This window comes from Euprymna scolopes, chromosome 45, assembly GCF_053919585.1.
Source record: "Euprymna scolopes isolate OS-2025 chromosome 45, ASM5391958v1, whole genome shotgun sequence".
Lineage (NCBI taxonomy): Eukaryota > Metazoa > Mollusca > Cephalopoda > Sepiida > Sepiolidae > Euprymna > Euprymna scolopes.
This window is the reverse complement of record NC_136526.1, coordinates 30,286,087-30,405,234: the sequence shown is the minus strand read 5'-3', so window position 1 is coordinate 30,405,234 and position 119,148 is coordinate 30,286,087. Positions and strand designations below refer to the sequence as shown.

The window sequence follows — 119,148 nt, the reverse complement described above, 5'->3', positions numbered from 1 at the left end:
ACAATGCCTCCAACACCTTCAGTCTCCTAACGTTAGGAGAATGTATCTCTAACTGTTCCTCTTACATTGGTCATACTACCAACACGTTGTCCCCTAGACTAACGCTTCATCTTTCCGATACTAGCTCTATCGCACAACATTAAAAAAAACATGGCTGCCAGCATTCTCAATTTAGAAACATCATGGTAGAAAATACCAAAATTTTACAAACAGACTCAAACACATCTTCCTACAGCGCATACCAACCGAGTCTAAGGTGGTAATAGCTGCACAAGATGAATCTATGCCAGTGGAACGAGTGGCTGAGATAGCCGACCACATTGCCGATATAATGTCGACACGGTCGTCAACGGTGGCTGGCGTTCAGACATCAGAGAAAGACGAGCTACTCTCCAAACTAATGGAGGGACAGACCAGATTGGAAGCTCGCATGAACAAAATGGCGGAGGACATCGCGAGACTTACCCTCGAGAATAAGCAAAGGCGGGGAGGGGGGGTGCGCGCAGTCACTCCAGAGAACGGAGGCAGGATAGGACCATTTGCTGGAAGCACAAGAGATTTGGGGAGAAGGCAAATTCCTGTATCCCACCGTGTAGTTACAAGAGTTCGGGAAAAGCTTAAACCGACAGAAGAATGCGGCATCAACTGTTGGTGCATCTCTTTCAGGCCGCCTATTGTATGCGGTGGACAAAAACTCAGGTACGTCCTTTTTGGTGGACAGTGGGCACAGGTGTCTCTCATTCCTGCGACTGCAGCCGACAAGAAATCCCCTCCCTGTAAATTCACACTACGAGCTGTGAATGGCTCGTTAATACACACATATGGGGAGAAGTGTATGGACCTTAATTTAGGCCTGCATAGAACATTTACCCACATTTTTATAGTGGTGGATGTAGACAGTGCTATTTTAGGTACCGATTTTTTACAGGCGTTCGGGGTGGTGGTGGATATAACAGGCCAGTGTCTGAAAGATCCAGAAACGCATCTCACGGCGTGTGGAGTAGTTAGGACTGGTACTCCATTGTGTCCAGCAGTGGCACATGCAAACCAGGATAACGATTTTCTGAGTCTCTTGAAGGAATACCCTTCAATTTCAGTGCCTTCTTTCCATAGGGACGTTTTGCCACACTCCACCACACACTATATCGAAACAAATGGTCCGCCCGTTCATAGCAAAGCTAGGCGCTTAGCACCAGAAAAGGTAACAGCGGCCAAGGCTGAATTTCAGCAAATGATGAAGTTAGGCATAGTTCGCCCTTCAAAAAGCGAATGGGCTTCACCTCTTCATCTTGTCAACAAAGGTGTTAACACATGGCGGGCATGTGGGGACTACAGAGCACTGAATGCAGTCACTAAACCAGATAGATACCCAGTACCACATGTCCAGGACGTGACAGCAGTGGCTCAAAATAACCGTTTTTTTTACAAAATTGGATTTAATTTGAGCATATCACCAAATACCGGTGGAGCCCGAACACATTCCGAAAACGGCTATCATCACCCCATTCGGGATGTTCGAGTTCATGCGAGTTCCTTTTGGGTTGCGGAATGCAGCACAAACATTCCAGCGGTTCATAGACCAGGTGTTGTCAGATTTGCCATTCGTCTGTGCATATATTGACGATGTACTTATTGCTAGCCAAACTAGAAAGGAACACATCGGTCATGTGCGACAGGTCTTCGAACGTTTGAAGCAATATGGGATTGTCCTAAACCCATTAAAATGTACTTTTGGTCAATCTGAAGTAATTTTTTTAGGACACCATATTTCAGAGGGGGGAATATCCCCATCACTAGAGATGGTCAAGTCCATTCAAAATTTCCCTATCCCTGCCACAATGAGGCAGCTGCGTCAATTCTTGGGGCTGATAAACTTTTATCGTAGGTTCTTACCTCACTGTGCACAAGTACTTTTACCATTGACAAGTTTGTTGACAAATGTGAGGAAGTGTGACATTGTATTTTCGGAGCACGCGGTAGAAGCATTCAACTGCAAAATTGTCTCACATCCAATCCAACCAGGAGCTGTGCCTAGCAGTGGATGCATCCACAATTGGAATTGAAGCGGTCCTACAACAAAAATGTGATGCGGACTGGAAACGCATTTCCTTTTTCTCAAAAAAATTAACAGACACTGAGAAACGCTATAGTACATTTTCCAGAGAGCTGTTAGCTGCATTCTCCGCGATACGCCATTTCCGGCAGCTCTTGGAAAGTCAGCAGTTCCATATCCTCACGGACCACAAACCCCTGTTAGGCGCTTTACAGTCTTCCTCGGACAAATATTCTCCCAGAGAGATTCGCCAGATGGATTAAATCCTTTAATTGACATCGGATATCCGGCACATCAAGGGAGCAGACAACATCCCAGCAGACACCTTATCGCGGGGAATTAATTCCTTCCTGTTGCAGCCGGCAATTGACGTCGACACCTTGTCTAAAGAACAACAGAAGGATGAACATTTACAAAATCTCCTGCAGAATAATCCAACTTCATTGAACCTAGTGACAATTACCAACCCTACCAGCCACACAAAAGTTGTGTGTGACACAAGCACAAACAAACTGCGACCATACGTTCCAGCATTGCTACGCAAAGACATATTTAAGGCAGTACACAGTCTATCGCATCCAGGGGCCAATGCCTCTGTAAGGCTACTAACAGACCGATATGTCTGGCCGCGAATAAAAGCTGATACAAGAGCGTAGGCGAAAACATGTGTGGAGTGTCAAAAAGCCAAGGTCGGTCGTCACACGCGGGCTCCTCTAGGCACGTTTCCAGTTCCAGATGAGAGATTTCAGCACATTCATATCGACATCACCGGACCATTTCCGACATGTGAAGGTCAGTGCTATCTGCTGACATGTATCGACAGATTCTCACGATGGTTTGAAACTCTACCGATGCCAGACATGACGGCGTACACAACTGCCAGAACATTCCTTGCTGGCTGGGTGGCCAGATTCGGTGTACCACAAAATGTTACATCAGACAGAGGTCGACAGTTTGAGTCAGACCTTTTTCATAAACTTGCAAAACTTTTGGGCACCAAGAGTATACACACCACGGCTTATCACCCCCAGGCAAACGTCATGGTCGAGCGACTACATCGCAGTCTGAAAGCCTCCTTGCGGGCACAGCTTACGGACAATAAAAGGTGGTTAGAACATCTGCCACTAATATTGTTGGGACTGCGGACAACGGTGAAAAGAGATATGGAATGCTCAGCAGCGGAGGCCCTATATGGAACCACATTGCGGTTGCCAGCACAATATTTTTTGGAAGCACCAAAAAAAGTTATGGACATGACAGCGTTTGTCGACCGGCTAACAACAAAAATGGCCAAGATGGCATATTTTCCCTCAGGCTCGAATAGGAACGTGGTCCCATATGTATCTAAGGGTTTAGAGACTTGCATGCACGTCTTTATCCGTGATACGGAAAGGAGGCATTCCCTGCAACCGCCGTATCGTGGCCCCTTTAAGGTTGTGGAGAGACAAAATAAGTTTTTCAAGGTGCTTATCAAGAATGAGGAACAAAACATTTCGGTAGACAGGTTAAAAGCCGCAGCACTGGAAGAGACATATCTGAAAGTATCACCCCCAAACGCCATGCCGGTAGATATGACGCTTCAGAAAGTAGAAAAGAAAAAGACACGGTCAGGTAGACATGTAAGATGGCCAGCACATTTAAAAAATTTTGTGACGGTTTAAATAAAATTAAAAATGTTGCCCATTTATTTCAGGTACTCCGTGTTTTGGGGGGGAGTACTGTAGGGGAATAAATAAGAGCACCGGATTACCGGTGTAGGGTAAGGAGTGAGGTCCCTTGAGAAAACAAGAGGAGAGTCCGTACATATGAGGCACGGACGCAAAAAGTTCTTCTCCTAAAAGACAATGTTAGACAGGCAGAGTACAACTCTAGAATACAGTCCTTACTCCTCCCGTAAACCCCACTATTGAAGTGAGTAATCTTTTTAGCTTAATGTTCTGAATTGCAGTGTTGTCATGTTTTCATGTTTGTTAATAAATTCTTGTCGTTTATACTTGTTGTACGTTTAGTAATTATTAAAGCTGGTCGGTAGTTTTGGGACTTGGAAGAACCTAAACCCGGAGCAACACCTATTTATTTTGTCTAAACCGGCGAATGGTACGTTCCTTTTTTTCTTAAACACCGGTGTTGCATCCTTTTTTAGCTCGAATGACGCCTTAAATTTATTGCATCTTCCCAGTCCAGTAGTAAATATTTCTGGGAATTTCTTTTTTAGATCGTTTTTAATATTTTCTGATGTTGGGGTGCAACTGGTTATTTTTCTACAAAAAACGTTCATTAGTTTATCTCAAAGATTGAATTTTTCAATCCAGTCAATTCCCAGTAAGTTCTCGCTTTCTGTAATTACGAAGATTTTCAATTTCTTTGTTGTACCATTTAAATTAATGGGCAGGATGACCTCTCCGAATTTTATTCCGTCTCCTGTCACTGTTCGTGCACCTTTACTTTACCTTGAAGAGTCAGTTTACCCAGCTTTTTCCAATCCGATCCAGAGTCAAGCTGAAATTTCACTTATTTGTCGAAAATATTTACTGATACATAATTTCGTAAATTATTTTTCCCTTTGTCGTTTGTTCTCATTTGGTGTACTCTATTTTTTGTTCTGCAGCAAACACTCTCATGTCCAACTTTATCGCAATTGTAGCACCTGATATTTTTGTAAGGACAATCGTTTTTCATCACATCTGCATTTACTGTCTTTTATAATTCCTTTGATTATTATGGTAATTTCGTTTTCTGTAGTTATTATATTGACTATTATCGTAATTTCGTTTTCTGTAGTTATTATAATTTGAGTATTTATAATTTGGGTATTTTTTTAATTTTGACTAGTCTCTAAATTTCTTTGTCCTGAGTTTCTGACAGGTTTTTTAATCTTTCTAATGTACGCCACTCCTGCTTCTTCTATATCCCTGGAATCTTTTTTTTTAGTGATACTGCCCTTTGGCAATCTTCTGCTTATTTTTGCAGTGTCAGGCCTTGTTCTGTCTCTAATTTTGAGAGAACGCGTCTTCGGATCTCTGAATTTTTTGTGGATACTAGACCCTGTGCAAAGATTAAGCATTTGAAATCGTTCACCATGAGTTCCGATACTTTGAAGTTGTCGCAGTTTTTGTTTACTACTGACGCGTATGTCAGGTAGTCCTGCTCATCCGTTTTCTTAAGATTCATACATGACCATCTCTTGTGGAAAAGAGACATGTTCGGTCCGAATAACTCCTTAAGAAGCTTTACGGTTTCAGCGAAATCAAACTGATTCGTTCTCCTTGACAATATTAAATCAACAAATTTGCAATGTTCACTGGTACCAAACTTTCGAAGTAATAAACTTACTTTCTTTTCATTTGGCCAGTTTTCGCAGTCTGTTTCGAAAATATCTTCATATCTCTTGAAGTATGCATCAAAAGTTTTATCCTATTCCGGTACGTATGTGAACACATCTATGCTGTTAACAATTGTTGTGTTGGAGAAGGTTGTATTATTTTCTTGTATAGAATTAGCTGTTAATCTTTCTAATAATTCTTTCTGTTCAAGTTGCATCTGCGCGAACCTTTCTTCCTGCCTTTCTAGACATTTTATGAGTCTTTCATTTTTCCTTTTGTCTCTTTCTGCATATAGCATTTGCTGTTCTTTTAGTAGTATCTGCTGATTCTGCATGAACTGTGTCATTATTTTAGCAAATTCCTCCATCTTGTTCTTTTTTTTCTAAAAATCAGTCTATTTTACTAATTCACTTTTTACAATAACTAGGAACAACCGTTTTAAGGTTCGCTTTTTTTGTGTCAACCGAATTCTATCGATATATTATTTTTTGCGTTGACCCTTTCTTTTTCCTTTTTTTATTGAGGGATAAAAAAAATGTATTTTATTTTTTCTCTTAATCCGTTAAGTTTTGATTATGTACAAAAAAAAATCCTTTCTTGGTACAGCTGAAAAAAAATCACTTTTCTCCTTCAAGACAATTTGCATGATTTAGTTCACGGTGTACACCTTTTTTTTTTTCTTTGACTTTCGTAGTCACTTTGAAATGGTTATTGGTATTTTGCTAGTGAAACACCCTTTTTTTTCTTTGACTTTCGTAGTCACTTTGAAATGGTTATTGGTATTTTGCATTCAAGTATCCAGCGTTTTGAGTAAATCTTTGCTCGACAAATTTTGTAGTTACTTTCGTTTGTTTTCCTTTTCTTTTTTTTTTTTCGACCGTGATGACTTTCCTGGTAAATTATTTTTTGAATACTGTGTTGTGTCTAACAGTAAATTCTCGAGTAAATCTGTTTCAAAATCCTTGATGTTACTGTTGTGTTCAAACAGTAGTTTTTTTTTCTTTTTTCTCGAGTACATTTTTTTTTCAATCTTTCTCGAGTACGCATTTTTAGTACACCAACACCACTGTTGAATTTAGTAGTGGATTTTATCCTGCGTAAGTCTTTTTTCGAATTCGTGATGCACCTGTTGTGTTTAATAGTGGATTTTATCCTGCATAAGTCTTTTTTCGAATTCTTGACGCCACTATTGTGTTTAATAGTGGATTTTATCCTGTGTAAGTCTTTTTTTTTCAAATTATTGTGTCAGCGCAAATAACTAACAAGAACACGAAAGTAAAGGTATACAATAATATATTAGGAAGAAAAGTTATATACATATTTACATGTCTTCAGATATACTTCAGTTGGAGATATTCTGGCTGGTGGCGTGTTGCATGTCTTACTGGATGGAGCATAGGCGTCTTGCATATTTGACAGTCGTTGCCAGACTCCTCCGGTATTGGTGATTGATACCTTTATATATCTCACTCACCCGCCTATGTTAATTAGTGGGCGTCTCCACAACATATACACCTATATATATTTACGCACATATATACATATAAACAAATATTTAGACAATTATATATATACACACATATATACATATACACATATATGTAGACAGTTATATATACACACATATACATATATATACACACATATATACATATATGTACACACATATATATATATATATGCATACATATATATACACATATATATGCATACATATACATACATATATATGCATACATATACATACATATATATGCATACATGTATATACACATATATATGCATACATGTATATACACATATATATGCATGCATATATATATACAACTATATATGTATACATATATATACACAGGTACATATGCATACATATATATATACACATGTATATATGCATGGATATATATATACACATGTATATATGCATACGTATATAAACACATGTATATATATATATGCATACATATATACACATGTATATATATGCATACATATATCCACTGTACATACACATATATATGCATACATAGATATTCACATGTATATATCTATATATATGCATACATATATATACACATACATATATATATATCATATATACCTACAGATACATATACATATATATATATATATATATATATATATATATACAATGAATAAATTACAGGTCTATATTCCAAATTGAATGATGTTTATCACCGTACAATTAATTTCTGTTAATTCCATTGACATTTACCAATTATGACAGCATCTGTTTCGTAGCACAAAATCATTTCCCCTAATTATTATAACAATCAGTGAACTTTTTTTGTCCTGAGCTCATCAAAACTAATAGCGATAATCAATCTACCAAAAAGAAATAAAATGCGTTTGGACAGCCGGTCGCACTGTCGTAAATTATGCTTAAGTTTATTTTTATTTTTACAAATTTAGTATTTTTTATTATTATAGTCAATTCGCTATTTAATTTTTTATTCTACGCAATTTATATCAGTGATTTCAAAAGTTAAAGACATTGACTATGGTGCCATAAGCTAGAATCGAAATCTAAACATTTAGTTCTCTATCAGTATTCATTAGCGTCTGAGCTAATCGCACCTGCATAAATTAATCATAAGTTAAACATATAAATGAATATTTGCACATGAGTGGAGTATGTCTATTACGTCACACTGCTTTCCAAGTTTTTTGATAAATTTGATTATTTAACATCTATTCTTCCCAGTTTATAACCAAATACATTTTGTCAAATACCACATATATCAAGTTTCATGTCTGTAGGCTAAAAATTTATGGTCTATTTTGAAAGAGATAGTACAGCAGATAAATAGGTATGTAGAGATTTATTCTAAATGCAATTATGCACAATGTAGAAACTATGCACAAATAGGACTGTGCCCAATAGTGAAATAGCAGAAAAAAATAACATTAGATTTGGTTTGGAAAGAAATATGCAAATTAGTAATCCCTTTAGAAGTCGTTATTATATTCATGACTAAGTATATAATAAAGTGGTATTCACTTTTAAAACAGAAAAATGGGGTTTTAATATCAATATAAGTTCAGCGTGTAAAATTCACAAAAATATAAATCAATTTTTATGTAAAAAAGTAAAAACATTTTAATACATTATTTTATAAGAACATTAAATGAAAAAGATAAATTCTCTGTATTATACGAAACTGACATCAGACAAACAGAAAGTGAACATGCTGAAATGTTAGTTTTATATAAAAGTTAATTTTACTAAAATTGCAATAATAGAAAATGGTACCTACTTTTACAATATTTGTACAAAAGAATGAAAATTTAATTTTCAAATATTGAGGCAAATCTAATATGTAAATTTTAATAGGCAAAAGCAATTTTGTCTCAGAATAACATTTTATTCGATTAAGACTTTCAAAGATTAAAATTACTAATTTTCATTAAATATCAATAATATGCAAATTCATTAAAAAAAGATGTATCCACTTTTTGCAGGGTTTTGTACGAATTGTAATTTTACCCAGGAATTAGCTTTTAGTAAAAGCAAACATGTCTGAAAGAAATTAATTAACAAATATGCATTTTGGGAGACTTTATTTTTTGGTAGAAATTTGAAAAGTAATATTCAGATTTATGATTTTTATAGTCATTTAACTTTTCAGTAATGAAAATTGATTCCTTATGATATGTAATTTCTAATATGTTGCACTACATGTTTGTTTTGTAGTATAACATTGTTCAGAAAACATTTAGTACCAACTCAACGTTTGTTTTGTAGTATAACATTGTTCAGAAAACATTTAGTACCAACTCAACGTTTGTTTTGTAGTGAAACGTTGTTCAGAAAATATGTTGTAGCCTCCAACAAGTTGTAGTACCAACTCCATATTTGTTTTGAAGTGTAATGTTGCCAGAAAACATGTTGTAGCCTCAAACATGTTGCAGTACCAACTGCATATGTTTTTTTGTAGTATAACGTTATCCAGGAACCAACAAAGCAGAAAAAGTAAAGAATTTAAGCTCATTCTCTTATTACAGCTGTGATGTACCTCAAGTGATAGTCTTCTCAAACATGATCTCAAACATCATCCATGCTTTTAATATGATAATCTTCTCAAATGTGCTCTCCTTTTTAGAGTCTTCTTTTTCCTTTCTGTGGCGTCACTTCACTCATTGCTCAGTATTTGAATAAAGCTGCCCATGTTATTACGATAATATGCTTCAACGTGATGTATCAATATACACTTCATGATATTATTGTTTTTTAGAGTATATGTCTGCATGCAACATAGTGTATTACTTTGAAAAACAACACATAAAATTTCAAAGAATATAGTTTCTCTCATTTTTTATATTAAATCATTTCATTCAAGCCAGGGCATTGTAGCAAATGCAAAACCATTCACACAGAGATTTTTTACAGATTTTAATCGTGCCTTTAATTGCAATTTTTTAAATCCGTTTTGTATGCATCAGGTACATTTGTCAGGTAGTTTTTAAGATTCTTTTTCATGAATCCAGTTGCTCCTATAATTACTGTAATGATGGAGATCTTCCTAAGATTCCAGTTTCTTTTCATATCATACATAAGACCCTCTAAGTCCTTTTTAAGCCATTAGGGGTGCAAACTTCTACTAATGTTGCTTCGTTCCCATTCTGGTCCTATATTTCTCTATCAGGTTTTATAGCTCAATTTTCTAGGTACGGAGCTGTAAGGTTTGCATAATTATAGTGGATGGTATATGATTTGTTTCTTACTGTTCTTTCGAGTATATGTTCCCAAGACTTGCTGCCGCATTCGATATTCAACTTCTTACAGATGGTCCAGTTTCTCTCAAGTATGTGTATGCATATGTTGCACTATACTTCGTTTCTGTTTAAAAGAAATGCCACATATTTCACAAGAATATTGTTTCTCTCTATTTTTTCATTTTTCTTATCATTTTGTTTAAGCCAGAGATGGGGCATCCTACCAGATGCCAAACATACACCTGCTATTTTAGACACTCCAACCAAGAGATCTTTTTAAGATTCTAACCGTCCCTTTAAGTGCAATTGTTTGAATCTCCTTTGCACTTGGTTTACCTGGTATATTTGTAAGATACTTTGTAAAATTCTCTCAAGTATGTGTATGCATATGTTGCACTATACTTTGTTTCTGTTTAAAAGAAATGCCACATATTTCACAAGAATATGGTTTCTCTCCACTATGTGTTCGCATATGTTGAAACATAGTCTCTTTCCTGGTAAAAGAAGTACCGCACACACCACAAGAATATGGCTTCTCTCCAGTGTGTGTTTTCATATGTTGTGACATATGTTGTTTCTGTCTAAAAGAAGAACCACATACTTCACAAGAATATGGTTTCTCACCAGTATGTGTTCGCATGTGGTGAAACATATTTACTCTCAATGTAAAAGAAGAACCACATACTTCACAAGAATATGGTTTCTCTTTGGTATGTGTGCGCATATGTCGCACCATACTTTCTTTCCTTGCAAAAGAAGAACCACATACTTCACAAGAATATGGTTTTTCCCCAGTATGTCTTAACATATGTTTCAACAAATGATTTTTTTGTGCAAAAGAAGAACCACATACTTCACAAGAATATGGTTTCTCTCCAGTATGTGTTCGCATATGTTCCAACAAACTTTGCTTCTGTGTAAAAGAAGAACCACATATTTCACAGGAATGTGGTTTCTCTTTAGTAGCCGATATATAATTCATTTTCAATGTTTAAATGGCTGATATTTTAGTACACGATTTCTATGTATTTCCTGACTGCTCTTTTGCAAGAGATTTAATGATGAAAGATTAATTCATTTTCATTTTCTAATGGATTTGAAATTTAGTAGATCATTGAAACAGAGTCATTAGTTATACGTCACCGATGTTCCTTGTAAATATTTCTTGATCACACTAATTAACAATGTATACTTATATTAAGATTGTGTTGCCCTTTGCATACTATCCAACTACTAGATTTACTGATTCAAATTTATAAGATTGATCTTCTTTCTATAGAAATCAATGAAAACAAAACATAAGAGGGTCGTTCCAAAAGTAAACTCTTATGTTTTTACTCTAAAATGAAACTGTTAAAGAGCTATAAAGATGGAAGTTATACCATCGAAACAAATAACCTTTTGTGCTCCAAAATATTTTTCTATTTGGTCATAACCATGCTAAATGCACTTTTGTCAGCCTCTTTTGATATCTCGGTTGTAAAAGTTTGGAACAGGGTTGGTCACTCGTATCTCTCTCCTCACTCAGAAATTAAAAAAAGAATTTCCTAATTGTGCTAACATCAACTGCATCGGCTTCTTAAACGTTCAACAGGCGCCAGCGAATGTTGATCAGTTCAATATTTTCTGCATGGAGAAAGTCAATGATGCATCTCTAATTTTGACACTCGGCCAGCACAGCGGGTGCTATTGTAGTGTTCACACAATATCTGCAACAGAGAAATGAAACTTTCAGGTCATGAATGCATATGTACAGTCATCATAACAATGCAATTGACAATCCGTCTTAGATGTAGAATTCTTTTATGTTAAAGTTATCAGCTACAATTTTATTAATAAATCTCCAAATTCATTATTGCTTGAATTCAAAATACAATGAGGATATTTGTTAATATATAATATCGAGAAAATCTTCATTAATTACATTTTTTTAATAATTTACCCAATTAATATTGTTTGCAAATAAATTTTTTCAAATTATATTTGGAAAATGTAATAAACGTTATCAAAATCCAATTTTTAAAACATGGTTTGATGAATGTTTTCTAATGCATGTAACACATATACAAATTCTTTTTCATTGTCTTTTTTATTCAGTAAATTTAAAAAGTACGTGAAGATACTAGAATATATTAAAATCACCAAAATTAATTATAAAGGCTTGATATGCCATAAAGCATTAGAACTTAAGCACAGTTGATGAACCAGGCTCGAACAGACTTTGGCATCTTTCAGCTAATTATGTAAAAAGAAATAAAAATCTTTTCATCTCAAAATAAAAACAAAACAACGATATCAATCAAAAGAAATAATGAAGCATTTAAGATTTTGTATTAAAATATTATGTTTGTTTTACTATACACATAGATTCGAAAAATTTGTCAAAAGACAAATATATAACAAATAAATGTTATCAAAGGCAATATAAGTTACTTTTCTACCTAACTGAATATATTTTTTGTGATTTTATTCAATGTAAAATGTATATGGGGCTCGAAAAACAGTGTTTACCGATGTATTAGAAAATTAAAAATGGCGCACGACTCTCTCTTTGACACAGTAAGTTTGCAAAAAGGAGTTAAAAATAAAAAACTAGACAAAATACTGTTAGAAACTTTCTCAATATATGTTACCGCGACATAATTAGACATATATTTGGTGGGTCTTTAACAGTATTTTGTGTAGTATTTTATTTTTACCTCCTTTTTGCAAACTTATCGTGTCAAAGAGAGAGTCGTGCACCGTTTTAAATTTTCCAATACATCGGTAAACATTGTATGTTTTTTGAGACGAATATGCATGTTACATTGAATAAAAACACAAAAAATATATCCAGTTTGGTAGAAAAGTAACTTATCTTGCCTTTGATAACATTTATTTGTTATATATTTGTTTGTTGACAACTTTTTCGAATCTATGTGTACAGTAATACAAATCCAAAATATTCATTTTTATTAAGAAAATATAGTGAGTCAATTGTGAGTTTTTTAAAAGAAATTTGTTTTCACATGACATTCAAAGTTTTTTTTGGTCTTCAGATTTTTTTTTGTTTTAATCTAGGACAGCTTTTAAACAAGATCAGTAAGATTACAGTTAATTTTGTGTTAAATAACGATTACTCAAACATAAGTTTGTATAAATGAAAATTTTAATGATTAAAAAGCAACATTTATATTTTGTATGAAAATATTCACTTTTTCAAAATTTCACTTAAATAACTCTGTTCATTAACAATTGCCATACATCTAATCAATGTTTTTTTTCATTTATTTCTATTTTAATGTGCATGCATGTCCATATATATCCTTCATTCTTTTTCTTCACTAAAACATAATATTTCATCCAAATTTGTATTAAATGTCGATGTGATTCTTGGCAAAACGAAATGGTTCTATCAAAGACAGGCATCACAGAACGGAGTAACGTTGGAATTTAATTATCATGTTTTGTTCAGTGTGTGTTTTACATGCATGTAGCACATATTAAACCGATAACAAACTATACATTTAAGGAAATAGTTATAACTAGCGTGACCCGTGGAAATTCCACAGGGGACTGATTCATATTTAATATATTGACGTTGGCATTCTGTAGATATTCAGCATAAATGGAGATACTCTGATATTATTGCACCTATTTACTATGCCTCCCCACGGGACAGAGTTAGACACCAGGGTCGTTTTTAAACGTGGAGAAAAGGTAAAAAAATAAAAAAATGTCTCAGTTGTGAAGGACTGATCCTCCATCGAAAGAGAACAAGAAATGGAAGTGCAGCATCTGAAGAACAGATATTACATTTTGATCCTGACCAGCTGCTTTGTTAAAACTGCAAAAATACTTATCCAAGCTAGTAAGGACACCCAGCGTAGCCAAGTTATAAAATGCGCTTAAATATGATATTTTAATTCTTGCAGATTTTGTATATATTATATATACAAAATCTATCAATCTCTCTCTCTCTCTCTCTATATATATATATATATATATATATATATATATATATATACTATCAGGTTAATGATCTATCGATTTTTATATGTTATAAAGTTGTGATTTCAAAAATAAAAAATATATCTATATGACTTGGATTTATCAGGTTGATCGAAACTGAATCCCAAATTTATAAAGAATTCTTGATAACATTATTTATAAAAAACATAGATTACTAAGGTGCCACTAACTAAAATCGAAATTAAGACTTATGAAGAACTCTGAATAAAATTATTTAAAAAAAAATAGTTGGAATGCCATTAGCTATAATTGACACCGGAACAAAAACTTATGAGGAATGCCTGGTAAAATTATTTATTAAAAAAATGGATGACTTCAGCTATAATCGAAAAAAAAATAGATGCCATTATCTATAATAAAGACTGGAACCAATATTATGAAAAATTCTTAGTAAAATTATTCATAGAAAAATTAAATGACTTGAATGCCGTCAGCTATAATCGAAACCAAAAGTAGAATTATGGAGAATGCTTGGTAAAATTATTTATTATAAGAAATGGAAGTACATAACAATTAAACAACACAGATGTAAGCATGACATAGAAAATAGCACACATGCTATCGTATAAATATATAGACTAGCGGGACCTTTGGAAATTCCACAGCGGCATCCTTGATATATTGCCTCGGATGATTATTTCATTACAAACACATTGATCAATTCCGAGTATTCTCATAGTATATATGTTCCACCTATCTTATACAGGTCCGGGTGATGCCATGTATTCTGCTAATATATTATCTTCCACCTATCTCATTTGAACCCGGTCGATGCTGGAACTCACATTTAGTATAATCTATATATAAATATGATAGCGTGTATGTTCTTAAATCTCAACAAATGAAATTTGCCAGAAAAAAGAACACACACGCTATCGTATTGCTATATAGATAATCGATAGAATATTTAAAGATTTACAAAAGCTTATTCTGATATAATATAATCATTATTTTAATAAAAGTTGATTTTTTTAATAAGTAACAAAACATTTAGCACCATCAGATATTTTCTATTAATAGATTTTTATTGGTAGAAATTTAAAAATAATCCGATTTATGATTTTAGAAATCATTTAACTTTTCAGCAATGAAAACTGATTCCTTATGATATGTAATTTATGATATACTTATGATTAGTAATTTCTGATAACATGTCATGCTCACATTTTTTAAAACATTACATAGTTACTACATAACATTTTGCCTTTTTCATTTTAAAAGTTTTTCAGATTTGCCCTGAATTGATAGTGTCAAATCATGATTAGTTTTGTATGAAATATATACATATATGTGTGCTCCCTTGACGTTTTTTACATAGACCAACGCATTTTTATGTATTTTAAAGTTAATTTCATTATCAAACTAAGTTCTTTTAATTGTAATTTGGAGTTTTCTTTCACTTGATACACTGGGTATATTCACCAGCTTATTTTAATTTTTTTCTAACTGTTCAAGTGGCATGCATGATTAATTTTAAGGATATTAATAATTGTGTTGTTTCAGAAAACATGTTGTAGCCTCCAACAAGTTGTAGTACCAACTCCATATTTGTTTTGAAGTGTAATGTTGCCAGAAAACATGTTGTAGCCTCAAACATGTTGCAGTACCAACTGCATATGTTTTTTTTTGTAGTATAACGTTATCCAGGAATCAACAAAGCAGAAGAAGTAAAGAAAAGAATTTAAGCTCATTCTCTTATTACAGCTGTGATGTACCTCAAGTGATAGTCTTCTCAAACATGATCTCAAACATCATCCATGCTTTTAATATGATAATCTTCTCAAATGTGCTCTCCTTTTTAGAGTCTTCTTTTTCCTTTCTGTGGCGTCACTTCACTCATTGCTCAGTATTTGAATAAAGCTGCCCATGTTATTACGATAATATGCTTCAACGTGATGTATCAATATACACTTCATGATATTATTGTTTTTTAGAGTATATGTCTGCATGCAACATAGTGTATTACTTTGAAAAACAACACATACAATTTCAAAGAATATAGTTTCTCTCATTTTTTATATTAAATCATTTCATTCAAGCCAGGGCATTGTAGCAAATGCAAACCATTCACACAGAGATTTTTTACAGATTTTAATCGTGCCTTTAATTGCAATTTTTTAAATCCATTTTGTATTCATCAGGTACATTTGTCAGGTAGTTTTTAAGATTCTTTTTCATGAATCCGGTTGCTCCTATAATTACTGTAATGATGGAGATCTTCCTAAGATTCCAGTTTCTTTTCATATCATACATAAGACCCTCTCAGTCCTTTTTAAACCATTAGGGGCGCAAACTTCTACTAATGTTGCTTCGTTCCCATTCTGGTCCTATATTTCTCTATCAGGTTTTATAGCTCAATTTTCTAGGTACGGAGCTGTAAGGTTTGCATAATTATAGTGGATGGTATATGATTTGTTTCTGACTGTTCTTTCGAGTATATGTTCCCAAGACTTGCTGCCGCATTCGATATTCAACTTCTTACAGATGGTCCAGTTTCTCTCAAGTATGTGTATGCATATGTTGCACTATACTTCGTTTCTGTTTAAAAGAAATGCCACATATTTCACAAGAATATGGTTTCTCTCCAGTATGCGTTCGCATATGTTGCATCATACTACCTTTTTGTGTAAATGAAGAGCTACATACTTGACAAGAATATGGTTTCTCTCCACTATGTGTTCGCATATGTTGAAACATAGTCTCTTTCCTTGTAAAAGAAGTGCCGCACACACCACAAGAATATGGCTTCTCTCCAGTGTGTGTTTTCATATGTTGTGACATATGTTGTTTCTGTCTAAAAGAAGAACCACATATTTCACAAGAATATGGTTTCTCACCAGTATGTGTTCGCATGTGGTGAAACATATTTTCTCTCAATGTAAAAGAAGAACAACATACTTCACAAGAATATGGTTTCTCTTTGGTATGTGTGCGCATATGTCGCACCATACTTTCTTTCCTTGCAAAAGAAGAACCACATACTTCACAAGAATATGGTTTTTCCCCAGTATGCCTTAACATATGTTTCAACATATGATTTTTTTGTGCAAAAGAAGAACCACATACTTCACAAGAATGTGGCTTCTCTCCAGTATGTGTTCGCATATGTCGTAGCAGATAAGCTTTTGTTAAAAATGAAGCACCACATACTTCACAGGAATATGGTTTTTCTCCAGTATGTCTTCGCATATGTTCCAACAAACTTTGCTTCTGTGTAAAAGAAGAACCACATATTTCACAAGAATATGGTTTCTCTCCAGTATGTATTCGCATGTGTTGCAACAAACTTTGCTTCTGTGTAAAAGAAGAACTACATATTTCACAAGAATATGGTTTCTTTTTAGTATCCGATATATAGTTCATTTTCAATGTTTAAATGGCTGATATTTTAGTACACGTTTTCTTTGACTTTCCTGGCTGTGCTTTTTTTGCAAGAAATTGAATTAATATTGAAAGATGAATTTATTTTCATTTTCTAATGGATTTGAAATTTAGTAGATCATTGAAACAGAGTCATTAGTTATACGTCACCGATGTTCCTTGTAAATATTTCTTGATCACACTAATTAACAATGTATATTTATATTAAGCTTGTGTTGCCCTTTGCATACTATCCAACTACTAGATTTACTGATTCAAATTTATAAGATTGATCTTCTTTCTATAGAAATCAATGAAAACAAAACATAAGAGGGTCGTTCCAAAAGTAAACTCTTATGTTTTTACTCTAAAATGAAACTGTTAAAGAGCTATAAAGATGGAAGTTATACCATCGAAACAAATAACATTTTGTGCTCAAATATTTTTCTACTTGGTCATAACCATGCTAAATGCACTTTTGTCAGCCTCTTTTGATATCTCGGTTGTAAAAGTTTGGAACATGCTTTGTCACTCATATCTCTCTCCTCACTCAGAAATTAAAAAAAGAATTTCCTAACTGTGCTGACATCAACTGCATCGGCTTCTTAAACGTTCAACAGGCGCCAGCGAATGTTGATCAGTTCAATATTTTCTGCATGGAGAAAGTCAATGATGCATCTCTAATTTTGACACTCGGCCAGCACAGCAGGTGCTACTATAGTGTTCACACAATTAATATCTGAAACAGAGAGATGAACCTTTCAGGTAATGAATGCATAAGTTCAGTCATCATAACAATGCAATTGGCAATCCTTCTCAGATGTCGATTATGTTAAAGTTATCAGCTACAATTTTATTAATAAATCTCCCAATTCATTATTGTTTGAATTCAAAATAAAGTGAGGATATTTGTTAATATATAATATCAGTAAATTTAAAAAGTACTTGGAGACACTAGAATATATTAAAATCGCCAAAATTAATTATAAAGTCTTGATATGCCATAAAGCATTACACCTTAAGCACAGTTGAACAGACTTTTTCTTTAGCATCTGTCAGCTAATTATGTAAAAAAGAAATAAAAAATAAAAATCTACTAAGTCTTGAAATCAAAACGAAGAAATAATGAAGGAGATTTTGTATTAAAATATTGGGTTTTTATTGGGAAAAGCAGTTAAAAAAAAACTACACAAAATACTGTTAGATACGTGCTCAATATATGTTACCGTACCATAGGCTGACATATATTCGGTGGGTTTTTACTAGTATTTTGCATGTTTTTTATTTTTACCTCTTTTTCCCAAACTTACCGTGTCAAAGAGAGAGTTGTGCGCCATTTTAAATTTTCCAATACATCGGTAAACATTACATGTTTTTCAAACTGAATGTACATCTTACATTGAATAAAAACACAAAAAATATATCCAGTTAGGTAGAAATGTAACTTATCTTGCCTTTGATAACATTTATTTGTTATATATTTGTTTTTTGACAACTTTTTCGAATCTATGTGTACAGTAATATAAATTCAAAATATTCGTTTTTATTAAGAAAATATAGTGAGTCAATTGTGATTTTTTTAAAAGAAATTTGTTTTCACATGAGACTTAAGGTTTATTTTTTATCTTGAGATTTTGTTTTTTTTTTCTTCTGGTACAACTTTTAAACGAGATCGGTAAGAGTACTGTTAATTAAGTGTTACACTAAAGTTAGATAACGATTACAATAAGGTTAGACAAAAAAAAACAATTTGTTTAGGCCTAGGAGTTACGGTTAAAAAGAAAAAGTTTATTAAAAATTCTAAGTCTTCTAGGAGTCTGAATTGTCTGTCATTAAACACTTGGATTCATGACCATTTTAATCAATTGTTTTTACTAATATTATTATATTACTTTTTACTATTAACTAAATTTTCATTACTCCAACATAAGTTTGTATAAATGAAAATTTTAATGATTAAAAAGCAACATTTATATTTTGTATGAAAATATTCACTTTTTCAAAATTTCACTTAAATAACTCTGTTCATTAGCAATTGCAATACATCTAATGAATTTTGTTTTTCATTTATTTCTATTTTAATGTGCATGCATGTCCATATATATCCTTCATTCTTTTTCTTCACTAAAACATAACATTTCATCCAAATTTGTATTAAATGTCGGTGTGATTCTTGGCAAAACGAAATGGTTCTATCAAAGACAGGTATCACAGAACGGAGTAACGTTGGAATTTTATTATCATATTTTGTTCAGTGTGTGTTTTACATGCATGTAGCACATATTAAACCGATAACAAACTATACATTTAAGGAAATAGTTATAACTAGTGTGACCCGTGGAAATTCCACAGGGGACTGATTCATATTTAATATATTGATGTTGGCATTCTGTAGATATTCAGCATAAATGGAGATACTCTGATATTATTGTAGCTGCTTTGGTAGAACTGCAAAAATACTTATCCAAGCTAGCAGGGACGCCCATTGTAGCCAAGTCATAAAATGCACTTTATTATTATATTTTAATTCTTGCAGATTTCGTATATATATATATATATATATATATATATATATATATAGAGAGAGAGAGAGAGAGAGAGAGAGAGTAAAGGATCTATCGATTTTTATATATTATAAAGTTGCGGTTTCAAAAATAAAAAAATATATCTATATGAATTGGATTCATCAGCTTAATGGAAACTGAATATCAAACTTATATATATGTAACTTTAGTTCCTTCAGCTATAATCAAAACTGAAACCAAAACTTATGAAGAATTCTTGGTAACATTATTTATAAAAAACATAGATTACTAAGGTGTCATTAGCTAAAATCGAAATTAAGACTTATGAAGAATTCTGGATAAAATTATTTTAAAAAAATAGATTATTGGAATGCCATTAGGTATAATTGACACCGAAACAAAAACTTATGAGGAATGCCTGGTAAAATTATTAAAAGAATAAATAACTTCAGCTTTAATCGAAAAAAAAAAGTAGATGCCATTACCTATAATCGAGACTGGAACTAAAATTATGAAAAATTCTTAGTAAAACTATTTATAAAAAAAATGACTTGAATGCTTTCAGCTATAATCGAAACCGAAAGTAGAATTATGAAGAATGCTTGGTAAAATTATTTATTATAAGAAATGGAAGTACATAACAATTAAACAACCCAGATGTAAGCATCACATAGAAAATAACACACATGCTATCGTATTAATATATAAACTAGTGGGATGTATGGAAATTCAACAGCGGCATCCTTCATATGTAATATGTTGCTGCTAGGCATTCTGTGGGTGTCCAGTGTGAATGAAGATACCATCATATTATTCTAACTCTTTAGAAAAACTGCATAGCCCCCCCCCCCCGTTATTAAAAAAATTAATTTTGATATATTGCCTGGACTGATTATTTCATTACAAACACACGAATCAATTAATTCACATTTTATCATTTTTTATAATTCTTGGATATGTGACTAATTTAGACAATCATTTTTCATAATTTTAACGCACATTATCGCTCCCCTTACTAAAATAATAACTTTGATATATTGTCTAGGCTGATTTTTTCATTACAAACACACCAATCAATTAATTCACATGTTATAATTTTTCATAATTTTTGGATATGTTACTAATTTAGACAATCATTTTTCATAATTTTAACCCACATTATCGCCCCTACCTTCCTAAAATAATTTGATATATTGTCTCAGCTTATTATTTCATTACAAACACCAATAAATTAACTCACATTTCATCATTTTTCATAATTATTGGATATGTTACTAATTTCGACAATCATCTTATATATTTTTAACTCAAATTATCTCTTTTCCTTACTAAAATAATAACTTTGATATATTGTCTGGGCTGATTATTTCATTACAAACACTCCAATCCATTAACTCACATTTCATCATTTTTCATAATTCTTGGATATGTTATTAATTTCGACAATCATTGTTCATAATTTTAACCCAAATTATTGTCCAACCTTACTAAAATAATAACTTTGATATATTGTCTGGACTGATTATTTCAATACAAATACATCAATCAATTAACTCACATTTTATCATTTTTCATCATTTTTGCATATATTACTAATTTCAACAATCATTTTTCATAATTGTAACCCACACTATCCTCCCCACTTACTAAAATAATACCTTTGCTGTATTATTCTAACTCATTATTTCATGCCAAACATACCAATCAATTAACTCACATTTAATCAATTTTCAGAATTCTTGGATATGTTACTAATTTCAACAATAATTTTTCATAATTTTAACCCACATGATCGCCCTGCTTACTAAAATAATAACTTTGATATATTGCCTGGGCTGATTATTTCATTACAATTACATCAATCAATTCCGGGTATTGTCCCACCTATCTTATCTAATCCCGGTTAACGTCGCATATTCTGCTAGTATATCTTCCACCTATCTCATTCGATCCCAGTCGACGCTGGACATTCTACTACCATATGTTTTCCACCTATGTCAGTCAATCCTGAGTTACGTGGGGTATTCTGCTAGTATATATTTGCACATATCTCATCCAAGCCTGGGGCTGACTTCATGTCTGCCACCCCACTGTTAAAAATATACATGAAATAAAGTAATGTTTAAACCATAAACTGTTTCAGCGGAACAGACTTTATATCGCTAACCCACTGTTAAAAATATACATTAAATAATGTAATGTCTAAAGCATAAATGTTTGCTATCATTTCCAGGAATGACTTCATATCCCCCACTCGACTGTTAAAAATACACATGAAATAAAAGAATGTTTAATGCGTACATGGTTTCAGCCATTTCCAGAACTGATTTCATATCCCCCACCCTACTGTTAAAAATATACATGAAATGAAGTAATGTTTAAATCGTAAACAGTTTCAGCCATTACTGGAGCTGACTTCATATTCCCCACCCCACCGCTAAAAATATACTTAAAATAAAGTAATATTTAAATCATAAACTGTTTCAGCAGCTTTTCGAAATTAATACATGAAAACATTAATACGGTTAGGGATTAGGCAACCATTACTTCAACATGAATTTCTGAGTGTAGTATCAGTCAGCACTCCAGTGACTTTTATCCTTCCCTCCTTAAGAATTTTTGTAATTACTGCCAATGAGGATATTTAAGACGAAAATATGAACTCAGGATTACTTGATATATTTAAGTGATTTTTGGAATATTACAAATAAGCCCCTAGCATGCACTGACCTATTTACCTGATTTTTTTAAACAGTAGTACATCCATGTAATTTTTGGAATATGACCTCTTATGTTAATGTAGTACATCATAAATATACTATATGCATCTTTTTCAACAGAAGATAATGACATCATCACCGGAAGTAAACACGTCAGACTATCATCCCCCACCCTACTCGAAAAAAGATTTTGCCTGGGATCTCATTAAACACTCACAAAATCAATTAACTCATATTTAGTATAATCTATATATTAATACGGTAACGTCTGTGTTCTTAAATCACAACCAATGAAATTTGCCGGAAAGTGTGACACACAAAAGAACACACACGCTATCGTATTAATATATAGATAATCGATAGAAGATTTAAAGACAAAAAACAACTTATTTTGACCTAATATAATCATGCTTTTAATAAAAGTTGATTTTTTAAATAAGTAACAAACCATTTTACATTTTAAGATATTTTCTGTTAATAAATTTGAATAAAAACTTACAATTTTTTGTTTCAAAACTTTAATAGTGTTGTTGTTGCTCGTCACTATCTGTACTCCTCTCCACATCAGTTCAGTAACCTTCAAATATGTCACAAATATGTAGATATATATTAGAAATATTATACTAGAAATATTATATTAGAAATAATATATTAGAAATATTACATTAGAAATATTATATTAGAAATAATATATTAGAAATAATATATTAGAAATATTATATTAGAAATATTATATTAGAAATATTATATTAGAAATATTATATTAGAAATATTATATTAAAAATATTATATTAGAAATAATACATTAGAAATATTACATTAGAAATAATATATTAGAAATATTGCATTAGAAACATTATATTAGAAATATTACATTAGAAATATTATATTAGAAATATTATATTAAAAATATTATATTAGAAATAATACATTAGAAATATTACATTAGAAATATTACATTAGAAATATTATATTAGAAATAATATATACGAAATAATATATTAAAAATAATATATTAGAAATAATATATTAGAAATATTACATTAGAAATATTATATTAGAAATAATATATTAGAAATAATATATTAGAAATATTATATTAGAAATATTACATTAGAAATAATTTATTAGAAATGATATATTAGAAATAATATATTAGGAATAATATATAAGGAATATTACATTAAAAATAATATATTAGAAATAATATATTAAACATAATATATTAGAAATATTACATTAGAAATATTACATTAGAAATATTACATTAGAAATATAATATTAGAAATATTACATTAGAAATATTATATTAGAAATAATATATTAGACATATATTAGAAATAATATATTAGAAATATTACATTAAACATATTACATTAGAAATAATATATTAGAAATATTATATTAGAAATATTATATTAGAAATAATATATTAGAAATAATATATTAGAAATATTACATTAGAAAGAATATATTAGAAATAATATATTAGAAATCATATATTAGAAATATTATATTAGAAATAATATATTAGAAATAATATATTAGGAATATTACATTAAATATATTATATTAGAAATCATATATTAGAAATAATATATTAGGAATATTACATTAGAAATATTATATTAGAAATATTATATTAGAAATATTATATTAGAAATAATACATTAGAAATATTACATTAAAAATATTACATTAGAAATATTATATTAGAAATAATATATTAGAAATAATATATTAAAAAAATATATTAGAAATAATATATTAGAAATATTACATTAGAAATAATTTATTAGAAATTATATATTAGAAATAATATATTAGGAATAATATATAAGGAATATTACATTAAAAATAATATATTAGAAATAATATATTAAACATAATATATTAGAAATATTACATTAGAAATATTATATTAGAAATATTATATTAGAAATATTATATTAGAAATATAATATAAGAAATATTATACTAGAAATAATATATAAGAAATATTATATTAGAAATATAATATTATAGATATTATATTAGAAATAATATATTAGAAATAATATATTAGAAATATTACATTCGAAATAATATATCAGAACTAATATATTAGACATAATATATTAGAAATAATACATTAGAAATATTACATTAGAAATATTATATTAGAAACATTACATTAGAAATATTACATTAGAAATATTACATTAGAAATATTATATTAGAAATAATATATTAGAAATAATATATTAGAAATAATATATGAGGAATATTACATTAGAAATATTATATTAGAAATATTATATTAGAAATATTATATTAGAAATAATACATTAGAAATATTACATTAGAAATATTACATTAGAAATATTATATTAGATATAATATATTAGAAATAATATATTAGAAATAATATATTAAAAATAATATATTAGAAATAATATATTAGAAATATTACATTAGAAATAATATATCAGAAATAATATAGTAGAAATAATATATTAGAAATAATACATTAGAAATATTACATTAGAAATATTATATTAGAAATATTATATTAGAAATAATACATTAGAAATATTACATTAGAAATATTACATTAGAAATATTACATTAGAAATAATATATTAGAAATAATATATTAAAAATAATATATAAGAAATAATATATTAGAAATATTACATTAGAAATATTATATTAGAAATAATATATCAGAAATGATATATTAGAAATAATATATTAGGAATAATATATAAGGAATATTACATTAGAAATAATATATTAGAAATAATATATTAAACATAATATATTAGAAATATTACATTAGAAATATTACATTAGAAATATTACATTAGAAATATTATATTAGATATATAATATGAGAAATATTATATTAGAAATAATATATACGAAATATTATATTAAAAATATTATATTAGAAATATTATATTAGAAATAATATATTAGAAGTAATATATTAGAAATAATATATTAGAAATATTACATTAGAAATAATATATTAGAAATAATATATACGAAATAATATATACGAAATAATATATTAGGAATATTACATTAAAAATATTATATTAGAAATAATATATTAAAAATAATATATTAGAAATAATAAATTAGAAATAATATATTAGAAATATTATATTTGAAATATTACATTAGAAATATTATATTAGAAATATTACATTAGAAATATTATATTAGAAATATTATATTATAAATATTACATTAGAAATATTATATTAGGAATAATATATTAGAAATAATATATTAGAAATATTATATTAGAAATATTATATTAGAAATATTATATTAGAAATATTACATTAGAAATATTATATTAGAAATATTTTATTAGAAATATTACATTAGAAATATAATATTAGAAATATTATATTAGAAATAATATATTAGAAATATTATAATAGATATATATTAGAATATATTATATTAAAAATAATATATTAGAAATATTATACTAGAAATATTGTATTAGAAATATTATATTAGAAATCATACATTAGAAATATTACATTAGGAATATTATATTAGAAATAATATATTAGAAATATTATATTAGACATAATATATTAGAAATAATATATTAAAAATAATATATTAGAAATAATATATTAGAAATATTATATTAGAAATATTACATTAGAAATAATTTATTAGAAATGATATATTAGAAATAATATATTAGGAATAATATATAAGGAATATTACATTAAAAATAATATATTAGAAACAATATATTAAACATAATATATTAGAAATATTACATTAGAAATATTACATTAGAAATATTACATTAGAAATATTATATTAGAAATATTACATTAGAAATATTATATTAGAAAGATAATATAAGAAATATTATATTAGAAATAATATATTAGAAATATTATATTAGAAATATTACATTAGAAATATTATATTAGAAATATAATATAAGAAATATTATATTAGAAATAATATATTAGAAATAATATATTAGAAATAATATATTAGAAATATTACATTAGAAATATTATATTAGAATTATTATATTAAAAATATTATATTAGAAATATTACATTAGAAATAATTTATTAGAAATGATATATTTGAAATAATATATAAGGAATAATATATAATGAATATTACATTAAAAATAATATATTAGAAATAATATATTAAACATAATATATTAGAAATATTACATTAGAAATATTACATTAGAAATATTATATTAGAAATATTATATTAGAAATAATATATTAGAAATAATATATTCGACATATATTAGAAATAATATATTAGAAATAATATATTAGAAATCATATATTAGAAATAATATATTAGAAATAATATATTAGGAATAATATATAAGGAATATTACATTAGAAATAATATATTAGAAATAATATATTAAACATAATATATTAGAAATATTACATTAGAAATATTACATTAGAAATATTATATTAGAAATATAATATAAGAAATATTATATTAGAAATAATATATTAGAAATATTATATTAGAAATATTATATTAGAAATAATATATTAGAAATAATATATTAGAAATAATATATTAGAAATATTACATTAGAAATAATATATTAGAAATAATATATCAGAAATAAAATATTAGAAATAATATATTAAAAATAATATATTAGAAATAATATATTAGGAATATTACATTAAAAATATTATATTAGAAATAATATATTAAAAATAATCGATTAGAAATAATATATTAGAAATATTATATTTGAAATAATACATTAGAAATATTATATTAGAAATATTACATTAGAAATATTATATTAGAAATATTACATTAGAAATATTATATTAGAAATATAATATAAGAAATAATATATTAGAAATAATATATTAGACATATTATATTAGAAATATTACATTAGAAATAATTTATTAGAAATGATATATTAGCAATAATATATTAGGAATAATATATAAGGTATATTACATTAAAAATAATATATTAGAAATAATATATTAGAAATAATGTATTAGAAATATTATATTAGAAATATTACATTAGAAATAATATATTACAAATAATTTATTAAAAATAATATATTAGAAATAATATATTAGAAATATTACATTAGAAATATTACATTAGAAATATTATATTAGAAATATTATATTAGAAATATTATATTAGAAATATTATATTAGAAATATTATATTAGAAATATTATATTAGAAATATTATATTAAAAATATTATATTAGAAATAATACATTAGAAATATTACATTAGAAATATTACATTAGAAATATTATATTAGAAATAATATATTAGAAATATTATATTAGAAATATTACATTAGAAATAATTTATTAGAAATGATATATTAGAAATAATATATTAGAAATAATATATAAGGAATATTAAATTAAAAATAATATATTAGAAATAATATATTAAACATAATATATTAGAAATATTACATTAGAAATATTATATTAGAAATATTATATTAGAAATATTATATTAGAAATATAATATAAGAAATATTATACTAGAAATAATATATTAGAAATATTATATTAGAAATATTATATTAGAAATATTATATTAGAAATATTACATAAGAAATATTATATTAGAAATATTACATTAGAAATATTAAATTAGAAATAATACATTAGAAATATTACATTAGAAATATTACATTAGAAATATTATATTAGAAATAATATATTAGAAATAATATATTAAAAACATTATATTAGAAATAATACATTAGAAATATTACATTAGAAATATTATATTAGAAATATTACATTAGAAATAATATATTAGAAATATTACATTAGACACATTATATTAGAAATATTACATTAGAAATATTATATTAGAAATATTATATTAGAAATATTATATTAAAAATATTATATTAGAAATAATACATTAGAAATATTACATTAGAAATATTACATTAGAAATATTATATTAGAAATAATATATACGAAATAATATATTAAAAATAATATATTAGAAATAATATATAAGAAATATTACATTAGAAATATTATATTAGAAATAATATATTAGAAAAAATATATTAGAAATATTATATTAGAAATATTACATTAGAAATAATTTATTAGAAATGATATATTAGAAATAATATATTAGGAATATTACATTAGAAATATTACATAAGAAATATTACATTAGAAATATTATATTAGAAATATTACATTAGAAATATTATATTAGAAATAATATATTAGACATATATTAGAAATAATATATTAGAAATATTACAATTAAAATATTACATTAGAAATAATATATTGGAAATATTATATTAGAAATATTATATTAGAAATAATATATAAGAAATAATATATTAGAAATATTACATTAGAAAGAATATATTAGAAATAATATATTAGGAATATTACATTAAATATATTATATTAGAAATATTATATCAGAAATAATATATCAGAAATAATATATTAGAAATAATATATTAGAAATATTATATTAGAAACAATATATTAGAAATAATATATTAGGAATATTACATTAAATATATTATATTAGAAATAATATATTAGAAATAATATATTAGGAATATTACATTAGAAATATTATATTAGAAATATTATATTAGAAATAATACATTAGAAATATTACATTAGAAATATTACATTAGAAATATTATATTAGAAATAATATATTAAAAATAATATATTAGAAATAATATATTAGAAATATTACATTAGAAATATTATATAAGAAATAATATATTAGAAATCATATATAAGAAATATTACATTAGAAATAATTTATTAGAAATTATATATTAGAAATAATATATTAGGAATAATATATAAGGAATATTACATTAAAAATAATATATTAGAAATAATATATTAAACATAATATATTAGAAATATTACATTAGAAATATTATATTAGAAATATTATATTAGAAATAATACATTAGAAATATTACATTAGAAATATTACATTAGAAATATTATATTAGAAATAATATATTAAAACTAATATATTAGAAATAATATATTAGAAATATTACATTAGAAATATTATATAAGAAATAATATATTAGGAATAATATATAAGGAATATTACATTAAAAATAATATATTAGAAATAATATATTAAACATAATATATTAGAAATATTACATTAAAAATATTATATTAGAAATATTATATTAGAAATAATACATTAGAAATATTACATTAGAAATATTATATTAGAAATAATATATTAAAAATAATATATTAGAAATAATATATTAGAAATATTACATTAGAAATATTATATAAGAAATAATATATTAGAAATAATATATAAGAAATATTACATTAGAAATAATTTATTAGAAATTATATATTAGAAATAATATATTACGAATAATATATAAGGAATATTACATTAAAAATAATATATTAGAAATAATATATTAAACATAATATATTAGAAATATTACATTAGAAATATTATATTAGAAATATTATATTAGAAATATTATATTAGAAATATTATATTAGAAATATAATATAAGAAATATTATACTAGAAATAATATATAAGAAATATTATATTAGAAATATTATATTAGAGATATTATATTAGAGATATTATATTAGAAATAATATATTAGAAATAATATATTAGAAATATTACATTAGAAATAATATATCAGAAATAATATATTAGAAATAATATATTAGAAATAATACATTAGAAATATTACATTAGAAATATTACATTAGAAATATTATATTAGAAATATTATATTAGAAATAATACATTAGAAATATTACATTAGAAATATTACATTAGAAATATTATATTAGAAATAATATATTAGAAATAATATATTAGAAATAATATATTAGGAATATTACATTAGAAATATTATATTAGAAATATTATATTTGAAATATTATATTAGAAATAATACATTAGAAATATTACAGTAGAAATATTACATTAGAAATATTATATTAGAAATAATATATTAGAAATAATATATTAGAAATAATATATTAAAAATAATATATTAGAAATAATATATTAGAAATATTACATTAGAAATATTATATAAAAAATAATATATTAGAAATAATATATGAGAAATATTACATTAGAAATAATTTATTAGAAATTATATATTAGAAATAATATATTAGGAATAATATATAAGGAATATTACATTAAAAATAATATATTAGAAATAATATATTAAACATAATATATTAGAAATATTACATTAGAAATATTATATTAGAAATATTATATTAGAAATATTATATTAGAAATATAATATAAGAAATATTATACTAGAAATAATATATTAGAAATATTATATTAGAAATATTATATTAGAAATATAATATAAGAAATATTATACTAGAAATAATATATAAGAAATATTATATTAGAAATATTATATTAAAAATATTATATTAGAAATAATATATTAGAAATAATATATTAGAAATATTACATTAGAAATAATATATCAGAAATAATATATTAGAAATAATATATTAGAAATAATACATTAGAAATATTACATTAGAAATATTATATTAGAAATAATACATTAGAAATATTACATTAGAAATATTACATTAGAAATATTACATTAGAAATAATATATTAGAAATAATATATTAAAAATAATATATTAGAAATAATATATTAGAAATATTACATTAGAAATATTATATTAGAAATAATATATCAGAAATGATATATTAGAAATAATATATTAGAAATAATATATTAGGAATAATATATAAGGAATATTACATTAGAAATAATATATTAGAAATAATATATTAAACATAATATATTAGAAATATTACATTAGAAATATTACATTAGAAATATTACATTAGAAATATTATATTAGATATATAATATGAGAAATATTATATTAGAAATAATATATACGAAATATTATATTAAAAATATTATATTAGAAATATTATATTAGAAATAATATATTAGAAGTAATATATTAGAAATAATATATTAGAAATATAACATTAGAAATATTATATTAGAAATAATATATACGAAATAATATATAAGAAATAATATACTAGGAATATTACATTAAAAATATTATATTAGAAATAATATATTAAAAATAATATATTAGAAATAATATATTAGAAATAATATATTAGAAATATTATATTTGAAATATTACATTAGAAATATTAGAAATATTACATTAGAAATATTATATTAGAAATATTATATTAGAAATATTATATTAGAAATATTATATTTGAAATATTACATTAGAAATATTATATTAGAAATAATATATTAGAAATAATATATTAGAAATATTATATTAGAAATATTACATTAGAAATATTATATTAGAAATATTATATTAGAAATATTACATTAGAAATATTATATTAGAAATATTTTATTAGAAATATTACATTAGAAATATTATATTAGAAATATTATATTAGAAATATTATATTAGAAATAATATATTAGAAATATTATAATAGATATATATTAGAATATATTATATTAAAAATAATATGTTAGAAATATTATACTAGAAATATTGTATTAGAAATATTACATTAGAAATATTATATTAGAAATATTATATTAGAAATATTACATTAGAAATATTATATTAGAAATATTTTATTAGAAATATTACATTAGAAATATTACATTAGGAATATTACATTAGAAATATTATATTAGAAATAATATATTAGAAATATTATATTAGAAATAATATATTAGAAATAATATATTAACAATAATATATTAGAAATAATATATTAGAAATATTATATTAGAAATATTACATTAGAAATAATTTATTAGAAATGATATATTAGAAATAATATATTAGGAATAATATATAAGGAATATTACATTAAAAATAATATATTAGAAATAATATATTAAACATAATATATAAGAAATATTACATTAGAAATATTACATTAGAAATATTATATTAGAAATATTACATTAGAAATCGTATATTAGAAATATAATATAAGAAATATTATATTAGAAATAATATATTAGAAATATTATATTAGAAATATTACATTAGAAATATTATATTAGAAATATAATATAAGAAATATTATATTAGAAATAATATATTAGAAATAATATATTAGAAATATTACATTAGAAATATTATATTAGAAATATAATATTAGAAATATTATATTAGAAATATTACATTAGAAATAATTCATTAGAAATGATATATTTGAAATATTATATTAGGAATAATATATAAGGAATATTACATTAGAAATAATATATTAGAAATAATATATTAAACATAATATATTACAGAAATATTACATTAGAAATATTACATTAGAAATATTATATTAGAAATATAATATAAGAAATATTATATTAGAAATAATATATTAGAAATAATATATTAGAAATATTATATTAGAAAGAATATATTAGAAATAATATATTAGAAATAATATATTAGAAATATTACATTAGAAATAATATATTAGAAATAATATATCAGAAATAAAATATTAGAAATAATATATTAAAAATAATATATTAGAAATAATATATTAGGAATATTACATTAAAAATATTATATTAGAAATAATATATTAAAAATAATCTATTAGAAATAAGATATTAGAAATATTATATTTGAAATATTACATTAGAAATATTATATTAGAAATATTACATTAGAAATATTATATTAGAAATATTACATTAGAAATATTATATTAGAAATATAATATAAGAAATAATATATTAGAAATAATATATTAGAAATATTATATTAGAAATATTACATTAGAAATAATTTATTAGAAATGATATATTAGAAATAATATATTAGGAATAATATATAAGGAATATTACATTAAAAATAATATATTAGAAATAATATATTAGAAATAATATATTAGAAATATTATATTAGAAATATTACATTAGAAATAATATATTACAAATAATATATTAGAAATAATATATTAAAAATAATATATTAGAAATAATATATTAGAAATATTACATTAGAAATATTACATTAGAAATATTATATTAGAAATATTATATTAGAAATATTATATTAGAAATATTATATTAGAAATATTATATTAGAAATATTATATTAAAAATATTATATTAGAAATAATACATTAGAAATATTACATTAGAAATATTATATTAGAAATAATATATTAGAAATAATATATTAAAAATAATATATTAGAAATAATATATTAGAAATATTACATTAGAAATATTATATAAGAAATAATATATTAGAAATAATATATTAGAAATATTATATTAGAAATATTACATTAGAAATAATTTATTAGAAATGATATATTAGAAATAATATATTAGAAATAATATATAAGGAATATTACATTAAAAATAATATATTAGAAATAATATATTAAACATAATATATTAGAAATATTACATTAGAAATATTATATTAGAAATATTATATTAGAAATATTATATTAGAAATATAATATAAGAAATATTATACTAGAAATAATATATTAGAAATATTATATTAGAAATATTATATTAGAAATATTATATTAGAAATAATATATTAGAAATAATATATTAGAAATAATACATTAGAAATATTACATTAGAAATATTACATTAGAAATATTATATTAGAAATATTAAATTAGAAATAATACATTAGAAATATTACATTAGAAATATTACATTAGAAATATTATATTAGAAATAGTATATTAGAAATAATATATTAAAAATAATATATTAAAAATAATATATTAGAAATAATACATTAGAAATATTACATTAGAAATATTACATTAGAAATAATATATCAGAAATGATATATTAGAAATAATATATTAGAAATAATATATTAGAAATAATATATTAAACATAATATATTAGAAATATTACATTAGAAATATTACATTAGAAATATTACATTAGAAATATTATATTAGATATATAATATAAGAAATATTATATTAGAAATAATATATTAGAAATATTATATTAAAAATATTATATTAGAAATATTATATTAGAAATAATATATTAGAAGTAATATATTAGAAATAATATATTAGAAATATTACATTAGAAATAATATATTAGAAATAATATATTAGAAATAATATATTAGAAATAATATATTAGGAATATTACATTAAAAATATGATATTAGAAAAAATATATTAAAAATAATATATTAGAAATAATATATTAGAAATAATATATTAGAAATATTATATTAGAAATAATATATTAGAAATATTATATTAGAAATAATATATTAGAAATATTATATTTGAAATATTACATTAGAAATATTATATTAGAAATATTATATTAGAAATATTACATTAGAAATATTATATTAGAAATAATACATTAGAAATATTACATTAGAAATATTATATTAGAAATATTATATGATAAATATTACATTAGAAATATTATATTAGAAATAATATATTAGAAATAATATATTAGAAATAATATATTAGAAATATTACATTAGAAATAATATATTAGAAATAATATATTAGAAATAATATATTAAAAATAATATATTAGAAATAATATATTAGGAATATTTACATTAGAAATATTATATTAGAAATAATATATTAGAAATAATATATCAGAAATAATATATTAGAAATAATATATTAAAAATAATATATTAGAAATAATATATTAGGAATATTACATTAAAAATATTATATTAGAATAATATTATAAAAATAATCTAGTAGAAATAATATATTAGAAATATTATATTTGAAATATTATATTAGAAATATTACATTAGGAATATTACATTAGAAATATTACATTAGAAATAATATATTAGAAATAATATATTAGAAATATTATATTAGAAATATTACATTAGAAATATTATATTAGAAATATTATATTAGAAATAGTACATTAGAAATATTATATTAGAAATATTATATTAGAAATATTACATTAGAAATATTATATTAGAAATATTATATTAGAAATATTACATTAGAAATATTACATTAGAAATATTATATTAGAAATATTATATTAGAAATATTACATTAGAAATATTACATTAGAAATAATATATTAGAAATATTATATTAGAAATATTATATTAGAAATATTATATTAGAAATATTATATTAGAAATAATATATTAGAAATATTATAATAGATATATATTAGAATATATTATATTAGAAATAATATATTAGAAACATTATATTAGAAATATGTTATTAGAAATATTACATTAGAAATATGTAAAAAAATTATATTAGATCACACACACAAGTGAGGAGGGTCAGCAGGATCAATATCTGCAATTATAAAGAGGAACAAAACACAAATTGAAGAGCCACGTATGAAATTTTAATTTTTAAAAATCTGAATAATTGTTGCTTATGGACAATAAGATTTATCTGTACCATGGGTGAAAATGTTGAAGATAAAAGTGCATTTTTACGAACAAGTAATCAATAACTTTCAATCATAAAAATGAAATTCCGTTTGCTTAATCTATAAATCTCACCTGTCTGTTTAAATGTATGTATGTATGTATGTATGTTTGTATATTTGCCTAAAACTTTCAACAGAAGCGATGGATTTTCACGAGATTTTTATCGTTTTGAAGTTGACCCTTTGGACGACAAATATCGAAAAATTTGCAAAAAACATTCATTCCTTCACCCTCAACTGGCCACTTTTCTATAGAGAGGAGTCGCTTTTTCTGCCGATATTTTCAAAAGCCATCCCCTTTTTTCGATTGGCTTGCTTTAATTTAAACCTACGTCACTTCTGGTTTGGTGATAGGCGCAAACGTAAACACGTCACTTTGTTCCCATTCTTTTCCTCCTTTGCAGTATGGGTTCTAGCTGCCTGCCTACTACCACTTTTTTTTTTGCTCAACACACAACTCCAAACACTCAAACAATGCTGGTACTTCATAGATTACAAAGATCTTTATAAATTGAACTGATTTAAAATGTTTATTTGCTATTAAGAAAAGTTGAGTGCAAACAGCAAAAATTTCAATTACATTTTCCATGTTTTTTTTTATTATCTTCCTTTGAAGATTATAATGTATGGGGCAGTCAAACCAGCTGCCAACATTGCCCTGCTTTTTATTGAAACCAACCGAAAGCTCTTTTTCAGTATCCTCGCTGTTCCCTTAAGTGCAATTGTCTGGATCTCTTTTGCACTTGGTTCACCAGGAATATTAGTTAGGTAGGACTTCAGGTTCTTCTTCATAAGCCACGTGGAACCTATGATAACTTGTATGATTGATATCTCCTTAAGATTTCAGTTTATTTTCATATCATACATGAGACCTTGATATTTGGTCTGTTTCTCTCTTTCAGCTCTGGTCAGATAATAATTAGGAACACTCACTTCAACCAAGGTTGCCACTCTTTCTGACTTATTCCATATAACTATGTCAGGTTTCACAGCAGCATTTTTAAGGTAGGTAGTTGTAGGGATTACATAGTTGTAATGTATGGTATATAAGTCATTTCCAACTGTACTTTCAGGTTGATGTTTCCAGGATTTGCTGCTACACTGGATGTTTAAGAATCCAACAACTAGTGATTTGTGAAATCATTTACTAAACATCTATTTTTCATTAGAAGTCGAAATGTATGAATCTTACTAAGAAAGCTGACAAATATTTAAATCCTCGACAATTCTTAATTTTCTGACAGTTTATGTAAAGTGGCAGAATATTGCAAATGAAAAGTCAATTGACCATTCACACTATGTTTATCCAAGGAAAATCTCAGTAAAAGAGAATTACTGAATTGGAAGAAAATAGTTTTATTCATGCAAAAATTTACATTATTAAAAGATATTCAGACATCACCAAGAATGTAGTAAGCTTGAATATTTTAGTCGGATTCTTATTCAACCATAAGAAACACATTACTGAGAAGCTTCTGGACTACACTGAGAAGTAGGGTTTCTTGGTTATAATCAGGGGTGCGGATTCAGAGTTGGAGTCGGAAGGAGTCAGAGTTAGAGTCGGAATTTTTTATCGGACTCCGACTCCTTGAGTCCAATAAATTTATTTTTTTACATTGTTTTCCTGTTTGGTTTTACCAGTGTCTTTTTTAAATTACATTTTCTAACCAAACAAGGCACACATTGCCATTTTGATGTAGGGGGCTACTATCAGGGACCTAAGTTGCAGGGGTACTTTGTAGGGAGTTAAGCAGCAAGGTGTCTGTTTACATTACACTTGAATTTCTGCATGTCAGCACAGTTGGGGAAGCAGGAACCCAGAAGAGAATTCCAAAATCTAGCAGTTCTGGGGAAGAAACTGTAGTTAAAATTGAGTGTAACTGCAATCACGGAGGTGGGCTCCATGTGCGAACTTGAAACCCGAGTGATGGGAGACGAGAAGGTTCAAATGCGCATTAATTTGCATAAATGAGATAATATAAGGCCGGGAGTTAAGATGTTTGAGAAAGTCGAGCTGTTGAGTTCTCGAGAATTGGATGGAACCTGATTAGAGCAGAGAGTGTCGCTGAGGATCAAGTCCAGTTTTTTTTTTTTTCGATTAGAAGCTATTTTGGCCGGATTGGCTCCATATTTAACAAGTGGTCTGAATCGAATCTTTAAGTTCTGCAAACTGTGAAGGTTGAAGATATGAAGTGAGTCAGACTTTTTTTATCTTTTTGTTTGTTAATCCCAGTGGGATTCGTTGAATTTCTTTAACTATCGTCGTCAAATGAACGTGTTGAAATGCAGTTCGGTCTACTTGTTTGTATTAAAGTCGTTTTTAAATGTGGAATTTGGAATGTAATTCGCTTATATTTGTTAAAGAAAAAGTTGTCGCTGTTAAAAGAACTTAAAGATTTGATTCCGACCACCTGTGTGTATTAAATTCATCGTTTTTCAACGAGAAATTTAGAGGGAAATCCTGTTGCATTGAAAAGAAAAAAGTTATCATTTTTAAACGAAAAATATTTTACGTGAGTCAGATTTTATTGTGTTTGAAAAAGTCATCATTGTTAAAAGAACTTGAAATGCGATTCAAATGACTTGTATGTATAGAAGTCATATTACAATGTGGAATTTAAAATGGAATCCTGTTGTGCTAACAAGGAAAAAGGGTGTCGTTTTTAAACAATAGATTTATTTTATAAAAGTACAATTCGAGTCAGATTTTATAGCGTTTGAAAAAAAGTCGTCACTGTTAAAAGAACTTAAAATGTGATTTGGACGACTTGTATGTATTTAAAAGTTATTTTTAAATACGGAATTTAACATGAAATCGTGTCATGCTGAAAAGGAGTCGTTTTTGAACGATAGTTATTTTGATGCGAGTAGAATTCAAGTCGATTTTGTTTTTGAAGAAAAAGTAGTCGCTGTTAAAAAGAATTACAATGCGATTGAGTCGACTTGTATGTAAAGTCGTTTTTAAATGAGAAAAAAAAATAATTTCTGTGTCTAGCCATGTAGCCCCAAGTAGTATCTGTCTTTGTCGGAGAGTAGTGAGAGCTAGCTGTGTCTAGCAGAGTAGTGAGAGCTAGCTGTGTCTAGCAGAGTGTTGAGCGCTAGGTGTGTCTAGCAGAGTGTTGAGTGCTAGGTGTGTCTAGCGAAGTGTTCAGCACTGTTTCTAGCGGAGTGTTCAGCGCTAGCTGTGTCTAGCAAAGACGGATACTACTTCCCTACCCAGTTTATGATCCTGAGATCAGTGGAGGGGGCGTGTAGTGAAAATTGAATATGACTGCAGTCATGGAGGTGGGCTGCATGTGCGAACTCGAAACCCGAGCGATGGGAGACGAGAAGGCGACGAATCAGCAGATTGGAGGGCGCATTAATTTGCATAAATGAGATAATATAAGGCCAGAAGTTAAGATGTTTGAGAGTCAAGCCATTTGGTTCTCGAGAACCGGATGGAACCTGGTTAGAGCAGAGAGTGTCACTGAGAATTGAGTCCAGGTTTTTTTTTTTTTTGATTAGAGAAGCTCTTGGAGTAGAAGGCTTTCTTACATCTAGTTAGTATCAAAGAATTAGTATTTGCTTTGAGGTTACACTCCTCAGAATAGGATTAAGATTGGAAGATGTGGTTACGTTTTTAAAGGAGGTATGTATGAGTATGGGGTGTAGATTAAAGGTACTAGGGTTAAGAAAAGATCAAATATGGTTTGTGGATTAGTGACTAATTGGAAAATTATAGTATAAGGCTTAGGGTGCATTTCAAATGCACTTTGGGTGTTAGTTTTCATGTAAAGATAATCACCAGTATTTTATCCCATCTAAGTGAAAGAAAGATATAGTTGCTAGTTAATATAGATCATTTATAATCTGGGCACAAACTGTGGCTAATAGTTATCTATTTCATAGATATTCTATAGAGTATAAATACAGATTAAACTAATGCATGCCTTTGTAATAGAAACCTATAAATGTTTAGTATTTCTCGATTTTTAAAAGGTCAGCCTACTAAAGTTTAGGACCGGAAGCTAACCCCCCCCCTCTCAAGGTACATGCAAAGTATGTGATTTTTATCAGCTTGGGGAGAAGAGCAATTGTTTTTTTTTTGTCCAGTTGGAACAAGAGAGATAATATAACTTACAAGAATACAGTATAAATATACAATATAGAAATATAAGGATTTGGTGAGGATTTAGGAGTATAAGGATTTTTAATGTTTATCATGCAAAACAGACGGGCAAAGCATTATTCCTTTAAAGCAAACATTTAGAAATAACATTTGTGCCAGTTATTTTAGTAATATATATCAGTAACAATATGCATGTAGCCAGTATAGGCCTTACATGTAAACATTACACTTCATCATAGAATTATGATTTCCAAAAAGAGGGAAGCAGTATAAGTAAATAAGAGCAGGTTTAGTGAATAACCAATAACTTAACGGCCCTGTCAGTGGGGCATTAGAATACACCGACTGCCCCCCTGCAGAGGGTAAAAGTCCCTCAATGGGGGCCCTGGATATGACCTTAAACTATATCCAATGGTAAGGCCCCAGCTTGTGGGCTTTAGGGAGTGTGGAGCCATTGCTCCCAGGTCCACTCTGACCCAGAGTGGTAGTACCTGTTAGGGTTCCAACTATGGGTTAAATAGAAACCGACTTGAAAACAACAAATATATTCTATTAAAAATTTTTTCTTCAAAATCTTTGGATTCGGCATTAAATAACCCGAAAAGGGTTGATATGCCGTAAAACAAAAAACAACCAACCAACCAAACAATAACTTCCTAAGCACAATTTAGCAGTTTTTGTGTGTTTTTTTTTTCCTTTACTTTTAGAGATATATCATATTTTGTACTGTAATGCTTCTACTTCATCAAGGTATTTCTGTCTATTGGATCACTGCAAATCCTGTCTAGACAGCTGTTTTTGATTTGGTTGTGACGTAACACAGAAGCAATGAAAGTTCTGTCTTTGAGTGGGATCACTGTGAATTATATTGGATAAGAATCGAATTGTAATCTGAAAGTTATCCAGTTCCTGAATCAAATGGAATTTGGTAATTAGATTAGTCCCGGATTGATCCAGAATTACAATCTTATCCTTCCCTAAAAAAATAACAAGCATAAATCAATAAGAAGCAACCCATGGCACTATAGCCCTTTATAGCTTTTTCCTTTTTTTTCATAGGAGTCACCACTTATCAAGGCCCAAAGGCCACTCGAGGATAAGGGTTACTGAGTGTACAGAAGTCAATGGGACAATATCGTAAGTAATTGTTAGTAGTGAAAATTTGGCAAATTGGATCACTTAAGGGGATAGCTAATCAAGAATTTGTTTATGTTGGACTTATGATCAAATTGTAGTCAGCTGAAAAGCAGGAAAATGGAAAAGAGTTCCACAGACGCGCAGTTCTAAGAAAGAAGCTTTGTTCATAGAATCTACGTTTAGGTTAGGCACAGATAAAGAGTGGGGGAATTATTGATAGTGGTTTCAGATAGACAAGTGTTTTTCATGAAAGTTTGGTGAAGGGGTACCATAGATTGGAGCTCAGACGAGCACCTGCCATGAAAATAGTGATAAAGCAGAGACAAGCCTGCATGTCTCTTCCGTGGGAAAGAAGTTGCTGGGAAGAGAAAAGGGCACTCCTACTAGGTTACGAAATCTATTTTGAACTTTCTTGAGGCAGGATAAGAGTTTTCTAGCAGCTCCTGCCCAGATGTGGCAACAGTACTCCATCTTTCGATGTATCTGGGTCTTACATAGGTGCATTAGCAGTGAGATATCTACTGGAGCGCTAGAAAGATCCTACCATTTTTTCAGCAGTTTTGGCAACGGATTTGATGAACATGTTCCATCTCAGATCAGGAGTTAAGATCAAGCCCAGAAGCTTGTCAAAACATGAAGTCTCCCCAAAACAAGAACCATTCATTTTAATTGTTGCTAGATAGAAGATCAGAGCATTGATGATATAAAGATAGAAGTATGGTTTTAGATGGATTAAAATTAACCAGCCACTTTCTTTTCCTATTGCATCATGGGCTCCAAATCAGAGGGGAGAGAATTTAGTCATTTACAGCCTTTTATGTGTTGTCATAGATGGTAGTGTCATCAGCATAAATGTATACAAATGACCTTAGGATGTGATTTGGAAGAGAGTTGGGCCCAGGATGGACCCCTGAGAGACTCTGCGCATTAATACTGTGGGCTTCTGATTTCTATCCATCAAACACTACTCTTATGAACCTGTCAGAGAGAAATGATTTAATAATTTAGAAAACATTTTCAGCTATACCATAGTTGGATATCCTATGGAGTAGGTCTTTATGCTATACCCTTTCAAAGACCTAGAAAGGAAGCCTCTATTGAGAGATTTGCTAATCCTATGAGATATAACCGTTAGCACATCTGTAGATCTAGCAGAACGGAAACCATATTGCATTCCACTAAGAAGGTTATTTTTGCTGAGGTGGTTAACTACTTCTCCATTTAACATGGATTCCAGCAACTTACTCATGACGCACAGGAGACTTATTGGTCTGTACTGAGAGGGAGATGATTGATCACCTAAATTCTTAAATACAGGGCATACAGCTGAGGTTTTCAAGGGTGCTGGGAAGCAATTCTCTTTAAGACAACGCTTAAACAGCTTTGTATGTATGGGAACTAGTTTTGGTTGAAGTTTTTTCAGCACTATAATTGGAATGCCATCAGGGCCAGTTGCTTTACTGGAATCAAGGCTTTTGATTAGTTTGGCAACATCACACACAGATATTTGTATGTCGCATCGCGTGTTTTCTGATAAAAGAGGAAATATTGGGGGGGGGGCTGATGACCTTGGTCGCATGGGGTTTAATTAGTTGCAAAGTTTTTGGCTAAGAGTTTGGTTTTCTCTGATGCTGATGAGATTACCTCAGGTCCATTGATGATGCTTGCGATAGAGCACATGATTCTGTTTAGCAGGATCCTGTTTGCTATTTGCTAAAACTGATGGGAACCAAGCCCCTGCTCAGTTACTTTGGACTTGGACTGAACATACACCTCTCGTGCATTTTTTATTACTCTTTTACAGTGATTGTTGGCAGTTCTGGAATCAGCTTTAGTCTCAAAACATCTTCATGTTTATTCTTGGATCCTTTTCCATAAAGGCAATATTATCTTGTAAAAGATTTCTTCTCTGTATAATATGCGTCTTTACTCCCCCTCTTCTGATGAGAAGTGTTTCGTCTTGAAATGCCATGGCCTAAAGAAGTTTCCCTATCCCGAAATATTGTAGTCCCTTTTGAACTGATAGCATAATAAAATTTAATTCTAAATTTTTTATCCCTCTGTTATCTTATTCTATAAAATTAGTTCATATTTTTAATGCATTTATAGTGTATTTTTAACCATATTTTCAAACTCCCATTCTTATCTGAATTGATTTTAACTTGCCAGTCTACTACCCATGTTATACAATAAAATACGATAATGAAATTTTGTAAGGGGGGCTTCCAGTAAAAAATAGCTTTAAGTTCATTAAAAATTTTAACCATCCCTTAATCTTCCTTTAAAATCGATATTACTAAAAAATTAATTTATTCTATTGTATTATTTTATTCCATTTCTATATTCCGTGCTATCTACCCATTTGAAACTATTTTTTCCCAGATTTTTCTCGCATGTCATTTGTTTGTAATGTATTAATAATAGTTAGCAACATATCCATATACATAAGAAAAATTGGAAATATGCATGTCTTTTCTAGCATTTATCACCTTTGGTAAATGAGTTTGTATGTTTTAAATTATTAAGACAAAAATCAAAAATTATATCGTTTCAATTAAATAAAAGACGGAAGTATTAAAATCAAAGCACACATTTGGCTCTGAAAGCAGACCCTCCCTCCTTCCATCCCTCTTACTGCTCTCAAATAAACGCTAATCTTTACACCCCAATTCATTCCATGTTGGAGACACTGGTCTTTTAGCTAGACCAACATGGGTCGCTCGAAGAACACCAAGTTAAATGCATCTATATATCTGTGTTGAGTGAAACTCTTTATGTAGATCTAGTCCCACCATTTCTTTTATTTTCTTTGCTTTATATTTTCTTACATATTCAAATTATTATCAATATTCTATTCATTTATTTTAAAACAAATTAGTTATTAGAGCAGATTGGTTTTCTTACAGTTCTTGAAAGATACAATTTCTTTCTTTACTTTATATTCTCTTACATATTCAAGTAATTAAAATATCCTATTCATGTATTTTAAAATAAAGAAGTTGTTAGAGCAGATTGGTTCTCTCACAGTACTTGAAAGATACAATTTCTTGTAAATATTTGGGGGGGGGGATCTATCTCCAACCCTGCGCTTATTTATGTAGAATAGAGAAAAACTTTAAAATAAGATTGCAATATCTTCCTCTATGCGGAAGCGTAGAAATACCTGCTGTAGAAACCAGTCACATGATTACCCCTCTCCGTGTGATGGACCTGTAGATCTTGTCAGATCATCCATCTAAGAAAAAGAAAACTCTGATAATAAAACTGGGAGAGGGAGGCCTCCTCAGTCATGGTTGACGACCTTCCTTGAGTTGGTGACTCGAACAAATTCCTGGGTTGCAAACCTAACTTGCTTAAGGAGTAGATCTCTTCCTATCGCGGGCTTTCACACTTAATTTTTCTCTATTAGTCTATCATTGTGCTTGGTCTTGTTTCCTGACTACGACATTGAACGTCATTCCTCTATTCCCTATTTTAAATTTCTCTCTTTCTCTCAGAAACTGAGAAAATTAGGTTTGCTTGCATGCCACTTGTGCTCACTAGACTTGTTTGAGGTTGAGGGTAACTGATTGACAGTTTTCCTGGCTGCTGTTTCTGACTAACAGTACAGGAGCCCTAACTCTGGTAATGTTTAAACTGGCTGCTCAATCATCAGTTGTATTATCTCAGGATAGTTGTAGTGCCATGTTGCGCATGGAAAGGGACCCTGCTGGTGGACTTTCACAAGATCACACCTTCTAGACAGGACTCGGCTAATAAACCACTAATAAACAGGCCCATTTTGCTCAACACTCTTCCCCTAACCTGACATTAAACAAAAACATAATTAAATGACAATTCAAACAAATATCATGATAAAACCAGACAATCACCCAAACAAAACCAATTCCCCTCTGCCCTTGAGGCTCTCACAAATATCAGTGAGATTAGGGCTAATATAGATGATGTAGAGTCTTACTTTTTAGTAAACTCCCTGGATATCTTGAAATTAAGCGAAACAAGCTTACACTCTTCAATCCCCTCTAACCACTTTAACATGATGATACCTCCCTCTTTGCTGTAAATACTCAGATAAATATATTCATGCGATTGAAGTTTATATTTGCAGCATCCTCCAAAATCTAGAACTAGAGAGAAAAATCTTGAATCGGATGACCAGGCTTTTGTGTGGTTTCAACTAACATTTCATCGCTGCATTAGTTACTTATATTTTCTCTACCGCTTTTTCGCATGTCAGAATTGTACTCTAATCGATTATATCTCTGATAATATAGATACAGTGCTCTCCTCAGATAGTAACACCCAAATACATGTGTTTGATGACTTTAATGTCCACCATAAAAATTGGCTGGGTTTCTCAGGTTACACAGATGCAGCTGGACGCTCTATTTATAGCTTCTCTATAGTCCATTTCCTCACATGGACAGTAATGTTTCCAACTGGCCTACCAAATCGTGGGCCTCAACAGGCTTCACTTCTAGACCTATTTCTCACAACAGTACCTGAGCATTGTGTGACTAATGCCCACAGTCCACTTAGAAATGCAGATCACCTAATGGTATCAGTTGACATCATATTTAAATTCCAACCTCAAGGTGAGGAATCATTACTCAAGACAACAAGGTACTACAACAGGGCTGACTGGGAAGCCATTGGAGAACACATCCGAGATGCCCCATGGACTGATATCTTCTCTTTTGCTACTGAACAGTGTGCCAATGAGACATGTGAATGGTGCAAAGCGGGAATTGAAGCACATGTTCCCACACAGAGGTATTATAGCAAACCCCACTCACCTCCATGGTTCATTACAGATTGTACAGCTGCTATTGCACAAAGCATGCACTCCGCCAGTTTGTACGTCATAAGTCAAATACAAATAGGCAAAACTTCGTAGATGCTAGAAATCATTGTAAGAGTGAAATAGCAACAGCAAAAAGAAAGCATGCTGAAATATTCAGGGAACGCATTGGATCGCAAAAGATAGAAATTTGTGATTTCTGGAAAATCTATAATAGTGTAGTGAATAAAGGACAATCAGTAATTGCTCCACTGAGCAACAACCAGAAGGTTGCCTGCACGGCAACGGATAAGACGGAATTGCTTGCCTGGCGATTCGCCTCCAACTCCACCTTAGAACAACTCCCTCCCAAATTTTCCTATGCAAAAAAAAAAATTTAAAAATTATCCCTTCTCATGTCTGTGATATCATAAAAAATTTAGACACCTCAAACGCATGTGGACCTCATCTCATCCCTGCTATATTAATTAAGAAATGTTTAACTGAGCTAGCCCCCATACTTTTCAAGCTCTACAATAAATGCCTTGCTGAATCTTGCTACTCTAATAGCTGAAAGATGTCCTCTGTGGTACCATTGTACAGTAATTCTGGTGAAAGAATAGACCCTCTCAATTATTGCCGTATTAATCTCTTCCTCCTCTTCACTAACGTCTTTGAGACCTTCAAACACTAGTTCACCAACTCGCAAAAGCAAATCTTCTCTCTGACAAACAGTATGGATTCAGGCAATGTCGTTCTACTGCATATATTTTAACATTCATCTCTGAACACATTTACCATGTACTGGATAAAGCAGGCGAAGCCAAAGCTGTAGCCATTGATATATCCAAGGCCTTTGACAAAGTCTGGCATAAAGGGCTGCGAATGGAAATTAAATCATACGGTATAACTGGACATATACTAAATATAATCAGATCCATCTTAGACAATAAAAGCACACAGGCTGTCATTGATGGACGTACATCCAAGCAGCATAACATTAATGTGAGAGTGTTTCAGGGGTCGATCCTTGGACCATTATTATTCTTGATATTCATAAACCACCTCCCTGATAATATTGTGTCTGAGGTGACTATATTTGCTGATGATACAACGCTCTATAATATGCATGAGGGAAGAAAAGATGTACATAAATCTAAGACAATGGCAGAATCGTTAAAAAATGACCTCCAGACCATTATGGAATAGGGATGCAAATGGATGGTAACATTTAATGCTAGTAAAACTAAGCTGCTCTCCTTTAACAATTACAAGATGCCTATCCAAGCGCCAATATAGATGACAAAGAACACCCTACCTGAGAATTCTACCTTCAAACTTTTCGGCCTAACATTTGCAGGCAATATGAACTGGAACAAATACTTAGAGGACATTGCAAAGACTGCTGCAAAGATGGTGGGTTCCCTCTATCGAGCTAAAAGACTACTCACACCTGAGAGTATTCTGTACCTCTACAAGACCACCATTCGCCCATGCATGGAGTATTGTTGCCACATCTGGGCTGGTGCATCTACCACTAGTTTCTCCCTCTTCTCAAAAAAAAGTTGTTAATCTAATCGGTCCCACTTTATCAACTAAGCTCCAGCCTTTGACCTATTACCACAATGTTGCATCTCTGTGCCTGTTTTACAAATATTTTAATGGAATGTGTTCTGATTAACTCATTGCACTTGTATCCCCTTGCCATACATATCCCCCACATACCCACTTAGCAATAAGATCTCACCCCTTCACTGTTGAGGTCCCTAGATGCTAGAAAACTTTCTATTCTAATAGTCTCTTCCCTTGAACAGCTACACTTTGGAATTCCGTCAAAAATGATATACATGAAAAGTAATTATAAAACACATGCTGAATAGGAGTGGGAGGCTCGTATATAGATCTGCAGAATAGATTTCCAAATAGGGGTCGGGATTCGGAATTGAAGATATCAAAGGAGTCGGAGTTGGCATCCTAGGAATTCTAAGAGTCAGATGGTAAAAGTCTGATTCCACAACCCTGGTTAGAATACCAAACTTTAATGCAAAAGAACACATCACTTCTCATATTAAAGAAGTACATCTTGCCACCATGGACCATGGTTATATTGTTAGGATTAGGGTTGCAACACATAACAGTGAACCAGTCTTAATTTCATAAACCCTATGATGAATGTTACTACAAATAAGAAGTAGAAAATTAGGATACAACCTACAACCCTAATCTAATCAGAAAAAGAATAGAAAACAAAAGAAAAAAATCTCTCCCCTACAAAAAATTACATAAAAAAATAACTGAAAGACAAGATTTTTTAAAGATTTTCTTGCAAAAAAAAAAGAAAACTATTTTATTTCAAAAAATGAAGAAATGTTTTATTTTAAAAAATGAATGTTTATTCAGAAAACTGTTTTATTAAAAAAAATAGGAATGTTTATTCAGAAAACTATTTTATTTTAAAAAAATGAATGTTTATTCAGAAAACTGAATTATTTTAAAAAATGAATGTTTATTCAGAAAACTGTTTCATTTAAAAAAATGAATGTTTATTCGGAAAACTATTTTATTAAAAATAATGAATGTTTATTCAGAAAACTGTTTTATTTATGAATAAACATTGATTTTTTTTAAAACTGTTTTATTTAAAAAAATGAATGTTTATTCAGAAAACTGTTTTATTTAAAAAAATGAATGTTTATTCAGAAAATTGTTTTATTTAAAAAAATGAATGTTTATTCAGAAAACTGTTTTATTTTTAAAAAAATGAATGTTTATTCAGAAAACTTACGTTATATATTTCTTGTCATTGCCGTTTACAATATATGATTATTTTTACACGATAAACACATCTACTTCTCTGCAAAACATGGCTGCTAGACAATTACAGTGGATAATACAGCTATTTATATATTGATAACTTCTTGTCTCTGCAAAGTCGAAAACCTCTAAAAGTCGTCATTTTAAAGAAAATTCTGAAGGTGGATCTAATGTAAAAATATACCAAAATTTCTTACACGTTCTTCATGTGTACAAGGAAAATAGTATATTAAACTTGATTTTTTTATAATAATTGTTATTAAAATCACATGAAATGATCAATAGCAACTGGCAGAGAGAAAGAGAAAATCGTCTTATCTTCTTTTGTAAAGATATTTCTTGTAACAGATTGCCATCAGTTCCGACCCAAGGTATTCGTCCTTAAAGTCCAGTAATAAATGTTAGTAATGCCACAAATTAAATAGCAATAGAAAGGAATAATAAGATGTGGTTACGTTTTTAAAGGAGGTATGTATGAGTATGGGGTGTAGATTAAAGGTACTAGGGTTAAGAAAAGATCAAATATGGTTTGTGGATTAGTGACTAATTGGAAAATTATAGTATAAGGCTTAGGGTGCATTTCAAATGCACTTTGGGTGTTAGTTTTCATGTAAAGATAATCACCAGTATTTTATCCCATCTAAGTGAAAGAAAGATATAGTTGCTAGTTAATATAGATCATTTATAATCTGGGCACAAACTGTGGCTAATAGTTATCTATTTCATAGATATTCTATAGAGTATAAATACAGATTAAACTAATGCATGCCTTTGTAATAGAAACCTATAAATGTTTAGTATTTCTCGATTTTTAAAAGGTCAGCCTACTAAAGTTTAGGACCGGAAGCTAACCCCCCCCCCTCTCAAGGTACATGCAAAGTATGTGATTTTTATCAGCTTGGGGAGAAGAGCAATTGTTTTTTTTTTGTCCAGTTGGAACAAGAGAGATAATATAACTTACAAGAATACAGTATAAATATACAATATAGAAATATAAGGATTTGGTGAGGATTTAGGAGTATAAGGATTTTTAATGTTTATCATGCAAAACAGACGGGCAAAGCATTATTCCTTTAAAGCAAACATTTAGAAATAACATTTGTGCCAGTTATTTTAGTAACATATATCAGTAACAATATGCATGTAACCAGTATAGGCCTTACATGTAAACATTACACTTCATCATAGAATTATGATTTCCAAAAAGAGGGAAGCAGTATAAGTAAATAAGAGCAGGTTTAGTGAATAACCAATAACTTAACGGCCCTGTCAGTGGGGCATTAGAATACACCGACTGCCCCCCTGCAGAGGGTAAAAGTCCCTCAATGGGGGTCCTGGATATGACCTTAAACTATATCCAATGGTAAGGCCCCAGCTTGTGGGCTTTAGGGAGTGTGGAGCCATTGCTCCCAGGTCCACTCTGACCCAGAGTGGTAGTACCTGTTAGGGTTCCAACTATGGGTTAAATAGAAACCGACTTGAAAACAACAAATATATTCTATTAAAAATTTTTTCTTCAAAATCTTTGGATTCGGCATTAAATAACCCGAAAAGGGTTGATATGCCGTAAAACAAAAAAGAACCAACCAACCAAACAATAACTTCCTAAACACAATTTAGCAGTTTTTGTGTGTTTTTTTTCCTTTACTTTTAGAGATATATCATATTTTGTACTGTAATGCTTCTACTTCATCAAGGTATTTCTGTCTATTGGATCACTGCAAATCCTGTCTAGACAGCTGTTTTTGATTTGGTTGTGACGTAACACAGAAGCAATGAAAGTTCTGTCTTTGAGTGGGATCACTGTGAATTATATTGGAAAAGAATCGAATTGTAATCTGAAAGTTATCCAGTTCCTGAATCAAATGGAATTTGGTAATTAGATTAGTCCCGGATTGATCCAGAATTACAATCTTATCCTTCCCTAAAAAAATAACAAGCATAAATCAATAAGAAGCAACCCATGGCACTATAGCCCTTTATAGCTTTTTCCTTTTTTTTCATAGGAGTCACCACTTATCAAGGCCCAAAGGCCACTCGAGGATAAGGGTTACTGAGTGTACAGAAGTCAATGGGACAATATCGTAAGTAATTGTTAGTAGTGAAAATTTGGCAAATTGGATTACTTAAGGGGATAGCTAATCAAGAATTTGTTTATGTTGGACTTATGATCAAATTGTAGTCAGCTGAAAAGCAGGAAAATGGAAAAGAGTTCCACAGACGCGCAGTTCTAAGAAAGAAGCTTTGTTCATAGAATCTACGTTTAGGTTAGGCACAGATAAAGAGTGGGGGAATTATTGATAGTGGTTTCAGATAGACAAGTGTTTTTCATGAAAGTTTGGTGAAGGGGTACCATAGATTGGAGCTCAGACGAGCACCTGCCATGAAAATAGTGATAAAGCAGAGACAAGCCTGCATGTCTCTTCCGTGGGAAAGAAGTTGCTGGGAAGAGAAAAGGGCACTCCTACTAGGTTACGAAATCTATTTTGAACTTTCTTGAGGCAGGATAAGAGTTTTCTAGCAGCTCCTGCCCAGATGTGGCAACAGTACTCCATCTTTCGATGTATCTGGGTCTTACATAGGTGCATTAGCAGTGAGATATCTACTGGAGCGCTAGAAAGATCCTACCATTTTTTCAGCAGTTTTGGCAACGGATTTGATGAACATGTTCCATCTCAGATCAGGAGTTAAGATCAAGCCCAGAAGCTTGTCAAAACATGAAGTCTCCCCAAAACAAGAACCATTCATTTTAATTGTTGCTAGATAGAAGATCAGAGCATTGATGATATAAAGATAGAAGTATGGTTTTAGATGGATTAAAATTAACCAGCCACTTTCTTTTCCTATTGCATCATGGGCTCCAAATCAGAGGGGAGAGAATTTAGTCATTTACAGCCTTTTATGTGTTGTCATAGATGGTAGTGTCATCAGCATAAATGTATACAAATGACCTTAGGATGTGATTTGGAAGAGAGTTGGGCCCAGGATGGACCCCTGAGAGACTCTGCGCATTAATACTGTGGGCTTCTGATTTCTATCCATCAAACACTACTCTTATGAACCTGTCAGAGAGAAATGATTTAATAATTTAGAAAACATTTTCAGCTATACCATAGTTGGATATCCTATGGAGTAGGTCTTTATGCTATACCCTTTCAAAGACCTAGAAAGGAAGCCTCTATTGAGAGATTTGCTAATCCTATGAGATATAACCGTTAGCACATCTGTAGATCTAGCAGAACGGAAACCATATTGCATTCCACTAAGAAGGTTATTTTTGCTGAGGTGGTTAACTACTTCTCCATTTAACATGGATTCCAGCAACTTACTCATGACGCACAGGAGACTTATTGGTCTGTACTGAGAGGGAGATGATTGATCACCTAAATTCTTAAATACAGGGCATACAGCTGAGGTTTTCAAGGGTGCTGGGAAGCAATTCTCTTTAAGACAACGCTTAAACAGCTTTGTATGTATGGGAACTAGTTTTGGTTGAAGTTTTTTCAGCACTATAATTGGAATGCCATCAGGGCCAGTTGCTTTACTGGAATCAAGGCTTTTGATTAGTTTGGCAACATCACACACAGATATTTGTATGTCGCATCGCGTGTTTTCTGATAAAAGAGGAAATATTGGGGGGGGGGGCTGATGACCTTGGTCGCATGGGGTTTAATTAGTTGCAAAGTTTTTGGCTAAGAGTTTGGTTTTCTCTGATGCTGATGAGATTACCTCAGGTCCATTGATGATGCTTGCGATAGAGCACATGATTCTGTTTAGCAGGATCCTGTTTGCTATTTGCTAAAACTGATGGGAACCAAGCCCCTGCTCAGTTACTTTGGACTTGGACTGAACATACACCTCTCGTGCATTTTTTATTACTCTTTTACAGTGATTGTTGGCAGTTCTGGAATCAGCTTTAGTCTCAAAACATCTTCATGTTTATTCTTGGATCCTTTTCCATAAAGGCAATATTATCTTGTAAAAGATTTCTTCTCTGTATAATATGCGTCTTTACTCCCCCTCTTCTGATGAGAAGTGTTTAGTCTCGAAATGCCATGGCCTAAAGAAGTTTCCCTATCCCGAAATATTGTAGTCCCTTTTGAACTGATAGCATAATAAAATTTAATTCTAAATTTTTTATCCCTCTGTTATCTTATTCTATAAAATTAGTTCATATTTTTAATGTATTTATAGTGTATTTTAACCATATTTTCAAACTCCCACTCTTATCTGAATTGATTTTAACTTGCCAGTCTACTACCCATGTTATACAATAAAATACGATAATGAAATTTTGTAAGGGGGGCTTCCAGTAAAAAATAGCTTTAAGTTCATTAAAAATTTTAACCATCCCTTAATCTTCCTTTAAAATCGATATTACTAAAAAATTAATTTATTCTATTGTATTATTTTATTCCATTTCTATATTCCGTGCTATCTACCCATTTGAAACTATTTTTTCCCAGATTTTTCTCGCATGTCATTTGTTTGTAATGTATTAATAATAGTTAGCAACATATCCATATACATAAGAAAAATTGGAAATATGCATGTCTTTTCTAGCATTTATCACCTTTGGTAAATGAGTTTGTATGTTTTAAATTATTAAGACAAAAATCAAAAATTATATCGTTTCAATTAAATAAAAGACGGAAGTATTAAAATCAAAGCACACATTTGGCTCTGAAAGCAGACCCTCCCTCCTTCCATCCCTCTTACTGCTCTCAAATAAACGCTAATCTTTACACCCCAATTCATTCCATGTTGGAGACACTGGTCTTTTAGCTAGACCAACATGGGTCGCTCGAAGAACACCAAGTTAAATGCATCTATATATCTGTGTTGAGTGAAACTCTTTATGTAGATCTAGTCCCACCATTTCTTTTATTTTCTTTGCTTTATATTCTCTTACATATTCAAATTATTATCAATATTCTATTCATTTATTTTAAAACAAATTAGTTATTAGAGCAGATTGGTTTTCTTACAGTTCTTGAAAGATACAATTTCTTTCTTTACTTTATATTCTCTTACATATTCAAGTAATTAAAATATCCTATTCATGTATTTTAAAATAAAGAAGTTGTTAGAGCAGATTGGTTCTCTCACAGTACTTGAAAGATACAATTTCTTGTAAATATTTTTTTTGGGGGGGATCTATCTCCAACCCTGCGCTTATTTATGTAGAATAGAGAAAAACTTTAAAATAAGATTGCAATATCTTCCTCTATGCGGAAGCGTAGAAATACCTGCTGTAGAAACCAGTCACATGATTACCCCTCTCCGTGTGATGGACCTGTAGATCTTGTCAGATCATCCATCTAAGAAAAAGAAAACTCTGATAATAAAACTGGGAGAGGGAGGCCTCCTCAGTCATGGTTGACGACCTTCCTTGAGTTGGTGACTCGAACAAATTCCTGGGTTGCAAACCTAACTTGCTTAAGGAGTAGATCTCTTCCTATCGCGGGCTTTCACACTTAATTTTTCTCTATTAGTCTATCATTGTGATTGGTCTTGTTTCCTGACTAGGACATTGAATGCCATTCCCCTATTCCCTATTTTAAATTTCTCTCTTTCTCTCAGAAACTGAGAAAATTAGGTTTGCTTGCATGCCACTTGTGCTCACTAGACTTGTTTGAGGTTGAGGGTAACTGATTGACAGTTTTCCTGGCTGCTGTTTCTGACTAACAGTACAGGAGCCCTAACTCTGGTAATGTTTAAACTGGCTGCTCAATCATCAGTTGTATTATCTCAGGATAGTTGTAGTGCCATGTTGCGCATGGAAAGGGACCCTGCTGGTGGACTTTCACAAGATCACACCTTCTAGACAGGACTCGGCTAATAAACCACTAATAAACAGGCCCATTTTGCTTAACACTCTTCCCCTAACCTGACATTAAACAAAAACATAATTAAATGACAATTCAAACAAATATCATGATAAAACCAGACAATCACCCAAACAAAACCAATTCCCCTCTGCCCTTGAGGCTCTCACAAATATCAGTGAGATTAGGGCTAATATAGATGATGTAGAGTCTTACTTTTTAGTAAACTCCCTGGATATCTTGAAATTAAGCGAAACAAGCTTACACTCTTCAATCCCCTCTAACCACTTTAACATGATGATACCTCCCTCTTTGCTGTAAATACTCAGATAAATATATTCATGCGATTGAAGTTTATATTTGCAGCATCCTCCAAAATCTAGAACTAGAGAGAAAAATCTTGAATCGGATGACCAGGCTTTTGTGTGGTTTCAACTAACATTTCATCGCTGCATTAGTTACTTATATTTTCTCTACCGCTTTTTCGCATGTCAGAATTGTACTCTAATCGATTATATCTCTGATAATATAGATACAGTGCTCTCCTCAGATAGTAACACCCAAATACATGTGTTTGATGACTTTAATGTCCACCATAAAAATTGGCTGGGTTTCTCAGGTTACACAGATGCAGCTGGACGCTCTATTTATAGCTTCTCTATAGTCCATTTCCTCACATGGACAGTAATGTTTCCAACTGGCCTACCAAATCGTGGGTCTCAACAGGCTTCACTTCTAGACCTATTTCTCACAACAGTACCTGAGCATTGTGTGACTAATGCCCACAGTCCACTTAGAAATGCAGATCACCTAATGGTATCAGTTGACATCATATTTAAATTCCAACCTCAAGGTGAGGAATCATTACTCAAGACAACAAGGTACTACAACAGGGCTGACTGGGAAGCCATTGGAGAACACATCCGAGATGCCCCATGGACTGATATCTTCTCTTTTGCTACTGAACAGTGTGCCAATGAGACATGTGAATGGTGCAAAGCGGGAATTGAAGCACATGTTCCCACACAGAGGTATTATAGCAAACCCCACTCACCTCCATGGTTCATTACAGATTGTACAGCTGCTATTGCACAAAGCATGCACTCCGCCAGTTTGTACGTCATAAGTCAAATACAAATAGACAAAACTTCGTAGATGCTAGAAATCATTGTAAGAGTGAAATAGCAACAGCAAAAAGAAAGCATGCTGAAATATTCAGGGAACGCATTGGATCGCAAAAGATAGAAATTTGTGATTTCTGGAAAATCTATAATAGTGTAGTGAATAAAGGACAATCAGTAATTGCTCCACTGAGCAACAACCAGAAGGTTGCCTGCACGGCAACGGATAAGACGGAATTGCTTGCCTGGCGATTCGCCTCCAACTCCACCTTAGAACAACTCCCTCCCAAATTTTCCTATGCAAAAAAAAAAATGTAAAAATTATCCCTTCTCATGTCTGTGATATCATAAAAAATTTAGACACCTCAAACGCATGTGGACCTCATCTCATCCCTGCTATATTAATTAAGAAATGTTTAACTGAGCTAGCCCCCATACTTTTCAAGCTCTACAATAAATGCCTTGCTGAATCTTGCTACTCTAATAGCTGAAAGATGTCCTCTGTGGTACCATTGTACAGTAATTCTGGTGAAAGAATAGACCCTCTCAATTATTGCCGTATTAATCTCTTCCTCCTCTTCACTAACGTCTTTGAGACCTTCAAACACTAGTTCACCAACTCGCAAAAGCAAATCTTCTCTCTGACAAACAGTATGGATTCAGGCAATGTCGTTCTACTGCATATATTTTAACATTCATCTCTGAACACATTTACCATGTACTGGATAAAGCAGGCGAAGCCAAAGCTGTAGCCCTTGATATATCCAAGGCCTTTGACAAAGTCTGGCAGAAAGGGCTGCGAATGGAAATTAAATCATACGGTATAACTGGACATATACTAAATATAATCAGATCCATCTTAGACAATAAAAGCACACAGGCTGTCATTGATGGACATACATCCAAGCAGCATAACATTAATGTGAGGGTGTTTCAGGGGTCGATACTTGGACCATTATTATTCTTGATATTCATAAACCACCTCCCTGATAATATTGTGTCTGAGGTGACTATATTTGCTGATGATACAACGCTCTATAATATGCATGAGGGAAGAAAAGATGTACATAAATCTAAGACAATGGCAGAATCGTTAAAAAATGACCTCCAGACCATTATGGAATAGGGATGCAAATGGATGGTAACATTTAATGCTAGTAAAACTAAGCTGCTCTCCTTTAACAATTACAAGATGCCTATCCAAGCGCCAATATCGATGACAAAGAACACCCTACCTGAGAATTCTACCTTCAAACTTTTTGGCCTAACATTTGCAGGCAATATGAACTGGAACAAATACTTAGAGGACATTGCAAAGACTGCTGCAAAGATGGTGGGTTCCCTCTATCGAGCTAAAAGACTACTCACACCTGAGAGTATTCTGTACCTCTACAAGACCACCATTCGCCCATGCATGGAGTATTGTTGCCACATCTGGGCTGGTGCATCTACCACTAGTTTCTCCCTCTTCTCAAAAAAAAGTTGTTAATCTAATCGGTCCCACTTTATCAACTAAGCTCCAGCCTTTGACCTATTACCACAATGTTGCATCTCTGTGCCTGTTTTACAAATATTTTAATGGAATGTGTTCTGATTAACTCATTGCACTTGTATCCCCTTGCCATACATATCCCCCACATACCCACTTAGCAATAAGATCTCACCCCTTCACTGTTGAGGTCCCTAGATGCTAGAAAACTTTCTATTCTAATAGTCTCTTCCCTTGAACAGCTACACTTTGGAATTCCGTCAAAAATGATATACATGAAAAGTAATTATAAAACACATGCTGAATAGGAGTGGGAGGCTCGTATATAGATCTGCAGAATAGATTTCCAAATAGGGGTCGGGATTCGGAATTGAAGATATCAAAGGAGTCGGAGTTGGCATCCTAGGAATTCTAAGAGTCAGATGGTAAAAGTCTGATTCCACAACCCTGGTTAGAATACCAAACTTTAATGCAAAAGAACACATCACTTCTCATATTAAAGAAGTACATCTTGCCACCATGGACCATGGTTATATTGTTAGGATTAGGGTTGCAACACATAACAGTGAACCAGTCTTAATTTCATAAACCCTATGATGAATGTTACTACAAATAAGAAGTAGAAAATTAGGATACAACCTACAACCCTAATCTAATCAGAAAAAGAATAGAAAACAAAAGAAAAAAATCTCTCCCCTACAAAAAATTACATAAAAAAATAACTGAAAGACAAGATTTTTTAAAGATTTTCTTGCAAAAAAAAGAAAACTATTTTATTTCAAAAAATGAAGAAATGTTTTATTTTAAAAAATGAATGTTTATTCAGAAAACTGTTTTATTAAAAAAAATAGGAATGTTTATTCAGAAAACTGTTTTATTAAAAAAAATAGGAATGCTTATTCAGAAAACTATTTTATTTTAAAAAAATGAATGTTTATTCAGAAAACTGAATTATTTTAAAAAATGAATGTTTATTCAGAAAACTGTTTCATTTAAAAAAATGAATGTTTATTCGGAAAACTATTTTATTAAAAATAATGAATGTTTATTCAGAAAACTGTTTTATTTATGAATAAACATTGATTTTTTTAAAACTGTTTTATTTAAAAAATGAATGTTTATTCAGAAAATTGTTTTATTTAAAAAAATGAATGTTTATTCAGAAAACTGTTTTATTTTTAAAAAAATGAATGTTTATTCAGAAAACTTACGTTATATATTTCTTGTCATTGCCGTTTACAATATATGATTATTTTTACACGATAAACACATCTACTTCTCTGCAAAACATGGCTGCTAGACAATTACAGTGGATAATACAGCTATTTATATATTGATAACTTCTTGTCTCTGCAAAGTCGAAAACCTCTAAAAGTCGTCATTTTAAAGAAAATTCTGAAGGTGGATCTAATGTAAAAATATACCAAAATTTCTTACACGTTCTTCATGTGTACAAGGAAAATAGTATATTAAACTTGAATTTTTTATAATAATTGTTATTAAAATCACATGAAATGATCAATGGCAACTGGCAGAGAGAAAGAGAAAATCGTCTTATCTTCTTTTGTAAAGATATTTCTTGTAACAGATTGCCATCAGTTCCGACCCAAGGTATTCGTCCTTAAAGTCCAGTAATAAATGTTAGTAATGCCACAAATTAAATAGCAATAGAAAGGAATAACTACTGTGATGATAGGAACAAAATGTAAACAGAGAAAGGGGGTCATAAACTTGTCAAAAACATATGACATTTAATAGCATAATCCAAGCGTCAAATGATTACCCATAAAAACAAGTGAAGCATGCATGGTCCCCCATGAGTGCACAGTGAACGAGCCATAAAAAAAATGACTAAGTTCAGCATTTGCACCCCCCCCCCACACACACACAAATTAGCTCCAAAAGTCCCCAGGGGACGTCAAATCCTGGTGAAAATGAACAGACGGGCCTTAACATATGTAAATTGGAGTTCTGCAGCATGCAAAAAAATGACTGTCCATCATTAAGCCCCAAAAGTCCCCAAGGCCTTAACATATTTAAATTTAAGTTCAGCACCATGCAAAACTGTTAAATAGACATACACAGAAAATTTTGGACAAATATGGTAAAATAATCCCAAAAATAGAGTGTTTTTAAGCCCTAAATGAGCCCCTGGGGCACAACCAAGCAAAATATAGACAAACAAAATTATATAGAAATCAGTTAAAACTTTTCAGAAAGTTTTATAAAAATCCAAGGCATCAATTTTTTAATAAGCACAAAAGAGTCGATTTTAGCCATTTTAACCCGAAAGACATGCCTAGGAGGCAACCGGAGTTTTCTTGGAAAATCCGTTCTGTTACTTTTTTTACTCATACCATGTTTAATGTTTGTGCAAAATCTCAAAAAATTCCAAGTTGTAGTTATTAAGAAAAGTGCAGACAGACGAACGGACAAGGGTGAATTTACAGGTCGACCCTCCTTTTGTCGGGGGAGCAATAAAAAACTATCACAAAGGGGAAGGCACTTTTGCATCTGTCTCCCCAAACAAGAGACGTTGAAGGTAAGTAATATTTTCTTATATTAAAAAATAAAAACAAAAAAAAAAACGAGTTTTCAATCTCTATCGAAATAACTCTTGCAATATTTTATAGGAACACATGACATTGTAAAAAGGGGAGCAACGAAGTTAAATCAAGGCAAGTAGTTCATATTTATGATTGTTCCTATTTACTTGCCTCCCCACGAGGGCAGAGTTAAGCACAAGATCGTTTTTTTAATGTGACGAAAACCAGCTCTCCAAAAAGGGGTACTCTGGATAGGAATAAAAATAAAATTTGCCTCAGTCTAGAAGGATTTCTCCTCCACTGATCGAGGTCAAAAAAGGTGAAGTGTAGTATCAGAACAGATACTACACTGTGATCTTGGTCAAAATGCCAAATGATTGTTGACACAAAATTTATTAAATAATTAGCAAAAGTTCCACGCTATTTACATCCCCTTGGACCTCTCCGCTATTATTTTTAGCCAAACATTTTATGTTCGTTTATTTTCATCAAAAAATGTTTGTTTGTTTTTTTAAATTTCTATCTTATTGGTTTTCGTAAGTTTTAGATATATTAATTACTGTAACATGATAATTAAGACGGGGCCATTGGTTTACCTTGAAATGTGAAGAATATCTAACAGTCTAGAAAGAGTTATCTGCTCTTGTTCTAAGACAATTCTGTAGGGATTATATTTATTTGCTGTCCACTCAGCAAAATGTGGCACAAGGCCGGAAAGTGGTAACCCAGCAGGCTCCCCTAAAGGAGGGGCACTCCTGCAATTTTAAAAATTGCCTGAGTAACCCCGTCGGCATTCCCCGGTCGGGGCGCCTTAGGCAGCAAGCAATAAACTTGCCCCACCGGAAAGCCCGGTGGCAAGGCCTGGGAGGGTGGACCTCCTAGGTATTACCCAGGCGGTGTACCTCAGTCCAACAGGTGCTGGGCCGGTCTCCAGCCCCTCACCTGTTGGGCTGAGTGTCAAGTGACGGATCCTTGACTGGTACATAATTCTGTAGGGATTATCCCCTTGTACTTTTTGCTTTTTTCAATGTAAATAAAAGAGAACGTCTCGTTTGGATTTTACTCTACACTAATAATCCATGTTTCTGGTTATTTTTTACTATGGAGTATAAAGATTGAAGCAAGCGAGGTATGTACACTTGTCTGTTAATTGGTTATGGGCTCAGCTACGTCTTGAATATAATAGAACACGTGTGACGTTGTTTTTGTTTTTTTTTTCTTGTTCGGCGATCTTGAATTTTGTTGTAATGAAAGTTTTGTATTGCTTTTAAATGTACAATGGCGATAGAAACAAAACTTAGTAACTTGGTGCCACTGAATGGTACAAATTCTAATACTTGGAAGGTTCAATGTAAAATGGCTTTAATTAAGGATGGTTTATGGAACATTGTTAATGAAACAGAAATCGTTCCCGATAAACGAACAGATTCTGCATCGCACATAAAATATTTATCAAGAAGGGATCATGCATTAGCGACGATTATGCTATGGGTGGACACTTCACTCTTATATTTACTTGGAGACCCTGACGATCTTGCAGTAGTGTGGAACAAATTGGTTAATCAGTTTCAAAAGAAGACGTGGGCGAACAAGTTAGCATTGAGGAGAAAATTATATTTTCTTAGATTAAAAGACGGTGATTTTGTACATGAACACATCAAAACTATGATGGAAATATTTAATGAATTAGCAGTCATTGGCGATTCAACTGATGAGGAGGACAGAGTTGTTCATCTTCTGGCTACTCTCCCAGATTCTTATAATATGTTGATAACAGCACTCGAAGCAAGCCAGGACGTTCCTAAATGGGTGTTAGTTACTGAACGATTGCTGCATGAGGAAACCAAGATTTAAGAGAGGGAACTAAATGATACCGAATTGAAAGCCATGGCATCTAAACACCACGTTAACAAAAGCGGGCCAAAGTGTTATCACTGTGGGAAGAACGGGCACATTAAACATGACTGTCGCTTACTTAATAATAACGGCAATTTCAAGTCAAACCCTCAGAAAAAGAAAATTTTTTTCACTAAGAAAACACAGGGTGAATCAAGTGACTCTAGTGATTGCGTTGTTGGACTCCTCACACATCATGCGTTATTATCCAAGGATAAAAGGAGCAACTGGATCGTGGACTCTGGAGCAACATGTCACATGTGTGATGATGTTGAGAAATTCATAAATTTCAGAAAACTGGATATAACAACAGAATAATGCTGCAATCCACACTGCAAGACGGACCTTGAGCTTTCTACAAGAAAATGGAGTCCATCTCTTGGCGCATCCTGCATGCTCACTGGACTTGAACTCAATGTAAAATGTTTGTGGATGGATGACAAGAGAGGTTTATCGAAATGACAAACAATATTCAACAAAAAATGAACTTTGTGAAGCCAACTTCAGAAACTGGAGCAGGATCCCTGCACCTTAATGGAAACCCTTATTTTTAACATGCCCCAAAGAATGTTTGAAGCAGTGAAGGTAGAAAATTATTAAGTTTGATTGTTGAATATTTTCATACACTTTTTGTACAATTTAATAGAGTCTTTGGTTTTATAATTTTGATCATGTGTAAAAGCCTAATTTAATAAAAATTTGGTTTTATAATTTTGATCATGTGTAAAAGCCTAATTTAATAAAAATTTGGTTTTATAATTTTGATCATGTGTAAAAGCCTAATTTAATAAAAATGTAAATTTTAAAAATAAATCTTTGGAATGTTTTTGTTTCCATAACCTTTTAGACTGTAGTATTGGTAACCTTAAGTCGAAAGAGTTTAAAATCTATCCTTAAAAAAAATTTTTTTAAAAAAGATTTTTAAGTGGTCTTTCATTTTTGATCAGCAGTATATATATATATATATATATATATATATATATATATATATATATATATATATACAAGACTGATAAATTAAAAAATGTATCCATTTTAAATGTGGAAATTGATGAATCACACAGGTAAGAAATTCATTTTTATACTATGAAAAGGTTAGTAATTGTAATTAAGAATAGGAAATTAGATCAAATGTTTGTAACATGTCTTCTTCCTAAGATTAAGGGTGGTGGTGTTTGATCAACACTGCTGGCGAGCCATGATGTAATATACTGTTTTGTTTTTAAATCCCCGAAACAGTGTTTCATGGTAAACAACTGATGATCCCTTGAAAAATTTTTAAAAATTGGTATTATAGTAAATTCGAGAGAGTTGATGCAGTGATTGCAGGTGATTAAATGACTTACTGACTGGATGGTTTTTTAACGAATGATAAAAAGTAATTTTTTGTATAGTTTTAAAGGTTAAAAACTTCAAAGACTATATATATATATATATATATATATATATATATATATATATATAAATAATCCTGTTATTTTTTTCACTTACCTTAAAGTTGTAAATAAAATTGGACATAAAATCAACATTATTATGTTAAAAAAAAATTTCTTGATAATTTTTTTTTCTTATTGTTTGAATTACAACAATAAAAAAAAACAATTCTAAAAAATAATTATTTTTAAAAAAGCTTTAAATGATATTATTTCAAATATCACGCAATATGAAGTTTAAACAGATTTTTTATATAACAGGTTTGCAATAAAAAAAAATATATTCATATAAAAGAATATTTTACTCTTGAGATAATAAATCTGGCAAAAGCAAAATCAACTAAAAAAATTCGTTTGGATTTGATTATTTAAAATGACAGACGGTGATAATCAAAATTTGCACCTTTTTTTCCAAAAAACTATGGACACCTGTAAGCAACAGAATCTTTGGATACATGTATCAAGAGAACAGGTTAAAATTAATTTAATCATCTGTGTAGTTTAGGCACCGCCAAAAATGGCCGCAAAATCAAGTTGTTGTTGTTTTTTAAAACGAAATTACGTTTATTAAAATCCATTATTTCTGAGTAACTTTTTTTTTCCAGAAAGATAAAACCCTGAATTTTATCATATAGAAAACAGAATAATGTAAAACTTTTTCTACTATTTTTAATTCAATTTTAAATGTTAAATTTTCCCAAAAAGTTAACAATTGACATTTTTTGTCTTGCACAAAAAACGTACTTAAATATTAAAAAAAAAGGGTTTTTGAAATAATTAATTAATTTATTTATTGTCTAACTAAGATTTAGGATGATTTTCTAAGAGAATATGCAAAAATATTATAATATAAGTACCTGAATTTCAAATAATTCCACTTATTCATATAGGTAACCAGATATTCGCGTTGACGTAGAGTTCAGATCGACTCTGTTTACGTTTTCGTCTGAAACAAAGCAAACTATGGAAGACCAAACAGGCCAAAAAAACTTATTTTTCAGTGACGAAAATTTCAATGTATTATTAAGCTGAGGCTGGCCAGTACCAGATGGGTGACCATTTGTATGCGTTTGGTTTTTAATGTGTATGTGTGTGGGGGCCAGACTCCCCAAAATGGGGGGGGGCAATTTAAAGCAGAATAAAAAAAAATTATTTCAGCGCGTTTGGTCCACCATAGTCAAAGGCGGCAAACGTTTTCAAACGGGATCGAAAAAAAAGATGCTATTTTTAACACAAAGGGCACAATATTTATCAAATTTTTTGGGGGGGTATCGATTCTTCAAAGCATGCCCTGTTTAATAATGGTCATGCATTATTCGGCTCGCTAAAAAAAAATTGTTAATTTATTTATCAAAAATTTTAAAATAGCTTTTTTCGTATAAATATTAAAAAAAATTTTTTTTTGTTTTGCTTAACTTAAATTAATTATTTTACTTAACATATTCACCGAATTTCACACTTCAAAACTCAAAAGCGGGATAATTAAACACAATCGAAGTTCTGATATTCAGACGTCAAAATAAGGTATGCAAACAATTTTTTTTTTTTTTTTTTTTTTTTTTAATCTATAATTCTGTCCCTTACAACACAATATGTTGATTTCAGTCTCAGATGATTATTTTAAGCATATTTGTTCCCACTTCAAAACAAGGGGGGGTTTTGTAAGCAAAAAAAAATATATATATAAATATCGTTTATGAAAAATAAGTACACTGTTATAAAGTTCATTCTTCTCCTAATCATCGCTGAAAATTTCGTATTGATCGGATAATTACCTGATTTTTGGTAGATTTTTAAAAAGACGGTCCGTCAAAAAGTACTGACCTGCCCCCCCAGTTTTGGCGGTGCCTAGTGTAGTTCGTTATTAAAAATCTAATTGTTTTATAAAAGGTAAGTCTTATTTTGTTTGTTTATCCATTTTTTATTGTACATTTTATTTATTCATAAATTTCTGCATAAATGATCTTCCATAGAAATTGACGCAGACACACGACGTAAACAGACAAAATGATCACGTCACTAATTATTGTGTACAATGCTGACGTTCTACACAATGGTTTGGAGATTGTTATTCATTTATTTCATTTCCAGTGAAAAAGAATTAATAATTATATTTCATTTTAGTGAAAAAGATAACGAAATAGAAATTTGGTACTCGTGCACTTATTGATCCGTGCTGAAATAATAACGTTATTATGTAAAAAGCCATTCTTAACATGGGGAGGGGAGGGTGTTTTGTACCTATTCTGTATTTTAACCTTACAATTGAATAAAAAAAAAACATATAAAACTTTAATTAAACTTGGAAATACGATTAAAAAACTAGCGCGGATCAGTACAGTCCCCCACCCCTAATTTCTGGCTCCCATCTTATCTCGCAATTACTTATAATCGTCACCAACTAACTTCGGAAGAACCCCCCCCCATCCGATTTTGTTTTATATCATAAGTTGCTTAAAACGTGATTAGTTAAAGTTCAGAATAAAATCACGCTTTCTCTTAACGGTTAATTTAAAAAAAAAAATCTTCTGAACGCTATTAAAAGTTAAATTCTTCACTAGTTTGGAGACGGAATGCGTTGTTGTGATAAGTGATTTTCTCTATTAATTCGCACTTTTTATTTTAAGATTCAAATATTAATAACTACATTTTATTTCAGTATTTAATTTATGTATTTCTGTTGTATTAAATGCTAGCTTTAATTTTTTTTTTTTTTTTTTCTCGTCCATAAATGTTTATCTACCAAGTTGATCTTAAATATTGTATAATCAATCCATTATATTATCATTTTCAGTCCCCCACCCCTAATTTCTGGCTCCCATCTTATCTCGCAATTACTTATAATCGTCACCAACTAACTTCGGAAGAACCCCCCCCCATCCGATTTTGTTTTATATCATAAGTTGCTTAAAACGTGATTAGTTAAAGTTCAGAATAAAATCACGCTTTCTCTTAACGGTTAATTTAAAAAAAAAAATCTTCTGAACGCTATTAAAAGTTAAATTCTTCACTAGTTTGGAGACGGAATGCGTTGTTGTGATAAGTGATTTTCTCTATTAATTCGCACTTTTTATTTTAAGATTCAAATATTAATAACTACATTTTATTTCAGTATTTAATTTATGTATTTCTGTTGTATTAAATGCTAGCTTTAATTTTTTTTTTTTTTTTCTCGTCCATAAATGTTTATCTACCAAGTTGATCTTAAATATTGTATAATCAATCCATTATATTATCATTTTCAGTCCCCCACCCCTAATTTCTGGCTCCCATCTTATCTCGCAATTACTTATAATCGTCACCAACTAACTTCGGAAGAACCCCCCCCCCCATCCGATTTTGTTTTATATCATAAGTTGCTTAAAACGTGATTAGTTAAAGTTCAGAATAAAATCACGCTTTCTCTTAACGGTTAATTTAAAAAAAAAAATCTTCTGAACGCTATTAAAAGTTAAATTCTTCACTAGTTTGGAGACGGAATGCGTTGTTGTGATAAGTGATTTTCTCTATTAATTCGCACTTTTTATTTTAAGATTCAAATATTAATAACTACATTTTATTTCAGTATTTAATTTATGTATTTCTGTTGTATTAAATGCTAGCTTTAATTTTTTTTTTTTTTTTTCTCGTCCATAAATGTTTATCTACCAAGTTGATCTTAAATATTGTATAATCAATCCATTATATTATCATTTTCAGTCCCCCACCCCTAATTTCTGGCTCCCATCTTATCTCGCAATTACTTATAATCGTCACCAACTAACTTCGGAAGAACCCCCCCCCCCCATCCGATTTTGTTTTATATCATAAGTTGCTTAAAACGTGATTAGTTAAAGTTCAGAATAAAATCACGCTTTCTCTTAACGGTTAATTTAAAAAAAAAAATCTTCTGAACGCTATTAAAAGTTAAATTCTTCACTAGTTTGGAGACGGAATGCGTTGTTGTGATAAGTGATTTTCTCTATTAATTCGCACTTTTTATTTTAAGATTCAAATATTAATAACTACATTTTATTTCAGTATTTAATTTATGTATTTCTGTTGTATTAAATGCTAGCTTTAAATTTTTTTTTTTTTTTTTTTTTTTTTTTTTTTTTTTCTCGTCCATAAATGTTTATCTACCAAGTTGATCTTAAATATTGTATAATCAATCCATTATATTATCATTTTCAGTCCCCCACCCCTAATTTCTGGCTCCCATCTTATCTCGCAATTACTTATAATCGTCACCAACTAACTTCGGAAGAACCCCCCCCCCATCCGATTTTGTTTTATATCATAAGTTGCTTAAAACGTGATTAGTTAAAGTTCAGAATAAAATCACGCTTTCTCTTAACGGTTAATTTAAAAAAAAAAATCTTCTGAACGCTATTAAAAGTTAAATTCTTCACTAGTTTGGAGACGGAATGCGTTGTTGTGATAAGTGATTTTCTCTATTAATTCGCACTTTTTATTTTAAGATTCAAATATTAATAACTACATTTTATTTCAGTATTTAATTTATGTATTTCTGTTGTATTAAATGCTAGCTTTAATTTTTTTTTTTTTTTTTTTCTCGTCCATAAATGTTTATCTACCAAGTTGATCTTAAATATTGTATAATCAATCCATTATATTATCATTTTCAGTCCCCCACCCCTAATTTCTGGCTCCCATCTTATCTCGCAATTACTTATAATCGTCACCAACTAACTTCGGAAGAACCCCCCCCCCCATCCGATTTTGTTTTATATCATAAGTTGCTTAAAACGTGATTAGTTAAAGTTCAGAATAAAATCACGCTTTCTCTTAACGGTTAATTTAAAAAAAAAAATCTTCTGAACGCTATTAAAAGTTAAATTCTTCACTAGTTTGGAGACGGAATGCGTTGTTGTGATAAGTGATTTTCTCTATTAATTCGCACTTTTTATTTTAAGATTCAAATATTAATAACTACATTTTATTTCAGTATTTAATTTATGTATTTCTGTTGTATTAAATGCTAGCTTTAATTTTTTTTTTTTTTTTTTTTTTTTCTCGTCCATAAATGTTTATCTACCAAGTTGATCTTAAATATTGTATAATCAATCCATTATATTATCATTTTCAGTCCCCCACCCCTAATTTCTGGCTCCCATCTTATCTCGCAATTACTTATAATCGTCACCAACTAACTTCGGAAGAACCCCCCCCCCCCCATCCGATTTTGTTTTATATCATAAGTTGCTTAAAACGTGATTAGTTAAAGTTCAGAATAAAATCACGCTTTCTCTTAACGGTTAATTTAAAAAAAAAAATCTTCTGAACGCTATTAAAAGTTAAATTCTTCACTAGTTTGGAGACGGAATGCGTTGTTGTGATAAGTGATTTTCTCTATTAATTCGCACTTTTTATTTTAAGATTCAAATATTAATAACTACATTTTATTTCAGTATTTAATTTATGTATTTCTGTTGTATTAAATGCTAGCTTTAATTTTTTTTTTTTTTTTTTTTTTTTCTCGTCCATAAATGTTTATCTACCAAGTTGATCTTAAATATTGTATAATCAATCCATTATATTATCATTTTCAGTCCCCCACCCCTAATTTCTGGCTCCCATCTTATCTCGCAATTACTTATAATCGTCACCAACTAACTTCGGAAGAACCCCCCCCCCCATCCGATTTTGTTTTATATCATAAGTTGCTTAAAACGTGATTAGTTAAAGTTCAGAATAAAATCACGCTTTCTCTTAACGGTTAATTTAAAAAAAAAAATCTTCTGAACGCTATTAAAAGTTAAATTCTTCACTAGTTTGGAGACGGAATGCGTTGTTGTGATAAGTGATTTTCTCTATTAATTCGCACTTTTTATTTTAAGATTCAAATATTAATAACTACATTTTATTTCAGTATTTAATTTATGTATTTCTGTTGTATTAAATGCTAGCTTTAATTTTTTTTTTTTTTTTTCTCGTCCATAAATGTTTATCTACCAAGTTGATCTTAAATATTGTATAATCAATCCATTATATTATCATTTTCAGTCCCCCACCCCTAATTTCTGGCTCCCATCTTATCTCGCAATTACTTATAATCGTCACCAACTAACTTCGGAAGAACCCCCCCCCCCATCCGATTTTGTTTTATATCATAAGTTGCTTAAAACGTGATTAGTTAAAGTTCAGAATAAAATCACGCTTTCTCTTAACGGTTAATTTAAAAAAAAAAATCTTCTGAACGCTATTAAAAGTTAAATTCTTCACTAGTTTGGAGACGGAATGCGTTGTTGTGATAAGTGATTTTCTCTATTAATTCGCACTTTTTATTTTAAGATTCAAATATTAATAACTACATTTTATTTCAGTATTTAATTTATGTATTTCTGTTGTATTAAATGCTAGCTTTAATTTTTTTTTTTTTTTTTTTTTTTTTTTTTTCTCGTCCATAAATGTTTATCTACCAAGTTGATCTTAAATATTGTATAATCAATCCATTATATTATCATTTTCAGTCCCCCACCCCTAATTTCTGGCTCCCATCTTATCTCGCAATTACTTATAATCGTCACCAACTAACTTCGGAAGAACCCCCCCCCCCCATCCGATTTTGTTTTATATCATAAGTTGCTTAAAACGTGATTAGTTAAAGTTCAGAATAAAATCACGCTTTCTCTTAACGGTTAATTTAAAAAAAAAAATCTTCTGAACGCTATTAAAAGTTAAATTCTTCACTAGTTTGGAGACGGAATGCGTTGTTGTGATAAGTGATTTTCTCTATTAATTCGCACTTTTTATTTTAAGATTCAAATATTAATAACTACATTTTATTTCAGTATTTAATTTATGTATTTCTGTTGTATTAAATGCTAGCTTTAATTTTTTTTTTTTTTTTTTTTTTTTCTCGTCCATAAATGTTTATCTACCAAGTTGATCTTAAATATTGTATAATCAATCCATTATATTATCATTTTCAGTCCCCCACCCCTAATTTCTGGCTCCCATCTTATCTCGCAATTACTTATAATCGTCACCAACTAACTTCGGAAGAACCCCCCCCCCCATCCGATTTTGTTTTATATCATAAGTTGCTTAAAACGTGATTAGTTAAAGTTCAGAATAAAATCACGCTTTCTCTTAACGGTTAATTTAAAAAAAAAAATCTTCTGAACGCTATTAAAAGTTAAATTCTTCACTAGTTTGGAGACGGAATGCGTTGTTGTGATAAGTGATTTTCTCTATTAATTCGCACTTTTTATTTTAAGATTCAAATATTAATAACTACATTTTATTTCAGTATTTAATTTATGTATTTCTGTTGTATTAAATGCTAGCTTTAATTTTTTTTTTTTTTTTTTTTTTTTTTTCTCGTCCATAAATGTTTATCTACCAAGTTGATCTTAAATATTGTATAATCAATCCATTATATTATCATTTTCAGTCCCCCACCCCTAATTTCTGGCTCCCATCTTATCTCGCAATTACTTATAATCGTCACCAACTAACTTCGGAAGAACCCCCCCCCCCCATCCGATTTTGTTTTATATCATAAGTTGCTTAAAACGTGATTAGTTAAAGTTCAGAATAAAATCACGCTTTCTCTTAACGGTTAATTTAAAAAAAAAAATCTTCTGAACGCTATTAAAAGTTAAATTCTTCACTAGTTTGGAGACGGAATGCGTTGTTGTGATAAGTGATTTTCTCTATTAATTCGCACTTTTTATTTTAAGATTCAAATATTAATAACTACATTTTATTTCAGTATTTAATTTATGTATTTCTGTTGTATTAAATGCTAGCTTTAATTTTTTTTTTTTTTTTTTTTTTTTTCTCGTCCATAAATGTTTATCTACCAAGTTGATCTTAAATATTGTATAATCAATCCATTATATTATCATTTTCAGTCCCCCACCCCTAATTTCTGGCTCCCATCTTATCTCGCAATTACTTATAATCGTCACCAACTAACTTCGGAAGAACCCCCCCCCCCCATCCGATTTTGTTTTATATCATAAGTTGCTTAAAACGTGATTAGTTAAAGTTCAGAATAAAATCACGCTTTCTCTTAACGGTTAATTTAAAAAAAAAAATCTTCTGAACGCTATTAAAAGTTAAATTCTTCACTAGTTTGGAGACGGAATGCGTTGTTGTGATAAGTGATTTTCTCTATTAATTCGCACTTTTTATTTTAAGATTCAAATATTAATAACTACATTTTATTTCAGTATTTAATTTATGTATTTCTGTTGTATTAAATGCTAGCTTTAATTTTTTTTTTTTTTTTTTTTTTCTCGTCCATAAATGTTTATCTACCAAGTTGATCTTAAATATTGTATAATCAATCCATTATATTATCATTTTCAGTCCCCCACCCCTAATTTCTGGCTCCCATCTTATCTCGCAATTACTTATAATCGTCACCAACTAACTTCGGAAGAACCCCCCCCCCCCATCCGATTTTGTTTTATATCATAAGTTGCTTAAAACGTGATTAGTTAAAGTTCAGAATAAAATCACGCTTTCTCTTAACGGTTAATTTAAAAAAAAAAATCTTCTGAACGCTATTAAAAGTTAAATTCTTCACTAGTTTGGAGACGGAATGCGTTGTTGTGATAAGTGATTTTCTCTATTAATTCGCACTTTTTATTTTAAGATTCAAATATTAATAACTACATTTTATTTCAGTATTTAATTTATGTATTTCTGTTGTATTAAATGCTAGCTTTAATTTTTTTTTTTTTTTTTTTTTTTTTCTCGTCCATAAATGTTTATCTACCAAGTTGATCTTAAATATTGTATAATCAATCCATTATATTATCATTTTCAGTCCCCCACCCCTAATTTCTGGCTCCCATCTTATCATCTTATCTCGCAATTACTTATAATCGTCACCAACTAACTTCGGAAGAACCCCCCCCCCCATCCGATTTTGTTTTATATCATAAGTTGCTTAAAACGTGATTAGTTAAAGTTCAGAATAAAATCACGCTTTCTCTTAACGGTTAATTTAAAAAAAAAAAATCTTCTGAACGCTATTAAAAGTTAAATTCTTCACTAGTTTGGAGACGGAATGCGTTGTTGTGATAAGTGATTTTCTCTATTAATTCGCACTTTTTATTTTAAGATTCAAATATTAATAACTACATTTTATTTCAGTATTTAATTTATGTATTTCTGTTGTATTAAATGCTAGCTTTAATTTTTTTTTTTTTTTTTTTTTTCTCGTCCATAAATGTTTATCTACCTAGTTGATCTTAAATATTGTATAATCAATCCATTATATTATCATTTTCAGTCCCCCACCCCTAATTTCTGGCTCCCATCTTATCTCGCAATTACTTATAATCGTCACCAACTAACTTCGGAAGAACCCCCCCCCCCCATCCGATTTTGTTTTATATCATAAGTTGCTTAAAACGTGATTAGTTAAAGTTCAGAATAAAATCACGCTTTCTCTTAACGGTTAATTTAAAAAAAAAAATCTTCTGAACGCTATTAAAAGTTAAATTCTTCACTAGTTTGGAGACGGAATGCGTTGTTGTGATAAGTGATTTTCTCTATTAATTCGCACTTTTTATTTTAAGATTCAAATATTAATAACTACATTTTATTTCAGTATTTAATTTATGTATTTCTGTTGTATTAAATGCTAGCTTTAATTTTTTTTTTTTTTTTTTTTTTCTCGTCCATAAATGTTTATCTACCAAGTTGATCTTAAATATTGTATAATCAATCCATTATATTATCATTTTCAGTCCCCCACCCCTAATTTCTGGCTCCCATCTTATCTCGCAATTACTTATAATCGTCACCAACTAACTTCGGAAGAACCCCCCCCCCCCATCCGATTTTGTTTTATATCATAAGTTGCTTAAAACGTGATTAGTTAAAGTTCAGAATAAAATCACGCTTTCTCTTAACGGTTAATTTAAAAAAAAAAATCTTCTGAACGCTATTAAAAGTTAAATTCTTCACTAGTTTGGAGACGGAATGCGTTGTTGTGATAAGTGATTTTCTCTATTAATTCGCACTTTTTATTTTAAGATTCAAATATTAATAACTACATTTTATTTCAGTATTTAATTTATGTATTTCTGTTGTATTAAATGCTAGCTTTAATTTTTTTTTTTTTTTTTTTTTTCTCGTCCATAAATGTTTATCTACCAAGTTGATCTTAAATATTGTATAATCAATCCATTATATTATCATTTTCAGTCCCCCACCCCTAATTTCTGGCTCCCATCTTATCTCGCAATTACTTATAATCGTCACCAACTAACTTCGGAAGAACCCCCCCCCCCCATCCGATTTTGTTTTATATCATAAGTTGCTTAAAACGTGATTAGTTAAAGTTCAGAATAAAATCACGCTTTCTCTTAACGGTTAATTTAAAAAAAAAAATCTTCTGAACGCTATTAAAAGTTAAATTCTTCACTAGTTTGGAGACGGAATGCGTTGTTGTGATAAGTGATTTTCTCTATTAATTCGCACTTTTTATTTTAAGATTCAAATATTAATAACTACATTTTATTTCAGTATTTAATTTATGTATTTCTGTTGTATTAAATGCTAGCTTTAATTTTTTTTTTTTTTTTTTTTTTCTCGTCCATAAATGTTTATCTACCAAGTTGATCTTAAATATTGTATAATCAATCCATTATATTATCATTTTCAGTCCCCCACCCCTAATTTCTGGCTCCCATCTTATCTCGCAATTACTTATAATCGTCACCAACTAACTTCGGAAGAACCCCCCCCCCCCATCCGATTTTGTTTTATATCATAAGTTGCTTAAAACGTGGATTAGTTAAAGTTCAGAATAAAATCACGCTTTCTCTTAACGGTTAATTTAAAAAAAAAAATCTTCTGAACGCTATTAAAAGTTAAATTCTTCACTAGTTTGGAGACGGAATGCGTTGTTGTGATAAGTGATTTTCTCTATTAATTCGCACTTTTTATTTTAAGATTCAAATATTAATAACTACATTTTATTTCAGTATTTAATTTATGTATTTCTGTTGTATTAAATGCTAGCTTTAATTTTTTTTTTTTTTTTTTTTTTTCTCGTCCATAAATGTTTATCTACCAAGTTGATCTTAAATATTGTATAATCAATCCATTATATTATCATTTTCAGTCCCCCACCCCTAATTTCTGGCTCCCATCTTATCTCGCAATTACTTATAATCGTCACCAACTAACTTCGGAAGAACCCCCCCCCCCCATCCGATTTTGTTTTATATCATAAGTTGCTTAAAACGTGATTAGTTAAAGTTCAGAATAAAATCACGCTTTCTCTTAACGGTTAATTTAAAAAAAAAAATCTTCTGAACGCTATTAAAAGTTAAATTCTTCACTAGTTTGGAGACGGAATGCGTTGTTGTGATAAGTGATTTTCTCTATTAATTCGCACTTTTTATTTTAAGATTCAAATATTAATAACTACATTTTATTTCAGTATTTAATTTATGTATTTCTGTTGTATTAAATGCTAGCTTTAATTTTTTTTTTTTTTTTTTTTTTTTTTTTCTCGTCCATAAATGTTTATCTACCAAGTTGATCTTAAATATTGTATAATCAATCCATTATATTATCATTTTCAGTCCCCCACCCCTAATTTCTGGCTCCCATCTTATCTCGCAATTACTTATAATCGTCACCAACTAACTTCGGAAGAACCCCCCCCCCCATCCGATTTTGTTTTATATCATAAGTTGCTTAAAACGTGATTAGTTAAAGTTCAGAATAAAATCACGCTTTCTCTTAACGGTTAATTTAAAAAAAAAAATCTTCTGAACGCTATTAAAAGTTAAATTCTTCACTAGTTTGGAGACGGAATGCGTTGTTGTGATAAGTGATTTTCTCTATTAATTCGCACTTTTTATTTTAAGATTCAAATATTAATAACTACATTTTATTTCAGTATTTAATTTATGTATTTCTGTTGTATTAAATGCTAGCTTTAATTTTTTTTTTTTTTTTTTTTTTTTTCTCGTCCATAAATGTTTATCTACCAAGTTGATCTTAAATATTGTATAATCAATCCATTATATTATCATTTTCAGTCCCCCACCCCTAATTTCTGGCTCCCATCTTATCTCGCAATTACTTATAATCGTCACCAACTAACTTCGGAAGAACCCCCCCCCCCCATCCGATTTTGTTTTATATCATAAGTTGCTTAAAACGTGATTAGTTAAAGTTCAGAATAAAATCACGCTTTCTCTTAACGGTTAATTTAAAAAAAAAAATCTTCTGAACGCTATTAAAAGTTAAATTCTTCACTAGTTTGGAGACGGAATGCGTTGTTGTGATAAGTGATTTTCTCTATTAATTCGCACTTTTTATTTTAAGATTCAATATTAATAACTACATTTTATTTCAGTATTTAATTTATGTATTTCTGTTGTATTAAATGCTAGCTTTAATTTTTTTTTTTTTTTTTTTTTTCTCGTCCATAAATGTTTATCTACCAAGTTGATCTTAAATATTGTATAATCAATCCATTATATTATCATTTTCAGTCCCCCACCCCTAATTTCTGGCTCCCATCTTATCTCGCAATTACTTATAATCGTCACCAACTAACTTCGGAAGAACCCCCCCCCCATCCGATTTCGTTTTATATCATAAGTTGCTTAAAACGTGATTAGTTAAAGTTCAGAATAAAATCACGCTTTCTCTTAACGGTTAATTTAAAAAAAAAAATCTTCTGAACGCTATTAAAAGTTAAATTCTTCACTAGTTTGGAGACGGAATGCGTTGTTGTGATAAGTGATTTTCTCTATTAATTCGCACTTTTTATTTTAAGATTCAAATATTAATAACTACATTTTATTTCAGTATTTAATTTATGTATTTCTGTTGTATTAAATGCTAGCTTTAATTTTTTTTTTTTTTTTTTTTTTTTTTTTTTCTCGTCCATAAATGTTTATCTACCAAGTTGATCTTAAATATTGTATAATCAATCCATTATATTATCATTTTCAGTCCCCCACCCCTAATTTCTGGCTCCTATCTTATCTCGCAATTACTTATAATCGTCACCAACTAACTTCGGAAGAACCACCCCCCCCCCATCCGATTTTGTTTTATATCATAAGTTGCTTAAAACGTGATTAGTTAAAGTTCAGAATAAAATCACGCTTTCTCTTAACGGTTAATTTAAAAAAAAAAATCTTCTGAACGCTATTAAAAGTTAAATTCTTCACTAGTTTGGAGACGGAATGCGTTGTTGTGATAAGTGATTTTCTCTATTAATTCGCACTTTTTATTTTAAGATTCAAATATTAATAACTACATTTTATTTCAGTATTTAATTTATGTATTTCTGTTGTATTAAATGCTAGCTTTAATTTTTTTTTTTTTTTTTTTTTTCTCGTCCATAAATGTTTATCTACCAAGTTGATCTTAAATATTGTATAATCAATCCATTATATTATCATTTTCAGTCCCCCACCCCTAATTTCTGGCTCCCATCTTATCTCGCAATTACTTATAATCGTCACCAACTAACTTCGGAAGAACCCCCCCCCCATCCGATTTTGTTTTATATCATAAGTTGCTTAAAACGTGATTAGTTAAAGTTCAGAATAAAATCACGCTTTCTCTTAACGGTTAATTTAAAAAAAAAAATCTTCTGAACGCTATTAAAAGTTAAATTCTTCACTAGTTTGGAGACGGAATGCGTTGTTGTGATAAGTGATTTTCTCTATTAATTCGCACTTTTTATTTTAAGATTCAAATATTAATAACTACATTTTATTTCAGTATTTAATTTATGTATTTCTGTTGTATTAAATGCTAGCTTTAATTTTTTTTTTTTTTTTTTTTTTCTCGTCCATAAATGTTTATCTACCAAGTTGATCTTAAATATTGTATAATCAATCCATTATATTATCATTTTCAGTCCCCCACCCCTAATTTCTGGCTCCCATCTTATCTCGCAATTACTTATAATCGTCACCAACTAACTTCGGAAGAACCCCCCCCCCCCATCCGATTTTGTTTTATATCATAAGTTGCTTAAAACGTGATTAGTTAAAGTTCAGAATAAAATCACGCTTTCTCTTAACGGTTAATTTAAAAAAAAAAATCTTCTGAACGCTATTAAAAGTTAAATTCTTCACTAGTTTGGAGACGGAATGCGTTGTTGTGATAAGTGATTTTCTCTATTAATTCGCACTTTTTATTTTAAGATTCAAATATTAATAACTACATTTTATTTCAGTATTTAATTTATGTATTTCTGTTGTATTAAATGCTAGCTTTAATTTTTTTTTTTTTTTTTTTTTCTCGTCCATAAATGTTTATCTACCAAGTTGATCTTAAATATTGTATAATCAATCCATTATATTATCATTTTCAGTCCCCCACCCCTAATTTCTGGCTCCCATCTTATCTCGCAATTACTTATAATCGTCACCAACTAACTTCGGAAGAACCCCCCCCCCATCCGATTTTGTTTTATATCATAAGTTGCTTAAAACGTGATTAGTTAAAGTTCAGAATAAAATCACGCTTTCTCTTAACGGTTAATTTAAAAAAAAAAATCTTCTGAACGCTATTAAAAGTTAAATTCTTCACTAGTTTGGAGACGGAATGCGTTGTTGTGATAAGTGATTTTCTCTATTAATTCGCACTTTTTATTTTAAGATTCAAATATTAATAACTACATTTTATTTCAGTATTTAATTTATGTATTTCTGTTGTATTAAATGCTAGCTTTAATTTTTTTTTTTTTTTTTTTTTCTCGTCCATAAATGTTTATCTACCAAGTTGATCTTAAATATTGTATAATCAATCCATTATATTATCATTTTCAGTCCCCCACCCCTAATTTCTGGCTCCCATCTTATCTCGCAATTACTTATAATCGTCACCAACTAACTTCGGAAGAACCCCCCCCCCCATCCGATTTTGTTTTATATCATAAGTTGCTTAAAACGTGATTAGTTAAAGTTCAGAATAAAATCACGCTTTCTCTTAACGGTTAATTTAAAAAAAAAAATCTTCTGAACGCTATTAAAAGTTAAATTCTTCACTAGTTTGGAGACGGAATGCGTTGTTGTGATAAGTGATTTTCTCTATTAATTCGCACTTTTTATTTTAAGATTCAAATATTAATAACTACATTTTATTTCAGTATTTAATTTATGTATTTCTGTTGTATTAAATGCTAGCTTTAATTTTTTTTTTTTTTTTTTTTTTCTCGTCCATAAATGTTTATCTACCAAGTTGATCTTAAATATTGTATAATCAATCCATTATATTATCATTTTCAGTCCCCCACCCCTAATTTCTGGCTCCCATCTTATCTCGCAATTACTTATAATCGTCACCAACTAACTTCGGAAGAACCCCCCCCCCCATCCGATTTTGTTTTATATCATAAGTTGCTTAAAACGTGATTAGTTAAAGTTCAGAATAAAATCACGCTTTCTCTTAACGGTTAATTTAAAAAAAAAAATCTTCTGAACGCTATTAAAAGTTAAATTCTTCACTAGTTTGGAGACGGAATGCGTTGTTGTGATAAGTGATTTTCTCTATTAATTCGCACTTTTTATTTTAAGATTCAAATATTAATAACTACATTTTATTTCAGTATTTAATTTATGTATTTCTGTTGTATTAAATGCTAGCTTTAATTTTTTTTTTTTTTTTTTTTTTTTCTCGTCCATAAATGTTTATCTACCAAGTTGATCTTAAATATTGTATAATCAATCCATTATATTATCATTTTCAGTCCCCCACCCCTAATTTCTGGCTCCCATCTTATCTCGCAATTACTTATAATCGTCACCAACTAACTTCGGAAGAACCCCCCCCCCATCCGATTTTGTTTTATATCATAAGTTGCTTAAAACGTGATTAGTTAAAGTTCAGAATAAAATCACGCTTTCTCTTAACGGTTAATTTAAAAAAAAAAATCTTCTGAACGCTATTAAAAGTTAAATTCTTCACTAGTTTGGAGACGGAATGCGTTGTTGTGATAAGTGATTTTCTCTATTAATTCGCACTTTTTATTTTAAGATTCAAATATTAATAACTACATTTTATTTCAGTATTTAATTTATGTATTTCTGTTGTATTAAATGCTAGCTTTAATTTTTTTTTTTTTTTTTTTTTTTTTCTCGTCCATAAATGTTTATCTACCAAGTTGATCTTAAATATTGTATAATCAATCCATTATATTATCATTTTCAGTCCCCCACCCCTAATTTCTGGCTCCCATCTTATCTCGCAATTACTTATAATCGTCACCAACTAACTTCGGAAGAACCCCCCCCCCATCCGATTTTGTTTTATATCATAAGTTGCTTAAAACGTGATTAGTTAAAGTTCAGAATAAAATCACGCTTTCTCTTAACGGTTAATTTAAAAAAAAAAATCTTCTGAACGCTATTAAAAGTTAAATTCTTCACTAGTTTGGAGACGGAATGCGTTGTTGTGATAAGTGATTTTCTCTATTAATTCGCACTTTTTATTTTAAGATTCAAATATTAATAACTACATTTTATTTCAGTATTTAATTTATGTATTTCTGTTGTATTAAATGCTAGCTTTAATTTTTTTTTTTTTTTTTTTTTTTTCTCGTCCATAAATGTTTATCTACCAAGTTGATCTTAAATATTGTATAATCAATCCATTATATTATCATTTTCAGTCCCCCACCCCTAATTTCTGGCTCCCATCTTATCTCGCAATTACTTATAATCGTCACCAACTAACTTCGGAAGAACCCCCCCCCCCCATCCGATTTTGTTTTATATCATAAGTTGCTTAAAACGTGATTAGTTAAAGTTCAGAATAAAATCACGCTTTCTCTTAACGGTTAATTTAAAAAAAAAAATCTTCTGAACGCTATTAAAAGTTAAATTCTTCACTAGTTTGGAGACGGAATGCGTTGTTGTGATAAGTGATTTTCTCTATTAATTCGCACTTTTTATTTTAAGATTCAAATATTAATAACTACATTTTATTTCAGTATTTAATTTATGTATTTCTGTTGTATTAAATGCTAGCTTTAATTTTTTTTTTTTTTTTTTTTTCTCGTCCATAAATGTTTATCTACCAAGTTGATCTTAAATATTGTATAATCAATCCATTATATTATCATTTTCAGTCCCCCACCCCTAATTTCTGGCTCCCATCTTATCTCGCAATTACTTATAATCGTCACCAACTAACTTCGGAAGAACCCCCCCCCCCCATCCGATTTTGTTTTATATCATAAGTTGCTTAAAACGTGATTAGTTAAAGTTCAGAATAAAATCACGCTTTCTCTTAACGGTTAATTTAAAAAAAAAAATCTTCTGAACGCTATTAAAAGTTAAATTCTTCACTAGTTTGGAGACGGAATGCGTTGTTGTGATAAGTGATTTTCTCTATTAATTCGCACTTTTTATTTTAAGATTCAAATATTAATAACTACATTTTATTTCAGTATTTAATTTATGTATTTCTGTTGTATTAAATGCTAGCTTTAATTTTTTTTTTTTTTTTTTTTTCTCGTCCATAAATGTTTATCTACCAAGTTGATCTTAAATATTGTATAATCAATCCATTATATTATCATTTTCAGTCCCCCACCCCTAATTTCTGGCTCCCATCTTATCTCGCAATTACTTATAATCGTCACCAACTAACTTCGGAAGAACCCCCCCCCCATCCGATTTTGTTTTATATCATAAGTTGCTTAAAACGTGATTAGTTAAAGTTCAGAATAAAATCACGCTTTCTCTTAACGGTTAATTTAAAAAAAAAAATCTTCTGAACGCTATTAAAAGTTAAATTCTTCACTAGTTTGGAGACGGAATGCGTTGTTGTGATAAGTGATTTTCTCTATTAATTCGCACTTTTTATTTTAAGATTCAAATATTAATAACTACATTTTATTTCAGTATTTAATTTATGTATTTCTGTTGTATTAAATGCTAGCTTTAATTTTTTTTTTTTTTTTTTTTTTCTCGTCCATAAATGTTTATCTACCAAGTTGATCTTAAATATTGTATAATCAATCCATTATATTATCATTTTCAGTCCCCCACCCCTAATTTCTGGCTCCCATCTTATCTCGCAATTACTTATAATCGTCACCAACTAACTTCGGAAGAACCCCCCCCCCCATCCGATTTTGTTTTATATCATAAGTTGCTTAAAACGTGATTAGTTAAAGTTCAGAATAAAATCACGCTTTCTCTTAACGGTTAATTTAAAAAAAAAAATCTTCTGAACGCTATTAAAAGTTAAATTCTTCACTAGTTTGGAGACGGAATGCGTTGTTGTGATAAGTGATTTTCTCTATTAATTCGCACTTTTTATTTTAAGATTCAAATATTAATAACTACATTTTATTTCAGTATTTAATTTATGTATTTCTGTTGTATTAAATGCTAGCTTTAATTTTTTTTTTTTTTTTTTTTTTCTCGTCCATAAATGTTTATCTACCAAGTTGATCTTAAATATTGTATAATCAATCCATTATATTATCATTTTCAGTCCCCCACCCCTAATTTCTGGCTCCCATCTTATCTCGCAATTACTTATAATCGTCACCAACTAACTTCGGAAGAACCCCCCCCCCCCATCCGATTTTGTTTTATATCATAAGTTGCTTAAAACGTGATTAGTTAAAGTTCAGAATAAAATCACGCTTTCTCTTAACGGTTAATTTAAAAAAAAAAATCTTCTGAACGCTATTAAAAGTTAAATTCTTCACTAGTTTGGAGACGGAATGCGTTGTTGTGATAAGTGATTTTCTCTATTAATTCGCACTTTTTATTTTAAGATTCAAATATTAATAACTACATTTTATTTCAGTATTTAATTTATGTATTTCTGTTGTATTAAATGCTAGCTTTAATTTTTTTTTTTTTTTTTTTTTTTTTCTCGTCCATAAATGTTTATCTACCAAGTTGATCTTAAATATTGTATAATCAATCCATTATATTATCATTTTCAGTCCCCCACCCCTAATTTCTGGCTCCCATCTTATCTCGCAATTACTTATAATCGTCACCAACTAACTTCGGAAGAACCCCCCCCCCATCCGATTTTGTTTTATATCATAAGTTGCTTAAAACGTGATTAGTTAAAGTTCAGAATAAAATCACGCTTTCTCTTAACGGTTAATTTAAAAAAAAAAATCTTCTGAACGCTATTAAAAGTTAAATTCTTCACTAGTTTGGAGACGGAATGCGTTGTTGTGATAAGTGATTTTCTCTATTAATTCGCACTTTTTATTTTAAGATTCAAATATTAATAACTACATTTTATTTCAGTATTTAATTTATGTATTTCTGTTGTATTAAATGCTAGCTTTAATTTTTTTTTTTTTTTTTTTTTTTTTCTCGTCCATAAATGTTTATCTACCAAGTTGATCTTAAATATTGTATAATCAATCCATTATATTATCATTTTCAGTCCCCCACCCCTAATTTCTGGCTCCCATCTTATCTCGCAATTACTTATAATCGTCACCAACTAACTTCGGAAGAACCCCCCCCCCATCCGATTTTGTTTTATATCATAAGTTGCTTAAAACGTGATTAGTTAAAGTTCAGAATAAAATCACGCTTTCTCTTAACGGTTAATTTAAAAAAAAAAATCTTCTGAACGCTATTAAAAGTTAAATTCTTCACTAGTTTGGAGACGGAATGCGTTGTTGTGATAAGTGATTTTCTCTATTAATTCGCATTATTTTAAGATTCAAATATTAATAACTACATTTTATTTCAGTATTTAATTTATGTATTTCTGTTGTATTAAATGCTAGCTTTAATTTTTTTTTTTTTTTTTTTTTTTTTTTTTTTCTCGTCCATAAATGTTTATCTACCAAGTTGATCTTAAATATTGTATAATCAATCCATTATATTATCATTTTCAGTCCCCCACCCCTAATTTCTGGCTCCCATCTTATCTCGCAATTACTTATAATCGTCACCAACTAACTTCGGAAGAACCCCCCCCCCCCATCCGATTTTGTTTTATATCATAAGTTGCTTAAAACGTGATTAGTTAAAGTTCAGAATAAAATCACGCTTTCTCTTAACGGTTAATTTAAAAAAAAAAATCTTCTGAACGCTATTAAAAGTTAAATTCTTCACTAGTTTGGAGACGGAATGCGTTGTTGTGATAAGTGATTTTCTCTATTAATTCGCACTTTTTATTTTAAGATTCAAATATTAATAACTACATTTTATTTCAGTATTTAATTTATGTATTTCTGTTGTATTAAATGCTAGCTTTAATTTTTTTTTTTTTTTTTTTTTTTTCTCGTCCATAAATGTTTATCTACCAAGTTGATCTTAAATATTGTATAATCAATCCATTATATTATCATTTTCAGTCCCCCACCCCTAATTTCTGGCTCCCATCTTATCTCGCAATTACTTATAATCGTCACCAACTAACTTCGGAAGAACCCCCCCCCATCCGATTTTGTTTTATATCATAAGTTGCTTAAAACGTGATTAGTTAAAGTTCAGAATAAAATCACGCTTTCTCTTAACGGTTAATTTAAAAAAAAAAATCTTCTGAACGCTATTAAAAGTTAAATTCTTCACTAGTTTGGAGACGGAATGCGTTGTTGTGATAAGTGATTTTCTCTATTAATTCGCACTTTTTATTTTAAGATTCAAATATTAATAACTACATTTTATTTCAGTATTTAATTTATGTATTTCTGTTGTATTAAATGCTAGCTTTAATTTTTTTTTTTTTTTTTTTTTTTCTCGTCCATAAATGTTTATCTACCAAGTTGATCTTAAATATTGTATAATCAATCCATTATATTATCATTTTCAGTCCCCCACCCCTAATTTCTGGCTCCCATCTTATCTCGCAATTACTTATAATCGTCACCAACTAACTTCGGAAGAACCCCCCCCCCCATCCGATTTTGTTTTATATCATAAGTTGCTTAAAACGTGATTAGTTAAAGTTCAGAATAAAATCACGCTTTCTCTTAACGGTTAATTTAAAAAAAAAAATCTTCTGAACGCTATTAAAAGTTAAATTCTTCACTAGTTTGGAGACGGAATGCGTTGTTGTGATAAGTGATTTTCTCTATTAATTCGCACTTTTTATTTTAAGATTCAAATATTAATAACTACATTTTATTTCAGTATTTAATTTATGTATTTCTGTTGTATTAAATGCTAGCTTTAATTTTTTTTTTTTTTTTTTTTTCTCGTCCATAAATGTTTATCTACCAAGTTGATCTTAAATATTGTATAATCAATCCATTATATTATCATTTTCAGTCCCCCACCCCTAATTTCTGGCTCCCATCTTATCTCGCAATTACTTATAATCGTCACCAACTAACTTCGGAAGAACCCCCCTCCCCCCATCCGATTTTGTTTTATATCATAAGTTGCTTAAAACGTGATTAGTTAAAGTTCAGAATAAAATCACGCTTTCTCTTAACGGTTAATTTAAAAAAAAAAATCTTCTGAACGCTATTAAAAGTTAAATTCTTCACTAGTTTGGAGACGGAATGCGTTGTTGTGATAAGTGATTTTCTCTATTAATTCGCACTTTTTATTTTAAGATTCAAATATTAATAACTACATTTTATTTCAGTATTTAATTTATGTATTTCTGTTGTATTAAATGCTAGCTTTAATTTTTTTTTTTTTTTTTTTTTCTCGTCCATAAATGTTTATCTACCAAGTTGATCTTAAATATTGTATAATCAATCCATTATATTATCATTTTCAGTCCCCCACCCCTAATTTCTGGCTCCCATCTTATCTCGCAATTACTTATAATCGTCACCAACTAACTTCGGAAGAACCCCCCCCCCATCCGATTTTGTTTTATATCATAAGTTGCTTAAAACGTGATTAGTTAAAGTTCAGAATAAAATCACGCTTTCTCTTAACGGTTAATTTAAAAAAAAAAATCTTCTGAACGCTATTAAAAGTTAAATTCTTCACTAGTTTGGAGACGGAATGCGTTGTTGTGATAAGTGATTTTCTCTATTAATTCGCACTTTTTATTTTAAGATTCAAATATTAATAACTACATTTTATTTCAGTATTTAATTTATGTATTTCTGTTGTATTAAATGCTAGCTTTAATTTTTTTTTTTTTTTTTTTTTCTCGTCCATAAATGTTTATCTACCAAGTTGATCTTAAATATTGTATAATCAATCCATTATATTATCATTTTCAGTCCCCCACCCCTAATTTCTGGCTCCCATCTTATCTCGCAATTACTTATAATCGTCACCAACTAACTTCGGAAGAACCCCCCCCCCCATCCGATTTTGTTTTATATCATAAGTTGCTTAAAACGTGATTAGTTAAAGTTCAGAATAAAATCACGCTTTCTCTTAACGGGTAATTTAAAAAAAAAAATCTTCTGAACGCTATTAAAAGTTAAATTCTTCACTAGTTTGGAGACGGAATGCGTTGTTGTGATAAGTGATTTTCTCTATTAATTCGCACTTTTTATTTTAAGATTCAAATATTAATAACTACATTTTATTTCAGTATTTAATTTATGTATTTCTGTTGTATTAAATGCTAGCTTTAATTTTTTTTTTTTTTTTTCTCGTCCATAAATGTTTATCTACCAAGTTGATCTTAAATATTGTATAATCAATCCATTATATTATCATTTTCAGTCCCCCACCCCTAATTTCTGGCTCCCATCTTATCTCGCAATTACTTATAATCGTCACCAACTAACTTCGGAAGAACCCCCCCCCCCCATCCGATTTTGTTTTATATCATAAGTTGCTTAAAACGTGATTAGTTAAAGTTCAGAATAAAATCACGCTTTCTCTTAACGGTTAATTTAAAAAAAAAAATCTTCTGAACGCTATTAAAAGTTAAATTCTTCACTAGTTTGGAGACGGAATGCGTTGTTGTGATAAGTGATTTTCTCTATTAATTCGCACTTTTTATTTTAAGATTCAAATATTAATAACTACATTTTATTTCAGTATTTAATTTATGTATTTCTGTTGTATTAAATGCTAGCTTTAATTTTTTTTTTTTTTTTTTTTTTTTTTTTCTCGTCCATAAATGTTTATCTACCAAGTTGATCTTAAATATTGTATAATCAATCCATTATATTATCATTTTCAGTCCCCCACCCCTAATTTCTGGCTCCCATCTTATCTCGCAATTACTTATAATCGTCACCAACTAACTTCGGAAGAACCCCCCCCCCCATCCGATTTTGTTTTATATCATAAGTTGCTTAAAACGTGATTAGTTAAAGTTCAGAATAAAATCACGCTTTCTCTTAACGGTTAATTTAAAAAAAAAAATCTTCTGAACGCTATTAAAAGTTAAATTCTTCACTAGTTTGGAGACGGAATGCGTTGTTGTGATAAGTGATTTTCTCTATTAATTCGCACTTTTTATTTTAAGATTCAAATATTAATAACTACATTTTATTTCAGTATTTAATTTATGTATTTCTGTTGTATTAAATGCTAGCTTTAATTTTTTTTTTTTTTTTTTTTTTTTTCTCGTCCATAAATGTTTATCTACCAAGTTGATCTTAAATATTGTATAATCAATCCATTATATTATCATTTTCAGTCCCCCACCCCTAATTTCTGGCTCCCATCTTATCTCGCAATTACTTATAATCGTCACCAACTAACTTCGGAAGAACCCCCCCCCCATCCGATTTTGTTTTATATCATAAGTTGCTTAAAACGTGATTAGTTAAAGTTCAGAATAAAATCACGCTTTCTCTTAACGGTTAATTTAAAAAAAAAAATCTTCTGAACGCTATTAAAAGTTAAATTCTTCACTAGTTTGGAGACGGAATGCGTTGTTGTGATAAGTGATTTTCTCTATTAATTCGCACTTTTTATTTTAAGATTCAAATATTAATAACTACATTTTATTTCAGTATTTAATTTATGTATTTCTGTTGTATTAAATGCTAGCTTTAATTTTTTTTTTTTTTTTTTTTTTTCTCGTCCATAAATGTTTATCTACCAAGTTGATCTTAAATATTGTATAATCAATCCATTATATTATCATTTTCAGTCCCCCACCCCTAATTTCTGGCTCCCATCTTATCTCGCAATTACTTATAATCGTCACCAACTAACTTCGGAAGAACCCCCCCCCCATCCGATTTTGTTTTATATCATAAGTTGCTTAAAACGTGATTAGTTAAAGTTCAGAATAAAATCACGCTTTCTCTTAACGGTTAATTTAAAAAAAAAAATCTTCTGAACGCTATTAAAAGTTAAATTCTTCACTAGTTTGGAGACGGAATGCGTTGTTGTGATAAGTGATTTTCTCTATTAATTCGCACTTTTTATTTTAAGATTCAAATATTAATAACTACATTTTATTTCAGTATTTAATTTATGTATTTCTGTTGTATTAAATGCTAGCTTTAATTTTTTTTTTTTTTTTTTTTCTCGTCCATAAATGTTTATCTACCAAGTTGATCTTAAATATTGTATAATCAATCCATTATATTATCATTTTCAGTCCCCCACCCCTAATTTCTGGCTCCCATCTTATCTCGCAATTACTTATAATCGTCACCAACTAACTTCGGAAGAACCCCCCCCCCCCATCCGATTTTGTTTTATATCATAAGTTGCTTAAAACGTGATTAGTTAAAGTTCAGAATAAAATCACGCTTTCTCTTAACGGTTAATTTAAAAAAAAAAATCTTCTGAACGCTATTAAAAGTTAAATTCTTCACTAGTTTGGAGACGGAATGCGTTGTTGTGATAAGTGATTTTCTCTATTAATTCGCACTTTTTATTTTAAGATTCAAATATTAATAACTACATTTTATTTCAGTATTTAATTTATGTATTTCTGTTGTATTAAATGCTAGCTTTAATTTTTTTTTTTTTTTTTTTTTTTTTTTTTTTTTTCTCGTCCATAAATGTTTATCTACCAAGTTGATCTTAAATATTGTATAATCAATCCATTATATTATCATTTTCAGTCCCCCACCCCTAATTTCTGGCTCCCATCTTATCTCGCAATTACTTATAATCGTCACCAACTAACTTCGGAAGAACCCCCCCCCCATCCGATTTTGTTTTATATCATAAGTTGCTTAAAACGTGATTAGTTAAAGTTCAGAATAAAATCACGCTTTCTCTTAACGGTTAATTTAAAAAAAAAAATCTTCTGAACGCTATTAAAAGTTAAATTCTTCACTAGTTTGGAGACGGAATGCGTTGTTGTGATAAGTGATTTTCTCTATTAATTCGCACTTTTTATTTTAAGATTCAAATATTAATAACTACATTTTATTTCAGTATTTAATTTATGTATTTCTGTTGTATTAAATGCTAGCTTTAATTTTTTTTTTTTTTTTCTCGTCCATAAATGTTTATCTACCAAGTTGATCTTAAATATTGTATAATCAATCCATTATATTATCATTTTCAGTCCCCCACCCCTAATTTCTGGCTCCCATCTTATCTCGCAATTACTTATAATCGTCACCAACTAACTTCGGAAGAACCCCCCCCCCCCATCCGATTTTGTTTTATATCATAAGTTGCTTAAAACGTGATTAGTTAAAGTTCAGAATAAAATCACGCTTTCTCTTAACGGTTAATTTAAAAAAAAAAATCTTCTGAACGCTATTAAAAGTTAAATTCTTCACTAGTTTGGAGACGGAATGCGTTGTTGTGATAAGTGATTTTCTCTATTAATTCGCACTTTTTATTTTAAGATTCAAATATTAATAACTACATTTTATTTCAGTATTTAATTTATGTATTTCTGTTGTATTAAATGCTAGCTTTAATTTTTTTTTTTTTTTTTTTTTTTTTTTTTTCTCGTCCATAAATGTTTATTTATCTACCGAGTTGATTGCAAAAATAGATTACCTAATTGTACTCATTTTTAGTTCGTGGGAGGGGAATCTATCACCATACTTTCCCTTAAACAGGTCCGTTGGACTTTTATTAAGTACAATACTTAATAGTTATTTTTTATTTTTATTTTTTTTTTTTTTTTTTTTAATGGAGAGTAGAAAACGCATTGTGGATGCGTTATCGGCAGCTCCTGTTACTCTCGCTTCTTCTTATTTGTCCCTCAGTCCTCATTTTTAAATGAGTGATTTTTCTGACAAAGGGAGAAGAAAAAGCTGTTTTCTAGGTTGGCAGTATTTTTGCGCGAACAGTTGGCAGAGTAGGTGGAAATTTTCTGTTTCTATGTCTATCCTTGTAGCCATGTCACTTGTAAGGGTGCTGGAGGTAAACGTTTTGTCTGGGCTGACGTTATCCGCCTGATAGTCAGGGACCCGAACCTTGGATTAACCACTAAGGAGGCTGTCCTATCAGCAGGTGCAAAGTACTGGGGCTGCTGTATTGCCATTTGGTGAATGGAATCTGGACCATGCAGTAGCTTCTGGTGGGGCCTCTCGATGCCATACTAGTGGGTAATTGTTACGGCTTTACCTTATCATGTGGTACAAAAAAAAAAAAAAAAATTCTTCGTTTCTTTTTCTCTCTTAGTTTCCCCTCTCTGTCCTGCTCTAAGTAAATCTGTCGACCTAGTCCACAAATTCCAAAATTTCATCATGACAAGTTTCAAGAAAAAATACACGATTAAACCCGGTTCTCCAACTTCCAACGTAGACCCCTACTACCATGTCTCCTTCTCCAACATCAGGGGTCTACGTTCTAACCTTCCAGAGGTTGAAACCCAATTACAGGAGACTAAACCAGACCTTTTATTTTTAAGTGAAACTGGCATTGGACAGGCTATTTCCCTTGATGAGTTTGCAATTACAGGATACTCTAACTTAACTTCTAAATCTGACCCCCAAGATCGCCATGGGCATGGAATATGTGCCTATATTAAAGATAGCTTTCCATGTGGGAGGGACATCTCCAGGGAAGATCCTAACTTACCTTATATGTGCTTCCGGGTTGCTTTAGCTCACACTACTGCATTTATATTTACTCTCTATCGCCCCCACAACAGCGGAGTTACTATCTTTCAAAGCATATCTGAGAAAATTGACCAAGTCCTTTCTACTTATCCTGCAGCTAACATTCACGTATGTGGAGACTTCAATGTTCACAACGTCGAATGGTTGACCCACTCAAACAAGACCGATGATGAGGGGAGGTTCTGTCATGATTTCTCCATTGCCTATGACCTCACTCAGATTGTTCAGGAACCTACCCGTGTGCCCGATAATGACGGCCAGTATGCGAGCCTACTAGACCTTTTTCTCACAACTTGCCCTGAACTATGTTCAGTTTCTGTTCTGTCGCCTCTTGGATCTTCCGACCACTCTGTTGTATCAATTAAGATAAAAATGAAATGTAATAAGTCCCCAGACGTACCTCTTCATCGTACAGTATATCGATACACTAAGGCTGACTGGGATAGCTTCCGTACATTTATATCTGATCTACCTCTGCATTCCATGTTTAAAAAGGATGTGTCCTCTATAGTATTAGACCTAACTGAATGGTTAATTGTAGGTATTGACCATTTCATACCCTCTAAAAAGTTTCAGCAAAAACCTAACAGCCAGCCATGGTTCTCTCCAGAATGTGCTGCTGCCATTGCGCACAGAAATCACTTTTTCCACTGCTTCAAACGTAATAGATGTATGGAAACTAAAGCCGTTTTCAGGGCTGCCAGCAACCATTGTAAGAAAGTAATAAGGAACGCAAGAAAGTTGTATGCTCAATCTGTTAAGTCCAAAGTAGCTGAGCAGCGGCTTGGTTCCCACCAGTTTTGGCAAATAGCAAACAGAATCCTGAACAGAAGCGTGTGCTCCATCCCAACTATTATCAATGGATCTGAGGTAATCTCGTCAGCATCAGACAAAGCCAAACTCTTTGTCAAGAACTTTGCAGCTAATTCTACCCTTTGCGACCAAGACCGCCAACCCCCAATATTTCCTCTTGTATCAGAAAACACGCTATGTGATATACGTATATCTGTACGTGATGTTGCCAAACTAATCAAAAACCTTGATTCCAGTAAAGCAACTGGCCCTGATGGTATTCCAATCATAGTACTCAAAAAACTTCAACCTGAACTAGCGCCCATACTTACAAAACTGTTTAAACGTTGTCTTAAGGAGAATAGTTTCCCATCTCCCTGGAAAATCTCATCAGTATGCCCTGTATTTAAGAATTCAGGTGATCGCTCATCCCCCTCTCAGTACAGGCCAATAAGTCTCCTGTGCGTCATGAGTAAGTTGCTAGAATCTGTATTAAATACAGAAGTAATCAAACATCTCAACAAAAATAACCTTCTTAGTGACACTCAATATGGTTTCCGTTCTGCTAGATCTACAGCAGATGTCCTTACAGTTATATCGCATAGGATTAGCAAATCTCTCGACGGTGGCAATCTTTCTAGGGCAATTGCTCTTGACATATCTAAAGCCTTTGATAGGGTATGGCATAAAGGTTTACTTCATAAGATCGCTAGCTATGGTATAGCTGGAAAAGTCTTCTCAATTATTAAATCATTTCTTTCTGATAGATTCATAAGAGTAGTAGTTGAGGGGCAAAAATCAGAAGCTCACAATATTAATGCCGGTGTCCCTCAGGGATCCATCCTGGGCCCAACTCTTTTCCTGATCTACATTAATGATCTTCCAAATCATATCCTTACATCATTTGTAGACATTTATGCTGACGACACTACCATTTATGGTACCACATCTAAGACAGTAAACGAGCAAGTTCTCTCCAATTCTCTCTCCTCTGATCTTGAGCACGTAGTACAATGGGGAAAGGAGTGGCTGGTTACTTTTAATGCATCTAAAACCAAGCTTCTCTCTTTACATCATCAACATTCTAATCCACATTTGTCATCAATTGAAATGAATGGCTCTCGTCTTCAGGAGGCCTCAAGTTTTGACAAGCTTCTGGGCTTGACCATTACTCCTGATCTTAAATGGAACACGTATATCAAATCTGTTGCCAAGGCCGCTGGAAAAATGGTGGGATCTTTCTATCGATCCAGTAGATATCTCACTGCTGATGCTATTCTCTATCTATATAAGAGCCAGGTACGTCCAAGGATGGAATACTGTTGCCACATCTGGGCAGGAGCTGCTAGAAAGAACTTGTCCTGCCTTGATAGAGTTCAAAATAGACTTCGTAGCCTCGTAGGAGATGTCCTTTTCTCCTCCTTGCAACCTCTATCTCACAGAAGAGATGTTGCGAGTTTGTCTCTGATGTATCGTTATTTTCATGGAAAGTGTTCAACTGAGCTTCAATCTATGGTCCCCCCTCGCCAAACTTTCACAAGAAACACTCGTCTAGCTGTAAACACTATCAATAATTTCCCCCACTCTTTATCTGTGCCTAAACCTAAACGTAGATTCCATGAACAAAGCTTCTTTCTTAGAACTGCACGCCTGTGGAATTGTCTTCCGTTTTCCTGCTTTCCGGCTGACTACAATATGGTTTTGTTCAAGTCTAAAGTAAATAAGTTCTTGATGAGCCGTTCCATATAAGTTATTAAATTTACCAAATTTTCATTACTAATGATTACTATATTGACCAACTTCTACTGTACACTCTTTAACCCTTATCCTTGAGTGGCCTCTGGGCCTTGATAATGTGGTGATGCCTTTGTAAAAAAAAAAAAAAAAAAAAAAAAAAAAAAAAAAAAGTGCATTAGGACCTAGAGAATTTTAGGAGCTGAATTTATTACAACTAATCCCAATTACTGGCATTTTTCCTCCAAATACTTTACTTTCACCTCGATGTGACATCTTTGGAAAACTAATAAAAACTTAGGTAAATATGAAGAATTACTCCACCCTCAAAAATTCCTTTAAAATTACCACTCTTATAGGTTTTCGGGGTCGCTGAAAACGAAAATAATGTTCAAAATTACGGCAAACGAATAGTTTTCAAGATATAAAAAAAATGTTAGTTTTAAAAAAGTGGGGGATCACTTTTCTATATTAATTTAACGTAAAATGATTTTTTTTGGTGGGGGGGGGCTTTCTTTCCACCCTCGGAAAATCCTTTAAAATTACCACTAACTTTTAAAATTCCAGGAAACAAGTAGTTCCCAAGATATGAAGAAATGCACTCACTTTATGCCCCCCCCCCTTTTTTTGAGGTTGGGGGTGACTGCCGGTTTGTTTTTTGCTCTTTGTTTGGAGGGGGATATTTAATTATAGAACTTGTATAGTTTTTTAACAGGTGCTTATGCAGTTTAATTAAATTGTTTTGAGCAGGTTTGTATTACTATACATCTAGATTTGAAAAAGTTGTCAAAAAACAAATATATAACAAATAAATGTTATCAAAGGCAAGATAAGTTACTTTTCTACCAAACTGGAGACTTTTTAGTGTTTTTATTTAATGTAACATGTTTATTCAGCTCGAAAAACATAGTGTTTACCGATGTATTGGAAAATTTGAAATAGCGGCCGACTCTCTCTTTGACACGATAAGTTTGGGAAAAGGAATTAAAAATAAAAAGTAGACAAAATACTGTTAGAAACCCACTCTATATATGTCAGCCTATGTTATGGTAACATATATAGAGTGGGTTTCTAACAGTATTTTGTCTAGTTTTTATTTTTAACTCCTTTTCCCAAACTTACCGTGTGAATGAGAGAGTCGGCCGCCATTTTTAACTTTCCAATACATCGGTAAACACTGTATGTTTTTCGAGCTGAATAAACATGTTATATTAAATAAAAACACAAGAAAATTATCCAGTTCGGTAGAAAAGTAACTTATCTTACCTTTGATTACATTTATTTGTTATGTATTTGTTTTTTGACAACTTTTTCGAATCTATGTGTACAGTAATACAAACCCGTTTTGAGCAGAAGAGCTGCTTAATATTTTACAAAAATTCTGTTTACATTTGGTGGGAGGCAGTGGAGGGGCGAGGGGTGTTGTGGCGGCCGCCGCGCGACATATCTTGGAAACTACTTGTTTCTTGGAATTTTAAACGTTGGTGGTAATTTTAAAGGATTTTCCGAGGGTGAAAAGAAAGCCCCCCCCCCCCGAAAAAAATCGTGGCCACAAACTGGGTGCTCATTTTACATTAAATTAATATAGAAAAGTGATCACCCACATTTTTAAAACTAACATTTCTTCATATCTTGAAAACTACTCGTTTACCGTAATTTTAAACGTTATTTTCGTTTTCAGCGACCCCGAAAACCTATCGGACGGAGTGGTAATTTTAAAGGAATTTTTGAGGGCGGAGTAATTCTTCATATTTACCCAAACTTATTTACAACAACAACAAGATGAAATAAATCAAGTGAAGTGATACTTACTTTTATCTGAAACTTTTTTCGCTTCACTTGTTTGATGGAAACATTCGTTCGCATATGTTATGTAGTAAACAGCAAATAGCGCATGCGTCATCGTTCAAGCTACGGGGTTTCCTCCCCCTCCTCCTCTCACTAATACACGTAAGTTTGGTATCATTAATTATTCTAAACACAATTGCTACATTTTATTTTGCTTATAATTCTTTAATTATTGTAAGCAATTTTATTGTTATCGTTGTTAAATTTAATTTCATGATTTTGATTTCATGAGTTTAGATGCTGAATAGGACAAAGGCTTTGTTGTAAGATTGAAGTAGTCGGCGCATGCGCCATCGACCCAAACAAACGGTGTTTTTCTACTGTTTTTCTCTGTCTGTCTGTCTGTCTGTCTGTCTCTCTCTCTCTCTTTCTCTCTCTCTCTGTATGTGTTTGCGCCATATACGTACAGCTAAATTTTATAAATAGGAGAATGAACTGTTCACAATCTTACGTAAAAGTGATAAAAAATCAAATATTTAACAAATAAATGTTATCAAACGCAATTTGAGTAGGCATTATGGCCAAAACGAAAGCTCCCTTTAAAATCTACGAAAAATCAAGTAATTAATTAGCCAATCATTACGAAAGTTTCACCGATTATTAAGTGAAGAACGAATTTTATAATGGCGTTTTTTTTTTTGTTGTGTTTTTTTTATGTACAGTTTAATCAAGACATTACGAACTAAAAAAAAGTTATAGTGTACGTATACGTTTTGGACTGAAGATCTCCGAAAAAATTCACTCAATTTGATTGAGTATTATTATTTTTTTTTTTTTTTTACAACAGAAAAACAGGTTTTTATGAGAGCGCAATGAAGTTAGGTATCTTTGAATTTTTGAACAAGCTACCTCTTCCCTTCTTAAATACTCGCTTTTCTTCCTTAAATGGAAACATAACTACCTTTTGCTCGCTATCATAACAAATTGGGTTTTCGCTGTAAAAAAAAACAAAAAAAAACTACTTGATCAAATTAAGTGAAAAAAAATTTTCCGGAGAATTTCATTCCATAACGAATACGTACAATATAACCTTTTTCGATATTTTCATTTTTTTTTTAACGTCTTGATTAAGCTATAAAAGTACCTTTTTTCACAATGTATATATAATATTTGGTTACCCCCCCCCTTATTTTTGGGTACAAATACGCTTAAAATAATTAGCCGAAACTAAGCAAAATATATTGTATTGTGGGGATGGTTAGGATTGTAAATAAAACAAGAACAAAGAAAAAAAACTGCGCATGTATCAAATTTTCATGCTGCCATTTTTTCTACGCAATGAAATCAATTTAATTTTACGAGTTATATTTTTTTTCAATTTATAAACTTTAAAAATCTACCAAAATTTTTCTAATGATTCAATTTTTACGATATTTTCAGGGTCAATGTGAAATTTTATGCTCTTTGCAATAAATCGAATATAATATTCTAGACAAGCGGTTTTTTTTAATTCACCCTTCCTCCCCATTTTGAAATATCTATTCAAATGAAAATAATTAATTTTCTCACCTCAAATTTATATATCACAAATTGAAGATAAAAGATCAATAAATACAATAAGCTAATTTAAAACAACAAAAAAGAATATTCATGCGCAAATTTACCTGTAAAGTCCAAAGTTTAAACCCTTTTTTTTTAACCACGTTGAATTTTTTTTGTTTTTTTTTTAAGTGAAACCTTATAATTTTGTTATATTGTCTAGAAAATTTTGTACAATTACAATTTTTTCTATTTCATTCAATGTTTTTTTAGATATTAAAAAAAAGAATTCACTCCATAAAGAAGAATAAAATATATTAAATCAAAAACTCATGTATTTCTTTGAGAGAAGAAAAAAATAAAAAATTTGTCGAGTGTTTTTTAAGGCAAAAACTGATAAGTAAAATATGATAATTTTTAAAATATGCTGAACCATATTTTTTTACGCACAAGGCTTGATGGCTCGCGCGTATGTGTTGTTTTTACGTTTTATAGCCTTTTTATCCATCCGTATTTCAAAAAGGAAGAAAGCAGGAAACACTGGCTTGCTAACACCGGTTAATGCTTATGTAATGACGGTCTTTTCAAATAGTTTGTTTAAAAGAATTCTTGTATTTAAAAAATATATGGAATATAAAATATAAATATAGACAATTCTCATAAATGAAGAATGGAAGCATCCATTGATTAGTATTTTATATAGTTAAGTGATTTTTTTTTAATTTATATATATTTATTATATTTAGATTAAGTTAAAATTCGTTGAATTTCGTGAAATCTTTTTTAAAGAAAACTGATTAAAAAAATATTGGATATTTTTTGATAAAACCTTTCCTTATTTTAAAGTTTGGTCTTTGCTCCTTTTATGGAAACAATAATTAGGGTTTAAATTACATTATTCATATTGTTATCAGCTTCGAAAGATAGTGAGTCTAATTAATCACTCCTTTTTAATGGCGACTTCTGACACTCATAACCCTGCTTATAACAATAAAAACTCACGCCTTTTTACTGTAAAGAAGAAGAATACATTGATAATAGTGTGGATAGAAAAAAAGGAAAGTTGCATACTATGCATCCTTTTTATATGCACAAAACTAAAACAAGACAATCGAAATAAGATTGGATAAAAGTAAGTATAATGTTACTTAAATTAGGTTTTTGGTACTTATACAGTTTAATGAAGACATTAAAAAAATGAAAATATCGAAAAAAAAACAAACTTATATTGTACGTATCGTTATGGAATGAAGTTCTTCGAAAAACAATTTCACTTAATTTGATCAAGTAGTTTTTTGGGGTTTTTTTTTCTAATTTTTTTTACGGTGCAAAACAATTTGTTCTGATACCGATCAAAAGGTTGCTATGTTTCGATTTAATATATATAAATTCCAAAAAAAAAACCTATAAAAATTCTATTCAATGCGTACTTCCATTGTTCATTGTTAAGAATTTATCCAGATGTATACTTATATTCCATGTCCTTTTTAAATAAAATACTTTTTTAAACAAGGATTAAAAAAAACGCGAACTCAGATTTTTTTTACTGTTCAAATAAAGGGAGACAAATCTCTTTTTTGTGATTATAAACGCCATAATTAATATCTCTTTTTATTGCGTGCTGTTAAGCAAACTTAGTATTTTTTGGCCTCCGTAGCTGAAAACAAGCGCACATTCACTTATAAGATTTTGCCGTTAAACAAAAATCCCAGTCGACCGATTTTTTTTTCTCTTAATGAAATACACGAGTTTTTAATTAATATATTTTATTTCTACTTTATCGAGTGAAATTTTTTTTAAATATCTAAAAAAAAGAAAACATTGACTGAAATAGAAAAAATTGTCGCCAGCGTCTGGTATTTACTTGACGATATAAGCATAACATGAGCTTTCATTGAAAAAAAAGTCAACGTGATTCAAAAAAAAAAAAAAGGTTTTGCACTTTGGACTTTACAGGTAAATTTTCCAAATAACACTTCTTTTTTGTTTGTTTAAATTAGAATATTTTATTTATTGATCTGTTATCTTCAATTTGTGATATATAAAACTTTGGTACATAAATTAATTATTTAAATATTTATAGACATGTCAAAATGGGGGGGGAAGGGTGGATTAAAAAAAAACGCTTGTCTAAAATATTATATTCAATTTATTGGAAAGAGCATAAAATTTCACATTGACCCTGAAAATATCGTAAAAACTGAACCAATAGAAAAAATTTTGATAGATTTTTAAAGTTTAAAAATTGTAAAAAATTTCACTCGTAAAATTCAATTGATTTCATACGTAAAAAAAAAAAAGAAAAAAAATGCTGGTTGAATACGCGCCGGCACTTTGTAAACATTTTGTAAACACTCTTTTTTAAAAATAATATTTCTATTATTTTTAAACAACTTTAATAGTTCATTTTGGAAGTATATTCCATACAGAAAATAAACAACCCACTTTAAAAAGAGAAATTACGAGTTTTTTTTTTTTTTAATATTTTATTCGCAGTTTTCTGTTAGGGGTGTCGAAAATTCCCCCAAAAGTCTGACATTTTTATTCTCTGAACGAAATGGAACCAATTTTACTACTTGTTCAGATGAAATTGACAAAGATGTCGTTTTAAGCAAAAACAATATTACGTATTTAATTGTCATGTTGGTCGAAAATAGTAAACTATTACGAAAATTCATCGCGTAGAACAATTGTTTTTTTGTTTTTAGTTTCAGTTTAAAAAGTTTCCGTAAAATTATTTTTAAATAATTTTCTACCCGATGTCATTTTCGTAAATTTTTAATATCTTAGGCACCGCCAAAACTGGGGGGGGGGAGGTAAGTACTTTTTGACGGACCGTCTTTTTAAAAATCTACCAAAAACTCACGTAATTATCCAATCAATACGAAATTTTCAGCGATTATTAAGAGAAGAATGAACTTTATAACAGTGTACTTATTTTTCATAAACGATATTTATATATATATATTTTTTTGCTTACAACCTCCCCCCTTGTTTTGAGGTGGTACAAATATGCTTAAAATAATCATCTGAAACTGAACACAACATATTGTGTTGTTGTAAGGGACAGAATTATAGATTAAAAAAAAATTGTTTGCATACCTTATTTTGACGTCTGAATATCAGAACTTCGATTGTGTTTAATTATCCCGCTTTTGAGTTTTGAAGTGTGAAATTCGGTGAATATGTTAGTAAAATAATTAATTTAAGTTAAGCAAAACAAAAAAAAATTATTTTTTTTTAATATTTATACGAAAAAAAGCCATTTTAAAATCTTTGATAAATAAATTAACAATTTCTTTTTAGCGAGCCGAATAATGCATGACCATTATTAAACAGGGCATGCTTTGAAGAATCGATACAAAAAAAATTTGATAAATATTGTGCCTTTTGTGTTAAAAATATCATTATTTTTTCGATCAAGTTTGGAAACGTTTGCCGTCTTTTGACTATGGTGGACCAAACGTGCTGAAATAATTTTTTTTTTTTTTTTTTTTTACATGGAGTTCACCACTTATCAAGGCCCAATGGCTACTCAGGGATAACGGTTATTGTGTGTACAGTAATGTTGCGGACCAGGATATAAAATACTTTAACTCGCTACAAGAAAAAATAATGAAACGAATTGAATGAAGAAAATAAGGAACTCAAATGCTGGAATAAAATAAACATGTCGTTTATTTTCTGTTGAGAAATGAAAGTCTGGAGTGTACACGTGTTCATTCAGCCGTTGACGACTACGCGCATGGAAGGAAAGGGGATGTAATAGAGAAACGCGATGTGGCAAGCCGGCTGTAGAAAGAAAGGGTTAAACTCAGTAGAAAGTCGCACACATGTCTGTGTCGATGGGCCAAAGCAAACGAGAGATAGAGAGAGTAAGTCAGTCCAGTTCATGGAGAGGGAAAGCGTATGAAGTGTGCTTGCGCTTGCCCCACATTACAGTAGCAGGGAAAGTGACGTTGGAACACGCTGGTCCAGACGAAAAAGGGAAGTTGACAGGTTTTGTTGACTTTTATACTGCGGTCAGTGTTCTGACTGCGCATGTCTGGCTTTCACTTTAAAGGAAGTGACGTCACAACTCAGGTGTGTGTGTGTGTGTGTGTGCATTAGTGTGTGTGTATGCGTATGAATGTGTGTGTGCATTAGTGTGTGTGTGTGTATGCATATGAATGTGTGTGTGCGTATGAGGATGTGTATATGTGTGGGAAAACATGTTCGAACAGTAATCAAAGGGATTGTGTAGCAATAGTATTGGAGAATTGGTGTCATTACTTGGGGGGGGGGGGCGGTTCATCTAGAATTTGTTTGTTTTGGACTTGAAGACATCCAGGTTGAAGTCGGGAGGGAAACGGGCAAGTGGAACAGAGTTCCACAGGCGGGCAGTTCTAAGAAAGAAGCTTTGTTCATGGTATCTACGTTTTGATTTAGGCACAGATAAGGAGTGGGGAAAATTATTGACGGTGGTTTCAGCTAGTCGGGTGTTTTTTGAGAAAGATTGGCGAGGGGGGAACAGAGAATGAAGCTCAGACGAGCACCTACCATGGAAATAACGATAGAACAATGACAGGCTCGCTACGTCTCTTCTGTGGGAAAGAGGTTGCAGGGTAGAGAAAAGGATATCCCCCACCAAGCCACGAAGTCTATTTTGTACTTTGTCAAGGCAGGATAGGCTGTTTTTAGCAGCCCCCGCCCAGATGTGGCAGCAGTACTCCATCTTTGGACGTACTTGGCTCTTCTATAGATAGAGAATTGCATCATTAGTGAGATATCTTCTGGAGCGGTAGAAGGATCCCACCATTTTCCCAGCGACCTTGGCCACAGACTTGATGTATGTGTTCCATTTAAGATCAGATGTAAAGGTCAAACCTAGGGCCTCCCTTAGACGAGAGTCATCCATTTCAATTGATGCCAGATGGGGATCAGAGCGTTTATGATGTAGAGATAGGAGCTTGGTCTTAGATGCATTAAAGGTAACCAGCCACCTCTTTCCCCACTTTACCACACGCTCAAGATCAGAGGAGAGAGAATCAGAGAGAACATCATCATTTACGGCCCTTGATGTGTTGCCATAGATGGTCGTGTCATCAGCATAGATATCAACGAAAGATTTTAGTATGTGTTTTGGGAAATCATTGATGTAGATCAGGAAGAGAGTTGGGCCCAGTATGGACCCCTGAGAGACTCCAGCATTAATACTGTTTTTATTCTGCTTTAAATTGCCCCCCTCCCCATTTTGGAGAGCCTGGCCCCCACACACATATACATTAAAAACCAAACTCATACAAATGGTCACCTATCTGGTACTGGCCAGCCTCAGCGTTAATAATACATTGAAATTTTCGTTACTGAAAAATAAGTTTTTTTTGGCCTGTTTGGTCTTGCGTAGTTTGCTTTTTATCAAGGACAAATGTAAACAGTAAACAAATCGACTCGAAGTAACTGGTTGCCTATATGAATAAGTGGAATTATTTGAAATCCAGGTACTTATATTATAATATTTTTGCATATTCTCATAGAAAATCACCCTAAATCTTAGTTAGACAAGAAATAAACAAATTAATTCTTTCAAAACCTTTTTTTTTTTTTTTTTTTTAACTATTTATTTACGTTTTTTGTGCAAAACAAAAAACGCCAATTGTTAACTTTTGGGGAAAATTTAATTAAAAATAGTAGAAAAAGTTTTACATTATTCTGCTTTCTATATGATAAAATTCAGGGTTTTATCTCTGGAAAAAAAAGTGACTCAGAAATAATGGATTTTAATAAATGTAATTTCGTTTTAAAAAACAACAACTTGGTTTTTCGACCATTTTTGGCGGTGCCTAAATATTACTCTTTTTGACATGGCAATATGTACGGTTTTTGCTCCATTTTTTAAAATCTTTTTTTAATTTTTAGTCTCGCAACAGATCTATCGACTCTATCTTAACAAGCACCTGTTATATTATTATGAATAAGTGTATGGTGGCGAGAAAGAAACAGACAAATAACATAATTTTAAGCGATTGATTATTAGGGCTATGACAACAGCATATTCTTTTTATTGTTTAGACTCTCGAGTAATTATCCAACACAGTTAATCAACATAAAACCACATCACCCTTTATAAAAACATATAAGATATCAACGGATACACACCCGAGAGTCAAAACAATGAAAAGAATATGCTGTTGTCATAGCTCTATTGATTATTCAATCATTTATTTTTAGGATAAACTAAGAAAATTGTTGCGGACTGGTGGTGGATATATTATACATATCCCCCAGTCGTACAAAATAGGAAAAATGAATTGTTTTGAGAAAGAAACGAACAACGTGTTAAATTGAATTAAACGAACTAGAATTTATTTCATGAATAAACAAATGAAAGAAAAGGGCACAGCACGTGTTTAGTTTGGCGTGCGTCTCTCGCTGTTTACTGGTGAGAAGGAAAGTCTATTGTTGTAGAGAGAGAGAGAGAGAAAGTCAATCCAGTTTAGCGCGCGTCTCTCACTGTTAGTTGGTGAGAGGGAAAGTCTATTGTTGTAGAGGCAGAATGAGAAAGTCAGTCCTGGCTATGGAGATAGTATGTACACCTTACACACCGTCTGTCTGTTGGTTCTTGCCTCACACATAGTAGCAGGTGATGTGAGGTGCGCAAGCGCGCACCCTGAAAAGGAGCGGTTGGTCCGATGACCGCCCAGGTCGGGAGCCGAATCAAAAAGAAGGAAACAGCTCAGGGCGCTTGCATTTGTAGTTGTTTCCGGTGGTGTTTTGCACATGTATGGATTTCCTTTAAAGGGAAGTGACGTTGCCCATGTGTGCGTACATGTGCGCACGTTAGTGTGTGTGTGTGTGTGTGTGTGTGTGTATGCACATGAATGTGAGTGTATGTATGTGAACATGAATATATGTATGTGTGTGTACATGTGCACGTATGTTTGTGTGCGCATATGTGTATGACAAAAAACGTGGTTTGAAATGTGAACACATGTTTTGTGTGAGACTAGAAAAGCTCACACAAAATAAAATAAAAAGGTGTTTGTCAATCCAATAACAGTTTTCCCTACTATTATGATTTGGCATTAATCATAAAAGTAGTTGTCTTTACTGATAATAATAGCAGCACCAATATTATTGCTAATGGAAGTAACAGTGTCAATAGTATCTGTGCTGGGGATTTGACCTGTAGTGACTAGCTGCGTTCCAGTGAAACTGTTGGAGATTGACCGGCTGTGTTCCTGTGAAGCTGCTGGGAATTTGAACCATGGTGTCCGATGAAGCTACTGAGGATTGACTGGTGGTGACTAGTAAAGCTGTTGGGGATTTAACTTCTGGTGACCAGTGGCATTCCGGTGAAACTGCTGGGCATTGATCGGTAGCATTCCAGTGAAGCTGCTGGGAGTTTCACCCATGGTGATCGGTGGCGTTCCAGTGAAGATGCTAAGGATTGGCTGGTGGTGACTGGTGAAGCTGCTCGGGATTGACCGATGGTAAGTGGTTAAGCTGCTGGGTGACTGTGGTGATTGGTGGTATTCCGGTACATATGCTGGGGATTGGCCAGTGGTGACCAGTGAATCTGCTAGAGATTGACCGATGGTGAGCACTGGGGATTTGACCCATGGTGACCGGTGGCATTACAGTTCCAGTGAAGATACTGGGGATTTACCTGTGGTGACTGGTGAAGTTCCTGGGGAGTGACTAGTGGGGTTTCAGTAAAGCTGCTGGTGATTTGACCGGTGGTGATCGGGGGCATTCTGGTAAAGCTGCTGGGGATTTAACCGATGGTGACCTGTGGCGAATGGTAGCATTCCAGTGAAGCTGCTGGGGATTTGACCCATGGTGACCAGTGGCATAACAATGATGTTTAAAGTATTTCTTATCGTTTGTGATTGCCAACACTCATGGCCACATTGGCCAGGGTTAAGTTTGGTTACACTCTTGTCTTGGAGTTGAGTTCAGACTGTCAAGGGTCTGTGTGGCATACGCTGTGATCTCCTGAGTTAGTCTATCCAGGTGAGCTGAAGCCCTCTGTATTTAATGCTCTTTTTAGCAAGTGCTTGTGCTTGACTTCCACAATAACTGTCTTCTGATTGGTTAAAGTTGGATGTTGACCACCAATAAAACTTCTAGAAATTAACCGATCAGAGTTGAATATTTACATAAATTAGTAAATACTATTGTTGTTCTCAGCCTTTTGCTGCTGCTATTATATTGTCGTTTTCATATTGTCGTAGCTTGGTGCTGCTGCTGCTCTTGGTGTGTCAGAAATTTTTCGAGGGAAAATGTACAGGTATGCATTTTAGGTTGTATAATGTCTCTAACCCTTTCATCACTAAAAAGGACAGGTTATAATATGATACCGGCCCGTTAGACAACAACAATTGTTTGAAGCCAATTTTTCAGGAAAAAGGGCCCCAAAAGGCCAAACTGAAAACTGAAGCCTGTTATAAAATCAGTGTTTATTTTACCATAAAGTGAATTTTAATGAAGTGAACCAACATCGCTGCATAAAAAAATGTATTTTTTTAATGATACTGTTATAAGCATAGGCACCCCCAAAATTCACTACAGAATTACCCCCCCCCCATATGTAACCCGATGTAACTTTATTATAAATTAATATTATCAGTATAACTTTTGTACCATTTAAAAGGAGGGCAAAATAAACCAGTAATATTTTCAAAAATATTTTTTCATCGAACGAAAATAATGAAATTGCGTGATGAAAATCTTGTTTACATAATTGACGCTTTAAAATAACGTTCCCATGTAGTAGACATTCCGAACGTGAAAATATACTCGTGTTTAATAAATCTAACAAAAATCAGTCAAAATAGACAGATTTTCATGAATTTTTCGTTATGTATCCATTTTAGAATGAAATTACATATAAAATGCAGTTTTCGCAAAATATATGAATGGAAATACTTTTTTTAATGCGTGGCCCTTGCTCATATTCTTTCGAAATTTGAACAAAATATATATATAGCGAAATTTCTATTTATTCTATTATTATTATTATTATTATTATTATTATTATTATTATTATTATTATTATTTATTATGAAACATAAGAGTCCAAATAAGTTAAAAATATTTAATTTTTTAAAATTTAAATACACGTATTGAACACAAATTTACTTTGAAGTTGCAATTAAAAAATTGATATAAATTTAATTATGTTTTTTTTTTAAATAGCGTTTTTTTCTAATTAATATATACTATAATTAGTTGAATTTCCCAGAAAAAGAAACTTCCTAAAAATTAACTAATTTTTAAAAGATTAAAACGATTAAAATTCCATTATTTCTAAAATGTCCCGTTACAACATCAATTTTTGATTGATTGTGTTTAAATTTTAAATTAAATATTAAGTTTTAATATAAACATGGCTCTTGTCAGCTTAAAACCGATTTGAAAATATTATTGCACAAATATTAAGCATTTTGTAGTCCTTCCCTCATATTTTGTTTGTCTCTTTTTACCAAACAAAAGTATGGAAGCCGGTAATTAACATTTGTTGCAGGGACGGTCGTCCAGGGACAATCAACCGAACAACTAACAAGATAGACACGGGCAAAAAGTAAACAGCAAAAAGGCACAGAAGAATGACAGACACAGGTTGTTTGGTTAAAGACGAGGGTTCGCCTTTTATTTAGGAAGTGAAACAATCGTATGATCTGGATGCTGGTTGCACGTCACCAGAGGCTCAGGTCTGGAGGGCTGGAACAGGTACTCTAGACGTAGCGTGGTTTAGAGTTGCTCGCTGGGTCTGGACGATTGGCTGGGTATCAGGGCGATCCAGAACGGTCGGTGGACACTGAGAACATGGGGGACAGTGTTAAGGAATGGACGACACTGAGAATGTAAGATCAGTGTTTAGGAACGGACGACACTGAAAACGTAGGGTTAGTGTCAAGGAACAGACGACACTGAGAACGTAGGGTCAGTGTTAAGGAATGGACGGTCAGTAGGGATCCAGGTGCAGGCGAGGTTGCAGACCGAAGGAGCAAGGTGCATACAAGGTTGCAGGCTGGAGGAGTGAGGTGAAAGCAAGGTTGCAGGCCAGAGGAGCAAAGTGCAGGCGAGGTTGCCGGAAAGCTGCAGGAGGAGCTGAAAGGCGCAGGAGTGCGCTGGAGGCACCAATGGCTGGAAAGACTAGCTAAAAATTAGGTCTTTCAAAGATTTTATTTGGATTCCTACACTAAGACGCTATCACCATAATACCTCATTCTTAACATGGTGTTTATCTACTTAAAATATCTCCAGCATATGTGTCGGCTTTATGTACAACAATCTGTAAAATACAAAAATCAATGATTTACAAATAACCAAATAAAAAAGTATTTTATTTTACATATCGGATGAGACGATGGGGAGGAGGGGGCAAGCTAAAATACACCCAAAAAGAAAGAAAAAGAAAACAACTAAAAAAAATGCCTATGGGGGCGGGTTAGTAAGTGTCCTCCCAACCTAATTCTAAATATGGAGTGCCCACTGTCTTCCGGTCCTGAAAGTCAAAAGCAAGCTGGTCGTTCCCTAGTGGGCAGTAAGGAACCTAGAGGCGATGCTTTGAAAACAAATTAGATGAGGTTGGGGAACATAGGGGATGGACGGTGTCTTCCAAAGATAAGTGTACGTATAGGGGCAACAGACCGGGGGCAAAATAAAGGGGGAACTGCGCATCTTGGGAAGCTCTCCTTGTGCCGAATAAAAATAAAATCTAGGACAGGATCAACTTTCATACTTTCCCTAGTCTAGCACCTAATAAAGTATTTTCCACTCAAAGTGGTTAAAAGCCTAGCTATCCTAACTAATATATCTTTGCTCGGAGCTGGGCTGCATAAAACCTTAGCACTGCCCGACCAATACCACTAGGGTGGGAAAACAGACCTAAACCTAGCACTTCATCGGATGCACAAACTAGTGTTGTGCACCCATCTCCTATCAAAGTCTATGCAATGTAATCTTTTCCAATCACATCTGATCTTTACTTTAAGCTGATGTTTAAAGTAAGTGACCAGATCGCGATCTGAAACAGATTCAATCCCATAGACAATGTCAAGACGTGTAACCCACGTCACTAACCTAGCTACTGCTAGGATCGCAAGAAACATCAACCGTTTCTCCCCAGTAAACAGCGGGTCCATGTTGTCGACGACGTGTGCCAAATCAAGTAGCACCAACCGCTCGGGGTTGATGCAAACTGTTACCTCTCTGACGTACTCCCAGAGCCTTTGAACTCTGCTGCAAAGGAAAAAGTGTGATTCCTTGTTTCATCCTCGTCATCCTCGCAGCAGGGTTAGGAGGGAACGTATTCATTCTTGCTGCAGTCCCTGGCAAGCATGCCAAAACATGGCAGCACATTTCGGACAAGCCTCAATGATGAAGAAAATTCAGCATTGTTTAAATAGCTTCTGGCTGGTGCCCAATTTCACTGAGAGAGAACCTCCTCCTTCGACATGTGTAACTGCTTAACCAGCAGATCCTTTGCGGTCCACACCACTAAATCCCGATATAGCCTCTACCTAGGCAGTGCAAGGTCACTGGACCCTGGCAATGCCCTAAGGGCGGCTCGGCATTTGGAGAGGAAAAGCAATTCCCCCACTGGTCTTCTGCAACCTTCAGCGGCAGGGGTGGGTATGAGCTGTGGAAAAGCTTGCTCAACAGCTACTACCCAGTGAAAATCCTCAAGTAGTGTCTGACTCAGGAATGCCAATCTTTCAGCGTGCTTTTGACATAACAGGTCAGGCATCCCCAAGCCTCCCTAGCTAAGTTTCTGCGTACAGACCTTTCTCCCTTTCCAAAGAAGTTTGAAAAGGAGTCGCTCTAAAGCCTTACGGCAGTCCGCAGGGAAAGGAATTAATGACATCCAGTAAAGGATCAGCGGAAAGACGTAAGTTGCACACGCCTCCGCATGACTTTTCAGGGACAATCCCTTGTGAATCCAAGCCCCAAATGACGATTCGACATTTGTCTGTACTTCCGACCAATTTCTGTCCAGCTGGAGTCCCAGTCCAAACCATGCTCCAAAGATCCATACCGGGCCATCACTCCAGCCAAGCTCATCTGAAAGGGTATCTCTTCCTGACCAGATGCCCAACTGCAGGCCAACAGACTTGCTGCAATTGACTATGGCCCCTGTGACTTCTTCATACTCAGCGACCACCTCCATTACTGCTTTAATATCACTACATCATGCAATGAACCCAGTGACATCAGCGTACATGGACACCCTGGCAAATTTTCCACCAGGTAGAGCTATGCCACGCAGGAAGTCCGGACCAAAGCCGGCGGTCTCCATAACAGATTCCAAGAAACCATGGTTGACCCTTTGGACTGATCTAAATTGATCAGTGCGGCTCCTGTGTCGTCTTCTAACCCCTCTATGATCGTGCGCACCAAGTGCAAGTTGTTTTGAATCAGTTGACCCTTTACAGTACAAGTCTGATCCGGCTCAACCAAGTCGCCGATAACAACCTGCAGTCAGTTTGTAGGAACGAGGGATAAAATCTCCAAATAATCATTTGTCCTCCCAACCATGCCACTCTCTTCTCTTCAATAGTGTGACCACTCCTTGGGTAACCTGCCCAGGGATGAATCCCTGAGCAAACCAGTGGTTACACATACCCGTCAGAAGAACAAACATGGGCGACAGCCTCAAATACAGTTCATAGGGCAGACCATCAAGCCCCGGAGATTTGTTATGGCCAACCTGCTTCAATGCAGTAATGACCTCACACTCCGTAACCACCGTATCACAGCTAGCTGCTCGGGCCGCAGAAAGGCGGAGTGAGCCAGCTAAATAGCTGTCAAACTCCTGGCCGCGGAGTCTGGGTAGTTGGGTAAAGTGCTCCTCCAAATGTTGCCAAACCCCATTGTTAAGTTGTCTCCCTTTATATTGGCATTAATATGCATATAATTTGTTAAGTTATCTCCCTTATAAAAAGGCAGAGTTAACGAACTTTTCTTTTCAATATGGCGTCGTAATGTTTATGTGTTTGTTAACCGTTAAACTCTAATCGTGAGTGTTGTTGCATATTTATTCAATTAATGTATTAGCTGCATTAATAAATTATATATATATTGTTTATATATATACCGTCGGAGTTGGATTATTTTACTGGTTTTTCATGGTAGCAGATCTACGGAACAATAATTGAAGTTTTTTTTAACAAACGACCACAAAGAGGAGATGGCCGTTAACTACAAAAATCCCCCTAGATTTGATGAGAACGCCTACCCATGCTGGAAAAATGAAATAAAGATTTGGACAATGATGACGGATTTACCAAAGAACAAACAGGCATTGGCTGTTAGCCTTTCACTTAACGGAAATGCAAAACGGGCAGCTATGGGAATTGAAGTGGAAGAACTCAACACAGACGAAGCTATGTCGAATCTTATTAATGTATTAGACAATTTGTTTTTAAAAGATTCTCTAGACTCTATGTACGAGGCTTACCAAAACTTTGATAAATTCCAACGGCCTGAAAACATGAGTATCTCTGAATATATTATAGAGATATCTCAAAAGTACCAAGTTTGAAATGACTTTGCCGGATGCCGTCCTAGCTTTTAAACTATTAGATAAGTCAGGCCTGGATTATCAACAGCGCCAACTCGCATTGACAGCGTATGCTTCGTCAGAATTGAAATATAAAAACATGAAGTCCGCATTAAAACGTATATTTGGAGAATCAAATGTTATACCTTCTATTGTAAAGCAGGAAACCGCTTTATATGCAACAACATCAAGGAAACAAAAATCCCGTAACTTTCCTAGATCAGATACGGGAAAATCTAATAGATTTAGAAACGGGAACCCTACTAACAAATATGGGAAAGTTACTAAATGTTCTATTTGCCAGAGCGTTTTGCATTGGTGGAGAGAGTGCCCCCACAAAAGTGAAGCTGTTAGGTTAACCGAAACAGACGAATTGGAGCATAAAGAAACAGAAATGGAAGAGTGTAACACCACACTTCTCTCACCCGATGAATATTCTCCAAGTAAAATTTTTTTAGTTGAGTCATTGAACATGGCAGTGATTGATACAGCTTGTACTCGGACCGTTTGTGGCCAAAGATGGTTGGATGAATATAAAAAGAATATCAACCAAGAAGATATTATTATTAAGAGAAGTAATAGACCCTTCCGATTTGGCAGCGGAAAAATTATAAACTCCTCTACCCAGGTAACTCTACCGGCGATAAAAGGTTCCACTAGGTGTAATATAAGTGCTGAGCTGAGGTAATTCAAACTGATATTTCTCTGCTTTTGAGTAAAGCTTCGTTGAAGACGGCTGGAGCTGTTCTGGATCTTAATTCAGACAAAGCTGTCATGTTTGGGAAGCCAGTGGACCTACAATTTACATCTAGTGGACATTACTGTGTAGATATTCTTGGTAGTGGTCAGCATACAAGAAACTCCCATTCCGATGTGCTAATTGTTGATAACATGATCAATAAAGAAAAAAGAAAAAGTTTAGAAAAACTGCACAGGCAGTTTGGACATGCCTCAGCTGAGAAATTAAAACTGCTATTAAAGTCTGCTGGCTCAGATGTTGTGGAGGTGGCTAAAATTTTGGAAAAAATTGTAGCCAATTGTGAACTATGTAGGAAGTATAGAAAACCTGCACCAAGACCAGTTGTTGGTTTTTCCTTAGCTAATGACTACAACCCTACTGTAGCCATGGATCTTCATCAACTCGAACCTAACCTATGGTATTTGCATATCATAGATGAATTTTCCCGGTTCAGTGCGGGTTGCATCACTAACACGAAGCAGTCATCTAAAATTGTAAAAAAAATTCATTCAATGCTGGATTAGTATCCATGGAGCACCTAAACGAATGTTCAGTGATCTGGGAGGTGAGTTCGACAATGCTGAAATGAAAGATATGGCTGAAAATTTTAACATAGACATCTCTACCACTGCTGCATATTCACCCTGGAGTAATGGTCTATTGGAACGACACAATCAGATACTAACTGAAATATTATTGAAGTTGAGGTCCGACTACACTCTGGATTGGGAAACAGCACTAAATTGGGCCATCTGGTTGTTGTATACTCTTGAGAGGTGAGAGTGGGGCATGCTGTTTTGACTGTTTCTTCCCTAGGTAGATGACTGTCTTCATGGGTCTCCGATGTGTGAGCCTCGACCATTTCTGGTGGTTTGGGTACAATGTGTCGTCGATTGCGTCGGATTATTGCCCCTTCTTCTTTGGTCCGTAGAATGTAGGAACGTGGTGTATTTGCCATTCCAACAACGATGCCTTCCTGGTTTGGGGGGTTGGAGCTTCTGACCCATACTGGTGTGCCATTTTCGAGTGGTTGTAGCTCTTTAGCTTTTTTTGATAGGCGGTGTGTGAGTTGCTGTTGAGCCTTCTGGTTCCTTTCCCTCTGTCTAAAATTCTCAAGATCGGGCCAACGGGTGAGTCGGGACGTTTGTCCTCAGACGTCGGCCCATTAACAGTTCGCTGGAGCTAAACCCACTGTCCATTGGTGTCGCTCTGTGTGCAAGCAAAGAAAGATATGGGTCTTTTGCCTTCTTTAACATTCTCTTCATTGTTTTAACACAGGCTTCTGCAGCTCCGTTGCTTTGGGAATAGCGGGTACTGTTTGTAACGTGCTGAAAACCCCAGTCAAATGTTTGTTTTGCTTAACTTAAATTAATTATTTTACTTAACATATTCACCGAATTTCACACTTCAAAACTCAAAAGCGGGATAATTAAACACAATCGAAGTTCTGATATTCAGACGTCAAAATAAGGTATGCAAACAATTTTTTGTTAATATATATTTTTGTTCCTTACAACAACACAATATGTTGTGTTCAGTTTCAGATGATTATTTTAAGCATATTTGTACCACCTCAAAACAAGGGGGGGGTTGTAAGTAAATATATATATATATATATATATATATATATATATATATATATATCGTTTACAAAAAATAAGTACACTGTTATAAAGTTCATTCTTCTCTTAATAATCGCTGAAAATTTCGTATTGATCGGATAATTACCTGATTTTTGGTAGATTTTTAAAAAGACGGTCCGTCAAAAAGTACTTACCTCCCCCCCCCCCCAGTTTTTGCGGTGCCTAGTTTAATTTCATGCAGCCTTCGTGTGCGGCAGCACTGAGCATAGTAGCCAACCCTACCACAATTGTGGCAGGTGGCTGAGATGGCAGGACACGTGCGTCTCTGGTGTTGTGTTTTGTTACCACAGCGGTGGCACTCAGCCTCTGGTCTATACTGCTGTGTGCGCTCATTTTTTTGTCGATTTTCGTATTGCAGTTCTCGCCCGGGGCTTGTCATGTGTTTACCCTGACCTTGTCTGCGAATTCGATTATCACTAACGTAGTGGACTGCAATATTATTGTCAGCTGGATCTTCACCAACGATATCTTCTGGGGACCGCAGGAGATACTGTTGTGATTTTATTGTTTCACTCCGTCGTGCTCGTCTGATGGCCCCATCCAAGGTGAGGTCCGGAATCATTTGCAGACTTAGTGATAGCTTAGGATCTGTGCAACCATATAACAATTCTATCACGAATGAATTCCTCGTGCAGGTCTCGAAAATTGCAGTTTTTAGCTAGTGTGTGGAGGTTAGTGATGAATGAATCAATGGACTCACCTTTCTCTTGACACCTTCGGTTGAATCTGGCCCATTCATAAATTACGTTCGTATCACCATTGAACTTTGCTACCACTATATTGAAGTTCGGGGCTTCCTCGGGTGCAAGTTTCAATGTGGCGAAAATGTCTTCGGCTTTATCACCCATACAATATATTAGGGTGTCCACTTGACAAGCGTTTGGTTTTTCGTCAAGGCTGGACACTGTCCGGTAACGGTTGAACCGTCGTATCCATTTTTCCCATGACTCGGGTTGGTCGAATGGAAAGGGCTCTGGTGGACTCACGTGGCTATTCATACTGGGGGTTATTATGGAACTTCACGTATTTCTTTTTTTTTTTTTTTAACGGCTCTTAGTCTCGATATTTAGTATAACTCTTTCCCCGTATTTTGTTCACATTTGTTAGTAAATCCCTTGTTCTGACACCATGTTATGTCAGGTTTCTATTAATAATAACAGGACAAGGATATGTGACCGTTCAGACCAACATGACCGACTGACCAAGTCTCGTTTATTCACGTTTACGTCCGAGAGTTTACATTATAAACATTGAACAAAGGGGGGCAACTCCCACCGATCCAGGGGACATAACACACACCTAAATGGGGTTATGGAAAAAGCAAGGCTGGTCGCTAGAGGTTTTGAAAAATCCAAGAATGACATTCAAAAGGATTCACCAACCTGTGCTCACGAATCCTTAAGACTTATTATGTCATTAACAGCCAAAAATCAATGGAGTCTACACTCCATAGACATAAAAAATGCCTTTTTGCAGGGTCACACTATGAATAGGGAAGTATACATCAGACCATCCAAAGAAACTTTCAGTGACAAGATATGGCGGCTAAATAAGTGCGTCTATGGACTGAGTGATGCTTCTCTGCAGTGGTATAATAAAGTGAAATCAGTTTTTTTTTCTTTTTTTCTTACATAGGCGTCACCGCTTATCAAGGCCGATCGGCCACTCAAGGATAAGGGTTAAAGAGTGTAGAGTAGTCAAAAGGACAATATAGTAACCAATAGTAATGGAAGTTCGGTAAATTTGTTAACTTAAGTGGAACGGCTCATCAGAAACTTGTTCATGTTGGACTTGAAGACAACCATATTATAGACAGCTGGAAAGCAGGAAAATGGAAGACAATTCCACAGGCGTGCAGTTCTAAGAAAGAAGCTTTGATTATGGAATCTATGTTTAGGTTTAGGCACAGATAAAGAGTGGGGAAAATTATTGATAATGTTTTCAGCTAGTCTAGTGTTTCTTGTGAAAGTTTGGCGAGGGGGGACCATAGATTGAAGCTCAGTCGAACACTTTCCATGAAAATAACGATAAAGCAGAGACAAACTCGCAACATCTCTTCTGTGAGATAGAGGTTGCAGGGAAGAGAAAAGGACATCTCCCACCAGGCCACGAAGTCTATTTTGAACCCTATCAAGGCAGGACAAGTCATTTCTAGCAGCTCCTGCCCATATGTGGCAACAGTATTCCATGCTTGGACGTATCTGGTTCTTATATAAATAGAGAATTGCATCAACAGTGAGATATCTACTGGATCGATAGAAGGATCCGACCATTTTTCCAGCGGCCTTGGCAACAGATTTGATGTACGTATTCCATTTAAGATCAGGAGTAAAGGTCAAGCCCAGAAGCCTGTCAAAACTTGAGGCCTCCCCAAGACGAAAGCCATTCATTTTAATTGATGCCAGATGGGGATCAGAACGTTGATGATGTAAAGATAGAAGCTTGGTTTTAGATGCATTAAAAGTAACCAGCCACTCCTTTCCCCATTGTACAACGTGATCAAGATCAGAGGAGAGAGAATCGGAGAGAACTTGGTCGTTTACTGTCTTAGATGTGCTACCATAGATGGTAGTGTCGTCAGCAAAAATGTCTACGAATGATGTAAGGATGTGATTTGGAAGATCATTAATGTAGATCAGGAAAAGAGTTGGGCCCAGGATGGACCCCTGAGGAACTCCAGCATTTATACTGTGAGCTTCTGATTTTTGCCCATCAACTACTACTCTTATGAACCTATCAGAGAGAAATGATTTAATAATTGAGAAGACATTTCCAACTATACCATAGCTGGAGATCTTGTAAAGTAAACCTTTATGCCATACCCTATCAAAGGCCTTTGATATGTCAAGAGCAATTGCCCTAGAAAGGTTGCCTCTGTCGAGAGATTCGCTAATCCTATGAGATCTAACTGTAAGCACATCTGCTGTAAATCTAGCAGAACGGAAACCATATTGTGTGTCACTAAGAAGGTTATTTTTGCTGAGATGGTTGATTACTTCTCTATTTAACACAGATTCCAGCAACTTACTCATGACGCACAGGAGACTTATTGGCCTGTACTGAGAGGGGGATGAACGATCACCAGAATTCTTAAATACAGGGCATACTGATGAGATGTTCCAGGGTGATGGGAAGCAATTTTCCTTAAGACAACGTTTAAACAGTTTTGTAAGTATGGGTGCTAGTTCTGGTTGAAGTTTTTTGAGTACTATAATTGGAATACCGTCAGGGCCGGTTGCTTTACTGGAATCAAGGTTTTTGATTAGCATGGCAACATCACATACGGATATTTGTATATCACATAGTGTGTTTTCTGATACAGGAGGAAATATTGGGGGTTGGCGGCCTTGGTCGCAAAGGGTAGAATTGGCTGCAAAGTTCTTGGCAAAGAGTTTGGCTTTGTCTGATGCCGACGAGATTAACTCAGGTCCATTGATGATAGTTGGGATAGAGCACACACTTCTGTTCAGGATTCTGTTTGCAATTTGCCAAAACTGGTGGGAACCAAGCCGCTGCTCAGCTACTTTGACTTGACGGACTGAGCATACAACTCTCTTGCGTTCTTTATTACTTTCTTACGGTGGTTGCTGGCAGTCCTGAAAGCGGCTGTAGTTTCCATACATCTATTACATTGGAAGCAGTGGAAAAAGTGATTTCTGTGCGCAATAGCAGCAGCACATTCTGGAGAAAACCATGGCTGGCTGTTAGGTTTTTGCTGGAACTTTTTCGAGGGTATGAAATTGTCTATACCTACAATTAACCATTCTGTCAGGTCTGATACTATAGATGACACATCCTTTTTAAACAAAGAACGCAGAGGAAGATCTGATATAAATGTACGGAAACTATCCCAGTCAGCCATAGTGTATCGATATACTGTACGATGGAGAGGTACGTCTGAGGACTTATTACATTTCATTTTTATCTTAATTGATTGAAAATGGCGGTGTAATGTCCCAAATGGACCCTACAGTTTTCTACTGGATTAGTAAATCTGGTAACCTAGCTGGAGTTTTGGCATGTAGATGACTTCATTTGGTCAGGGGACCAGACATTCAACAATACCATCAGCAAAATACGCAGTGCATTTAAAATTGGAAAAGAGGATAGTAAGGCCTTCAAATACTGTGGAATTGAGCTTAATTGCTACGGTCCAGAAATATTAATAAACCAAAACAAATATACCGACAGTATATCATCCATTCCAATAGATTGTTCAAGGACCATGGAAAAAGAATCACCGCTAACAGAAATTGAGATAAATTCACTCAGATGCAAGATCGGCCAATTGTTGTGGTTAGTGCATCAGAGCCGACCGGACTTATTATTTGATGTCTGTAGTCTGGCGACTAATATTAACCATAGCACCATAAAGGACCTGATAACTGCCAACAAAATTATTGGAAAAGCTAAGGCATCCAAGCTATCATTGAAGTATCAACATCTTGGTAACAATGATCAGTTACGTTTGATGATATTTAGTAATGCCGCTTTGGGAAATCTTCCTGATGGTGGAAGTCAGGGGGGTTATGTCATATTTCTCACTGGGACATCTGGGAAAGTCTCATCGATTTGATGGAACTCAAAGAAAATCAGACGGATTGTCGACAGTACCTTAGCTGCAGAAACAATTTCAATGTTTGAAGCTATTGATATGGCTGTCTTCATCTCCACCCTGTTTGGTGAATTGACAACAGGAAGAACAAATCCCAAGAGTCTATAATTTGTGTCACTGATTGTAAATCTCTCTATGAAGCGGTCAAATCAACAAAATCTGTCAAAGAAAAACGATTACGGATCAAAATCAGTGGTATTAAGGAACTTGTGGAAAATGGACAGATTGAAGAGTTCCAATGGCAAGAGACAGGAAGACAATTGGCAGACTGCCTCACTAAACGGGGTGCATCCCCTTGGTTATTGAGAAGCGTCTTACAACAAGGCAGTTTGAATGATTGAAATTAAAAATCAAAAAAGAAAAAAAACTTTTAAAAATGAATTTGTTAAGTTGTCTCCCTTTGTATTGGCATTAATATGCATATAATTTGTTAAGTTATCTCCTTTATAAAAAGGCAGAGTTAACGAACTTTTCTTTTCAATATGGCGTCGTAATGTTTATGTGTTTGTTTACCATTAAACTCTAATCGTGGGTGTGTTGTATATTTATTTAATTAATGTATTAGCTGCCGTAATAAATTATATATATATTGTTTATATAAATACCGTCGGAGTTGGATTATTTTACTGGTTTTTCACCCATTGCAAATCTCTTGAGTCGATGCAAGAGTATGCCCTTCCAGGTTTTTCACTTTCTGAATGTACCCATACAAGTCGTGTCTTAAGTCGCAACAGCATCAGCATTCACGGCTTTGTAAGAGACTCTTTTTAACTTAGCTCTTACTACTTGACCTTCATAATGCTCGCTAGCCAAGCGATTGAGGTCCTCCTTAACTAATGCTATCTCTAGGGGATCCCCCCAGCCACTGCCCGGGACAGCCCATCATCTAAGTGTATTTTCGTCCATACCCTAGTTAAAGCGAGACTTTTGCTATATATTGGACGCAAAATCTCCTAATAGTGGCCTTAAGTTTAACGCACAAGCTTCTCCCGGTAACCGCTCCCACTAACTCATGCTAAATTAATGCTACGATTGGCTGAGGGAAATGATTGGAAATGACACATACCTTTCATACTGCGATCAGATTAAACCAACATCGGTGGAAGTGGATGCCTTGCAGAAATACCTGGGAGTCTAAGCAATTATGCAAGATGTCTAACTAGTTGCCTTTGGGTCGAAAATATTAAGTGATACACAAAACAGATGCATAAACATCGAACGAGAGATGTTAACAAGTGTGTGTGATATACAACTATATCTAATTCTACAGGAAAGCTTTTGCATCATCACAGATCATAAGCCACTGGTTATATTATGTGATGAAGTTGATGAACCATTGCATTCAGCATCACAATGTAGGTTCACAAAGGAAGAAAGATGGAACCAAAACAAAACAAAATTATTGCACGCAGCAGTATGATTGCGCTGTTAAACAAATGGGACAACAAACGTAACCGAAACGCTTCCATTTTCACAATTCAACACAAATACCGTCAATATGAGCGATATGGTACCAATTACTTCCATTGACATGATCTGGCTCTGAACAATTCCATCAACATGACCCAGAACACTCCAAACATCTCCATTAACACAACCTAACAGGAAGCGAACATTGCCAGCGATACGACCCAACACAGTCCTTAGCAACTACATCGACATGACCCAACATACTACCAGAACAACCTCGGCAGTTTCCTGTCTTAAGGACTTTAGCGTCATTTATTTGTAGCTCTTGGCGATCTCATTTTCGTTGGAAATGGCCTTTTCATTTTTGAAACTAACGGGAAGGTGAAACAATCCAAAATGAATGATTTTTTTTTCTAACTAAACATTTCTTGCAATTCAAAGCAAGTTCAATAATGTAACGAATTAACACAACAAAAAATTTCTGAAACAATTATTGAATTAGTAACTTATCTTTGTATTCATGTGCAATTTATATTGCATTGCAAGCTTGTCTTTGTTTTATCGCTATTTCCATGGCAGGTGCTCGTCTGAGCTCCAATCTCTCGTCCCCCCCTCGCCAATCTTTCACGAGAAACACTCGTCTGGCTGAAACTACTGTCAATAATTTTCCCCACTCTTTATGTGTGCCTAAATCCAAACGTAGATTCCATGAGCAAAGCTTCTTTCTTAGAACTGCACGCCAGTGGAACTCTCTGTCGCTTGCCTGTTTCCCACCTGACTACAACTTGGACGTCTTCAAGTCCAACATAAACAAACTCCTGACAAACCGCCCCCTTAAGACACTATCAAAACCCCCAATGCTAATGATTACTACAATACTATCTCATTGATTACTGTACATGCAATAACCCTTATCGCTGAGTGGCATTCGGGCCTTGATAAGTGGTGACCCCCATGTAAAAAAAAAAATCAAGTCGATATTTCAATCAATACTTAACAAACATTGCTATCAT

The 119,148-nt window shown here is 31.4% G+C and overlaps 1 long non-coding RNA gene across 1 annotated transcript; it reads right to left on the bottom strand.

The window, feature by feature from the left end:
• Positions 1-11,196: 11,196 nt before the first annotated feature.
• LOC145269338 (uncharacterized) lies at positions 11,197-95,008 on the bottom strand. The gene is made up of 3 exons (XR_013864988.1): positions 94,665-95,008; positions 23,229-23,306; positions 11,197-11,822 (listed from the first exon to the last, which is right to left on the bottom strand). It is a non-coding gene; the product is annotated as an uncharacterized LOC145269338 (long non-coding RNA).
• Positions 95,009-119,148: the final 24,140 nt, after the last annotated feature.